At 41.5% G+C, this 144,179-nt stretch overlaps 2 protein-coding genes across 3 annotated transcripts; both read right to left on the bottom strand.

Moving 5' to 3' along the window:
- Positions 1–84,417: 84,417 nt before the first annotated feature.
- Positions 84,418–105,336, bottom strand: LOC135494827 (phospholipid scramblase 1-like). The gene is made up of 7 exons (XM_064783115.1): positions 104,798–105,336; positions 93,446–93,523; positions 90,999–91,182; positions 89,777–89,903; positions 87,196–87,298; positions 85,585–85,710; positions 84,418–85,172 (listed from the first exon to the last, which is right to left on the bottom strand). Exons 1-6 carry the CDS (start codon positions 105,045–105,047, stop codon positions 85,622–85,624), a joined length of 831 nt encoding a protein of 276 aa, XP_064639185.1. The 5' UTR covers positions 105,048–105,336; the 3' UTR covers positions 84,418–85,172; positions 85,585–85,621.
- A 2,504-nt stretch (positions 105,337–107,840) lies between these two features.
- On the bottom strand, positions 107,841–141,373 carry LOC135494468 (ras GTPase-activating protein 3-like). 2 transcript variants are annotated; one of them, XM_064782480.1, is made up of 21 exons: positions 141,307–141,373; positions 139,364–139,487; positions 137,592–137,799; positions 135,662–135,753; positions 135,093–135,255; positions 134,565–134,764; positions 133,563–133,713; positions 131,772–131,917; positions 130,986–131,100; positions 130,209–130,283; positions 129,257–129,380; positions 128,387–128,493; positions 126,934–127,011; positions 126,250–126,333; positions 124,803–124,882; positions 123,114–123,309; positions 122,421–122,581; positions 121,891–122,042; positions 120,615–120,635; positions 117,567–117,756; positions 107,841–116,970 (listed from the first exon to the last, which is right to left on the bottom strand). In XM_064782480.1, the coding sequence occupies exons 1-21, from the start codon at positions 141,359–141,361 to the stop codon at positions 116,913–116,915; spliced, it is 2,580 nt and encodes an 859-aa protein (XP_064638550.1). In that variant the 5' UTR covers positions 141,362–141,373; the 3' UTR covers positions 107,841–116,912. The 2 variants fall into 2 exon arrangements, with proteins under 2 accessions (XP_064638550.1, XP_064638551.1); XM_064782481.1 differs by lacking the exon at positions 120,615–120,635.
- Between the last annotated feature and the right edge of the window lie 2,806 nt (positions 141,374–144,179).

The following is a 144,179-nucleotide window of genomic DNA, read 5'->3' as shown; positions in this document are numbered from 1 at the left end:
GGTCTTCAGTATTCTGCGACACAGGGCTACACTCAGAGAAGCCATACCAATATTTTACTACTGCTATTGTGCAGGAGCAACTGTTGAAAATGCTGAACTATTGCGATTCTGGTATGTTCTCATCGGCTCACTTGCCACTTATAGGTGACATGTTTCCTAAAGCGATGCTACGGTGATTTCCCACTTTTAAATTTTGACGCGATGTCGTGTCACTGTTTAGCACTGACATTCGATCATACATTTTTGGCAATCCAACCTCATGATTATGATTTGTTCATGTTTAGGTCATGTTCAGTTCCTTGCCCTTGCAAAATACGTTGGACGGCCTGTTGAACTTCACGCTGGTGATGGTCGAGTTCTCAACTATGGATGTGAAGGTGAAGGAGCCACACTGATGATGATGATGATGGTGCCACTAGAATTACCTTGCGATGTACCTCGGTATGTTGTTCCACTAGCTTCTATATATTATTGGTAGTAATACTACATGTTTGCATAAAGATTCCTGTTAGCTTATTGTTGCAATCGTATTGTACCCACTCCTCCTTTTGCTCTTGGCTATCATCCAAACTTGCTACATGAGCAATCTTATGACCCCCACCAATGTCGACAAGCCAAATCCATGGTGGTAGGATAGCCCTTGTTTGTAAAATTTCTCAACAGGAGAGTTAGGAAGAACATTTTCTACTCAGAGGTTCACAGATGGCATCTGTTTTTTCCTAACAACTTGCACTCTCACTTTTGCAGCCTGTCTCATAATGTACCTCTCATTCGAAAGACACCTGAGGCCATGGAGGAGTACAGTGACATGTGCGGGACGAAGGACTTGAGCTGCTGCCAGAATGCAGGAAAAAGTGGCTGGGTGGAATGTGAGACCTGTTACCGATGGTATCATTGTGCATGCGTCGGGGACTTGCCAATATCAAACTACGTATATGGTCAAAAGCCATTTTCACGTGGCTGCGATGAGATATTTCCACCAAAATCTAAAAAGTAAGTAGGCTGGCATTTATAACATTTAGAACTAACTAAAATATTAAACCTTGATAATTTTTTTATGAACAACTTGTGATATTGCGATTTAAACTTGCAGCTTTGCATGGTATCGACAGTCAAAATCTGTGTTGGAGACAATGCAAAAGATGAACGATAGACTGAAGGTAAGTACCACACTCCCTACAATGTCTATGACAGTACGCATTATACTTGAATCAAGCATTATCAAGCGACATGAAAGACATCATGTATTAATATACAAATACATGTACTTATTTCGTTCAGAATGTTGTCAAGAATTTGCATGGGAAAATTGCTACTCCATCCGAAAAGACAATTTCAAAGTGAACATTTCAAAGAGAATGGAATGAAATTCGCCAAGGAAAGAGATGGTGTAGGGCTCTTCAGCATAAAAATGGTAAATAAAGGCCAGGCGGAGGCTTGCTTTTACCGTTTCAGACTTTCCTGAATTGGAAATACAGTAAACCTCGCATAAGTTGACACTCTCCGGGCCCAGATTTTTGGCTCACCGGTCTTAAGGACAGGGGAGCGATAACGAGTCATCCGTTGTCGTCGCCCGTTAAGCAATGGTGGCACGTTTCTTAACCGCTGGACCTAAAGATTTTAAACTTGGTGTGTGGGTCTCTTTGGGCAACAGTAACTTGCATACCGAAATTCGGCACAATTCAATCATTCAAGAAGCATTGATTATACATACCGGTAGTTGTGAGCGTCGACTTAGACGATTGGCGAGTTAGACGCCGGCGACGCAGCTAGGTATTGCTTTTGTTATGGTAAAAATGAAATATTTAATGCTTGACTTCTTTCATTTTCAGTACTTCACTGTCATTGATAAGGTGCGGGAGTTGTCCACAATTCCCATCGCGGATGAAGTACTGAGACTAGTTATTTTTTCCCAGAGGTATGTTCCTGTCTGCATAATGTAGGCCCCCACTGACATATGGTGGTGGTGGTATCATTTTGGCTTGGACAGTGTTTGAACAGTTTATTACTTCTTTGTGCACCAGACCCCGGTAATTCATACTTTCTTCATTACAGGTGTTAATCAGAGTAATTATGGAAGTTGAAAAGGTGCACAGATTCGTGGCGGAGCACATCTTCTGCAATGGCTGGCCTTCAAGGACAACAACGAAACGCTCTTCAGTAGAACACACTGTGCTCTTGTCCCCACCTTAATCAACTCCGATCCGGTTGATTTTATGCTCCATATCAGGCTGTATAATCTTAATGCTAGCTTCACTCTCAGAAAACATCTATGTTAAATTATCTTACAAATTGATTAAGGGCGGGAGTAACTCGGATGTTTCCAAATCTCTCAGTTTAATGGTACAATCATACAACATTCCTAGGCAGGATTTTGTAGCTAGAGGTAAACCAGAGCCTGTCAAACCACGAGATGAAATTTTGAGGAGAGCCGCAGCGATCAGGGACTTCCTGGGACTAAGGGACAGTATGGACACTGATGATAAAGCAATGGTAAATGCCATTCTAGACTTCCTGTGCACACAATAGATCTCTTAAGCACTATCTTATGGTGACTGGGGGATGGCTCTGATTTCTGCGGCCATCCTCCGCCGGGTTTTTTTAGGCTTGATGTACACTATTGTAAACATACAAATGTTATGTACGGTATTTGTGAATCTTTTTGTCACCTTCCGTTCTTTTGTTATACGCACACCACAATGTAATCGATTATTACATGGAGAAAGATACATAATAACAATTTTTGTTTGCTTCCTCACATTCATGTATAATCCAGCTCAGAACAGCAGTAAATATGAGCTTTATTGATTTACACGGTCAAAAGAGTTTATTGGCGCTAACGAAGTTTCCGCCATGAAAATGCGCTTTTCACTCATGTCATTAGCACAGGGCCCGCGAGCAGCACATAAAGTGTCCATCATTGATGAAGTTGTTTGTACATCCAAAAGATCACTCCGGGCATTAAGAGTGGTCATCCTTTAACCCACCATGTGTTCACGTGCTCACTTCCACTTCAGTTCCCGCTTGAGTGCTGCTGAGGACATCAACATTGCGTGAATTTGAAGCTCCAATATGGTAAACCAGATCCGGGGAAATAATTTGCTATCAGAGAGAGCTTCGACCAAGTGGATTGTACGATTGATCACGGTTCATTCGTACATGCAGCAGGTGCTGTCTTTAGACCGGTTTACCTCCAAGAAAGTCTATTTTCGTCTTTGGCGGTATTAGAAAGGTCAAGATGGGGTATGGCATAATATCCGTTGCAAAAATTCTACACTAAAGATATTTGTATTTTGTATGTTTATATTTGCATTGGATAAACATATTTATGTTTGGAAGTTTGCATATTTTTCGTTCGATGCAACTTCCACTAGCGCCAGCTCGTCAGCCGGGCCGTGATTGGTCAATATGGATGAGGTCAATTTGTTAACATAGAGCACATGGCTAATTACAGTTTTTTCGCGGGAGTTTCGATCGGCCATTCTTTTACGTCTATTGATTGGGACAGGTTAAACTCTACAGGTCCTTCGCCGTCTCCATCTTCCTCTACCTCAGTGGAAGCTGGACGATAAACGCCGAGACAGAGCGCCGCATCCAAGCGTTTGAGATAAAGTGCCTGCGGAAACTACTTGGGATCTCATACCTACAACGAAGTAGCAATGTGTCAGCTCGACAAGAGGTGGAGACAACATGTAGAATGCACGAGACACTCCTGACCACCGTAAAAAGACGGCGATCAACTGGTTTGGACATGTATGCCGACATCACTCGCTTGCAAGGCACTGTCAGAAGGAAAACGTGGATGGACAACATGCAAAGAGTGGACCGGCCTCACAACACCTCAACTTATCCGGAAGGCCGATAACAGATCTACTTAGGGAGACAAGACCACAATTGATTTTTTAACCCTTTTAGCAGTTAAATTGTCAATGTTTGACCGCGACGCATCAAATACTGCGTGGGGTTGTGAATCTGAAACTTTGATATGACATTCCGGACAGTCGGGCAAGTAAATGGTGAAAAATAAACTGGTAGTTGACCACGGAATTTTTTTGATAATCGACATATTAGACAGACATTGATATTTCCACTCTTTTCAGCCAACTGGCAGCAAAATCTCAAAACACGCCCCCTATTACCAATTAGCAAAATTCGAAATTAATTTTTCATCAAATAATTTCTTTATATCTGTAGACTTGCCACAACAAATACTTTTTCAATACCTCTCCAAATATGTGAGAGTTAAAAACATGCACTCGTCTAATTGATAGGCCTCGACCCTCCCACCTATGAATATTCATTCGTGGTCTCGTCTCATCTTAGGTCATGGGTCTTAGTAGTTGAAGTAGTAGTAGATTGTGACAGTATAAATCAATCACTATAAAGCCTTTGAATTTGGCCTGGGGGTATTCTCAGGTGAGTTGGCGTGACGACCTGAAGTTGAGAGAAAGTGTTTTAGGGCGCGTTTTTACAAACACAGTGCTAGAATCGACGATAGAGTTACTTACTGTAACACCAACACATATGTCTATACATGTATAGCACTGTACAGTACATGTGTATTGTGTATACATATGTACACGTGTATATCAATTATCATGCATTGTCATGTGTGCTAGCCAGTAGGCCTACCGACTGCAACCGTAGGCTGTGCATAGGCCGTGTAGCCTAAGAGTCTTCAGGCTAGCGGTAGGGCCGGCCTGGGCTCTGGCCGGGCTGGCTATACCTATAATAGGCCTTACGCTAGTTCTCATTACACAACCAGCCCTCTCCCTCCACTTCCAGGATCCCCCCACCCCCACCCTCGCTAACGCATATTTTTCAGATTCAGACCAGAAAATTCACTTCTCCATCCAAAATTCATAAAACAACTCAAAATGTCCAAAATGTAAATAAAAGCACGTGGCATGCCGCATAATAATTGTGAAAATATCCCCCGAAACCGCGCGTCATGAGCCAGGTGACACATTTCATCCGCTCATTAACATTTGACCAATCACGGCCCGGCTGACGAGATAGCGCTAGTCGCGAGTGCAACTTCAAATTTTATGCGAACTCGGAATTGTGGGTAATATTATTGTAAGAGTGTATCTCCATTAAGATAAGTATATTCATGTGCAATGTTTCAAGTTCATATTAATATTTGGTAAGTTTGCATCATTTGTGTTCAATGCAAATTCCGGTTTTATGCGAACTCGAATTGTAGGTAAAATGAAACCACGGCTCTGATTGGCCCATTTTGATCAAGAGGTGAGACAAGACCACAATTGATTTTTTAAGCCTTTTAGCAGTTAAATTGTCAATGTTTGACCGCGACGCATCAAAGAATGCGTGGAGTTGTGAAACTGAAATTCGGATATGATATACGGGTTAGTCTTGCGAGTAACTGGTGCGATTTAAATTGGTGATTGACCACGGAAATTTTTTTTTTAAATTGACAAGTTTGATACAAGTGGACATTTTTACCCATTTCGGCCATTTTCACTCCAAATTTTAACCACCCCCCTATGGCCAAGTTGTCAAAATTCAAAATTATTTTTTTTACCAAACAATTTATTTATATCTGTAGACTTGCCACAGCAAATATTTTTTCAATACCTCTCCAAATATGTACTTGAGAGTAAAAAACATGCACTCGTCTAATTGATAGGCCTCGACCCTCCAACCTATGAATATTCATTAGTTGTTTTGCCTCAATGAAGGTACATTTCAGGGGTTAACATTTTAAGAATTTTTTCAAACTAATGTACATGACATCCCACAACTCTCCAACAAAGGAAAGTCATATATGGACATTTTTGGAGAAATGAGAGACATTTCAAAGAGTGGTACACTGTGCCAAAAGCGACGAAAGAGGACAAAATCGACAAAAAGTCATGATTTTGCTGTAAAATCATAAGACCAGCCCTGGCCAGAATAAGCACGCTATGGAGCTGAAACTTTAGGATGTGATTTAGGAATATATTTGCTGCTAAGGGCACAACTTTCAGAATCAAGGCCTAAGTAGTTTCAAAGACATTACAAAATGAATGGCAACACAACAAGACTTGTAAAAATGAAACCGAACTTAGACCGGGGGTAGGTTGACTCATATTTGGGTCAAATTAAGTTTTTTTCTCATTATTTTAGCTTGTTTTGACCTTAAATCATCAGCAATTCAATATTCTAAATGAATTAGAGTGATTTGAGCACATTCAAATTTTTCACTTAATTGACCCAAAATGTAGTGTAAATCGAGACAAGACCACAATTGATTTTTTAAGCCTTTTAGCAGTTAAATTGTCAATGTTTGACCGCGACGCATCAAAGAATGCGTGGAGTTGTGAAACTGAAATTCGGATATGATATACGAGTTAGTCTTGCGAGTAACTGGTGTGATTTAAATTGGTGATTGACCACGGAAATTTTTTTTTAAATTGACAAGTTTGACACAAGTGGAATAGTAGAAGTAAAACTGGATACCGTCACTGTAGTTTACAACAATGTCCATCGGTCCCTATTGTTGGGCTGTTGTGTTGCTTCACCGACGCGCGTTTCTGCCCCTCTAGGCTTCATCAGTTTGACACAAGTGGACATTTTTACCCATTTCGGCCATTTTCACTCCAAATTTGAACCACCCCCCCCCCCCCCCCCCCCTATGGCCAGGTTGTCAAAATTCAAAATTATTTTTTTTACCAAACAATTTATTTATATCTGTAGACTTGCCACAGCAAATATTTTTCAATACCTCTCCAAATATGTACTTGAGAGTAAAAAACATGCACTCGTCTAATTGATAGGCCTCGACCCTCCAACCTATGAATATTCATTAGTGGTCTTGTCTCAGGTTGCCAAAATGGCATGGCTGCGCCCATGTTCCATGTGTTCATTGAGAAGAGACCACCATTGAATATTCGTAGGCCAGACTTATCAATAAGAAAAGATGAAAATAAATTATCTAAAAGTTCATACATGTTCTTGTTTTCAAGCAAATCTTTCCGTCAGAGAATCATTCAGAAGTGCTAATGGTAGAATCTATGATTGTCCGCAAACCACTTCTTACATGAAATCCCATCCTCGATGGTATGATTCACTTCAGCAACGACGTGTAGATCAATAATGATTCTAATTCTAATCAGTTTTGGAAATGACTATCCTCTGGTTTCTGACAGTTCAAGCCTGAGGAAACGATCACCATCTAAACCATAAGCGTAGCATCGAGTCGTCAGTTGTAATTACCCTTTCCTCAAGAACTTCTAGTTAGCTCGAAATCAGATTTTCTGAGAAATTTAAAATAATATTTTAACACTCTTGAATAACCGATTCGATTAGAAATAGCTCAGCGTTAAAAAATGCGGCTTGTAGCTGTCAAATGGTATTTCCTTTGACCATGCCTTTTGTCATGATGGTCTGAGTTGATATTGTTTTATTTGGCCGCTTCATAATTGCAAAGCTGTTATCACATGCGAACATAATATGAAAAACACCTAAAATTGTCATTACTAATTGTATACTATATAATCATCACATCATGAAACAACAAAAAATGAACCATAGTGTATATACTGTGTACTAGACGCTATTTAGCGCAGCGCAATCTTAAGATGGCGCTAATCGGTAATTAGCGCGGAACATATATACTGTATACTAGACGCTATTTAGCCGTCTGAAGGGCGCCTGCACAAAAGGCCTATTTTACTTGTAGTCTAGGCCTATGTGAAACAGACGCACCAAAACCTGCTAAGCCTAAATAGCGTCTACACAGGACATTGTATATAAAATACATCGGGAGATTCTAGAAAAAAATGGATTGCACAACACATCGATTGATACTGATTGCTGGAAATGAAAGCAACAAAGATGCGGCTTAAATTCATTGTCAATGTATGGTATATCAAATCAGGTAGTAAAGGCTTCGACATAATGTTATTCTGTGCGTGATGTTTATGGTATCAATCCATGGAGTTGACGGAAATCTGACCACACGTCGACGACACTGCGGATATTGTTCCATTGCCTCAGCCACGTATAGCTAGCTACACAGGTTATACATACATGTACATCGTCAAACGGATCGGATCCTACCGGTAACCGGAAAAACGCCGACCGACCGACCGACCGACCGACCGACCGACCGACCGACCGACCGACCGTCATATCCCTTTCGCTTTTCTATAGCACATGTATCTGTGTAGTGCCCAGCGCAATGGACGTGATGGATTCCGACATGTCTGACAGCAGCATCTTCAGTCAATTATACCGGGAAAACGAGCCCACGCGGTAAGGAACTGATAACGATACTCTACAGATATGCTTTGTCTACATGGTCGGTGGATATAAAAACATGATTTGGGCCAAATCTATGCACTGTATAAGTTTTTCTACTCGAGTGTCTCGACCGATGCAATGCATGAACTGCAACACGCAATATTGCACCTTATTTCATTTCACATGACCTGCTATCGTGGATTGGATATATCACATTGACTTATCAGACCTGAGACTCAACTACGAAACTCCTTGGGTTGGTAGGTCGGTAGGTCGGTCGGTCGGTCAGCGTTTTTCCGGTTACCCACAGATACATGCTATAGAAAAGCGAAAGGGATACGACGGTAGGTCGGTAGGTAGGTCGGTCGGTCGGTCGGTCGGTCGGTCGGTCGGCGTTATCCGGTTACCGATCCTACCTGTGTTATGGGCTCTTGTAGGGACATCGTTTGATCCAGAGCGTGGGAGTCTCGAAGGGCCTGTGTGTGGTCTGAAATTGACCACTTCGTTATTGGGATGTGCTGGCTAACCATCATAATAACATCTCCAATTTCATTTCAAATTATAAGGAGATTATTGGTAAGACGACGTGACGCAGTATCCTCGGTACATTTAGATGACTGTGGATATTTGGAGATTTCCTACCGTTGATCACATCAAGTAAAATACAGACCATTAATTTAATGTCTGCTCAATTATCTGTGGCTCGCTGGTCTCGCATCATGGAGCCTGACAGCAGTATAGCGTGGTTCGGGCAACTCCGTTATTCTAAAAATCCGTCGCGGAAACTACATCCACCTGCAGCTGCGAGAAGGGTTCTACCGCTACATCCGGAGGTTTCTTACGCGTGTGGATATCAGCCTGGGTCACATACCACTCTCACTGGGGGAGATTTAGATTAATCAGTTTTATACCTCACCAGTGTACAGGACACGCAATAACTGAAATCATACTGACACTTTTTTAGACGCACGAATGATATTTTCTATTAGAAATGGTCGTCAAAAACACTTCTTCGTCAAAAGGCTTGTTTGCTTTATAGTTTATTTCAATACAATGATTGCGTTCATCCAGTAACATGTAATTCGGACAACCTTTTAGAAATGCTGAAAGGTCCCGTCTGTTGTCCAATGGGTCACATGAACATAATCAATCACCACTGCGTCATAAAAAGTAGACCCAAGCTAACAAACTCATTTTCTTGCTAATCTTCGAGGTTTTTTTAAAAGCTATTTATTCTATCAAAATGTCATTCCGTTGCTTTTTGCCAATGTTCATGCAATCTTAAGGATTCTGGTTTTGTTATCTATAAAATTTGGTAAGACGTCGACGCCCAGAACTGGTTGTAAGGCGCAAACTGCGAAATTGAGACCAGAAACCCCAGTCTAAGTTTGTTGCAGTGACTGAATGGCAAATCGTTTATGTAACAACGCTTGTTTGAAGCCGAACTCCTACTCCGACGCAAGACACGTCGGCGTCCATATCTCGAACGTGCGTCGGATGCCGGCTGAAGCTTTGGCACATAAGCGTCCTCATTTTCATCACAACAAATCGTTAATTTCTGAAAAGTGTAAATATGATTTCCTAGCATTACAGAGCCGAAAATGAAATCCAGAGGGTCGTTAGCTAAAGGATTTCTGGAAAATTGTTGGGGATACCCTCGCCTGTGCTCCCAATGCCATTGTGTTATTCAGAAAGAAACTACCCGTCTTCAAAGCTGTATGTCTGAGGTATGGAGGCAAAAACATTATAAAAAATGTGTGCACACCTTAGATTAACATGAATATCTGGTGCAAATGTCAGCCCGATGGCTAACGTATATTTTACACGGTTATGATTTTAATCCAAAATGTCATAATGCAGGCCAGAGTAAAGTTTAAAGTTTAAAGTTTAGGGTTTATAGTCTGATATCAACTACGATATAGGTTGTCATCCGACTTGACACTTTAACCCCAGTCTGTCCTGAAACCTTTCAGTAGACCTCAGATGAGCTGCTCAACCAGCGCTATAATCTGAGCATTTCTGACCGGTACCCATTTATACACCTGGGTGCAGAGAGGCAAGTAAGACAGAGAGACCAGCCTACAGTCTCACGCCGAGTGGGGATCGAACCCGGGACCTCTTGACCGCTGGTCGAGAGTCCAAGCCACTACACCACAGCGGCTCCTTTAGTAGGCATACAAGTAGACGTGAGAGGTCATTTAACAGATGTTTCGAAGTCATTTTTTAGCTATTATGAGCCAGTTTCATTGCGGCATTGTATATCGAATGGTTAGAATATGATATTGCTTCAATTTGCTTCAGCCCATCACAGAAAGCGACACTTTTATCATGAAACCTCGTACGTCGCAAGATTCTGAGTCGCGTATAGTGAGGAAGTGGTGTCTAGCCGAGTGTGCCATGCGGCTTTTTTGAAATCTTCGTTCTTTTTTCCAATAGATGTATAAGCTTTTCACAAGGAGGATACCGCGGTGACGTCACATCACGTGATCCCGACCCATATTAGTGATCGCTATGGCCAATCAGATTCAGTCTACTGACAGCACCAGTACTGAACACATCTCCACGTCTCACTGTCTGGTGCGCTTTTGTACACAAAAACACCAATAGACATGAAATATTGCAATACCTAGTATGGATTCTTCCTGTGTAAAATAAAATTTACAGAGCAGATTAACTTCCACGAATAAAAAAGACGTTTGGCGTGGCCAAAGTGCGGAAATAATGTCTCCGCTAAAATACACTACGAAATACACTAGGCAATGCACTACGAAATATACAGTAGAGATGCAGTTGAGTTTGTTATTGTTTTGACTTAGAAGACCGCCCATATCATAATATATTCATGTATTCATGAAGTATGAACTCATTTCTGTCCCATACAACTCTAAGAACAGTCAATTTCTCCTTAAATCATCACCGAAACCGCGATATCCGCAGGAAGATTTCGTTCTAGTGTCCGAAAATGCATGATCTTACAGGGGCGCTAACTCGACAAATAGAGGGGATCTATGGGGATCTATGCGAGTTTTAGGTATTACAGGTCTCGACCTTGTAAAATCTGTAAACATGCCTCCAAATCCCATTATGATAATGAAGAGATTGCCCCATATCTGGGAGACTGTTTTGAAACCATCGCTAATTTTGGAAGATCGGTGCCCGGCTATTTGGTTAAAAAAAACTTATTTTTCCCCATCAAAACAGCACTTTTCATTATTCAAATGATTGCTTATTGTCTGAAGACTTATTTCATAGCAGAAAAGTACTAATAACTCTGGTTTGATGCGAAAAATCTAACTTTTTTGATGACTTGATTTTCCCATGGCCGTGGATCGGAGACAAGACCACAATTGATTTTTTAAGCCTTTTAGCAGTTAAATTGTCAATGTTTGACCGCGACGCATCAAAGAACGCGTCAAGTAGTGAAACTGAAATTCGGATATGATATACGGGTTAGTCTTGCGAGTAACTGGTGCGATGGAAATTGGTGATTGACCACGGAAATTTTTTTATAATCGACAAATTAGACAGACTTTGATATTTCCACTGTTTTCAGCCAACTGGCAGAAAAAACTCAAAACACGCCCCCTATTACCCAATTAGCAAAATTCGAAATTAATTTTTTCATCAAATAATTTCTTTATATCTGTAGACTTGCCACAGCAATTATTTTTTCAATACCTCTCCAAATATGTACTTGAGAGTAAAAAACATGCACTCGTCTAATTGATAGGCCTCGACCCTCCAACCTATGAATATTCATTAGTGGTCTTGTCTCATCGAGTTTGTTTACAATATGCAGCGCCATCTTGGAAAGCCGTGACGTCACCGCGGTATCCTCCTTGAGCTTTTCAGGAATATTTCAAAGCCGCTTATAATGTAAATTGTCCGCTGCTATGTTGAATATTTAAAGGGTATCTGATCGGACGCTATCATCAATTTTTGTATGTCACATTTTGGCTTCGTGTAATATTTCGATCTCTCTATATCCTTGCTAGTTGTGCCATGTAAAATGTTACTTTTCATCAAAACCAGGATAGTCTTACCTGAAAGAAATTACTTATATTTCTTTCTTCGGGTTAAAAATTCCTCATCATATTACTGTGAATGAAGTAAAATACGTTACAGATGACTCATCAAATATCCCCGCTTGATTCGTCACTTATATACGTTGAAGGAGACACTCCACAATAAAAGACTCTTTTTTCTTGCGCTTTAACGATATCGAGGACTAATGCTTCATAAGTCTGATGCAGTACACGGAGCCACCCTGGCTCCAACCCCTGGCTTTGTCTTAGGGACTTGTTCTTCTCTTCCTTGTTCTTTCTGCACTTGGAGTTGTTATTCCGTAGGGGGTGGAAAAATTACTCCTCCCCAAAGCCGGATCGAGCATTTTCCGTGTCCTTACGGTTAGGCGTCAATTGGGGTAATTGGCCTAGTGACTCCGTCTTTAGCTTGGTCCTTCGAGCGAGAAAGCTTATAGGCAGACCACTTTGGCGACTGGTTCGAAGCCGTGGTTGGAATTTTCGTGGCAAGCGAATCAATCAGTCTCTCTTTCAGATGTTTGAATTTGTGACGATGGACTCGGTTCTTTGCTTGATTTCATCTTTCCCAGATGACGGCGTCTCACCGGACAACTTTCGAGATTGACAATATTGCCTTCTTTTTTGCAGTTTAGCTTTTCATTGTTGTTATTTTAGTACATGTATATTTATCAAACTTTAAAAGCGTCAGTTTTTCGGATTCAATTTCGGATGGATTTGGATCGGACTCCAATCACAGGATAGAAGCTCCTGTTAGGATGATCTTTTGGTAAAATTCAAGGTGGTGTTAATTTTTAACTATGGCTGTTTCTAAACTTGATTTTCAAGATATATAATTAAAAATTGTATGGCTTGATCGCTCTACCGCATACAATTTTGTTGCATTGTTTTTAAGACTTTATTTCAGACTCATTCTAAAGTATCTGCTCCATAACCAAAATGTACAAGTTAGACCAAATGGTTTTTGCGAAGGTTTTGGACAACTACACCTTAACCAAGCCAGATATAGCGATACCGTCAACGTTATCGAGATTGAAGTGTGGCTTGTATTGCCTGTTACACGGGTGTTTCTTTTTCAATATTAAGCAGGGTGACTCGATATGTCAGCTAAGCCGCAAAGAAGGACGATGCCTTAGGAGATCAGATGTGTTGTCCACTAGCAGGAGCCAGGTCTATGTGTATAAGGTAGGCCAAACATACCACGACGGAATGAGAATTAATGCTCATTAAATATGCACTTCAATGATATAAGATGCATAGCGATTCAAAATAAAATAAATCTTCGTTGGGCTGCCGAATAAAAAGAGTAGATCTAATAGCATCCTGAGTGCCACCCCTCTTTGCTCATTCTCATTGAGTACTGGGAAATTGAAAGGATCAAGCATATTGCCTGAAAAAAAACACAAACAAACAAGCGAATCGAGGCGCACCATTTAAAGAGTGGGTGGGGTGGGGGCGCAATAAATTGATAATGACTATCCAACAATAACCTAAAAGTTCTTCTCTCCGCTCTTTCACTCGTGCGAACACACAATGAATGACAACTGATGACTCGCTCGAGGGGTTTAAATACAAACAGGGTGTAATAGCATCCTGAGTGCCACCCCTTTTCGCTCATTCCCATTGAGTATTGGGGAATGGAAAGGATCAAGCATATTGACAATGTTGACAAGTGTAATAACAATCTTCGTTATTATGTTTATCCTCCTTCTCTCAATACTTAGAATATTCTTCTTCTTCGCAAAAAATATAATATAATAGTGTACTTTGCTGCGGAATAGCTTCAAGTAGTGGGTTAGTATGGGTCAAAGGCTGGGGATTCCTTACTTTTTAAATATCCAGAAGGTGTCTTCTTGATACAGCACTGTACAACCGACAGCTCGGATGGGATTAACAGTCAAATTTATCTCCCATTTTGGCACTTTTATTAGATTCAGCTTTATGACTATACATGTATATTACTAGCTAAAGACGTGAAGGAAAGAATCCCAGCCCTAACCCACGTGAAAGCCTAGCTTCCGCAAAAGGATTTAGATATCCCCGGGTCAAGGCCAAAGATAAACTCCAACGCACTGCTATGTTTCAGATATACGATGTTGGAAACCCGGAATCAATCACAATTGAGCAGAATTATAAATACAGCAATATGCAGAGCCAGCGGGTCAAACTGACTCAAGACAAACTGGCACAAATGGCTTAGTTTTTCGCATTGGAGGATTTACCCTACACAATAGCCTCCTTTGCGACATGCACTCAAGATCTGTTTCATACGCTGCACGACACGACCTTATTTCTAAGATTCTTTTTATCCAACAGTGTTCTGTATACGCACTGACACAGCACATGCACCCTGTACATTTCTAAACATGTCTTCAACTGGAATTACGCATGATCTCTATAAAAATGGGGAATTTCTATTGTTAAACAGTGCGTTCCTTTACGCACATACATGTACTTTCAATAACCCAATGGCCAGCCAGAAATGACAGCGCAGATATGGAAGCCTTTCATCGAAATACAGCTCTTATCTGTGCAAAATTGATACACTATCACGCCACATTGGCCAATCCATCGCCCCATGGTCAATCACGACTGATGTCCATAAACTTCGAGACGCTGCTACAATATGACGACCCTAACAGGTCAATTTGTTATCGCCAGCCACGAATGACTTCCATCTACTGCGGGACTCGCTGCACCTTTGCAGATATGGTAGCCTTCTACCGTAACAGCCCTTATCTGCTACCAAATGACGACCCTCACTCGTCAAATTTCATCGCCTCATTGCCAGCCACGAATGACTTCCATGTGATGCGAGACCCGCTACACCATCTAAACACAGTGTCGCGCCTGTACTGTGTACAGGAAGGTGTACACAAATACGGTGATACAACATACGACAAAAAAGTTCTCCTCAAAATAATCGTACATTTTGATATTCGTACAATTCTTCTCTTCATGTATCGCATTGATATAGTTCAGTGATTTTATAACGAATATTTGCAGCTGACTTAAACGCCTGAATGGACTTTTTGAAAAAGTTTATAAAATTGAGGTAAAAAGAAGTAGTTTTGGGCGCCAATGAAAAAATCAGTGGCGGATTCGGACTAAACTTTGAGTCGATTCTCTTTGAAGTCAAATTTTCGAATGATCAGGTACAAAGATTTCAGCGAATCAAATGCCAGTAACTGGTGAATTTTTCTTTAAATCACAAAATTTATCGTCTATTAGCTATATGTATTTAGCCGGTTTATGAGTGCGTCGCTTTACGAGTGTGGTCTTTCGACCGTCTAATATAGGATGTACACGATATTGAACGGTATAGTTTTGAATAGAATAAAATGCATCTATCGGGTTACATCTCGATCAGAGCTCGTGCGTGTACTGTTTTGAATAAAAACTCATAATCGGTTTATATATCAGTTGTTCGTGCTTCCGACTAAGAATAAGAGTTGGTATTGATTTTCATACATAAAATTATTTACATGTAAATGTAAAGAATTAAATCTGTAAATTAAGCAGTGTAATTGATGAAATAATTAAATCATCATTTTGTCCCTTCGAAACCATCAAACTGAAATCATATCGGTTCATTCCGACGCAAAGATGGTGCCACGACCAATACTGTCGTATCTATAATAAAAATGCAACAGTTCAGAATTAAGACCCCCGGGCCGGCAGTGGCTAATTTTGTGCCACCAGCTCGTGCCAAATGGTATCAAGCTATGCCCGTTAATAGCAGAGCATGATCTTCGACATGTCTAAAATAATTGCGCTAAGTCGTTGTGTGCTGCCGTAACGTTCTTTGCGTTCTGCTGGCGATGGCATTCCTTGGGAGTGCGCAAGGCAGATATGTATGTTCCAACCAACCAAACGTTTCTTCTATTTTAGCATAAACGTTTCGTCAACTACACGTTCGACAGGGAATTGCATGTGATACCGAATTTCATTTTAAAGGGAAAATATGAGTACTACTGCAAATACAATAGTCTCCAGAGGTATATCCTTGTTATTGTATTTTCCTTTAAAAAAACACGGGTTATTGTGTATAGGTATCGTGAAAATAAAGATGCGTTCATAAAGGCTCATCATTCAACTTCAAAACGGACAAATTTTGTCTGGCAAACAACATTTATCAAGAATTTTATACCAGTAATACGAAAGAAAGGTTTTTGGCTGTATGACTTTGTGAGGGGCCGTGTTGTTGGAAAAATAAAAATTCCTACCAGTGATAAATGCCATCGTATTGCTGACAGGAAAGCACTGCGCATTATGACCGACGATGGAGGAAGAAAATCAGTTATTTATTGCTTGAATCTACAGACTCTACAGTATTCAGGCACGATTTATGATGTTCATTTTTTGCCTCGGAAAAGAATTCGAATGAACTTTAGGAATCCAATTGTGATGAGGAATGGAACAAGACGCACGCGGAAGATGCAATCATTTTGTATGTGGTTTGTAATGGATAAAGATATTGTTATGATGAGCAGCTTCAATGGGTATTTTGCATGTAAAATTAAGATTTGTCTTTTTCGGGCGGCTAATGGGTACACGCCGGAAGTGAGCACGATTATTCCGCATGTGAAGAATGTGATCCCTTTGATTAGCCAATTGAAAACAATAAGTGTCGCTCTATTTTTTCAAAAGAATAATTTGATCGGGGTAAATGAGGACTTTCACGAGTCAAATGGTTGTATTCATAAATTCATAAACAAGCGAAAACTAATAGAAGTGAAACCAATTCGACACTTTCGATGCGACACACTAACTCCAGCCAATGTGTTAGGTATGGAAGAGAATAGGAATATAGTATTCTTTGATTTATCAAATAAAAGTGGCCAAAATGATCTAACTCTGAAGACAGCAAAAATATTCAGATACAGGGAAGTGTTTTATTAAGTAAGCGCCGGTACCTCGTCAGCACTCTCCGTTACCGAGATATCGCCATTTCTAGGTATTCTGCGGTGTTTTGGTTTTCATGGTCAATTTTGATACGATATTTAAGTGTGATTTGATCAAAATGTTTTTTTTCCGTCAGAATCAGTCAATGCCAATCTCAGTTCGGTTGTCTTATTGTATTGTAATATGATCAACGTTTCGAACCAGTTTTAGTTTGTCATGCAGTGTCCTACAGTGATTAGTTGCAACAGAAACAGATAGCTGGCGAGATATACATGGAGTGTCCGTGTTAAAAGAACATTCGACCACCATGACTACAGCTTATTTACAGCCCATTGTTGCTGGGTTATAGGACCTGTGAGTACAAACTCTACTTTTAAAGCAGTTGCACCTTTGAAAAAAGAACATATATACGTACACAATATCTAGATCAACACGTCAAATGGCATCCGAACATACATGTATACATAATAAAAGGTTTGGAATATCCTCTCTTTTAGCTTTGAAAAAAGGACGTCTGAGCTCAGCATGTTTTAAACCATGTTATTACCAGAATTAAACGGCAATAATACCAATTGGTTTTGAAGTTTCTGGTTTCAAGACTTCTCCATCATCTTGCATGTCATTTTCTTTTCAAATAACTTATGCATCTCGGGGCTCCTCACCTTCTTTATCGGTTTAATCACAAGCGAAGACCATATTCCTCGAGAGATACCAGTACAGCATTAGTGGACAAAGGTCACACCATGTAGACTGTTTTGGTGGTGTCATATTGTCGTAGATGTGGCATAACCCAGACTCGTCCTGGCTGCAGCCTGAGCTTGATTTCGTCACCAGGCAGAGGCTGTCCAAGAGCCACCCGTAGAGAACAGGCACGTGAAGGACTGAAAGAAATGAGGTGCATAGCCGCGGGTAAACCAATCTTTATCCTTTCATCGATCTAAGACCGTTTCTGATTCAATAAACCCATGTTCATAGCTAATCCTTGCTCCACATGTACCGTTCTCACTCCCCATTACAAACAAGCAAACTTCACGCAATAAGACCTGCCAGATAAAGTTTGTGCCAATATTCCCCTAAAGACATTTTGCCACTTATTGGGAAGGCAGAAAGAAGCCAAAGATAAGTTAAAAGAAATCAGACCAGCAGTTCGCCCTTCACAGCCTCAAACGATGCGGACATGGCATTTACGTTTAGATTATAGTTGAAAAAATTCTTTCAAAGGACGCCAAACGAATAAGTAACACTTAATAAATATTAACCAAAAGCAAGCGAAGTTTTGTTTGATTCCTCACATTCATGTATAATCCAGCTCAGAACAGCAAAAAAATTGACTTACACGGTCAAATTGGTTTATTGGCGCCAACAAAGTTTCCGCCATGAAAATGCGCTTTTCACTCGTGTCATCAGCACAGGGCCTGCGAGCAGCACATAAAGTGTCCATCATTGATGAAAGTTGTTTGTACATCCAAAAGATCACTCCGGGCATTAAGAGTGGTCATCCTTTAACCCACCATGTGTTCACGTGCTCACTTCCACTTCAGTTCCCGCTTGAGTGCTGCTGAGGACATCAACATTGCGTGAATTTGAAGCTCCAATATGGTAAACCAGATCCGGGGAAATAATTTGCTATCAGAGAGAGCTTCGACCAAGTGGATTGTACGATAGATCACGGTTCATTCGTACATGCAGCAGGAGCTGTCTTTAGACCGGTTTACCTCCAAGAAAGTCTATTTTCGTCTTTGGCGGTATTAGAAAGGTCAAGATGGGGTATGGCATAATATCCGTTGCAAAAATTCTACACTAAAGATATTTGTATTTTGTATGTTTATATTTACATTGGATAAACATATTTATGTTTGGAAGTTTGCATATTTTTCGTTCGATGCAACTTCCACCAGCGCCAGCTCGTCAGCCGGGCCGTGATTGGTCAATATGGATGACGTCAATTTGTAAACATAGAGCACATGGCTAATTACAGTTTTTTCGCGGGAGTTTCGATCGGCCATTCTTTTACGTCTATTGATTGGGACAGGTCAAACTCTACAGGTCCCTCGCCATCTCCATCTTCCTCTACCTCAGTGGAAGCTGGACGACAAACGCCGAGACAGAGCGCCGCATCCAAGGGTTTGAGATAAAGTGCCTGCGGACACTACTTGGGATCTCATACCTACAACGAAGTAGCAATGTGTCAGTTCGACAAGAGGTGGAGACAACATGTAGAACGCACGAAACACTCCTGACCACCGTAAAAAGACGGCGATCAACTGGTTTGGACATGTATGCCGACATCACTCGCTTGCAAGGCACTGTCGGAAGGAAAACGTGGATAGACAACATCAAAGAGTGGACCGGCCTCACAACACCTCAGCTTATCCGGAAGGCCGATAACAGATCTACTTGGGGAGACAAGACCACAATTGATTTTTTAAGCCTTTTAGCAGTTAAATTATCAATGTTTGACCGCGACGCATCAAATACTGCGTGGGGTTGTGAATCTGAAACTTTGATATGATAATCCGGACAGTCGGGCATGTAAATGGTGACAAATAAACTGGTAGTTGACCACGGAATTTGTTTGATAATCGACAAATTAGACAGACATTGATATTTTCACTCTTTTCAGCCAACTGTCAGCAAAATCTCAAAACACCCCCCTATTACCAATTAGCAAAATTCGAAATTAATTTTTTCATCAAATAATTTCTTTATATCTGTAGACTTGCCACAACAAATATTTTTTCAATACCTCCAAATATGTACTTGAGAGTTAAAAACATGCACTCGTCTGATTGATAGGCCTCGACCCTCCAACCTATGAATATTCATTCGTGGTCTCGTCTCATCTTAGGTCATGGATCCACAAGTAATAGTAGTAGTAGTAGATTGTGACAGTATAAATCAATCACTATAAAGCCTTTGAACTTGGCCTGGGGGTATTCTCAGGTGAGTTGGCGTGATGACCTGAAGTTGAGAGAAAGTGTTTTAGGGCGCGTTTTTACAAACAAAGTGCTAGAATCGACGATAGAGTTACTTACTCTAACACCAACACATATGTCTATACATGTATAGCACTGTACAGTACATGTGTATTGTGTATACATATGTACACGTGTATATCAATTATCATGCATTGTCATGTGTGCTAGCCAGTAGGCCTACCGACTGCAACCGTAGGCTGTGCATAGGCCGTGTAGCCTAAGAATCTTCAGGCTAGCGGTAGGGCCGGCCTGGGCTCTGGCCGGGCTGGCTATATCTATAATGGGCCCTACGCTAGTTCTCATTACACAACCAGCCCTCTCCCTCCACTTCCAGGATCCCCCCACCCCCACCCTGGCCCACCCTCGCTAACGCATATTTTTCAGATTTAGACCAGAAAATTCACTTCTCCATACAAAATTCATAAAACAACTCAAAATGTCCAAAATGTAAATAAAAGCACGTGGCATGCCGCATAATAATTGTGAAAATATCCCGCGAAACCGCGCGTCATGAGCCAAGTGACACATTTCATCCGCGCATTAACATTTGACCAATCACGGCCCGGCTGACGAGATAGCGCTAGTCGCAAGTGCAACTTCAAATTTTATGCGAACTCGGAATTGTGGGTAGTATTATTGTGAGTGTGTATCTCCATTAAGATAAATACTGTAGTTTCATGAAAATAACACCACTTCATTAACAGATGGTATCGCCGCCCCTAACTCATAGGGTGGCGAACAGAGCTGTAGAGAAGGCCGATCATTGGCTGGGATTCCAGAGAGGGTTGTCCAGGCCTCATATCCAATATGCTTCAGTTTTGAGTCCAATCCTTATTGTTTGGGATGTTGAAACCGATTCGTAGGTCTCCTATAAATGGGATAATGGGATCGGGTCTTCGGCCATTGTACTGAGTGTCCCAGAACATTTTCAACTAATCGTCATTGGTAGTGTAAAGGGTGTCCCAGTGCTAATGGCTGATAGTGTACAGGGTGTCCATGAAAAAAGTCCAACTGACATATTGGCTTCTGCTGGTTTTAGGGACTGACCTGCCCTTTCAAAGTGAGGCACTGCTCAGGGAGGTAATGGAGCATGTCTTCGGGTCTTATCATCCCTTACCAGCTTCGGGCTTTCAAAGATACTTTGCAGTGCGAAATTGGTAAGAATGATAAGTTGTCCGTCACATATCTGGAGACAAAACCGAACATCCCTCTAAATGTACAGTCTTGTCCGAAGTGATCAGTGAAGGAATAAAAAAGAACGATGCAAATCCCGATTCAATTTTTTTTCAAAGCTAAAGATACACATTATTAGATTGTCCAGCTTTCAGAATCGTACCCACAATCATTCACAACACCCACAGTCAATTCAAGTCCATCACAATGTCCTCCTCGACTACATTCACGAACTCTGGTCCATCCACGGCAGTCTCCTCTTCTTCCTCCAAGATAGCATGTGGTCCAGCTTCCATTGGCCTTGGTTGAAACGATGCTTCAAATCAGTTGACGATAACGTCCTCATCAACACCATCCCAGGCATCTCTGATGATGTTGGTCACGTCTCTCTCAGGCCGATGTGAGGGCAGTCTCCTCTTTCGTCCGTGTGGTCCTTCTTCCTCGATTTCCATTGTCGCCGTACGTGACATTTGAAGGACTTCATGACTGCAACGTCTAACGGTTGTACGAGGGATGTGCAACCAGCAGGTACGTAATCTAGGCTGCCTCTCATGTCGCGGACTCTCGTCCGGAAATTCTCTGTCCGGTGGACCTGATAATGATCGACGATTAACAGGAACTGGTCGGTCTCGTTGTCGGTGATGTAGGGTGATAGGACTTCATCTAACCACTTGTGCGCCGTTTCCTCCCTCATCCAACCAGTTTCCGACAGGGTAATCTTTACATCTGCTGGTGGGTTGTCTTGGAGGGCTGCAAACACCCGGACGAAACCTCTTCTGGGGAAGGTGATGTGCGCCGGCAACTTTGCTCCAGAGGCTGCGATGCAGAGGGTGACGGTGCATCCCAACTTAGTATTGGACCTGGATGATCAGACGTCTATGGCCTTCTCCCCCGTGGTGTGTTTGCCGTGTACATGGTTCTCATATCAAACAGGACAAAGGTTTGGTCCATGTTAAAGAAGAACCGCATCTGTATATCAAGACGATCGATGCTCCCAGTAACCGCATCTCGGAAGGTCTGGATCCTTGCAGCAGCATCAGCGGGGACGGTCGTTGTATTCTTGGTCACCTTCCGTAGGGACACGTGGCGTCTCTTCATCAAGCACTCCACCCAGCCTATGGATGCGTTGAAATCCCATAGCTGAGGGCGACAATGCTGAATCCCTTCTCTGACATCTTGGGCTAACTCATTCCACTAGCTTTGCCACACTACCAACGCCTTATCTTGAATGTCGAGAACGGAGACTGCGAGGCGATGCTCTCTCATCTGCTGCAGCCATTGGTAAAGCTGGTCCTCAACCTGTGGCCATAACGGATCACGGGGCTCCATCACCGTCTTCTTCCGGCCATGCCCTTCTTCTTGCTTCTGCTCGAGGTCCTCGAGATTCCACCTTCTAAACGTCTCCCAGGGGATGTTATAGTGGGCGGCGAACTCTCTCATACTGCGCACCGTACCGTTCACCAGTGCCTCCTTCTGGTCTCTCAGGTAGGCAAGTTTTTCTGTCACGGTGTAGCGCCGGCGTCGTTTTCTCAGCAGCTCTACAGCATCCATTGTCGCACAGGTCTGCAATGTGGGTACCCTCAGTGGGGCTTCATTTATAGGCCTAAGAGGCCCTAGAATTCCTCAAGAAAACCACAAATCCAAGAAACTTCGATTCTGTTTTCTCCCACGTAGGCCTAGGGAGTCTAAATAAAAAAAGAGGGTTGGAGAAAAACAGAGGATGAGCTCCTCGTTTTTCTTCGGAATTTCGTGACTACTATCATTGCCTGAATATCACTTTGCTTTACTAATAAAGCATTTGTAGATTTTTCTTCAGAGTTTCAATAAGGACTTTTTTTGTTTTGGGGGGGTTTGGGTCAATCTAAAAGGTGCTTCAGTTTTATGAGACAACCTGTATAAACGGTCGGCGAGTGGCCTTACCATTTACGTCATTCCACATGCGCACTCATCGACCAGTAGGCCCACAACACTTCGAATCAATAGGGCTGCGGTAATAAGTGGTTTAGCGTAACCGTGACAGCTCGGCTGAGCCATCACAAGGGCCAGCGAAGTCACTCATTGGTTACCTCTGGTGAATAGACTCGAGAGAAGAGGCCGGGCCTTGAATATCCCGAAGTGGTGTTATTTTCATGAAACTACAGTATATTCATGTGCAATGTTTCAAGTTCATATTTATATTTGGTAAGTTTGCATCATTTGTGTTCAATGCAAATTCCGGTTTTATGCGAACTCGAATTGTAGGTAAAATGAAACCACGGCTCTGATTGGCCCATTTTGATCAAGAGGTTGCCTAAATGGCAAATGTTCCATGTGTTCATTGAGACGAGACCACCATTGAATATTCGTAGGCCAGACTAATCAATAAGAAAAGATGAAAATAAATTATCTAAAAGTTCAAACATGTTCTTGTTTTCAAGCAAATCTTTCCGTCAGAGAATCATTCAGAAGTGCTAATGGTAGAATCTATGATTGTTCGCAAACCACTTCTTACCTGAAATCCCATCCTCGATGGTATGATTCACTTCAGCAACGACGTGTAGATCAATAATGATTCTTATTCTAATCAGTTTTGGAAATGATTATCCTCTGGTTTCTGACAGTTCAAGCCTGAGGAAACGTTCACCATCTAAACCATAAGCGTAGCATCGAGTCGTCAGTTGTAATTACCCTTTCCTCAAGAACTTCTAATTAGCTCGAAATCAGATTTTCTGAGAAATTTAAAATAATATTTTAACACTCTTGAATAACCGATTCGATTAGAAATAGCTCAGCGTTATAAAAATGCGGCTTATAGCTGTCAAATGGTATTTCCTTTGACCATGCCTTTTGTCATGATGGTCTGAGTTGATATTGTTTTATTTGGCCGCTTCATAATTGCAAAGCTGTTATCACATGCGAACATAATATGAAAAACACCTAAAATTGTCATTACTAATTCTATACTATATATTCATCACATCATGAAACAACAAAAAATGAACCATAGTGTATATACTGTGTACTAGACGCTATTTAGCCGTCTGAAGGGCGCCTGCACAAAAGGCCTATTTTACTTGTAGTAGGCCTTTGTGAAACAGACGCACCAATACCGGCTAAATAGTGTCTACACAGTACATTGTATATAAAATACATCGGGAGATTCTAGAAAAAAAATGGCTTGCACAACTCATCGATTGATATTGATTGCTGGAAATGAAAGCAACAAAGATGCGGCTTAATTTCATTGTCAATGTATGGTATAACAAATCAGGTAGTAAAGGCTTCGACATAATGTTATTCTGTGCGTGACGTTTATGGTATCAATCCATGGAGTTGACGGAAATCTGACCACACGTCGACGACACTGCGTATATTGTTCAATTGCCTCAGCCACGTATAGCTAGCTACACAGGTTATACATGTACGTCGTCAAACGGATCGGATCCTACCTGTGTTATGGGCTCTTGTAGGGACATCATTTGATCCAGAGCGAGGGAGTCTCGAAGGGCCTGTGTGTGGTCTGAAATTGACCATTTCGTCATTGGGATGTGCTGGCTAACCATCAGAATAACATCTCCAATTTCATTTCAAATTATAAAGAGAATTGGTAAGACGACGTGACGCAGTATCCTCGGTACATTTAGATGACTGTGGATATTTGGAGATTTCCTACCGTTGATCACATCAAGTAAAATACAGACCATTAATTTAATATATGCTCAATTATCTGTGGCTCGCTGGTCTCGCATCATGGAGCCTGTCAGCAGTATAGCGTGTTTCGGGCAACTCCGTTATTCTAAAAATCCGTCGCGGAAACTACATCCACCTGCAGCTGCGAGAAGGGTTCTACCGCTACATCCGGAGGTTTCTTACGCGTGTGGATATCAGCCTGGGTCACATACCACTCTCACTGGGGGAGATTTAGATTAATCAGTTTTATACCTCACCAGTGTACAGGACACGCAATAACTGAAATCATTTTCTGCTCCTACGCTATACTGACACTTTTTTAGACGCACGAATGATATTTTCTATTAGAAATGGTCGTCAAAAACACTTCTTCGTATAAAGGCTTGTGTGCTTTATAGATTATTTCAATGAAATGATTGCGTTCATCCAGTAACACGTACTTCGGACGACCTTTTAGAAATGCTGAAAGGTCCCGTCTGTTGTCCAATGGGCCACATGAACATAATCAATTACCACTGCGTCATAAAAAGTAGACCCAAACTAACAAGCTCATTTTCTTGCTATTCTTCGAGGTTTTTTTAAAAGCTATTTTCTATCAAAATGTCATTCCGTTGCTTTTTGCCAATGATCATGCAATCTTAAGGATTCTGGTTTTGTTATCTATAAAATTTGGTAAGACGTCGATGCCCACAACTGGTTGTAAGGCGCAAACTGCGAAATTGAGACCAGAAACCCCAGTCTAAGTTTGTTGCAGTGACTGAATGGCAAATCGTTTATGTTACAACGCTCGTTTGAAGCCGAACTCCTACTCCGACGCAAGACACGTCGGCGTCCATATTTCGAACGGCTGAAGCTTTGGCACATAAGCGTCCTCATTTTCATCACAACAAATCGTTAATTTTTTAAAAGTGTAAATATGATTTCCTAGCATTACAGAGCCGAAAATGAAATCCAGAGGGTCGTTTGCTAAAGGATTTCTGGAAAATTGTTGGTAATACCCTCGCCTGTGCTCCCACTGCCATCGTGTTATTCAGAAAGAAACTACCCGTCTTCAAAGCTGTATGTCTGAGGTATGGTGGCACAAAAATTATAAAAAATGTGTGCACACCTCAGATTAACATGAATATCTGGTGCAAATGTCAGCCCGATGGCTAATGTATGTTTTGCTCGGTTATGATTTTAATCTAAAATGTCATATGCAGGCAGGCCAGAGTAGGCATTAAAGTAGACGTGAGAGGTCATTTAACAGATGTTTCGAAGTCATTTTTTAGCTATTATGAGCCAGTTTCATTGCGGCATTGTACATCGAATGGCTAGAATATGATATTGCTTCAATTTGCTTCAGCCAATCAGAGAAAGCGACACTTTTATCATGAAACCTCGTATGTCGCAAGACTCTGAGTCGCGTATAGTGAGGAAGTGGTGTCTAGCCGAGTGTGCCATGCGGCTTTTTTGAAATCTTCGTTCTTTTTTCCAATACATGTATGAGCTTTTCAGGAATATTTCAAAGTCGCTTATTATGTAAATTGTTCGCTGCTATGTTGAATATTTAAGGGGTATCTGATCGGACGCCATCATAAATTTTTGTATGTCACATTTTGGCTTCATTCTGGTAACCATTTCGTTGTGCTGTGTTATATTAGATTCTACGATGGTATTTACACCATTAACCCTACGACCGTTTGTCCTAACAAACTGCCCTTTAGCACCAAATTACAAATGGGTTAGAGTAACAGACAGTGTGACTCTGGGCGTTCTCTGCGCGTTCTTCTTCTTCTCGCCAAGCCTGATTCCTCTGAGCGCTATAGGTTACAGCTTTGGAGAGAATGAAGGGGAATGCAGTGCCAATATCCATATGGACAGTGTGGTGTGTTTACTATCCTGATGTGATTGACGGATGATTAGGAGACTGGATGTCGAGTATACAAATGGAATACGGAAATATGGGAGATGATATTTCTGTTCGCGTCTCTTTCACGTCATTGTGGTCGGGTTCACGGTACGCGATTGTGTACAAGTGTTTTATGGGCAAAATATCACAGTGTTGTTGCCCACACCAACCTCGACATAAAAGCTCGTTCGCAGGCTGCGTCATCGCAATTCATATAACGGGTTTTTACTACATTTTTTAATTAACTCCACCCAGGAATTAGGTATAGACCCACCGCTTTGGGTTCTACTTCAATTCTCAAATACTGTGGCTGACGAAATGAAGTTTGTGAAGATAATTGTATTGTTTTTTTATTTAGTTTCAAATTTCTATAATGGATAAAAATCTGGATCAAGTTTATGTTTTGTAAATGAACAGGAAAGCATTTACTTCCAGAATCCACGCGAGATGATTGATTCTGCTCGAGCTGTTAGAGCCTTATTGGATTCGTCAGTTTAATGAAGGATTCAGGATCTAGTTGTTGTTGTGCTTGGGTGGAGAGTATAAAGCTGTATTATTGTCATAGTAATAAAAGATATACTTATTCCTAGGTTATTGTGTTGCTAGGCTTGGCGGCAAGTTGTAAAGAATGCCTTCGATTTTCCTATCGCTGCCTCTTGCGTAGGTGGATAACTTCCGTTCTTAGAAATAAGTATCTCGATATATCTTTACTGATTAGTTAGTTTCCGGTTGTAAACTCCTGGTGGTCCTAAACGGAACAGGGCTTGGTCTCTCCGCATCCCATCCACACTTAGCATATTAAGTAAAGAAGTTTGCTGAGAAGTAGTTAGTGTTGTAGTAAAATCTGAAGTCTTATGACCTCTTCTGCTCTGTGAAAGTATCAACGTAGATTGCAAATGAAACGGTGTTCCTTGATGAAGTCTAATACACGGATTATATAGTAACTGTAGTTTTGTAATTCCACTTTGCGAAACAAGCAAAGGATGTATGGACTCCCTCGACAGAGCACATACGTTTGATCAGTCTCATTCCAAGCAATTCTTCTGGCGTATTGTTTTGCAACTAATCGCTTTTCCCCCGACTTTTCTTTATGGTAAGTAAATAAATGTGATCGGCATTTCTCCGGAGAATATAAGTGATTTCTGTTCGATCCCGATCACGATATCACATCAGCACTCGCGTAAAGTATGTCCTGCAAAATGTAAACGAGATCTTCGCGCTGTTTAAGAAATTGTCTACGCAGTCTTCGTTTCGTGGTCCTGTATTTAAATATTCTCACTCCCGTTCTGGTTTGGTTACGCGGAGTCGTGTAATATTTCGATCTCTCTATATCCTTGCTAGTTGTGCCATGTAAAATGTTACTTTTCATCAAAACCAGGATAGTCTCACCTGAAAGAAATTACTTATATTTCTTTCTTCGGGTTAAAAACTCCTCATCATATTACTGTGAATGAAGTAAAGACGTTACAGATGTCTCATCAAACATCCCCGCTTGATTCGTCACTAATATACGTTGAAGGAGACACTCCACAATAAAAGATTCTTTTTTCTTGCGCTTTATCGATATCGAGGACTAATGCTTCGTAAGTCTGATGCAGTACACGGAGGTTAGCCACCCTGGCTCCGACCCCTGGCTTTGTCTTAGGGACTTGTTCTTCTCTTCCTTGTTCGTTCTGCACTTGGAGTTGTTATTCCGTAGGGGGTGGAAAAATTACTCCTCCCCAAAGCCGGATCGAGCATTTTCCGTGTCCTGACGGTTGGGCGTCAATTGGGTTAATTGACCTAGTGACTCCGTCTTTGGCTTGGTCCTTCGAGCGAGAAAGCTTATAGGCGGACCACTTCGGCGACTGGTTCGAAGCCGTGGTTGGAATTTTCGTGGCTAGCGAATCAATTAGTCTCTCTTTCAGATGTTTGAATTTGTGACGATGGACTCGGTTCTTTGCGTGATTTCATCTTTCCCAGATGACGGCGTCTCACCGGACAACTTTCGAGATTGACAATATTGCCTTCTTTTTTTGCAGTTTAGCTTTTCATTGTTGTTATTTTAGTACTGACATGTATATTAATTAAACTTTAAAAGCGTCAGTTTTTCGGATTCAATTTCGGATGGATTTGTATCGGACTCCAATCACAGGATAGAAGCTCCTGTTAGGATGATATTTTGGTAAAATTCAAGGTGGTGTTAATTTTTAACTATGGCTGTTTCTGAACTTAATTTTCAAGATATATAATTCAAAATTGTATGGTTTGGTTGCTCTACCGCATACAATTTTGTTGCATTGTTTTTAAGACTTTATTTCAGACTCATTCTAAAGTATCTGCTCCATAACCAAAATGTACAAGTTAGACCAAATGGTTTTTACGAAGGTTTTGGACAACTACACCTTAACCAAGCCAGATATAGCGATACCGTCAACGTTATCGAGATTGAAGTGTGGCTTGTATTGCCTGTTACACAGGTGTTTCTTTTTCAATATTAAGCAGGGTGACTCGATATGTCAGCTAAGCCGCAAAGAAGGACGATGCCTTAGGAGATCAGATGTGTTGTCCACTAGCAGGAGCCAGGTCTATGTGTATAAGGTAGGCCAAACATACCACGACGGAATAAGAATTAATGCTTAATATGTAAAGTCAAGGACTTGGTGAGCCCCCCTTTAGGGCGGGGGAGCACCCCCTAACCCCCCTACGATAGCGTAACGTTTTTACCCAGTACAATGGAGGGGAAACCCCCCACCCCCCCCCCCCCCCCCCAAACCCCCCAAGTTGGGACCATCCATAGTTCCTTCCGACACATTTTTGTTTTGGTAATGTAATACATTGTGATTGTCCTTATTCACGGGAATCGGGCGTTTCCAGTGATATACGACACAAATGGGTTGTCATCATGCATTCACTTTGGAAACGCATTTTAAAATAGATGTAACGTCCTGTTAATGGGGCACGTCATCATCGCATACATTTGGGAAAAACTCCCTAACGAGACCGGAGCAGACGGCTGAAAGTAGTTTAATTATTGGCCGCTAGGGTGCAGTATGTCGCTCACCCGAATTTTTCACACAACTTTTGCTAAATAGAGCTAGTTCTAGTTTGTGATTCATTTTGATACTTCAGATTTGGGCAGTAGACCAATATAACTTAGTCGTCAGTGTGGTTTTAAGCAGGAAAAACGTATTTGTTTTTCTTAAAGTGCCTTTTTTGGACGGGTGTGTGCGATTGTTTTGTTTATGTCACGTGACCTCGACCATGTCGACACAAAGTTGAAATAAACCACCCTTTTCTGTCATTATTTAGGACGGATATTTCTCTAATAAAAATTTAATATAATTGGCCAATTTCTTAGGCATATGTAGCGAATTCCCATGAAGATTTAAATTAATCTAAATTTAATTTAAATTAATTTCAACCAATGGGATAGCAACCACCACCGGAAGATCGCAGAGAAATCGTAAACTCAACGGAGTTAATTCAGAAAAAAACCAAAAAAAATTGTTTGTAGGATAAACAATAGTTACTCTCTTTATCATTCATTATATACTCCCGCACACACGTGTGTCTTAAGAGCCCCTCCTAAAGGGGGGGCTTATTAAATATGCACTTCGATGATATAAGATGCATAGCGATTCAAAATAAAATAAATTTTCGTCGGCCTGCCGAATAAAAAAAGTAGATTTAATAGCATCCTGAGTGCCACCCCTCTTTGCTCATTCTCATTGAGTAATGGGAAATTGGAAGGATCAAGCATATTGCCTAAAAAAAACACACAAACAAACAAGCGAATCGAGGCGCACCATTTAAAGAGTGGCGGATTCGGACTAAACTTTGAGTCGATTCTCTTTGAAGTCAAATTTTCGAATGATCAGGCACAAAGATTTCAGCGAATCAAATGCCAGTAACTGGTGAATATTTCTTTAAATCACAAAATTTATCGTCTATTAGCTATATGTATTTAGCCGGTTTATGGGTGCGTCGCTTTATGAGTGTGGTCTTTCGACCGTCTAATATAGGATGTACACGATATTGAACGGTATAGTTTTGAATAGAATAAAATGTATCTATCGGGTTTATACATCTCGATCAGAGCTCGTGCGTGTACTGTTTTGAATAACACTCATAATCAGTTTATATATCAGTAGTTCGTGCTTCCGACTAAGAATAAGTGTTGGTATTGATTTTCATACATAAAATTATTTACATGTAAATGTAAGGAATTAAATCTGTAAATTAAGCAGTGTAATTGATGGAATAATTAGGTCATCATTTTGTCCCTTCGAAACCATCAAACTGAAATCATATCGGTTCATTCCGACGCAAAGATGGTGCCACGACCAATACTGTCGTATCTATAATAAAAATGCAACAGTTCAGAATTAAGACCCCCGGGCCGGCAGTGGCTAATTTTGTGCCACCAGCTCGTGCCAAATGGTATCAAGCTATGCCCGTTAATAGCAGAGCATGATCTTCGACATGTCTAAAATAATTGCGCTAAGTCGTTTTGTGCTGCCGTAACGTTCTTAGCGTTCTGCTGGCGATGGCATTCCTTGGGAGTGCGCAAGGCAGATATGTATGTTCCAACCAACCAAACGTTTCTTCTATTTTAGCATAAACGTTTCGTCAACTACACGTTCGACAGGGAATTGCATGTGATACCGAATTTCATTTTCAAGGGAAAGAATGAGTACCGCTGCAAATACAATAGTCTCCAGAGGTATATCCTTTTTATTGTATTTTCCTTTAAAAAAATACGGGTTATTGTGTATAGGTATCGTGAAAATAAAGATGCGTTCATAAAGGCTCATCATTCAACTTCAAAACGGACAAATTTTGCCTGGCAAACAACGTCGTTCAAGAATTTTATACCAGTAATACGAAAGAAAGGTTTTTGGCTGTATGACTTTGTGAGGGGCCGTGTTGTTGGAAAAATAAAAATTCCTACCAGTGATAAATGCCATCGTATTGCTGACAGTAAAGCACTGCGCATTATGACCGACGATGGAGGAAGAAAATCAGTTATTTATTGCTTGAATTTACACACTCTACAGTTTTCAGGCACGATTTATGATGTTCATTTTTTGCCTCGGAAAAGAATTCGAATGAACTTTAGGAATCCAATTGTGATGAGGAATGGAACAAGACACACGCGGAAGATGCAATCATTTGGTATATGGTTTGTAATGGATAAAGATATTGTTATGATGAGTAGCTTCAATGGATATTTTGCATGTAAAATTAAGATTTGTCTTTTTCGGGCGGCTAATGGGTACACGCCGGAAGTGAGCACGATTATTCCGCATGTGAAGAATGTGATTCCTTTTATTAGCCAATTGAAAACAATAAGTGTCGCTCTATTTTTTCAAAAGAATAATTTGATCGGGGTAAATGAGGACTTTCACGAGTCAAATGGTTGTATTCATAAATTCATTAACAAGCGAAAACTAATAGAAGTGAAACCAATTCGACACTTTCGATGCGACACACTAACTCCAGCCAATGCGTTAGGTATGGAAGAGAATAGGAATATAGTATTCTTTGATCTATCAAATAAAAGTGGCCAAAATGATCAAACACTGAAGACAGCAAAAATATTCAGATACAGGGAAGTGTTTTATTAAGTAAGCGCCGGTACCTCGTCAGCACTCTCCGTTACCGAGATATCCCAATTTCCCCGTTTTCTGCGATGTTTTGGTTTTCACGGTCAATTTCGATACGATATTCAAAGGGTAATTCGTGTCAAATTTCACCATATATGTTTTAGCTGTTTTTGACAAATGACTACGTCACTTTCTCATAAATCGGAGTAGGCCTTATAATAGAGGAGTTGAATGTAGTCAAGTCTTTACAAATTGCGCAATACCTACCTTACCTCTACCTGAACACTTTGTCAGTCATAAAAGTGATATTTTGAAGATCCTATTAAACACGTTTCATTGTTTTCGGTTGGTTTCATTTTACTTTACAAGCCAATCTACTCGACACTCACCGATCTAACACCGGGTCATTATTTCTGGGCATGACCACCCCCAGCACAATGCCTCTTCATACCTGATTGGCTCAGAGCCAATGTGCCTGCCATTCTGAACCCTTGCTGTGAAACGTCAAGGGCAGGGCATGATGTCATGACCATTTGTACAACTCATGGTTTCGCCCCCCCCCCCCCCCCCCCCCCCCATTGGCTCTCCTGATTGAACAGGGCTTGGCTTGCATATTCCAAAACGGTGTTAGATCGGCGAGTCTGGGGTATTTTCATTATTCAATAAAACCAAATGAACCATAGCTGCCAATAACTTATTCATTACGTTTTTGCCGCTTACCTCAAGTCAAAAGAATTTATGCCTGACGCAATACACGTTCTTTTTGTCTTTAAACAAAGCCCGCTCACACCTCTGCCTCAATTCCCATTGTTCTGCTGTCTCATCTAAAGGTTATCAGGACAAAATTGATAACAAGTACCCAAAGAAAGGCCCTGTCACAGGGGTACTTTCGTAATAAACGTAATGTTGATTTCTAGTGTACGAGGCCAAACGACTACATTACGTGTATTTTGCACGTTGTATTTTTTCTAAAAAACTTGAGGGGTAACACCAACTTTTTGATCAAAAAGATGGTTTTATCCCTCAAGCTTTTTATTAGCTCACCCCTGGGGAGCTTATACGACACCATGGCGTCCGTCGTCCGTCGTCGTCCGTCGTCGTCCGTTAGCGGAGCACGTTTCGTCACCGCTAGGGCTAGATGTCTACAACCTGGTGTGATGGTAGCTTTGGGCGATGTGCCCAGACGAATTTTTCTTTTTGCGATATGACCTCATTTCTGGCCTCCAGGCGGCCATCTTGGAAATTGTTTTTTTGCCTTTTTGAAGCTAATAATTGTATGTAGAGTGACACAATATTTATGGTGGGTGTATCTAATAAGGTTTAATGACATCTCACTCGGGTTTTTGATTTGACCTACTTTTCAAGGTCACAGAGGTCAAAGTTCACTAAATCACCGATGATTGGTGGCACGTTTCGTTTCTATTTGAGCTAAAAGGTTCTAAACTTGTGAGTACATATATCTAGGGACCCTCTATTCTACCCCAAACATTTGTCCCGCTCGGGCTTCAAATATGGCCGCCAGGCGGCCATCTTGAAAATTAAACAAAGTCGGATTGAAATCAAATTTCATGTGATTGTATATCTAAGTACTCTCTACAATGACCCTGATTTTCAGTCAAATCAGATCGACCAATAGGACCGCCAGGCGACCATCTTGAAAATTAAACAAAGTCCTATTACTCCGAAACCAATGATCGGATTGCAACCAAACTTCATGGGATTTATGTACTCAAAGCCAAATGACAAATATGGCCGCCAGGCCGCCATCTTGCAAATTCAACGAAGTCCTATTACTCCTAAACTGTTGAACAGATGTCAACCAGTTTCCATGTGACATGTACACTCTTCAATAACCCTGAAATTAAGTAAACTTCATAACCAAAATGCTATACTTAGATGGTACTGGTAGTTTTCTTTTGTGCCATTGAGCCAAGAAGAATGATATTATTCAATGGAATCAAAACTGGTGAAACTAGCCAGAAACTGTTCTCCCCATATCCACTGCAAATGGCATGCATTACATTGCCCGAGGTGAGCACATGGTCCCTGGACCATTTCATTATCTTTGCAGCAACGATCAACACGGCTACCTGGAATGTTATATTTTCAGTACCGGTATAGGCATGATAGTAGTATGAAGTTAGGGGAGCCAGGACATTACCAGTTATGAACATTGAATGCAAGCAACAGTATAATAATAATAATGATAATCAATTTTTAAATAGCGCCACTTAAAATTTAATTGTCAGTGGAGCTTTATAAGATATAAATACACATGACAAGCATAAAAAATAGAAAGACACTTTAAAACACTGTTCAAACCATTAATATATGTAATTTTGAAAAGCCTCCGTGAAAAGAGAGGTCTCAATATTATTCTTGGAACTGAATAAAAAATCATCATCTCACCTCTTAAGCACTTTTTAGCATTCACATTCTTAGATAGTTTAGGCAAAGGTCAAACAACCATATAATCATCACAATATACGACATGAACCTCACGGTGAGAGTGATATAATTAAACTCAGGGTGGTCAGAAAAAAATACCTCATCGTGTATCTTGCAATTCACCTGGTCAATAACCACTGAGCCCCTCAGCTCCCCCACCGTGCTGTTTCCTTTACTTCGTTACTTTCTTTATTCTTCATCCCCAAACTTTATTCCCGATTTATTATTTTCCATTGTTAGCTGATAGTATCATGTCTATGTACATGTAATATCATATACAATGTAAGCAACGAATAGTCAATAAAGATAGGCTTAACCTTCAAGACGAGTTACGTAGTGCGTCATTTTTATCTCCCAAAGCCATGGAAGGGACTGGAAAACACAATCCGTTCGTTCACCGCTCGACTTATCTCTTAAAAAATCAAACAAAATAAATGTCATCTGTTTGACACAAATATACGGAAGCGTATTAGTGCCAACAAAAAAAAATTAAAAACTATCTCATACGTACGACTAATTAAGTCGTTCGTTCGAGTTAGTATCGCATTCGTTCGACTTTCTATCTCATTCGTTCGACTTTCTATCTCATTCGTTTGAGTTAGTATCTCATACATATGAGATAATAACTCATACGTACGACTTATCATCGCATACGTACGACTTATTATCTCATACGTATGAGATATTATCTCATACGTATGAGTTATTATCTCATACGTATGACTTATCATCTATGAGTTATTATCTCATACGTATGAGATAATATCTCATACGTACGACTTATCATCTCATACGTACGACTTATTATCTCATACATATAAGATAGTATCTCATACGTATGAGTTATTATCTCAATATGTACGACTTATTATCTCATACGTACGACTTATTATCTCATACGTACGACTTATTATCTCATACGTATGAGTTATTATCTTATACGTATGAGTTATTATCTCATACGTACGACTTATTATCTCATACGTATGAGTTATTATCTCATACGTATGAGTTATTATCTCATACGTAGTTGAATACATGTGGACTCTCAGTCTCGCCACCAGAGGGCCTCCGCTACGCTACGCGTATAGCCGCCATTTTGATTCTCACCACGTGCGCACCGATTTTTGCTTGTCCTGTCGATCGGCTCTGATTAGCTCAGCATCTGTACAGTTTGGTAGGTATTGTCAGTCCAGATGGCCAGGTCAATATGAAGAGAACGCCCAATATTAATATTGTCTCTCAGATACCCGGGAAACGCACGAGATTGAGAGCATCTCAGTTTCAAATTTTTTGTGGAGGAGGTCCCCCATTAGGCCTAGACCCCCCGCCAAAAATCGCGCCTGCGGTGCTCACATATTCGGGCTTCGCCCTCAATAGAGCCCCCCCCCCCCGTCCAGCTACGCTGGATCCGCCCCTGTAGTCTGTACAAACGATGTCTCTTATAGGCCTAGGCCGATCATATCTTGATGAGGATCATGGAATGAAGTGACACAACTGTGTAGTTATAAATCTCAAGCCTCAAGAACCGACACACTCTCGTCTTTTATTCAACATATATAGGGCCTATATTTATATTCAATATTCTGAGTTTGAAAATATATATATCGAAGTTGGCGGTGCGGGTTACTGATCAAGATTGTATAGGCCTACGTTTATTGTTTCAGGTGATGGCCGGAGAGGAGAAAAACAAACTGAGGTGTCGAGTGTGGCTACGTTCCGCCTACTCTCAAGTTTGCTCAGGTGAAGCCTCTGATAAAGAAACCATCTCTTGATAAAGACATCCTCAGCAATTATCGGCCAGTTTCCAATCTCACCTTTGTATCAAAGCTCGTTGAAAAGGTGGTGGCTTGTCGTTTGCATGAGCACATGTCGTCGAATGGTCTGTTTGATACCAATCAGTCTGCATACCGTAAGTGCCATAGCACCGAGACAGTTCTACTGAAGATTACGGATGACATTCTTACAGGCATGGACAATGGAAATGAGGCAATTCTTGTCCTTCTTGATCTCTCTGCCGCATTCGATACTGTCGACCACAGTATTCTCATTGACAGGTTGCAGCAGAGACTTGGTCTAAAAGACACTGTGTTGAGGTGGTTTTCATCCTATCTCCATGGCAGGACACTGTCGGTTGCTGTTGGTGGTTGTTGCTCTGAGCCAATCTCCCTTCACTTCGGTGTGCCTCAGGGCTCTGTGTTGGGACCCATTCTCTTCACCATCTACAACTTGCCACTTGGTGATGTCATGCGGAACTGGACCATTCCTTTTCAATTGTACGCTGACGACAACCAACTTATAAATTTCATGAGGTGTGGTGATGTTGGAGAGTGGTGTGGTTGTTTCCCGCACTGAGGATTGCATATCGGGGGTTGGGGATTGGCTTGTTGCAAACAAACTTGCTTTAAATGCTCCAAAGACGGATATGCTGAACATTGTATCGCTAAGAAGGACAGGTTCAGTTCAAGGTATCACTGTAAATGGAGTCTGGGTCCCTAAGTCAAGCATGTGAAGGATCTTGGTGTTTGGCTGGATGAGGGCATGAGCATGCAAGCTCAGATAAAAAATGTTTGCAAGGCCGCCAATTTTAGCTTATATAAGATAGGTAGGATCAGAAAGTATCTTAATCAGCCTTGTACTGAGCGGCTTGTTCATGCCCTTGTCACGTCAAAACTTGATTACAATAACGGGCTACTATACGGATTGCCTAAACGATCCCTTGTTCCTCTCCAACTGTTACAGAATCGAGCTGCGAGGCTGGTCAGTAGAAAACGGAAGCGTGAGCATATCACACCCGTGCTAAAAGAACTGCACTGGCTTCCGATTGAGGCACGTGTTCAGTTCAAGGTGCTACTTCACTGTTTCAAGGTGCTCCACGGACTGGCCCCTGGTTATCTCCATCTACCTCTCGAAAAAACTGTTCGTCATACGAGGTCCTCATCTAGTGTCAGGTTGCTAGCAAAACGCACCAGGACCTCGTATGGCGACAGAGCCTTTTCTGCATGTGCCCCCTTCCTATGGAACCAGCTCCCCTCTGAAATCAAATCAATCCAAAGTACCAATATTTTCTCCTTCAAGCGTCAGCTGAAGGCATGGCGATTCCGTGGAGCTTTTTGAGGAGTAGCGCCTTGAACACGTTTTTTCACGGTGGTAAGGCGCTCTATATAAATTTTACATTACATTACAAGGCCGTTTTGTATGCACTTCAAGTGCATGAACTTGTAACCATGAAGTTTCCCTGCCGCCTCCAAATCTTTCATTATAAACAAAGCAACGTCAAGTATGTCAGCCTTATTCTTGCGTCTGCATAAGCCAGACTTGGAGAGGATCCGGTTCAAGGTCCGGAGACTGAGTATGATGCCGTCGACATGAGCTAGTGTTTTTATAATCTCTTTGTAATTGAGCCCCAGATAGAAATAGACGCGCACCTTGTCACCAACGGCGTCCGCCATTTTAGAATTCGACAGAACCAGATCCGTATGGCGTATAGTAACTGGTACGTATGAGATAACAAGTCGTACGTATGAGATAACAAGTAGTACGTGTGAGATAACAAGTCGTACGTATGAGATAACAAGTTGTACGTATGAGATAATAAGTCGTACGTATAAGATGATAAGTCGTACGTATAAGATAATAAGTCGTACGTCTGAGATAATAAGTCGTACGTATGAGATAACAAGTCGTACGTATGAGATAATAAGTCGTACGTATGAGATAACAAGTCGTACGTATGGAATGATAAGTCGTACGTATGAGATAAAAGTCGTACGTATAAGATAATAAGTCGTACGTATGAGATAACAAGTCGAACGTATGAGTCAATAAGTCAAACGAATGCGATAATAAGCCGTACGTATGAGTTAGTTTTTTATTTTTTTTGTTGGCACTAATACGCTTCCGTACAAATACACTTCACATTGTAATGAAAAAACTATCACGACATCCTTAAAATAATATTTTATCGAAACACAACAAGAAGGCTTTTTCAATCCATGTTACAAGCAGCGCACTGTACACACTGGATCAGTACTGTGGCGGAGGGACTTTGTGAGAATTTCAACGGGGGTATGTAAAATCCACATGGCCCGAGGACCTGGAGATTGATTAAGAAGGCGACGTGAAAGTTGACTTCAAGGGACATTCGGGCAGCTGGAAGAAGCTCCCTGCGCTAAGCCGCATGCGTGCTAGAAATAACGAATAATGAGTTATACTATCTAAGAGTTGAGGCAAAATTGGGAAAAAAAACGTCGAGCACGATCAGAAAAAAAACTAATGAAACAGGAGAATAGCGAACATAGTGAAATACAAAAGCGCCCCATTATGATGGGGCACCGAGGAGGTGAATGATAATAATAAGTGTATATTGTTTTCGGTGATTTACACTGTCCAAATTTTGTACATGCTTGAATAACTGATTTGATAAAAAAATAACGCAGCGATACAAATTTTCGGCACAGCTATCAAATCATCTCTTCTTGGCACATGCGTTTTGTCACGGCCTAGGTACTAGATAGTATGGCTTTATTCATGTTATTTGGCCACCAAATATATTTGTAAAGCTGGTACATAGGCCTACTTAGTACTAATGAATGCACATTGTATCTGCTGACGGTACAATATTGTGTATACATCGCATCATGAAACAACAATGCATTAACCGTTTCGCTGTTTATGTTTGTATTGTGAAAAGATGAGTAAGCTCTACAAAGTTTAAGACAGTGTGTATTGTCATACGTTTTATCGGGAGTGAAGTTATAAAAAAATATCGATTGCACAACTCATCGATTGGTACTAATTGATGTAAATGAAAGCAACAAAGATGCCTGTACGTCTGAACGTGACTAGTGATACTTCTTTCTTGAGACATCCTGGCTTACCGTCTAATACATGTATATTACGTATCTATGTTAATTACATCTTTTAAAAAGTGCCCTAAAGTAAAGGCGATTTGTGTGACGCTGTACCCTAGGTAGGTGTGATTATCTCGGGATTGCCACCGGATTCTTTCTATCGGCTGCTGTATGAAAAGATGCGGATTCGGACAGTGTCAGCAAAGTACCGTCCACTATGCATGGTGGATCGGTACTTTACTTTTACTTTTACTTTTTATGGTTACCAGAGCGCTAGCAGACGATAGCATTAAAATTGAAAGCACAGGCAGATTCAACAGCGAATATTTCCTGTTCTATGGCACTCGACGTGGATTTGCAATTTCTAGTTGATAGCTTGAACACGTCTGTTAATAGGTTTAGATTGATGCAGTTGTCCTGAATAAGTAGAGAAATCAGTGCTTGTGTAGCCCTGTGCCTAGTTTAGGGTGCAAATTGCGCCTGGTTCTCCCATATCTGTCTAAGTTGTGACGATTATTGCACAGACTCGTGTTGTGTAGCATGTACACCAGAATAGAACGCTGTGATAACCAGAACTATTAAGGTAGCAGGAAGGGGTGGACGTTTGTGGTTTCTGAGTGTGAGGGGGTATAGCGGTGTCTGTTGACTGTGCTTTAAGAGAGACTAGACTAGGCGTGATGCCAGTCTCTCTTAAAGCACAGTCAACAGACATGTGGATTCAGTATTAGGTCTTTCATTGCAGCAATGCGAAAATGTCAGCAATTATGGTTAGGTCCGTCATAACATAGGGTGACTCAACCACTCTTGATTACAGCGGCCGCCTCAGCGCCACTAACCGGGGCCTAATTGTATTAGGCTAAGTAGCTTCGCGCGATATGCACCATTCTGGGAAAACTCAATGTGGAAGTATGCTCATTAGCATAATCTATTCTTAGCTCCTACTGTGATAAAAATGACCATTGCAGAGACTCTGTTACGTAGGCATATACTTTTTGCAATCAAAAATGCTCTCAAAAAAAGATAATGAATGATTATTTATTAACATTTCCTGAACTATATACCTTCTAATTATCACTTCTAATTATCACTTTACGAAAATAGGTTGGCGTTGACAATATTCAGCAAAATAGTTACAACCTCATAATCGCGCTATAATGCAAAAATAGAAAGCAGACTGTCTGCTATGTGTACTGTCATGGCTTCGCTATCGTTACACATGTTGTGAATGGGACTGGCTACTTTCACGGCGCCGGAGTATGCGTTTCGATCATAAGCATGTTTCGCAACCCTTACGAACTAAGAAGTCTCTCGTGGACACGACAACCGTTAATCTATATATTGATAGAACTGGTAAAATTATCATGTTGTCTACCACCGCCTTAACCGTTAGATGGAATCTCCTAATTTTTCGTATGTGCATGTAGATTTAACCCGTGAAGCCATTCAGCTATGTCTCCAATCCATATTTTCAGCGCAAAATGTGTTTTTCGTGTGTTTTTTCCATATGAAGGTAATAGACGGTGCTGCCATTTAAGCCCGACACCGGAGGTCTAGATGCAAGAACGCCCCGACTTTACAAAGTATCCTGGTGGTCTCATCGGTCGGTCGACTGGCTGATGAAGACAACAAGTGTGACTCATGGCGCGCTCTTTGCGGTTATGCCCATTTCTTCTCGCCAAGCTTGGTTCCTTAGGCGGTAGGTTACAGCTTTGGAGAGAATGAAGGGGAAAGCACTGCCAATATCCATATGGACAATGTGGCTGTTTACTATTCTGATTGACGGATGATTAGGAGATAGGGTGTCCAGTACGGGATAGGGAGATAATACTGTTCTGCATACTGGTGTCTTTCACATTATATCCCCACGCCAGGTTCACGATCAGGTTCGAGGTACGCACGGTTTCTTTAACTTTTTCCTTTTTAATTCGACAAAACTCCGACATTGTCCGATTTTAATATACAATTCATAATCGTATGGCGTGATCGTTCTACCGCATGCAATTTTGTTTCATTGTTTTTAAGACTTTTTTCAGCCTGATTCTAAAGTATTTGCTCCATAACCAAAATGTACAAGTTAGACCATATGGTTTTTGCGAAGGTTTTGGACAACTACACCTTAACCATGCCAGATATGGCGATATCGTCAACGTTATCTAGATTGAAGTGTGGCTTGTATTGCCTGTTACACGGGTGTTTCTTTTTCAATATTAAGCAGGGTGACTCGAAATGTCAGCTAAGCCGCAAAGAAGGACGATGCCTTAGGAGATCAGATGTGTTGTCAACTAGTAGGAGCCAGGTCTATGAGTATAAGGTGGGCCAAACATACCACGACGGAATAAGAATTAATGCTCATTAAATATGCACTTTAATGATATAAGATGCATAGCGATTCAAAATAAAATAAATTTTCGTTGGGCTGCCGAATAAAAAAAGTAGATCTAATAGCATCCTGAGTGCCACCCCTCTTTGCTCATTCTCATTGAGTAATGGGAAATTGAAAGGATCAAGCATATTGCCTAAAAAAACACACAAACAAACAAGCGAATCGTGGCGCACCATTTAAAGAGTGGGTGGGGGTGGGGGCGCAATAAATTGATAATGACTATCCAACAATAACCTAAAAGTTCTTCTCTCCGCTCTTTCACTCGTGCGAACACACAATGAATGACAACTGATGACTCGCTCGAAGGGTTTAAATACAAACAGGGTGTAATAGCATCCTGAGTGCCATCCCTTTTCGCTCATTCCCATTGAGTATTGGGGAATGGAAAGGATCAAGCATATTGACAATGTTGACAAGTGTAAGAACAATCTTCGTTATTATGTTTATCCTCCTTCTCCCAATACTTAGAATATTCTTCTTCTTCGCAAAAAATATAATATAGTGTACTTTGCTGCGTGTAAGGTTGTGTTCCAGGCAGTCAACCCTTTAAGTATAATCCCTATTACCTTCTTTAAGCCAATGGCTAGGTTATTGTGCTGACTGCCTGGTTGAACACTATTGTGCTCCATTATATTATTATGTATTTATAGTATTATGGTATAGTATATGTTAGTATTATGTAAGGCACACCGAATGTCTTTTGGTGTGGCCCCTTCTTGTGTAGAAAAGGCCTTGATAGTCCAGAGAGGACTGACGTACATGAACTAACAGAGAGAGAGACATTAAAGACTAAGTTAGTTAGACAGAGAACGTGTTGATGTTGTGAGATATGTTCAGGGATCCGCGGAAGTTGAGGACCAGAGACGGTTACATTTTGGGGGCTCAGCCGGCCCTACTGTGGAGATCTGGTATGACTTTGTGAACTTCTGCCATTGCAGTACTGCTATGCTGTTCCGAGTTTAGTGAGTCGTATACGTAAATGGAGGAATGGAGACGTTGTAATTCGATGAAACGTTTGTTGTTCCTGGTGTTTCCTTGCAATTCCCACCTGAGAGTGCACTCATATATGGAACGTTGGCCTGTCGATGAGGGAGGTCAGTTGAGTTCGATTGGGGCAAGTGCAAATGTGTATGACTACGCGCGCGCGTGTGTTTCTCAGTATCTATTCGACCAGAGAAGATTTCGCTAGCGACGGTTCGAGACTCGAGACGGTGAACGATGCGGTGACTGTATTTTGGTTTTCTTCGACACTGGACGTTGACACTGTTTTTCTGTTGCGTGACATTGACATTTATTTTGCCGACACTGACAATTTTCGGTTGACATTAATTTGCTTGCATGTGACTTGGACTGACTATTTTCGTAAATCATAAACTTTTTCATTTGAATGACTTTTACATGTTATTTCATTTGAGTGATTTATGCATGTTTAATCTTAACTGTTCATTTGCATGTTTCGATCATTTGTGCATATTTTTGCGTTGCATGTTTTTGGAGAAATTTCTCATACGGTTAATTTCTTAAGGTATAATTTCGTGCATCGCATTTTGGGTTAGCCTCATTTATGTGCATGTGACCTGATTGAGACTACAGACGGTATAGCATGGGTAGTCAACTGGTTTTGTTTTTGACGGTAGCCTGAATATTTTGGCTAGAGTTGACAGATAGTATAGGCCTTAGCAGATTATTCTGGTTTTAAACTTGGTTTTGATTTAGATTTTGATTGGCGTTTAGGTCCCATGTTGTCGGTTGGTATGCAGTTAGATCTCTGGGTTTGATTGTCGTCCTGCAGTTGGTTGGATTTGACTTCATGGGCTTTGTTCCTTGTTTTGTTGGCCATATCAGATGGAAGTGAGATAATTAGTCAGACTACTCCACACGGATACTCTGCCACGTTGAATTACTTTTATTGATCTCCATAATGATAATGATTTCAGAATTCAGATATTTTTTCTCATGATTTCAGGTACAATATTTTATTCCAGTCGTGATACGTGTATCTACAGTGGACATTTTGAGTTTTGTTGTACAGATTCTATTTCAGATAATTTTTCCGTTTAAATTTTTCCCAGTCAAATTAATCATGGCGTCTGATCATGATAAATCTGTAGATAACTTAAATATGGCTAGGGAGTTACTTGCTCGCCTTACGTTGGTGGAGCAGCAAGAACTGCTAGCCTCAGTCAAAACAGAGCCGAAGGCTAGTGTGGGGATCAAAAAAGATGACCCTGAACCCCAGTTACATTTAGATCATTTAGGTACCACTCTGGGTACAGAAACCAAGCCCAAGTTCTCGTTTGGCTTGGGTATCGGTGTGGGCGAGGTGTGGATCATGTTTATGCAAAAGGGCGTGGAATCACCAGCACCTTGCACAGCACCCCAAGCAAACTTCCTCCTGTTGGAGCTGAGCGCAGAGCATCTCTGCGACAGCCCAACTTCAGTGAGGATCACCCCGCCCGTTATTTTATGTCTAACCCCCGTTTGCCGTCCTTTAGTGGCGACAAAAAGAGTGAAGTGTCGTATCGTCAGTGGAGGGCAGAGGTGAAAGGCCTCTTGTCTGAAATATCATTACCAAATTCTACAATATGGACTGCCGTCAGACGTTCTTTGAAAGGCATGGCGGCAGAGTGCATGTTACAATTAGGGGACGATTGTTCGGTTTATGAACTGATTGATTATTTTGACCAGGTTTTTGGTGAAGTGTTAACTTCGGAACAAGTGGTAGGGAAGTTTTACGCGGCATCTCAGGAACCGGATGAGTCAATAGCGTCCTGGGGTTGCCGTCTTCGGGAAATTCTAGCCCGTTGTCCAGACGACTTTTATCGTGTTGGGTCACACTCAGAGGCCATGTTACGGCAAAAGTTCTGGGCAGGTCTGAGAGTGGAAAAGATAAAAGAGGCCACTCGTCATCGTTATGATTCTGGGGCTGATTTCAATACACTGTTAGTAACCTGCAGAGCGGTGGAGCAAGAAACTTGTGCTAAACCCAAGAAACAAGTCAATCAACTTAGCCATGCTCCTACTGCTCTGGAGGTGAACAAATTGGACCAGATTTTGAAAAAGATCACGGAGCTGGAAGGCAAGATGGCTTCCATGGAGAAGAAGAATAAACGTCTGAAAGCCAAAGAGGCTGATCAGAGAGCCTCCTCACATGGTAGTCAAACAACATCAAATGTCAAGCCATCAACATTTAACGGCTATTGCTATTATTGTAAAAAAAGAGGACACAAGCAGGTGACATGTCACACAAAGAGAAAGGATGATGATAGTAAATCGAATGCAGGTGATTTAAACGGGAAAGATCCCGCGGAGCGAGGCGTCCGCGGGGGAAAACCGTAGAGCCTCACAACCATAGTCAAGTTTTAATAGGGAAGTCTCAACGGAGACAACAGTTTTGTTGGGTGCACAGAATGTAGAATGCCTGATGGATACTGGATCCTTAGTATCAACCATTTCTGCGTCGTTTATGCATGATCATTTTTCAGATGTACCTGTGCAGCCGTTGTCACAACTTATTGATATTCAAAGTGCCACTGGGGACAAGCTACCTTATAGTGGATTTGTTGAACTTCCATTAACACTTGATACATGTCAACTTGACATTCTCCTTCTTGTTGTGCCCGATACTCAGTATAATGTGTTAGTTCCTTTATTACTGGGTACAAATGTACTAGCTGAAATCTCTGATGAGAGGGATAATATTGAGGACCCTGTGTGGCGGGAGACTTTGCGTACATACGCTCTCGCCGGCACCACCCCTATAGGTTCAGTTTATAACAGTAAACCCATCACTGTAAATAGTAGCGCACAAATTTCTTTCAAAGGGTTTACTCGTTGTTATTTAGGGAGGCCACTCAATATAGTGACTGAGACATTCACCAGTTCATCCCTTCCCGGTGGTTTACTTCTCGTGTCTTCGTTGCAGAAGTTACCTTCCAGCGGGAACACCAAAAAAGTCTCGGTAATGATTCAGAATGTGTCCGATAGCCCAGTAACCATACCGAGAAAAACAGTTATTTGTAACATTTCAGAGGCCAGCCTTAGCGTTACTCCACCATCTTGGAGATCTGAAGAAGATGATCTTTCTTTTCCAGACGCCTCTGAAAAACCCAAAACTAAGGAGTTGTTGCCGGACGATGAATTTCTTTCCCTTTTTAAATTTCAGGAAGACATGGAGTCTGACAGTTGTGCGGAATTAAAATCACGCCTGTTGAAATGGAAATGTGCTTTTTCTCAAAGTGACCTGGATATTGGTAGAACCACATTGTTGAAACATAGAATTGATTTGTCGGATGAAAAACCTTTTAAAATAAGGCATCGGACAATTCCACCGACAATGTCCGAGGATATAAAAGCACACTTGAGACAAATGTTAGACATTGGAGTTGTGCGAGATTCTAACAGTGCTAATGCCTCTCCTGTAGTGATTGTTCGTAAAAGAGATAATTCTCTCCGTTTTTGCATTGACTTGCGTGAATTGAACAAGCGAACTATTCGAGATGCATATAGTTTACCAAGAGTCGATGAGACTTTGGATTCCCTTGCCGGGTCTAGTTGGTTTTCTTGCCTAGACCTCCGTGCAGGCTACTGGCAGGTGGAGTTGGAAGAAAGTCATAAAGCGCGCACAGCTTTTTCGGTTGGACCACTTGGTTTTTATGAGTGCAATGTCATGCCCTTTGGAGCAACCAATGCACCAAGTACATTTCAGCGACTCATGGAATTGGCTCTTCGTGATATCAATTTGGAAATGTGTCTTGTCTATCTAGATGACATTATAGTGTTTTCCAAAACAGTCGAAGACCATTTGAATCGGCTGGAGATGGTCTTTGACAGATTGGTAAAAGCCAATTTGAAGCTTAAGCCGTCTAAATGTCAATTTCTGCTCCGTAAAGTGAAGTACCTTGGTTACATTGTGTCTGCAGATGGTATAGAAATGGACCCTGATAAGGTCAAAGCGGTTCAAGATTGGCCCGTTCCTCAGTCGGTTGATGAATTACGAAGATACATGTATTTAGGTTTCTCTTCATACAACCGGAGGTTCGTCAAGGATTATGCCAGGATCGCCAAACCGCTCAATGATCTTTTACATGGTCATCCAAATAAGAAGGATAAGAGGAAACCCAAAGACAAACCACCTTGGCACTGGGGTGAGGTAGAACAAGCAGCGTTTAGAACACTAAAAGATCTGTTGTGTTCCCCTCCAGTCCTGGGGTTTGCAGATTACTCCCTCCCATATGAACTTCACATAGATGCTTCCCGTGATGGGCTTGGCGCCATCCTGTACCAAACACAGGATGGGCAGCGCAGGCCAATATATTATGCAAGTCGTGGTTTGTTCGCTTCAGAAAGAAACTACCCCTCGCATAAATTGGAGTTTCTTGGGCTGAAGTGGGCAGTCACTGATAAATTTCATGATTATTTGTACGGTTCGAAGTTTCTTGTGAAGACGGACAATAATCCGTTAACATATGTATTGACAACTGCTAAGTTGGATGCCACCGGGCATCGCTGGCTAGCAGAGCTGTCTGCATATGACTTTTCAATTGAATATGTGGCTGGTAGTTCGAATGTGGATGCGGACGCGCTTAGCCGCATCGAACACCAGACCACAAGTCTACTGTCCGAAGAAGTGATTTCGGCAGTCTCTCATGCAATGACTTGTACAAATGTATCGGTTATTGATGGACTCGTCACATCCAAGGATGTTGATGAAATATTTGGTTGTCATACTATTGCTACTAACTCTGTGGATAAACTAAACATTGTATCTTTTTGACGGTTGAACCTTCTCAAGGTTGTTAGAACATCCTGGTCTTGACAGATCATTTTACCAAGTACTCAGTAGCAATAGCGACACGGAACCAAACAGCCAAAACAACAGCTAAAGCTCTGTACGAACATTTCATTGTGCATTATGGTTTAAGGAATTGAACCCGAGGCGGAGGACCTTGGTTGAGTTACCAAGACACTCGAGGGTGGAGCTAAAATACAGTCCAAACCCGAGCCGACAGGCGAGGGTTTGGACGAAATTTTAGCTCCACCCGAGAGTGTCTTGGTAACTCAACCAAGGTCCGAAGCCGAGGGTTCAATTTCTATTCTAAAATACCTCAAACTTAAAAAGATAGGCCACGAAAATAACTTGAATATGTGCGAATTTGGCAAATTCCATCCATCGCCGGCCCGGCCGGAGCGCCGGTAGCGCCATTGTTTACATTATGTTACGGCAACGTTACAGAAAATGAGACATGTACATTTTGTACAGCGCGCATAGGAAGTCCGCATCGGCTCGCTCAAGTGATGCTAAAATCCACGCAAATGGGCTATTTGGAGCGTTTTTCTCGGCAAATATGTGTAGTGCTCATTAAAAAACTTAGGGTGGTTGATGCTTCCTTGACTGATTTGTGTTGGAAGCAGTGTTTTAAGAGCCTCAAACTTCTGAAGTGAGCTGAAATTCCATTGACGTGACGTGTGCATGGTTCCACATTTTAGTGCAACCCGAGGGAACTTTGGTAGAGCATCTTGGTTGCGTGTCCAAAACACTCCGCTCTCAGAACGAGGCTTATGCATTTTCCATTTAAAAGTTGACTTTACGGTACCAAGGTATTTTAGAATTCCCTGTTAGGCTCCATAGCGACCAAGGTCGAAATTTTGAGTCGAGTGTGATCAAGGAACTGTGTTTGTTAGGTGGGATGGATAAGTCTCATACCACCCCTTATACCACCCCTCATACCACCCCTTATGGGCAATGGGTTGTGTGAAAGATTTAATCGCACACTACTTTCTATGTTAGGGACATTGTCAGAGGAGAAAAAGAACAACTGGTCACAGTACCTGTCCACCCTCACGCACGCCTATAACTGCACAAAGCACGATTCTACAGGCTGTAGCCCATACTTTCTCATGTTTGGAAGAAATCCGCAGTTACCTGTTGATGTTGCTTTTGATATCGGTAGTGACAAGGGCACGGATGGTGTAGATTTTACGTCGTATACCAAGTCATTGAAGGAACGCCTTACTTATGCTTTTGAGATGGCTCAGAAGCATCAAGGTGTATCTTCCGGTTATCAGAAGTCCAAATATGATTTGAAAGCTAGAGCTGCGGTAATAAGGCCTGGTGATTCTGTCTTGGTCAGGCAAGTCCACCTTCGGGGCCGCCATAAGTTGGCGGACAAATGGTCTGAAGATGTTTTCATTGTGCTGGATCAGCCCAATCCGGACATTCCAGTGTACTCTGTTCAACCAAAGGGGGAGGGACTGTACGAATTCTGCACCGGAACCTCTTGTTGCCGGTTGGCACGCTACGAGATGACGCACCAGAGACGAGACAAAGACGGAAGCCTAAACCGAGGAAGACTAAGAAGCAGACTGATGTGAGACCGCTGGAAGTGTTGGAAGACGAAGATGAAGAGATTGGAGACGTTGTAATTGTATTAACCAACCCGGTTGTACCTGTTGCGGAAGATGTTCCTTCGATGGCGGATCCACCTCTGATTGTTGAACCACCCAGACCGGCTATCCAACCAGCAGAGTATGATTCTTCTCATCAGCCCGATTCTTCTCTTCCGTCTGATTCTTCTACTGGTGTTGAGCAGTCGACTGATACTACCTCTTCGTACGCCAGTGGCAGTTCACCTAATGATTCTAGTGCTAATGAATCCTCCTCTGCTCCACATTGTAGCCCCATGTCAGATACTCATTCTCCGTCCCCCATCCGACCTGCAAGGCCTGTGAGGAATACAAGACCTCCTGTGAGATTTGGTGATTATGTCATGGGCAGCCATCAGCCAACACCAAACACGAGTTGTCCTGCTCCTGCGCAGCGTCCTGGGTGGCGGGACAAAGTAGATCATTTTATGTCATTGTCACCTCGACCAGAAGTGTCTGAGAATCCGGCAGTAATGGATCGGATAATTTTACTGATGAAAGACGGCTAGTAACTGACAATAATATTAGTTTTATTTTCAGATCACAACTGACGTGATGACGTGAATAGAAGATATATGTTACCTTTAATGTGGCAGCGACTGACAGTTAAAAATTGTAGAGTATAGTTTAGATTTGACAATTATTCGGATCCGGTGACTATTTGGAGTCAAACACTGATCTAACAGATAATGTTTCTTCGAGTGCGTGCTTCTCTTTCAGTCAATGTGTACTGACTGTACAAAGTCCAGATTCTTAAATATTGGACGTACTGCGCATATTTCTTCTGTGTAAATATTTCTTGGCAAAGTTGCAAAGTAGAGACTTTTCCTCTGAGGCGTTCTGATTCGGTTTTGATGTTTGAAAGTGATCATGGGTATCTTGGTTCCTTTGAGTTGTTTCAATCGATTCAGAGTTGATTAGGCCTTTAGAATAGAACTGGTATAATTCTATTGCTATTTGAGATTTAAGTGTGTTTTTATGTGTTGAAGTAGTAAATGTCAGGAGCCATTTTCTCCTGACGGGGGAATATGTAAGGTTGTGTTCCAGGCAGTCAACCCTTTAAGTATAATCCCTATTACCTTCTTTAAGCCAATGGCTAGGTTATTGTGCTGACTGCCTGGTTGAACACTGTTGTGCTCCACTGTATTATTATGTATTTATAGTATAATAGTATAGTATATGTTAGTATTAAGTAAGGCACACCGAATGTCTTTTGGTGTGGCCCCTTCTTGTGGAGAAGGCCTTGATAGTCCAGAGAGGACTGACGTACATGTACTTACAGAGAGAGACATTAAAGACTAAGTTAGTTAGACAGAGAACGTGTTGATGTTGTGAGATATGTTCAGGGATCCGCGGTAGGTGAGGACCAGAGACGGTTACATGCGGAATAGCTTCAAGTAGTGGGTTAGTATGGGTCAAAGGCTGGGGATTCCTTACTTTTTAAATATCCAGAAGGTGTCTTCTTGATACCGCACTGTATAACCGACAGCTCGGATGGGATTAACAGTCAAATTTATCTCCCATTTTGGCACTTTTATTAGATTCAGCTTTATGACTATACATGTATATTACTTGCTAAAGACGTGAAGGAAAGAATCCCAGCCCTAACCCACGTGAAAGCCTAGCTTCCGCAAAAGGATTTAGATATCCCCGGGTCAAGGCCAAAGATAAACTCCAACGCACTGCCAGGTTTCAAATATACGATGTTGGAAACCCGGAATCAATCACAATTGAGCAGAATTGAGCAGAATTATAAATACATGTCAGTGGAACCCCGGTAACACGACCACCCAAGGGACTAAGCCGAAGTGGTCGTGTTACCGGGGTGGTCGCGTTAGTGAATTTAAGAATCATAAGTAGGTTTTCCCGCCAAAACATCGTCCTGCTGTGTGTACATTGACATGCATTAATGACTACGCCACCGGGTGATTCGATAATTCTGTGTGTATATTACGAATAAAAAATCATTTTCTTGAGTGTTTTGCGTTTAATTTGCAACTTATGTAAATGAGTAAATAAACTGACGAGAGCTAATTAGACCAAACATTACATTAAAACTTGAGCATGCTAATTAGAACAAGCATGTAATTCACACCATCGGCAGCTGCCCTTCTTGATGTCAAGCTAATATTCCCGCTAACATTGAGAGAGGTGATGTGAGAAGATGTTGAGAATTCTTCCTGATGTCTTCCTGCTTTAACATTAGCCAATTTGAACTGGTACTGATTAAATCATCTTTTTAATAACGTATTTTATCAACATTACGACGTAGTAAGCATTCTTTACTTTGAGTATCGGTACTCTTACTAATCAGCATAATTTATTTGTCCTAAAAACTACGTGTGCATGCCTCTTGACATCATTTAATACTAAATGATGAAAAAACAAACCGTGAGTCGAAAAGAAAGTTTATTCTTCATTTTATTTGCGCTTACATTTGATCAAACCTTGGAGGAATTATACTTGAAGTATAGTTCCTCCAAGATCAAACTCACTTACACATCATTTATTTTCATATGGATTCCCATGGTCATTGTGTTCGAGGTGCTAATTATCAACACGGATTTGCGAGAAGGTGCCAATTGATACCATGCAGTCATGGTTGATTACGGCAATTAGGCCTCATGGTCGCGTTAGCGGGGTTAATTTGCAGTTTGGGACCGACCAAGCTGGTGGTCGCGGTCTGGGTACCGGGGTGGTCGTGTTAGCGAGGGCCAGTTAATGGGAATTAGAGAGAAAACCATTCGGGACCGGAGAATTTTGGTCGTGTTCGCGGGGTGGTCGCGTTACTGAGGTGGTCGCCGACCGGGGTTCCACTGTACAGTAATATGCAGAGCCAGCGGGTCAAACTGACCCAAGACAAACTGGCACAAATGGCTTAGTTTTTCGCATTGGAGGATTTACCCTACACAATAGCCTCCTTTGCGACATGCACTCAAGATCTGTTTCATACGCTGCACGACACGACCTTATTTCTAAGATTCTTTTTATCCAACAGTGTTCTGTATACGCACTGACACAGCACATTCACCCTGTACATTTCTAAACATGTCTTCAGCTGGAATTACGGATGATCTCTAAAAAAAATGGGGAATTTCTATCAGTCAAACAGTGCGTTCCTTTACGCACATACATGTACTTTCAATAACCCAATGGCCAGCCAGAAATGACAGCGCAGATATGGAAGCCTTTCATCGAAATACAGCTCTTATCTGTGCAAAATTGATACACTATCACGCCACATTGGCCAATCCATCGCCCCATGGTCAATCACGACTGATGTCCATAAACTTCGAGACGCTGCTACAATATGACGACCCTCACAGGTCAATTTGTTATCGCCAGCCACGAATGACTTCCATCTACTGCGGGACTCGCTGCACCTTTGCAGATATGGTAGCCTTCTACCGTAACAGCCCTTATCTGCTACCAAATGACGACCCTCACTCGTCAAATTTCATCGCCTCATTGCCAGCCACGAATGACTTCCATGTGATGCGAGACCCGCTACACCATCTAAACACAGTGTCGCGCCTGTACTGTGTACAGGAAGGTGTACACAAATACGGTGATACGTACTATAAGAGCGGAGCGAAGCTCTGCACACCTCGGCGAACACACAATGAAGGACAAATGATCACTCGCTCGAGGGGTTTAAATACACTCAGGGTGCGCCGGAATCCATTGTGGCTCGCCCAAATAGAGGGGGGAAATGATTAGCGGCTGGAAAGACACAATTCTTGGCCCCTCAATTTTGACCAGTCACCAATCTAACCTAGAGGGGTACGATACATAGGGAAGAGATTTGCGAACGTAATCCCTCTGATACTATACGTCATCGCCATATTGTACAATCAGTCTGCGTCATCACCACATGAATATTCTGACGAGGTCGCTTAATTTGGGTCAGGGAGAAAATTCGACAAAAAAGTTCTCCTCAAAATAATCGTACATTTTGATATTCGTACAATTCTTCTCTTCATATATCGCATTGATATAGTTTAGTGATTTTATAACGAATATTTGCAGCTGACTTAAACGCCTGAATGGACTTTTTGAAAAAGTTTATGAAATTGAGGTAAAAAGAAGTAGTTTTGGGCGCCAATGAAAAAATCAGTGGCGGATTCGGACTAAACTTTGAGTCGATTATCTTTGAAGTCAAATTTTCGAATGATCAGTCACAAAGATTTCAGCGAATCAAATGCCAGTAACTGGTGAATTTTTCTTTAAATCACAAAATTTATCGTCTATTAGCTATATGTATTTAGCCGGTTTATGGGTGCGTCGCTTTATGAGTGTGGTCTTTGACCGTCTAATATAGGATGTACACGATATTGAACGGTATAGTTTTGAAAAGAATAAAATGTATCTAAAAGGGTTACATCTCGATCAGAGCTCGTGCGTGTACTGATTTGAATAAAAACTCATAATCGGTTTATACATTATCAGTTGTTCGTGCTTCCGACTAAGAATAAGAGTTGGTATTGATTTTCATGCATAGAATTATTTACATGTACGTACATGTAAGGAATTAAATCTGTAAATTAAGCAGTGTAATTGATGGAATAATTAAGTCATCATTTTGTCCCTTCGAAACCATAAAACTGAAATCATATCAGTTCATTCCGACGCAAAGATGGTGCCACGACCAATACTGTCGTATCTATAATAAAAATGCAACAGTTCAGAATTAAGACCCCCGGGCCGGCAGTGGCTAATTTTGTGCCACCAGCTCGTGCCAAATGGTATCACGCTATGCCCTTGGCAGAGCATAATCTTCGACATGTCTGCGGCTTGTCTAAAAATAATTGCGCTAAGTCGTTTTGTGCTGCCGTAACGTTCTTTGCGTTCTGCTGGCGATGGCATTCCTTGGGAGTGCGCAAGGCAGATATGTATGTTCCAACCAACCAAACGTTTCTTCTATTTTAGCTTAAACGTTTCGTCAACTACACGTTCGACAAGGAATTGCATGTGATACCGAATTTCATTTTGAAGGGAAAGAATGAGTACCGCTACAAATACAACAGTCTCCAGTTATATATCCTATTTATTGAAGTTTTCTTAAAAAAAACGCAGGTTATTGTGTATAGGTATCGTGAAAATAAAGATGCGTTCATAAAGGCTCATCATTCAACTTCAAAACGGACAAATTTTGCCTGGCAAACAACATTTATCAAGAATTTTATACCAGTAATACGAAAGAAAGGTTTTTGGCTGTATGACTTTGTGAGGGGCGGTGTTGTTGGAAAAATAAAAATTCCTACCAGTGATAAATGCCATCGTATTGCTGACAGGAAAGAACTGCGCATTATGACCGACGATGGAGGAAGAAAATCAGTTATCTATTGCTTGAATTTACACACTCTACAGTTTTCAGGCACGATTTATGATGTTCATTTTTTGCCTCGGAAAAGAATTCGAATGAATTTTAGGAATCCAATTGTGATGAGGAATGGAATAAGACGCACGCGGAAGATGCAATCATTTGGTATATGGTTTGTAATGGATAACGATATTGTTATGATGAGCAGCTTCAATGGATATTTTGCATGTAAAATTAAGATTTGTCTTTTTCGGGCGGTTAATGGGTACACGCCGGAAGTGAGCACGATTATTCCGCATGTGAAGAATGTGATCCCTGTGATTAGCCAATTGAAAACAATAAGTGTCGCTCTATTTTTTCAAAAGAATAATTTGATCGGGGTAAATGAGGACTTTCACGAGTCAAATGGTTGTATTCATAAATTGAAAAACAAGCGAAAACTAATAGAAGTGAAACCCATTCGACACTTTCGATGCGACGCACAAATTCCAGTCAATGCGTTAGGTATGGAAGAGAATAGGAATATAGTATTCTTTGATCCATCAAATAAAATTGGCCAAAATGATCTAACTCTGAAGACAGCAAAAATATTCAGATACAGGGAAGTGTTTTATTAAGTAAGCGCCGGTACCTCGTCAGCCCTCTCCGTCACCGAGATATTGCCATTTCCTCGTTTTCTGCGGTGTTTTGGCTTTCACGGTCAATTTTGATACGATATTTAAGTGTGATTTGATCAAAATGTTTTTTTTCCGTCAGAATCAGTCAATGCCAATCTCAGTTCGGTTGTCTTATTGTATTGTAATATGATCAACGTTTCGAACCAGTTTTAGTTTGTCATGCAGTGTCCTACAGTGATTAGTTGCAGCAGAAACAGATAGCTGGCGAGATATACATGGAGTGTCCGTGTTAAAAGGGTTTCTGGTTTCAAGACTTCTCCATCATCCTATTAGTCATTTTTTGCCAATAACTTTTGCATCTCGCGGCTCCTCACCTTCTTTTTCGGTCTCATCTCCAGCGAAGACCATTATTTCGCACGACCAGTGCTTCAGCCTATTTTTGGCATTTTCATCGCCCGAGAAAAGGTACCATCACGATCATATCTGTTTCGAAGTCCGACCGCAGCCGCCGTTCAGTAAGCTAGTTTCGGCCTGATTACCATGGACAATGAGGCCGGCAACAGGGTTCCATTCAGAAACTCGTGTATGACTTAATGATGCATCAATTGCCTTGACTGGAAAGGCAGTGTACAGGGTGTTTCAAAAAAAGAAAACCGAGATTAATTTGTTAATTTCTTACACGTAGCTAAATATTTTGAAAATTGGCACCCACCATTTATTACCTAATGATGTCCTCTTTCTTATGACACCAAGAAATCCAATTTACTGTCACAGATGACTGAGCACGAAACAGTTCAATCAACCATGTCAGAACTGGTCTTGCATCAGATAGACGTTTTGGTAATAAACCTTGTCTGGCCAGTGCAGGGCTTTTGTTGGGCCTCCAAATTATGCAATCCCCTGTCGGAAAGGTTGGACATTTTCTCACACTAGCAAAATGCAACTTAAAACTGAGCAGCGTGTGTTTGAGGTGGTAGAATGGTTGAGGACTGGAAGTCGCTAGCAAGCAGCAGATGCATTTGGTGCGATCAACCGTGAGAATAAATGGCCACCAAGGTCTTCTGACCTCACCCCCTGTGATTTTTATTGTTGGGACATCTTGAGAACCAAGTTAACAAGTCGCCTCCACAATATATACTAGTATATCAATGACCTACGTGCCAGAATCGTCGCTGCAGTTGAGACCTAAAGAGGACAAAGAGACGTAACTCAGGAATGCAATGAGAGCATTAAGAAACCAGAAATGATGTTTGTGTTGAAAGGAATGAGGGGCATGTCGAAGGACACTGGAGTTAGGTTGAGACAGGAATAAGCACCAGGATATTGAATCATTGAATAAAAGTTTTGCCAAGGAGAGACTGGTTTTTCTTTTTTGTCGGAGTTCCGCTGTGGTGAATCTGGTGCAAGACCAGTTCTTATATAGCTGATTGAACTGCTTCTTTCTCAGTCATCTGTGCCAGGAAATAGGATTTCATGGTGTCATAAGAAAGAGGACATTATCAGGTGATAAATGTTGGTTACCAATTTCCAAAATATATTTAGCCATGTCCACGAAATTAACAAATTAATCTCGGTTTCCTTTTTTTTGAAACTCCCGTATATTGCTCGTACGAAATTCGCTTTAAGGGTAGGCAATACGTACCACCATTTTGGCTAGAACTTGAAATCTAAAAGCAATCGAATCTGTTTCAAAACAAAGTGAATGGCAATTTCAAGGGTAGGAAGTTGTTCTTTCTTTTCTGGATAACAGCCTCCCAGGTTTTAAGTAGGCATTCATTTCATTTTGAAGGAGTTCTAATTGATTTTGGATTTCAGGTTCTAGCCAAAATGTTGGTACCTATAGCCAACCCTTAAACAAAAACGTATAGCAGGCTTGAGGACAAAACTTATTGTTGACCGGTTTAAGGGCATTTAGCAGATTTTTTACGCAATTTACAAAATATAGCACTTTTGTTGATGAAAGTGACATGGACTGGAAATCCATTGTGTTTTGGACCGTTAGCCGCCAACCGGTAATAAAATTCCCCATTAGCATCTCACCCTATATTTCAGATTTCACATTGGACTTGGAATATTTGTTAGTTTATGCTTTCTTTATATTTGTATTAAATTATTTCATCTAAAACCGTCTTGATCCAGCCTGCTATTTTTTTCATTAGTACCTAGTTTTATTCCCAAGTTCATATTGTCATGGATGTCTACATGTATTTAATTTTGGTGATTTCAAATTCTCAAATTTTCTCTGACAGACTTTGAAGTATAGACACGGTACTAGTCTGAAAAAATTTGAGTTGATCAACAATATTACATGTATATACTTTTTTTCTAATAATATGATTGATTTTGATCAACACGGCAACTTCCCACTCTCCCGTTAAGGTCGATCTATAGTCGAGGGGTTTTCCCCAAAGCAAGCACATTCCAAGCTACCAATTGGAACGTTACATAATGAATCATAATTGCCCAGACTCTGTTCTCCGATTTTAGTCAAAGTCAGCGCTCGAGGAACTTTTATTGATGCCGAACCGCAACCCTGAAATGTGACAGCAATTATAGTCTTTGGTTTTCAATGGTTGGCTGATTTGCGCATAATATTTTGATACGCACTCTAGTGGGCACGTGTTGTAAATAGCAAACAAACCGTTTCAAAGTTTCAAAGTTTCAAAATGTCAAACAGTTTTTCTCCACTTTTATAAAACATTTCAAATTTTGAAAAATGGAAATAGGCTGTCAACCAAAATTTGGGCTTGTCCGTATAACCGGGGATTTTTAGGTTTTTCAAGTAGATTTCCGCAAAATTTCCGTGGAGTAAAAGCTATACTTCGTTAATTATATGCATCGTTAGGTTTTTTTTTAATAACCGGCGGTTATACGGACATGCACCGCTAGGAATGGATGCGTCCTTTCCAACAGAGTATGCTTCGATGCAACATAGCATGTTGACATAAAATTGATCAAGGTGATTTTTTGTCCTTCCCAAAAAGTCATTTTTCTGGGTAATCCAGAAATACGATCCAGTTATTTAGGGGGAAAGTTCACTTAGATGCTTCATACGTAATGTACCGTACCATTTTTTTTCGAATCATTGTTATCAATGAATTATCACGAGTTGAAGTTGGACAGTTTTTGCCCACGCATGGGTATGGATCTACCTTAAAAGGCCCATTCATGAAGAAGAATAAAATACAATACAATAAAATTCAATAGTAGTAGCATGTTTGACGAGAGATCGATGTTTTCGATTATGGCGAATCGTTTGAAAACTGAATCTGCCACATTTGTATGCACTTTTTCGTGCTACTCATATGGGACTGTGTGTTTCGTAGTCGTTGCATTAATTGATATACAGTGTGATTATACTCTATACATTGCTAATTGATACGAGTACATGTACATTGACGTTATGCATGTATTCGATATTCAATTGACAAAACCTGTCCAGTGTACTGTTTTCACATCATCTTGAGGACGTCAAAGAAAAGTGTTGCTGTGACATTTTGTGTAAACGTACTTGAGAATTATGTTCGTGGTGATCGACACAATCCTGCTTGGCAAACATCTCTTTGCGTCGGCTTATCATAAACCGCGAGATGAGAAATCGCGAAATCGCGAGATGAGCAATCATTATTTTCTGCCACAAGATTTTCTACTTCCCTGGACAATGACAATCACCATTTCTAATGCTGATGCCTACTTCTCCATGCACTGATAGTAGGGCCGAAGACATTACAAAGGTTACATGCAACAGCATGTTTATATTTTTGCAACTTATCAAGATATACTGTGAGTATAATACCACGAGGTTTAGGATGCTGCATGTATCCAGAAGTATTAAGGCAGTAGGAAGGGGTGGGCGTTTGTTGTTTCCGAGTGTGAGGGGGTATAGGGGTGTCTGTTGACTGTGCTTTAAGATAGACTAGGCATCTGCCAGTCTCCCTCTTAAAGCACAGTCAATAGACAACCATGCCCTCCCGAGCTTTGCGCGATATGGACCATTCTAGGAAAACTTAATCAGGAAGGTATGCTCATTAGCATAATCTATTATTAGCCCCTGCTCGAGGTAATCTTGCGCAGTGTTGCTTCTGCCCACGTACATCGTGCTGGAAAACGTCTCGTACAAAGAAAGTCTGGCATGCGCCAGACTAAGTAAAGACCTTCTGGCTGTGCGAGACTAGTGTGATAAAAATGACCATTTCAGAGACTCTGTGACGTAGGCATATATTTTTTACAATTAAAAATGCTCTCAAAAGACGATATGGAATGATTATTTATTAACATTTCCTGAACTATATACCTTCTAATTATCACTTTACATAAATAGGTCGGCGCTAGGTCGCGTGCTTTTATTTCCTCGCGACAATATACAGCAAAATAGTTACAACCCCATAATCGCGCTATCCGTTCATGATAAGGCCACGGTGACCCGTTATAAATGTTCCGCCAGCTTCGCTATTTTGCCGCTACGCTATTTTGCCCCTTGCGTCAAGATAATTTTCATGTTACGCCTAGCGGCACAAATCACCATACACTAGATTGACCGATAACACAGGGCATGCACTTGGTGAATGTCTGGTCATCTCTAAAAAATAGAACGGGATAGTCTGACCATCGAAACTAGGCTATAAGTTATGTTAAATTCCACACATCGCACAGCGGAGTCTATTAAAATGGGCCAGTCAAAACAAGGATAGCTCCCCACTACAGCCTCGGTCTCATGAATGTTCGCCTTTTCAGGTTCCATATTTGCAATACATCCTGTGGCGCATGGTACTCTCACCTAGGTTGGCATCTCGCAATTTCGCAATCCGCATCTCGCGGTTTATATTAACCCCTTTGCGTCACCTTAAAGGTGACGCAAAGTAAAGGGCTTAAATGGTCTTTCTAAAAGTTCTGACACAAGGATGAAAATCTGGATAACGATAGTTGGTTTGACTGAATGACCAATTGTTTTTCGTGTTTCGCCTCAATTTTCATCTCAAACTTCTTAATACACATGTAGTATATACGGTAGAACCTCTCTACTAAGGACACCCGCAGGACTGAGAAGTGCTATACTTAATAGAGAGGTGTCCTGAGTAATTAGGTCAAATTGAATGAAAACAACCAATTTGGGACTAAACGAGTGTCCCTATTAGAGAGGTTTCCTTAATAGAGAGGTATCCGCTAAGGGAGGTGCCACTGTAAACCGGTACGGATGCGACGTAATTTTCTAACCTTATTTTCGTTTGAGTCATATGCTAATATTTTAAAGTCCTTTTTGAATACCTAAGATATCGAGATATCGATATGCAGGTCGTACCTTTAGAGGGCAAGAGACAAATGCCCTTCTCACTGCCACCGAAAATAGTGTTTCGATGGACAGGTGGGATACAGCTTTTGGTCGCATTTTGGTCGCCTTGAAAGAGCAAATTAGGTATTTTGGTCCCAAAACAAAGCTGGCTATTACTGTTACTGGCCTAACATGCATAGGCTTTTACACGTTTATGTCTTGACAACGCTGAATTGGTCATATAGAGGTTGATGGAGCTATTTAAATCACACAAAAAAGGCGATATATGAAAATGATGATACTAGAAATGTGGTGTTTTCTGTCGACGCAATCAGATTATTTTTAAGCGATGTCTTAATGCATTTTATATCGTTGTTATCGCGATCGTGGTCGTGAACATTTCAAGCAGGTTTCGAATTGTCAAATTCATCTACAAAAATGACCACATGTTTTGCAGTTTGCGTAATTTTATATATTTGCTACCAACCGGTTTGCCTCGGGTATATGCCGGGTCTTTCCGCGTCGTTCAAGACCAATCGACGGGACGTCTCTATCGTCACACCGGACCGGAATCTCGCGGACGTCTCGTCGATTCTCGAATGTTCTTCAAACTGTATCAGTGATCCCAAATGCCAGACGTTCCATTTTGACCCGAAACGTAATCTTTGCCAAATCAGCAGATATGAAGCTGGCATTTTACTCTTAGGGAAGGCAGAGGGCAGTGTTATGTATTCCCGTGAAAAGGCGAAGGTTAGTAGTCAGATTCGATGACAATGTTTTATCCGATAATAATTATGATCATCTCCATCGAGCCAGATCAGCCAAGTTGATCTTAATTCTCTGCAATGAATACCAAATCGTGGTCAGAGTTAGTTTCTGCCGGAATGACATAGATCTACGACTAATTATAGTAGTATGGACCAACCCAATAGTCCAGAATACGATCAAAATCTCAGATCTAGGTCTTTCTCACTGGACGTAACTCCCCGGTGAAGGACTAACAAAGTGGAAAAATAACACTATTTTCACTCCGGTGCAGCAGTCTTAAATCCTTAAGACCCATAGCCTTTAATGCCGCTGATAAAAACGCATAATAACCCTTTGTCCCCGGGACACTCTTCCCTAAGACATTTAAACACGTTACACCAGTATTAAAAGTCCAACACCAGAGAGAATGCTCGTACAATGTAATCTTGGTCACATGACTTTGCCAGGGGTTGAATTTCTTTCCGCCCGTTACTAGGTATGGCTCGCTAATGTGTTGCACAATCCTAGCAATAAGAGAGGTTCAGTTGCACTCCGAGATCGAGGCGGTTCCTCTTTTGCAAACTACGTCATCAGTTCTCGAAGACTTCAAACAGCGCTTTACGTTTTGCTCTATTCAATGCATGTAGCCTATATACGATGAACTGACCACCGCGTTTTCTCGAAAATGTGGATTTTTCTGAACCATGTGTGTGCGTCACACCTTCTGAGAACGACGACGACGACTTCACCTCGATCTCGTTCTCGGAGCGCATCAGAAGGGACCTTTCGCTACGCCGTTTCGCCGAGAAATCGATCGAGAACGATCGCGTTTTGCGTATGACGTCATCGATTGATGAGTAGCTTTGCCCGTTCCAGTTCTGTATTCCGTGAATGAGGCCTGTTTTTCTCGGCGTCTGTTCACAGTGGTTCAAGAAGAAAAATGACGAATTTGTGGGATTCTATTGCAGTTGGCAAACAACTACAGGAGGGATTCGAAGAACCTGGACGAGGTGACGAATCTCATTCTTTTCGAACCTGAATTTGTCGTAGCTTTGTGCATCGGAGAGTCTCTATCTAGATCGAAACGCGGCCAGTTCGGATCAAACGTACTTTCCTTGCCTCCTAAGACTTCATTTCCGATATAAAATGCCATAAATTCATCATCTTCAATTGCGAAATTTGCAAGGCGTCTCAAGTTTGCCGCCTTTTGACGATCTCCATAGAAACCAAACTGTTTCTCGGTGACGGCCATGCGTAACGCGTTTCAGTGTTTCCGGGAACGGGATCGGGAACGAGAAACGTTCTCGGTGTAGCGGTTCTCGGAACGGCGTAGCGAAAGGTCTCTAGAAACTCGCTAATATATCAGTAATAGGCCGTGACCAAATCCCGATAGCTGTATTTCGTGACAACATCTCTTGGGCCTACAGAGTGAAAGTGCTTTTGTCATGATGAATTAGGTGATCACATCACATCATAAAAAGGTTCCACCAAAAATAGCTGCAAGTTAACCGGATATATACTGACTAATCATGTATTCACGAGAATATCCCATGAACTTCAGTTATTTCAGTCCACCTACCAGCCAACTTGAGTTATTCAGTGCTTCCACCTAAGATGGAATTAATCAACTAAAACGTTGTCTCTGTTGAAGGACCATTGGCATGATTGAGGGCAATATCACCCAACTGCCGGCTGCCCAGGCACCTCCTATTCTACATAAGTAGTTTCCATCACAGAATTGCAAAAAAAGGAAAAATTCAAAATCTGACTGACTTCGCGCATTTCCGTTGTTGACTCCGATTTGACCAGAGTTAGCTCTCCACGCGTCGACTCTTTTCACGTGGAACGATGCAATAGTAAGGCGTTTCATGGAGCTCGGATCTACCCCTTGACGTCATGGTGCTGATATCGATTTTTCCGACGTCACGCTGATGGCGCTTGATTACCCCGCAACTGCGACGATTAATGGAAATGACGTTGCGTCTTAATAGCGGGGTGACGTGAACTTGGATCTCGGCGTGCACACACGTAGCGGGACACACACGTAGCGGGAAAGGTCTTTCGCGCCAGAACTTGCGCATACTGAAAATAAAGAAAAAATGCGTTTTTCTACTATCTATACTAAGAGCTGAAACAAAATTGGAAAAGCATCAAACACGTTTAGAAAAATAGTTTACTGATGAACCAACAGAAGAACAAACAAACTGCAACAATAATGCCAATGGTCCTTTAAGCTCAGTTGACATGATTTTCTGGTTACTAGAATGTCATTATATTGGCATCGTTTTATTTTTGCGAGAACTTTTAGTTTTATGTGAAGTAAGCGCTTCACGAGAATAGCATTTTTACTCTGCCCTAGGAATGTTGGCACTAATTCAAAAAATAAGCCCCTGTTTGGTTTGGCCCACGGCCAAGTGAGAGGAGAAAAGGCTTGTTATGATTTTAAAAGTAAATTATTGGCCTCTGAAATACTTGGTTTGTCAGTGTTTCATGACAGGACTGAAGAAAGAGGCTAAAAAACCCAATCCTAACGTTGTTTCTATTGTGAATCACACTCACGTTTATGGACGATCTCTACTATGTATAGATACCACGGGATTTCGGTGGTCTCCGTACAGCTCATCTTATAACTGTGTTTGAACAACTTGAGCAGACCGAGAGCCCATTGTCAAATACGAATAGTTTGAGGTAAAGTTGGAGATTCGGACAGGTATACGGTCCAGCCAAAATACTCTAATCAAACGCCGCCGTATCATTTCAGGTTAACTTATCTTATTATAAACGAAACGTATTGGTCATGAAACCAGTTTTAAGATATAATCACGATGTCTACTACCATATGAAAAGAGACATAATCATTGTTACTAGCTTTACCCGGCAACCAAAGCATCTGAACATGATCATAGAGGTATACAGTTTTAGGGACGTTAGTTCGGGTATTTGTCATTTTAAATCAGGCCTAAAACACAAAGGCGGCTATATCATAGCCGGGGAATATGACAATTTCATAATTTTTACTTTGAAAAGCAGCGCGATAATAGTAAGTCTGGGAGGAAAAGTGCATAAAACAATATACATACATGTGATAAGAAACATAAAAAGGATAGGTTGTCATTCACCTAAGTTTATTATTGATAAGGGGAAACCTTATGGAGTGTTACTGTATTGTCCTGATCAGAAAAGCAGTGGCAGAGTTCGAGTTTTGATTGGCTTCGTTCAGAAGAAAAGGAAAAATCGGCAGATTATATATCTTGTCATAGAAAAACTTGTACACGAACACATTGGCACTGAATGGGTCATATCACTCTCTAATTTCGGTGATTTCGCTACTTGTAAAAAGCTACCTGACCTTGATGGAACTATAAGACTCTATCTTCGCAACAGAAACTCAAGCGAAATTCAAGAGAAGGTATTCCGTATTCCAAAATCCATAGAAAGCATTACGGATCTTTTGATGGACACTACCAATAACAGAGTGATGTTTGTCAGGGGAGGGTCAGAGGTGATCAGCCTGGATTGGAATCAAGTTACGCAGAGTAGGTGGCAATATGAAATCACTGTTCAGGATATGTTCATTTTTAGATTTCCCGGTCGTCATAATTTCATTGTCCGTAACAATGGTAACATTTTGCAATATCAGTCCAATGTATTAGTTCATGACACCAAGGGTCCAAAAGCCGTGTACTATTACAAATGGTTGAAGGAAATAAAAATTTGGGAACAGGTGTTTTAGAACTGTTTGCCATTTGTTTATGGACTTTCAATAGTTTCGTTTATTTTGAGACACGCTTTATGTCGTACAGGAAGATATTCTGGTGATTTTCGCGACGACGCGAAATTAAGCCCTTTTGGGAGTGTGTGCGTGCGCGGGGTGGGGGTCGTATTCATACCCTTATTCCATTTTCATCGTGGCATGTCACAAGTAATGTTTCCCGAGTGACACTGCGCATCTCCAATTTCACGTTGACGATAGAGTATTGGGGGAAAATGGCATTCGTCAACGAGATATCAAACTAGACAGAAGAAGTAAAATGAAAGAGGTCAGGCGGATTAGAAAAAAGCTTAACGGGAAAAACATTCCTAGTGTCCAGAATATTAAATACCCTTGTCCACGACACAATCAATATTCCGAACCATCTCCTTCTGACTTTCCACCACGGCTTCTACCAAACAATGCCAAGAACCAACACCCAACTCAACAGACCGGTGTAAAAGAAATGGACGTCCTAGGGATGCAGGACCCCATACAATAGCTGTGTATTGTCAACGAATGTGGTTACTGGTTTGGTTAGAGTTAGCTACATAATCTTCAACAAAGGAACTCGGCGACTCTATTCACTTTAACAAAAGGACCGGACTTAGATTCCGGAGGGACTTGCATTTCTTTTACACTGGGCCTCAAACAAATAAAACATTTCAACAGGGGTGTCTATAAACCGAAGATCGAAGACCGAATACCGAAGACCGAAGATGGAAGATCTATAAAACGAAGATCCCACCAACTATAAAGCGAAGACCCTACTATAAAACGAAGACCCCACCAACTATAAAGCGAAGACCCTACTATGAAACGAAGACCCCACCAACTATAAAGCGAAGACCCTACTATAAAACGAAGACCCCACCTACTGTATAGCGAAGACCCTACTATAAAACGAAGACCCCACATACTATAAAGTGAAGACCCTGCTATAAAACGAAGACCCCACCTGCTATAAAGCGAAGACCCTACTATAAAACGAAGACCCCACCAACTATAAAGCGAAGACCCTCCTATATAAAACACTTTTTGTAGTTAATAAAAACGTGTTACGTGCGAAACGGGTTCATTGGCCGATCTGGCCGTCTCTTTCTGCACACAGGGTGTACGCTTCAGTCTAAGGTGCTCGCAAACAGGTCGAGCACGCCGCCATACAGTATAGAAGCTATTTTTAGCAAACGGAGAGTGTGATACGGGGCGTAGCTTAATGGTTAAGGTATGATCTCAATGATCCTATTTATGCAAGCAAAGTGGGTTCGATCCGCGGAGAGGTTGCTTTTCGTCTTTAAATTTATAAATTCGTTTTTATTTTTATTTTTTATATATATTTATAAATACTCTGTGTTTTTACCACAAAATTACTGTGATTCCCCACGGTGGGTTTGTCGGCCTTTTAGGTATTTTTCCGATCAACTGCTGTGACATTGTTTGTTAACTCTCTTCTGATGGGTTGCTGCACTGTATCATTGCTGGTATCAGTGGGGTTGGCGTAGCGTAGGGTAGGTTCGGGGACAGGCTCAAGACAGCGCTTCCGTAATGCTGAAGTCCAGTCAATCCAGGACAAATAGGACTGTGACCCAAAATATGAATTGCTTGATAGTTGGCAGTGTATTGTACCTCTGAGAGGGCCCCTATTCCCCTGGCGGTACGGTGCTGCCGCCTGTCTATAGTATGAATCACTACTTTGATGTATGTTAAAAAAGTCTGGACAAAATATAGCACAGCTACATGCTTGACATTTAGTGAGTTAGTTTCTTTCTGCTAACTACCAAGTTTACGAGGCCTGGGGCGCAGTGTCACCCCTGAAATGACACAGGCAGGGTCATATCGCCCTTTGCCCGTTGGGTAAACATCAAGGAAGGACCTATTGAGAGTCGACTGGGGGGGGGGGGGCTGCTCCCCCAACGCACTGGATAAGCATCAAGGAAGGACTTGTTGAGAGTCCAAGAGGGGGCTCCCCCAACGCACTGGATAGCACATGTTCGAAGGACGGCGGGGTTCGGCCCCCCCCCCCCCCCCATTGTACGTTGTGTGATTTCTCTAAGACTGTGACCTTGCATTTCGTTTTATAGATCTTCCATCTTCGGTCTTCGGTCTTCGGTCTTCGATCTTCGGTTTATAGACACCCTTTGAACAGGCCTAGGCTGGAGAACGGCGAACTGATGTCCGCACACCACGGCGTGATCAACGATCGATGCTCGCTGAGCAATGTTGCATTCCAGTGAGGGGTCGCATGGGTTTGTTTTCACTTAGGTCAATACCAAATCACTATTGCCTGTTTTCTTTCTCTAACATACATACACGTAACTGCCGCCCCTGGGCGGTTTGATGAGATAAGATCCATGGGACAAGATAAAGAATATCACAGACGATGGTAGGCAATACATGTCCACCGCAGCGAGGGCTGCCATGTAATCATGGTCATTAGGTCTCACTAAGTCACAGCCATCTCCTTTAGTTGCTGTAACTTAGTAAGAGGACATGACATGTCAACCCAATTTAATTGGCCTTATTAATTGTAGTTTTAACGTACCAGGACGGAGAAGTTACATTGGGCGATTTTAAAAACAAATGTCTTTGTCTGTTGAACATGCCGAATGGCCATTTCAGGGGAAATGATTGTCTCGAGGAAGTGGTTGATGACAAAACTCATGATGATTCCAACATATGTCTGTAAAGGACGATCACCTTGCTGCCACCCCTTCCCCAGACTTTGCACCTTTATTTGAGATAAAGAAGGCGCACCAAAGCACATTCACTGTGTGTAATCTCCTCTTGGTTTTAGACTCTGGTCAATAAGTATATTTTTTTAGCCGGGTGAAGAGCGCCTGTACAAAAGGCCTATGCAAAACGCGCCGAAACCGGCTGAATACACGAGCGAGATAGGGGGTAATAGATACCCCACAGGGTCATTCTAAGGAGTGAAGTATCGCTTTGCGGTCAACAGTTGCGAAATGCTCATTTCTGCTGAAACATTTAGACTAGAAACCACTGCAGACTTCGTCATAAAAGCGTCGGGAACGGTATCATACATCACGGAGGACTTCTTGAAAACTGTTAACAAATATATACCTCATGATTGTCTGTGACATGTGTGAGGTAACTGACAGTCTTCCAAGTTTGGCCATACAAAAGTCGACTACAAATTGATGCGAATCGAATGTCATTCAAACACGAACACTGACTAAGATATATAACTCTTTCCTGGAGCTAAAAGGTTTATAGATAATCGATTTGTTTTCCGTCAGCGGAGATCGCCGGTGTAACAGTAACAAATGCCCCCCTGGAAAAAGTGTCCGGCCCTACTTTATTCTGCAATATGGTTCTATAGAGACCCTGACCGTCAATAGCTCAGAGATTGAAGCGCATAATAGAATCCTTTGTTTCCCGGGCATTCTATCCTCGGACATTTCAAACTTCTACACCGGCAGTGCGTGTGCACCATGCACTCTGTCATTCGCCACTTTCCTCAAGCAGCAATTTTGGTCTTCCCGACAGGTGACCAATCAAAACAATGCTATCAAGTTTGTTCGGCACGGCCATGATCACATACGGGGGTTTTGATTGGTCAAAACCTGTCACCTGACAGGAAGTCCTTCATGATTTCTGCTGGAGGAAATTGGCGAATGCGGTAGCAGCCTATTCGAAAACATATTGGCCTCATCTACCATATTTTTGTACAAAGCAGCACGTTGCTTCCTTCAAGACTTTCGCTAAATCTTCCCGGTATCGTTTCCCGCCGCCGAGACAATACATGTAAAAGTTAATCGAATAATTCAGAATCCAAAGTGTGTAAAACGACGACATCATGATATTATACAAAATGAAATAGCACGGGTCAGATAAGATGAATATATGTTCAATTTGAGGTATCAATAGTACCAGGAAAATAAGTCTGAATGGTATAGAGGTTAAGACGTACGCCATACTGACGAATATCAGCAGTCGTGTAAGGTATTGGTTATCTTGCCTCTCCTGCTTTGACCTTCCTTCCTTGGTTACGCTTTGGAGGAATCTGCGCTTCTTTGTGGCCGTCCTAACAGTGGAGATGATCACTAGATTACAGGTGATGATGATTGCGAAAGGGAGGATCGTACCGAAAAGGAGCTGAAAGCCCGTTGCTAGGAGTCCGCCTACGGGGTCACCTGGGACGTCAAGGACAAGTTCTTCGAGTCCTGCAGAGGGCAGAAACATCTTTAGCGGTAGTCATGTGAAAATTGTTAAACAAAACTGTAATATGAGATCTGTCATCGAGGAAGAATCTCTCAAAAAATATTTCAGGGTTCGACAATTCCCGAGTAACGACCTCGCTGCACTACACTCGATGGCGACCTCTCTTGGGGACAATGTCTTATTCAACGAGGGTATCAAATATTTATACGTCTTTTGATATTTCCGCTTCCCAGCGGTTGATTTGAATCACTGGTTGGGACCAACGAGCCTATACTTGCTGTGGCGACACCCGACTGAGAATCGGGCAAAAAACTATAAAACTATTACTTACCACTGTCCTTGTAATGTATGTACCGCAATAGGAAAAAGAGATATGCATTTGCTGTCACAGTCAAACTGGTCCCTATCCAGACAACTTTCTTGGCCCGTTCCGGGGTGCACATGGTTGGTGCAGACATGGGAAACCTTACAGCTATTAGGCGGTCGACGGACAGAGATGTGAGGAAAAAGCCAGAGAGCATACCACAAGTTATAATCAGAGACATCATGGCTCTACAATAAAAATTAAAAAATATATATATAGTTTGATATAACAGTTCATTAAAAAAAGGTATTATTCCCTCCATGAAATAGTTCTTTGCCAGTTTGGTAATGTTGCCAACTCTTAAATTAGTAGAAAACGCGTTGTTGTTTAGCACGCACTCGTCTAGACGCGGGAAAAGTCTTCCCGCTGTCGGACATAGCACTACCCCACTTCGCGATGCGCGTAATGGTCAATGTGAAAGAATCAGGGTCTTCTCACGGTGATGTCTCTGCGAAGGTATTCGCTTCCGCGCAGCAGGTCGCCAATGCATCAACGCCCACAACGATGATCGCTGCACGGAGGTTCCTATCGGGATTGAAATTGAAATAGCACAATGATTTTTTTTCTTTTTTATGTGGAATTCTATGATGTCAACTACTACAAGTAAGGAGAGTAGAAAATAACTGGACAGCCGCCAGCTTGGTAATATAATGCCCTTAAAGAAAACAATGAAAACAACACGAAACAAAACCATTATGAATTGCAACTCGATTCATTGCAACTAACTGCCACAAGCGGAGTTGCTTTCAACTTCAAACGAATCTCTCAGTGTGCGACCCGCATACCGGAGTATGACCAGCGGACAATCGAGTCATGCTGAAACTTGACATGTTAGGTGGTTACACCGAAACCGTTTTGTAAAGTTCAGTAAGCCCAGCATTGTTTCCGTAAGTCGTCTCTCCGAGATAATAAAAATGACCGCAAAATGCAAGAAAAAAAAATCGTTTTTTGTTTTGGTCAGTCTTCCCCCGACTTGATATTAAGTCGTCCCCCCGAGATAAAAAGTCGTCCCTCTGACTTAATAAGTCGTCTAGCCCAGAATTTGTTTTCCGATGTCCTATCCGTAAGCCATGATGACGGGTGAATTCGCAGTCAACACTACAGGTACGGCTTCCTTCGCTAGCTCAGCAATTGATTGATGAACTCGCGAAGAGTTGCCCAACGAGCTGTTGATGTGAATACCTCAAGTTGCCGATAATCAAATTGGCAAATATCTGTTCTCTAAATTTGCATCAGTCAAAAATACATGCGATTAATTGATAACTCTAAATGTTCGTAAACATAAGTCGATCACAGCAATTTCTTAGATGCGGAAATTCGATCATATTTTTGATTCAAAACTGCTATACCGGTATTTTTTATTATTATCCGAGATCAATCAGTGAGATTTAAGGAAGCTCAAACAACCTATATGTTCAGTGGAATGTAAGGTGGAAAGTGTAATTTCTCGATTGATGTGCACACCAAGGGGCAAGTTCGGAGAGCAAGTTGCAAGTTGTGTCAGAACAAGTTGTGTTGCGTAGATTCTGTATTCCCGTTAGCACTGCCCATACCTACATAAAACTACCTTCTCTAAACTTCTTAATAATTAATTCAGATCCGAAAAAAATGGGGAAAAATATCCCTGACGAAAGGAGGAGGAACGTGTCCACCACAGCCATCGCAATCATGTAGACTGAAGGCGATAAATTTCTATTCCGTCGTTCAGTGGCTATTGCGATGATGAAAATGTTTCCCGGGAGTCCGAAGGCCAATGATGGCATGACGCCGTAACTGTCTATTGTATATAGGGCATACTTCAGGGCCGGGATGTCGACGAAAATGCAAGTTTGTTGCTCGGTTGGGTTGGGAGTTCGTGTGATGTAACCCACTGACATGACTGATGCCACAATTGGTCAATTCAGCGATTGGAAGATCACGGCGATCTGTGGCATTTATGGTTTCTATGTTATTGCAGTGAAGCACTCTGCAGGACTGTTCAGGGTTGAAGTTGTGAAGACAGATCTGAATCCGGCCCGATCGAGATGTCGTGTTGTTAGAAACCTCCGAAATCAAAAATGATCTGTGCGTTTCCTACTTCTAGTCTGCGTGCTGTGTGCACGCGCATCATTCGTAAACCGTGATCAGGAAAATGTGTAATTTAGCGACCAGTTGCCCCAGCCAGCTCAGTTGAGAAAGCTGTTGAACAGACACTCGTGTATCGTCATGACAATTATATTATTTCAAAGACAGCCGTTCTCTAAATAAATGTCATCGGGATTAAAATATCAAACTTCGATCGAGGCGCATGGGAGGATAAACCTGCATGCGAATATACATGTGGGTCTTTAAAAAGAATGTTTCAAACACATCGCCTGAATATGAATGCAAACAGTTATGATCTCCAGACACTGTATGATACTACTCTAGTTTCTCACTCCTAACGTCCAGCCTCATCTTTACATAGTGCACATGTCTAGGCCCGATGGGGTAATTGTTAGGCCTTCTATATTGCCATTGACGCTGCTGGTCAATCAAGTATAGGCCTGAAGAAACTCACTCCCATCGTGGGCCAACCAAAACGTACATATACTAGCTTACTACAGTGGACGTCAGGCGTCAAAAAACTGGAGTAGTAATTTTTGTTCAACATCTTTGAGCGGCTTCCAGTGGGCAACTGCAGGAAGAAAGTCATTTTTTCTTTGCTGTGCGTGATTATGTATGCGGAGTCTACGTTTTCTCTTAGCAATGTTCACCTTTGTTTTGGTATCTTCTTCTATTGCATGTACTTGGGAAAATTGTTGGTACATCTCGCAAAATAAAGCATAATCGCCATTCATATAAGATATATTTGCTGGCAGCAGATCACAAGAAAGATCAGACGGTAAGAGCGTTCGTATTCAGAGCCCAAGTTCCCGGATTCGAATCCCTGGAGAAGATTTTAGATTTTTTTCTCTTCCATAATTATCCGAGACTGTCCGCATCGTCCTGTGGCTTGCTGGTTTGTGAAATCAAGCGCATCGAAGCATTGGAGGTCTATCATGTTTCAGGCCGTATTCAGAAGGACCTTTCCATCGTTTGAATTTCTTACTATTGCCGCATTGGACGCTCTGGTTTTGTACATGCAGCTCAGCTTAATAACAAACTGCTGGAGAAGAACGTAGCCAAGAACCAACACCCAACTCAACAGACCTGTGTAAAAGGAATGGACGTCCTAAGAATGCAGGACCCCATACAATAGCTGTGTATTGTCAACGAATGTGGCTAATGGTTTGATTAGGGTTAGCTACATAATCTTCAACAAAGGAACTCGGCGACTCTATTCACTTTAACAAAAGGACCGGACTTAGGTTCCGTGGGGACTTGCATTTCTTTTACACTGGGCCTCAAACAAATAAAATATTTCAACAGGCCTAGGCCGGAGAATGGAGAACGGCGAACTGACGTCCGCATACCACGGCGTGATCAACGATCGATGCTCGCTGAGAGCAATGTTGCATTCCAGTGAGGGGTCGCATGGTTTTTTTTCACTTAGGTCAATACCAAATCACTATTGCCTGTATTCTTTCTCTAACATACATACATGTAACTGCTGTCCCTGGGCGGTTTGATGAGATAAGATCCATGGGACAAGATAAAGAATATCACAGACGATGGTAGGCGATACATGTCCACCGCAGCGAGGGCTTCCATGTAATCATAGTCACCAGGTCTCACTAAAGTCACAGCAATCTCCTTTAGTTGCTGTAACTTAGTAAGAGGACATGACAGATCAACCCAATTTAATTGGCCTTATTAATCGTGGTTTTAACGTACCAGGACGGAGAAGTTACATTGGGCGATTTTAAAAACAAATGTCTTTGTCTGTTGAACATGCCGAATGGCCATTGCAGGGGAATGGATTGTCTCGAGGAAGTGGTTAATGACAAAACTCATGATGATTCCAACATATGTCTGTAAAGGACGATCATCTTGCTGCCACACTTCCCCAGACTATGCACCTTTATTTGAGATAAAGTAGGCGCACCAAAGCACATTCACGGTCTGTAATCTCGTCTTGGTTTTAGACTCATGGTCAATATGTTTATTTTAGCCGGGTGAAGAGCGCCTGTACAAAACGCCTATGCAAAACAAACGCGCCGAAACCGGCTAAATACACGAGCGAGATAGGGGGTAATAGATACGCCACAGGGTCATTCTAAGGAGTAAACTATCGTATTTTTCAATACCTCTCCAAATATGTACTTGAGAGTTAAAACATGCACTCGTCTAATTGATAGGCCTCGACCCTCCAACCTATGAATATTCATTGGTGGTCTTGTCTCATTGAGTTTGTTTACAATATGCAGCGCCATCTTGGAAAAGCCGTGACGTCACTGCGGAATCCTCCCTGCGCTGTGCGGTCAACAGTGGCGAAATGGTCATTTCTGCTGAAACATTTAGACTAGAAACCGCTGAAGACTTCGTCATAAAAGCGTCGGGAACGGTATCCTACATCACGGAGGACTTCTTGAAAACTGTTAACAAATATATACCTCATGATTGTCTGTGACATGTGTGAGGTAACTGACAGTCTTCCAAGTTTGGCCGTACAAAAGTCGACTATAAATTGATGCGAATCGAATGTCATTTAAACACTAACACTGACTAAGATATATAACTCTTTCCTGGAGCTAAAAGGTTTATAGATAATCGATTTGTTTTCCGCCAGCGGAGATCGCTGGTGTAACAGTAACAAATGCCCCCCTGGAAAAAGTGTCCGGCCCTGATATATTCTGCAATATGGTTCTATAGAGACCCTGACCGTCAATAGCTCAGAGATTGAAGCGCATAATAGAATTCTTTGTTTCCCGGGCATTCTATCCTAGGACATTTTAAATTTCTACACCGGCAGTGCGTGTGCACCATGCACTCTGTCATTCGCCACTTTCCTCAAGCAGCAATTTTGGACTGCCTGACAGGTGATCAATCAAAAAAATGCTATCAAGTTTTGTTCGGCACGGCCACGATCACATACGGGGGTTTTGATTGGTCAAAACCTGTCACCTGATATGAAGTCCTTCATGATTTCTGCTGGAGGAAATTGGCGAATACGGTAGCAGCCTATTCGAAAACATATTGGCCTCATCTACCATATTTTTGTACAAAGCAGCACGTTGCTGTCTTCAAGACTTTCGCTAAATCTTCCCGGTATCGTTTCCCGCCGCCGAGACAATACATGTAAAAGTTAATCGCATAATTCAGAATCCAAAGTGTGTAAGACGACGACATCATGATATTATACAAAATGAAATAGCACGGGTCCGATAAGACAAATATCTGTTCAATTTGAGGTATCAATAGTACCAGGATAATAAGTCTGAATGGTATAGAGGTTAAGACGTACGCCATACTGACGAATATCAGCAGTCGTGTAAGGTATTGGTTATCTTGCTTCTCCTGTTTTGACCTTCCTTCCTTGGTTACGTTTTGGAGGAATCTGCGCTTCTTTGCGGCCGCCCTAACGCTGGAGATGATCACTAGGTTACAGGTGATGATGATTGTGAAAGGGAGGATCGTACCGAAAAGGAGCTGAAAGCCCGTTGCTAGAAGTCCGCCTACGGGGTCACCTGGGACGTCAAGGACAATGTCTTCGAGACCTGCAGAGGACAGAAACATCTTTAGCGGTAGTCATGTGAAAACTGTTAAACAAAACTGTAATATGAGATCTGTCATCGAGGAAGAATCTCTCAAAAAACATTTGAGGGTTCGACAATTCCCGAGTAACGACCTCGCTGCACTACACTCGATGGCGACCTCTCTTGGTTACTATGTCTTATTCAACGTGGGTATCAAATATTTATACGTCTTTTGATATTTCCGCTTCCCAGCGGGTGATTACAATCACTGGTTGGGACCAGCGAGCTTATACTTGCTGTGGCGACACCCGACTGAGAATCGGGTTAAAAACTATAGAAAAAATTGATTACTTACCACTGTCCTTGTAATGTATGTACCGCAACAGGAAAAAGAGATATGCATTTGCTGCCACAGTCAAACTGGTCCCTATCCAGACGACATTCTTGGCCCGTTCCGGAGTGCACATGGTTGGTGCAGACATGGGAAACTTTACAGCTATGAGGCGGTCGACGGACAGAGATGTGAGGAAAAAGCCAGAGAGCATACCACAAGTTATAATCAGAGACATCATGGCTCTACAATAAAAATTAAAAAATATATATATAGTTTGATATAACAGTTCATTAAAAAAAGGTATTATTCCCTCCATGAAATAGTTCTTTGCCAGTTTGGTAATGTTGCCAACTCTTAAATTAGTAGAAAACGCGTTGTTGTTTAGCACGCACTCGGCTAGACGCGGGAAAAGTCTTCCCGCTGTCGGACATAGCACTACCCCACTTCGCGATGCGCGTAATGGTCAATGTGAAAGAATCAGGGTCTTCTCATGGTGATGTCTCTGCGAAGGTATTCGCTTCCGCGCAGCAGGTCGCCAATGCATCAACGCCCACAACGATGATCGCTGCACGGAAGTTCCTATCGGGATTGAAATTGAAATAGCACAATGATTTTTTTTCTTTTTTATGTGGAATTCTATGATGTCAACTACTACAAGTAAGGAGAGTAGAAAATAACTGGACAGCCGCCAGCTTGGTAATATAATGCCCTTAAAGAAAACAATGAAAACAACACGAAACAAAACCATTATGAATTGCAACTCGATTCATTGCAACTAACTGCCACAAGTGGAGTTGCTTTCAACTTCAAACGAATCTCTCAGTGTGCGACCGGCATACCGGAGTATGATCAGCCGACAATCGAGTCATGCTGAAACCTGACATGTAAGGTGATTTCGCCGAAACCGTTTTGTAAAGTTCAGTAAGACCAGCATTGTTTCCGTAAGTCGTCTCTCCGAGATAATAAAAATGACCGCAAAATGTGAGAAGAAAAAAATCTTTTCTGTTTTGGTGTAAGTCTTCCCCCGACTTGATAAGTCGTCCCCCCAAGATAAGAAGTCGTCCCTTTGACTTTAAATAAGTCGTCCAGCCCAGAATTTGTTTTCCGATGTCCTATCCGTAAGCCATGATGACGGGTGAATTCGCAGCCAACACTACAGGTTCGGCTTCCATCGCCAGCTCAGCAATTGATTGATGAACTCGCGAAGAGTTGCCCAACGAGCTGTTGATGTGAATACCTCAAGTTGCCGATAATCAAATTCGCAAATATCTGTTCTCTAAATTTGCATCAGTCAAAAATACATGCGATTAATTGATTACTCTAAATGTTCGTAAACATAAGTCGATCACATGAATTTCTTAGATGCGGAGATTCGATCATATTTTTGATTCAAAACTGCTATACCGGTATTTTTTATTATTATCCGAGATCAATTTGTGATATTTAAGGAAGCTCAAACAACCTATATGTTCAATGGAATGCAAAGTGGAAAGTGTAATTTCTCGATTGATGTGCACACCAAGGGGCAAGTTGGGAGAGCAAGTTGCAAGTTGTGTCAGAACAAGTTGTGTTGCGTAGATTCTGTATTCCCTTTAGCACTGCCCATACCTACATAAAACTGCCTTCTCTAAACTTCTTAATAATTAATTCAGATCCGTAAAAAATGGGAAAAAATATCCCTGACGAAAGGAGGAGGAACGTGTCCACCACAGCCATCGCAATCATGTAGACTGAAGGCGATAAATTTCTATTCCGTCGTTCAGTGGCTATTGCGATGATGAAAATGTTTCCCGGGAGTCCGAAGGCCAATGATGGCATGACGCCGTAACTGTCTATTGCATATAGGGCATACTTCAGGGCCGGGATGTCGACGAAAATGCAAGTTAGTTGCTCGGTTGGGTTGGGAGTTCCTGTGATGTAACCCACCAACATGACTGATGCAAATAATTGGTTAATCGGGCGATTGGAAGATCCTGGCGATCTGTGGCATTTATGGTTTCTATGTTATTGCAGTGAAGCACTCTGCAGGACTGTTCAGGGTTGAAGTTGTGAAGAAAGATCAGAATCCGGCCCCGATCGAGATGTCGTGTTGTCAGAAACCTCCGAAATTAAAAAGAATATGTGCGTTTCCATTTCTAGTCTGCGTGCTGTGTGCACGCGCATCATTCGTAAACCGTGATCAGGAAAATATATAATTCAGCGACCAGCTGCCCCAGTCAGCTTAGTTGAGAAAGCTGTTGAACAGACACTCTTGTATCGTCATGACAATTATATTATTTCAAAGACAGGCGTTCTCTAAATAAATGTCATCGGGATTAAAATATCAAACTTCGATCGAGGTACATGGGAGGATAAACTTGCATCCGAATATACATGTGGGTCTTTAAAAAGAACGTTTCAAACACATCGCCTGAATATGAATGCAAACAGTTATGATCTCCAGACACTGTATGATACTACTCTAGTTTCTCACTCCTAACGTCCAGTCTCATCTTTACATAGTGCACATTTCTAGGCCCGATGGGGTGATTTTTAGGCCGTCTATATTGCCATTCACGCTGCTGGTCAATCAAGTATAGGCCTGAAGAAACTCACTCCCGTCGTGGGCCTTCCAAAATGTACACATATACTGGCTTACTACAGTGGACGTCAGGCGTGCGAAACTGGAGGAGTGCCACATAAGCGTGGACAATTGCAAGCGCAGCAACAAAGTCAGTGTAACTGACACCCGGCGATCACTGTAACAAGTAGGAACATGTAAAAGACGCGAAAAGTCGTGGTTTGGCGTTCTGAACATGTATTTCTAATAAGCGTTCTCCAATTTCGCGTTCTGTGAATTGCGTTTATGTTCAATAAAGTGTCATGTGTCGATTCGAACACAATATTTAACTAGACTGAGAAATTTGCTTACCAGCAAATTTGATGGGCCCCAGGATTGTGGAGAAAGCAGTGGTGCACATGATGGTATCCATATGCGTAGAGGGGGAGGGGGTTATGACGAGAGCGGAGAAATTACTATGTCCGGAAATAGATCATCCGACAATCGAAAGTATATAATTTTTACGAAGGTTTCTCACCATGGTCAAAAACGATTTTTCACTTTTTTTCATTTTTATAGTTACTTCGCCGGATGGTCGGTGTTCTAGCCAACATCTTCCGGTATTAGCCTACGGCTGGCAGACAGCATGATTGATCAAAACTCCCCCCCCCCGTACCCAATGCAGCCAGCGGCCAGAGTATAGAGGTCCGACGTCAATTGGCATGTACTGGGCCTATAATCTGGTTCATGCCCATTTCGCCTTGTCTTTTTTCGCCTTTTCCCATTTTGCCTTTAAAAAATATACATTTCGCCTTCTCCTATTTCGCCTTTTCCAATTTTGCCTCTTCCCAATCCGCCTTATTCTATCTCGCCTTTGTCTTTTTTCGCCTTTTCATTTTTCGCCTTATGCTATTTTGCCTCTGTTTTATCTTGCCTTATCACAAGTTGCCTTATCCATTCTTGCCTTCGTCTCAGTTTGCCATTGTCTTAATCTGCCTTCTCCTATTTCACCTTGTCCTAATTTACCTTTGTCCTAATTCGCCTTCATCCTATCTCGCCTTTACCCGCCCCGCCTTTGTATTATTTCGCCTTCTTCCCATTTCGCCTTCTTCCTACTTTGCAACAAACTTGGTGTCTTTACCCATGTTTGTTGAGTCAATCTTTCATATGAAAATGTCTTCAACAGTGTTGAAGGGCTTCTAGGGTCCATTCGGGGGTACCCCCAACCAAAACCCGGTGGACATTGCCAAAATTACAAGTGTAGATAACTTCTCAGCCATTATAGTCATATTACATTACATACCATATTACAAAAGACTTTTGTCTCTTTTACCCATGTTTGTGGGGCCAGTCTTTCATATAAGAGTGTTTCCACGAATTATGTTTTGGTACCCTACCCAAGGCTGTTGCTTAATTACCAATATTTTCAAATCTTCATAACTTCTGAACCATCTACATGTAAGCTTACATGTATCTCCAAAACCAACTTAGTATCTTTACCCATGTTTGTCAAATCTTAGAGTTTTCCAAGTCTTTCATGGAAATATTTTGGCATAGTGTTTTGGCATTCTTTGATGAGTAAGACTTGTGACCTGGTACTATATAGGAGGGATGGGGGTGCTAAGTATTTTATTGATCATTCAAAGTGTGAGTGCTTCTGAAGTTCTTTATTATGGACTATGGTCAATAGGCCTATTCAAATCCAGCAATCTGGAAGATGTATTCCTTTGATCATTGGGGAATTATGAGGCCTTCTCACAGAACGAGTTAGCTCTCAAGAACGTCCCACGCAGTGTTCCCTTTAGATGGTTTTGGTACGTTTGATGTTCTTCATTCACAGCAATGCTATAACTTAGCATGAGATAATATAAGTACCAAAGTTTTTTTGAACAGAATCATTAAACTACTCAAAACACTGCCCCCCCCCCCCCCCCTGCAAATAATAGACCCCTTGCTTAACGAAGGGGGATTGATAAAAGGCGAGGTGAGATATGGCGAAACGGGAGAAGGCAAAATGGGAAGAAGGCGAATTGACACAAAGGTCAATCAGGAAAAGGCAAGATGAGATAAGGCAGGATGGAACCAAGGCAGAATAGGACAAAGGCGAAATAAGAAAAGGCAAACAAGGATGAGGCAAGATGAGAGGAAGGCGAGTTAGGAAGAAGGCCAATTGGAACAAAGGCGAGATAAGACGATGGCGAAATCGTAGAAGGCGAATTGAGAAAAGGCAAGTTAGGAGAAGGCTAAATGGGAGAAGGCAAAATTGGATAAGGCGAATAAGGTTAAGGCGAAATGGGCAGATACCTATAATCTAGAAATGCACTAACGTTAGAAACCCAAAAACACTACTCGTTACAAGCGTCAGGCGACCAAACACATTGCTATAAGGACTACAAGGACTACAGGGAGTCTCATACGCCCTAGTGAGTCGATCGGGAACCAATCTATCAATGGTCTGCCCGTGGCTTCAAATGCGCATGCGTGAACCGAGTAAAGCCGAGTTATAAGCCGAGTTAACTGTTTTATATGAGAATGCCAACACTCGGATCGAACTCGGGTTAAAGTGCTGTCATCGCATCGAACTCGTGTTACGTGACGTCACCAGAATCGCTTAGGAGATCTTCAAACAAATCGGAAAATCGGAGCATAAAAACGCCTCAAAGTCATCGAAATGATCCGAATTTTGAAAAGTCTTTTGCGACGTACACTAGATGGGATTATGTTTGGTGGTATAGGGGTGATAGATTTTTGGTTTATTTAGCTGTTTGGGAGAACACTCGCAATAATGTTTGTAAAATGTGAACAGAAAGCAAGAAAGAAAGAAAGAAAGAAAGAAAGAAAGAAAGAAAGAAAGAAAGAAAGAAAGAAAGAAAGAAAGAAACCAGAACATGAGTGATCTCAATATGGTCACCAGACTGAGTCTGGTGTCCATAAAAAGTGATGCGAAATCAGAACATGCATTCGCAAGCAGACAAAAGTCCGACAGACTTGTCTGTTGGCCCGACATTGATTCGCAAAAACAGTGAAAATAAACCAGGTTGCTGCGTAGATTTAGTGTATTTTGATGCTGAATCAAGTCCCTCGGCCTCGTAGGCCTACGTACGTGCATTCAACTGTCATTGTCATTGTGTGCAAGGTCGTATGTACATTTTGCACGTGTAGCGTAGGACTGAGTGCATGGATGATGGATGTACATTTGTCATGCGGTCCCCTACGAGTACAATAGCCTAAAATAGACGTCCTGGGGGGGGGGGGGGGGCTGGGGGTGAGACCTAGCCTAAAGTCATGATCAAAATGGCCTTGGCCTGTCATAATGCACTGCACATGTAGCTACATTTCGCATTTTGGTCAAGATTGTTACTATATGTACTTGTAGGTATGTAGGCTAGGCCTAGGCCTAGGCCCTCATCCCCCTCCCCCACTCGAAGGCCATGACCGTACCCCCATGCTCTCACTTTTTCACTTCCTTTTCGGCCATCAGAACTTGCTTCCCATCTTAAAAACGACAAGTATCTGTGTCCCCATCTTTTGGTGATTGTGAATGATGACGGTGTGGGTGCTATTGGTGTCGATTTCTGGCATATCTTGTGCTGGAAACCCAAAACGTGAAAACATATATGACTTCATATCATGAAGCACTCAGACATCTGCTCTTATACTACGTTTTTGATGTATCATACTCTCAACCCTACAGCCAGCTACTGGGTTCCGTGGAATGTATAGGAGCTGGGTCTAAAATCTTGTACAGATATGCATTAAACTGTGAAACCCCTACCTACCAATATATCCAGTAAACAATTTTCAAAAAAATCTAATTTGGGAGTAATTTATCAAAGTGTATACTTTTTTTGGATACACCCTGTTGTGTGGATGTAACAATGTACACTGATGGAGTTATATTGTTACTGTTGTGGTTTTACATTTGTTATGTTGAAAAGTTCTTCTTCGCATAAAATGTTGAAATTGTAATATTGTGTGACATAGCTTTTTTACAACCACCAGCACCAGGATTTGAGAACACTCGAATTTAGAAAACATTGAAGAGAACGGAAAGTGTCAATAAATTGACTACGTTTTACTTAGAAAAGCCAGCAGGAAATGAGCAGAACCTACATTTATAATAACCGCAATGAATCCCTCATTGTTATGAGCTGGTTTCTCTAAGCTTTTAAGAAAAGTCTCAATGGGAATTTAGACCTGTTTAAAGACATTATTTATCTTGAATTAGGCTAGGGCTGAATTGCTTTAACAGCGAGGTAAGAAGCAGACACGTATGTCTGCATCAGATAACCAGCCACAGCAGAGTCCGTGATCGCACTATTCGCCTATCTGCACCCCTAAAGGTGACGCCTTCCTCACCAACTACTTCTGGAAGCCGTCACTGGTTGAAAAATTGCCCTTCGATTATCTAATCGACGCGAATAAGAAAAAAAATAGCTAACATTGGAAGTAACATTTCAACTCATATTATTCGTTTATTTTAAACAACACCAATACATCCAGTATTCCATATTATGGCAACATGGAGATGCCTCTATCAGGCACTCGAGTTTGTGAGTAATTCCTTCCTTATGACCCCTAGTATTTATTGAGAGAACAAAACTATATCCCATAGGCCAGGGGACTTTACTTTGGTTCAGGAATGTACACTTGAATAAAAACTATCCATGGTTCAACGAGTGGTCCTGTATCAATAGAGCACAGTTTTCACATACCCCCCTCCCCCCCCCCCCCCCCACCCCCAGGCCACTGTGATACGAAATTGACATGGCAACCCATTCTTCAGACCGGGAGCAGACAATACAAGGTTTCTGCCTAGTGGCCATACTCAGTGTTGGATTGCACCCAAAATCGATATGGGGTCGAACCTTTCCCAACCAATCGAGCAAATTTATGATGCGGCCGGAGGACGAAATCCAAGATGGCCACTATAACGGCTATGTTAAATAAGTGACTTTTCGTACGTATTTTTCACAAAAAGCACAAACATGACAAAGCGCCACGGTCCTACAGGCCAAAGTAATGTATATGCTCCGAAACGTGGTCAATGGCATTTAATACCATGACATGAACTTTTTGTTTCGAGGGTTCTATTATTAGAAAGTTCTGTTCGATCAGCTGCAAATTGCTCGAGTTAGAGCACCCGCATAGTGTAGACAGGAAACCCCCTAATGGTAGCACTTGTTTGTTGGGAATAAGTACATCTAGTTTCTTATAGACGGAATTACAACATTTTCCTAATCGTCAAGGAGGCACCAACAAAATTGCACCAACCATTCAAGGCATTAATAAGCCATTTGGCCTTTTGTATTTTTACAAAGCCCCACCTACATGTATACGCCTAACTCAAAACATGTGCAAAAGCAAAGGCAATCACATGCGAGGTATTTGAAGAGGTAACATAATTCATTTCCATTGCAATAGCAGAAAGAATTATTGTTACGGGATTAGCATCCCACAGGCCATGGCTGGCGGGTCTCTGTACATTGAAATTGAGACCGGGAGGACTGGAGCTAAATGTATGGCTTGTACGTACATAAGGCGTTTTGGCCGCAGGTTGAGGGCGGAATATGTGCTGGATCCAACCGACGGTCTCAAGTTTAGTGCAGAAACCCAACCAGTGGTCCGCATAAACCATACTGAAAACTCTGTTTGACTGTAACTCCGTTCCATCGAATCAAACACAGCACGTGTGATGTATCAACTCGATCGCACTGTCCATATCTAGATCGAAAAATCGAGGCGCTGGGTAAGATACATGGAAATCAATGCCACTCTACAATGGAGCTGTCTTATAATACGAGTTCGAGCATCCGCAAGTCCAATACGTGTTGTAGTTGGCGGGGGTGTTTCAGCTTGCCTAACATGTGCCACAAGTCATTCCGAATATTTAGACAGCCGGTCCAGTTCTTTATTAAAGCTAGTACACAATTTTGCTATATTGATATAGATGACAGTGTAAGACAGTCACTCCTTTTCACTATTTGTTAACTGCAAATCATTGGAACTGCTTGATATATCTCGGGGTCGACGGAAGCACTGTACTGCGCCCATCCGGATAAGCCTTGATATGGACGGAATATTTCCCATGTGATGTGCCGCTGAAGAGAATAATATTTTCTAGCAATAAAAACAAGATAGCGTCTTTGAGTTTGTTTCGTGAACATAAGCAAAGTCTTCAAAAGCTAATGAAAATGACTGAGGGGACCAAACATGCATACGGACGCTATCCACATTGACCGATATTCGACGCGAACTTCTGACTTATTTCACTTGAAATCCTTTCGGTTACTGATAATATTCTCCTATTCGTTTTACACTCTGTCTGATTCTCATAATGAAATGCAAATATCCTGTTCATGTTTCTACAATATTTAATTCTTTCAAGAGTGGGCCTTGCGACAGATAAAAGTATTTAATCATTCTATTAAGAGAGTTTTCTATTTTATCCACAACTTCGACACTGTGAGGTTCTTCATTATGACAACAACATGGTTTACGAATTGTCGACAAACTGTTCCGACAAGAAATTGCTGGTGATATTAAAATTGTTTTGAATATCTTTCAATGGCAACAAATGAAGTATCGGTATATGGGACCACTTTAGTGAAAGTTTCCAACCATATTGGCGTATATATCCGGTTGGGCGCGGCACACACCACCAGTTCCCCGCTACACATTTATTTACAACGAGCATATTTTCTGGCCTCATCTTGTTTAGCTATACCAGCTGTCGAATGTTCTCCGTCTTTGACGCACTATCATCACCAGTTTTCCATATACATTTGTCTCTTCAGTCCATGAGCAGCTTGAATGAGTGTCTTTTTGAGGACGTTGAGCTCTCAGGAACTGTAAATCATAAAATGAGATATTAGTTCCGAATGGTTTATCATTTTGGTAACCCGAGATTGGACATGCTCTAACCAATAGCATTCTGTTTAGCCGACCCGCACGATGGATCTATTCAGGTATTGATAGGTTCCGATGCAACCTTTTAACTATCAGAGATTCCGGGTATTTTCCACTCCGACGTCATAGAAGACCCAGAACCAGTAAGTAAATACCAAAGACGTTTAATCTTTTTTTAACATCTTCATACAGGATTGCAAAAACAAAATATAGCTGTGGGAGGGTTTCCATCCATACTGGCGTATATCCGGATTGGTGACACCCCCCCCCCCCCTCCCCCTCCCAGTTCCCCCGCCACACATTTAGTTACAACGAGCATCATAATATCTGGGCACATCTTGCACAGACATACCCGCTGTTGATCAACGTTCTTCATCGTCGACGCGTTATCATAACCAATTTTCCATATACTTGTAGTCTATGAGCAGCGTTGCGGCAAGAATGAGTGTCTTTTGGAGGACGTTCAGCTCTTCAGGAACTGTAAATGATAAAACGAGATGTGAATTTCGGTTCATCAATTTGGTACTGCAAGATTGGCAAAGAATTACACTGGAACAAGCTGCGAAACAAGAGTAGTGTTTATGATACATGTACTAAGTGACACATCAAAGATTTTGTACTTTTGATTTTGCAAAGACGCCAAAAAATATCAATCTTTTACACGTTTTTTCATTTCCCTGAGATTGGCTTCATGAACCTTCACGTCCGGGAGTCTTCTTGCTTAATTGTGGGATGGAGCGCGAAGTTGGCGAGAGTAACTTGTTAGACATATTTGAGGTGAGTTCCCCAGTGAAGTCTCGGCTAGCACACAGCTTGCAAAGAGTTACATCGGTTGCCTGAACGTCTCACGAGATAGCAGGACGAAAAGTAAGGCGATCTCTTGGAAAGTTAAAAGTGGATTTTTGGAAATCAAGTCTACCATCAGTAGTGTCGCCAACACGTCCTTGGCGGCATGATCCCACATTAACCTGTGTGTGCTCCCAGCTTCAGTTCTTCATCCTCTATGAATTTGCCACTTCACTGTCGTTGTTGGTTGTCTTACCAGGCACCACTCGTGTTGAACGTAACTGCAGGCCAAAACTGAGGCGGCAGTCGAGTTTGGAGCGAAATGCGATAGCTCCACCCGAGCGCTGTTCGAAGAGACAGCCAAAACCGACAGTGAGGTATCAATTTCTCTTCTAAAACCTCTCCAATTAATCAATGGAATGTTGTTTCAACTCTTTTTGACTGCTTCCATACTTTGCACCAACCCAAACGGGCATGGTTGCCTACCACACCAGTTGCGCTGAAAGGGTGGATGTCGTCCTGGGTGCCGACAAATGGTACCCAGGTTCGAGATCGACTGGACAATAAGCACCCTGGGTGCCATTACACTAGACAAACAGCACCCACCTTTTTTTTGCCTGGCTTACGGAACCTAGGGACGAGGACGTTTCTTGCAATCTCGTTTTATCTCGCGCCGTGGTACTTGCGGCATTAACAGTGCGCGAAATAAAAATAACTGATAAACAGAAAAAAACGCGTTTAGGCCTATAGGTCTTTGAAAGCACATTTCGGATGATTTATTCAGAAAAGGTATGGAGGAGGGATATATTCAGAAAATGAAAAATTGTGTGATGACAAAATGAATGGATTTGCTGCGTGACCTCCGTGAGCGTGGGGCCAGCCTCGGTTGTAGGTATAGAAAAAGTGTAGAAGAAGAAGCTGGGTGCTGTTTGTCTAGTGTAATGGCACCCATGGTGCTTATTGTCCAGTTGATCTCGAACCGGGGCACCATTTGTCGGCACCCAGGACGACATCCATCCTTTCAGCAGTTGCACTCTGGACTACTCAAAACTAGGTACCTATGTAGGGCGAATAGTGCATTGATCACTATACGCTGTGGTTCATTAGTTGTAATCAAGGTGTTTTCGAATATCCTTCAAACACTTCTGGGCTCCCCGGTTTAACAGGGGGTACTTACACGTTACACTGATATCACTGGATGGCATCAATACATCTTTACACCCCAGACACACCCGCTTAATCTCCCCAATCTCCTTTTCCATTTCTTCTGCACACTTTATCTGAAGAGGTACACAATGAAAAGGTTAGTTAAAAAAGCGTCAACCGAATTAGTTTATCAACCGAATTGCTGCTCCTTAAAACATCATGAAACATGGAAAATTAAAAGACTGGGCATCTCAACAAAAGTAAGTTCTCCCGAAATCATGTGTAAAGTGGGTGAGTAATTCAACGGTAATGTCAACCTTGAGGCCAAAAGTTCAAATGGTTACCATAACAAATTCTTTCAACTTTTTTTGTTTTGGGCTCCCATGTCGAAAATCCAGGTATAAAAATTCTCATTAGTTAAGATATCATTCAGTATACGTGTTTTACAAGATTTATGTAAGCATTCTCAGTTAAGATCTTAGATAAGAGTCTTCCATACATTCAGTCCAAAAAACCCTTTCGATGACATTCAACCCTTTTCGGCTATTTCTGCTTGTCATGAAACAAGGGACACGTCTTGCAATAAACATGTTTACAAGAAGGCAGATTTCTCATTCATATTTGTGCATCAGGTATTCTGAGGGGTATAGAATATGTTAGTGTCCGATACAAAATGATACAGAAGATTTAGAGTTAATTTTTTTGGACACTGGATAGCCTTTTAGTGACGCTCCACTTTTTTACTTGACCTTAAAGGTCATATATCAAGGTTTTTTGCCATTTTCTGCTTTAAGACGATTTCAAAAGTGTACCTAACACTTTATACAATACAGAAAACCAAATGCAATTAGCTCCATCCATTTTGAAGATATAGCCAATTATGTGTTTGACAACTTGATAACCTGATCAGGCTAGCAACTGGCTTGTTAGAGCCAGGCGGCGGGTTCAGCAAAAGTTGTGATGTAGATCAGGTCATCTGTACATGTCATGCAATCATAAAAGCAGGAGGGCCTTAATTAATTATGCACACCTGGAAGTAATGTGTTTCATTCACTATGGTGTATTGTGTGGCTCCGAATTGTGTCAAGGCTAGCACAAAGAACAATCGAATGACGGATGGGACCCATTTTCATGAATTTCCAAAGCCAGTTGAACGAGAGAGGAGGAAGCTGTGGATTCGGAAGTGCAAACGTTTGGAGTGTTGGAAGCCTGGGCCTTCGGCCAAACTTTGCAGTGATCACTTTATCGATACGGATTATCACATGAAGCCGGATATCTGCATCCAACTGAATATTAAATGCCACTTGTTAAAAACAGCTGTTCCAACCATGTCAATTGCTTTTAATGCCCGAGGCTGCTGAGGTCGGTTGTTATACATAATGTGTAGGCCCCATTGGGGCCTGTGATACCGCATAGTGTCTTCTTGTGTTCCAGCCATAGCAAGGTGACAGCGACACAGGTCAGTGTCAGTGACAGCCACTGTCAATGACAGATTATTGTCATCTGACATCTAGGCCTATCTAACGTTGCACGGCATTATATCGTCACGTCAAGATGATTGTGCATAATACCGTCACTTTTCAATAGTAGTTCAGCGTCATGACATAACTGGCGATACAACACTGACGAGGCGAAACAATATTGTGCAACATTAGTCTGTTCAAAAATCATACATGTTATGCATCTGCAACCGTCTATCAATGTCTTCTTTGCTATATCGGCAGGTCTGCCATGCAAATTGATTAACCACAAATTCTAATCACTTTCGTCCGAATGATCACTCTCATTATGATCTAGTGATATTAATGGCTCGAACATGTACAGCTCAACGTTTAAATATCCTTCTGTATCGACCAAAACATCCTCAAATTCACTGCTCTCACTCTCTGAACTGTATGCGGAAGCCATCTTGCTTTGTTCTGACTGACCTGATCTACGTCATCAAAAAATCCCTAGCGGCCACATGTGGAACTAATCTAAAGTTGTGTGTGGTGGGAAATTCAAATAGTTTAAAATTGAAAATTGAAATAACTAAATAATGACTTTACTTTTAGAATTTTTTTAATGTCTGGGATCTTGTTTTTTTAACCCTCAACATATTTCATGAGTATCAAGCATGTTTTCAAACCTTGATGGCCTTTAACACACATTATTGAAATAAATCTGCATATTCCTTCATAGTCTATCATGTTTGATAAAAGGATATCGCACTATAGCATAAATCGATGTGAATAGGCAAGTTTCGCAAGTCATTGGAAGAACTATACGAAACAAAAAGTAGAAAGAATGCGTTTTATCAACGATTGTTTTTGAAAATCTACACGATTCCTCCTACAACTAAGATTTATCAATGCCCGTTAATGAATTGGCACATGTCCTTATGACAACAGAGACCTTCGTACTTCTACTTTCGTACAGATTGCGCAACCTGCCTAATGTCAAAGATCACACGGTGGCCGACCTTTGGGGCAACAAGTGATCATGAATCGACGGCATGTTATGTATGTGAGTCTCAATCGATTGTTTTCTCAGTAACCTTGGAGACCGACGTTCATATATTGAGTAATTTTCCGATGTGAAAATGAAATAAAAGCTTTTTGCTTATTGCATACCTTGTACACCATATCTGAGCAACACTTCCACGTACAGTCGTACGCCTTTGGGACTTGTAACACAAACATATTATTCTTGTCGGCGTCCAGGATATTGAACAAAGGCCAGCAGGAACATCCTCGTGACCTGCATGAGAAAGCAACAATTAACCAATACACTGCCTCAATATATTCTTTCTTTTTTCAGTGCGGTGATTATACCGCTTACAGGCAGCCGGAAATAGACATTGACTCGCCGGAAGCTGTGGCTGGTCAAAATTGATGGACGAGGAAAAGGAGTTCTAAACTCTCTCAAATTCGTTGATGCACAATTGAGAAAAGAATAAAATCTAGAGCGGCCCCAATAACTTTTTGGTCGCCTATTTTCTCACGCACAGGCCATAGCGCACATGTACTGCTGGTATCAAGAGGAAATTTCGCTGAATAGTCCCCTACTACTGGATCCACTCACCAACAAGATCCGAAGCCCGACAATACCCGATTTCTACTACCACCTCGATGGGTAGAGCCTAAACAAGTATGCCTTCCGCAGCCATAAAAGGGGTGGGGCATCTTGTCTTCGTTTCTTCCAATTGGTCTTTAATTGTAATATGAAAAGTTCCGCTGTAGAGTCATGACTATTCATGACGATTACGTTGTAAACCCTTGAATAGATATCACACCCCTTTTATGGCTGCGAAAGGCCTACTGTTGTGTTTGGCTGTTTAGACTCTACCCACCGAGGCGGTGGTAACAATCAGGTATTGTCGGACTTGGTATCTTATTGGTGAGTGGATCCAGTAGTATACAAATATAAACGATTAGTAATAAGTTGTTGGTTACATAAAAAGTTCAAGAAAATACCATAACATCAAAAATATCTCGAAAACATGAAATGTATCTCGGCCATGAATAGCGATACATAGTTTCTACCAGTGCACTATTTACCTTAAGGAATTGATACCGAACTGGAAATATTGGTTGTCTTACCTAAAACACGAGGGTGGAGCTCCACCCGAGCGGTTTTGGTGAGACAACCAATACCTCCAGTGAGGTATCAATTTCTATTTTTCTAACACCGGATTGTGAGTATACTAACGGACTCGGATCTATTTCTGCCAAAACAGATGCATCTTTTGCAATAAATCATTGTTAAAAGTACTGGAACAGATACAAGTAGACATTAACATAAGAATTTACTGCATAAAATGACACTGACTTGGTGCAAATTATACATACTTACACCAGTTTGACATGGCCGACCACACTCCCAGGTGGGCTATGCACCTCCATGATGTCTTGAAGCAGCGACAATGTTCGTTCAAGACGGATCACTGTCAATCCCCGATTGTCTTCAATACTGGTGATGTATTTGTGGGATGGTTTACAATATGAGCAACACTGCAAATCGGCCTCGTCTGCCTCAGCTTGAACAGATAAAATAAGAATCAAGTTAATCTATAAAAATCTTTGGTGCCAATTTGCCGCAATGTTTCGTGAAAACGACTTTAGATACTGGATCTACTCACCAATGAGATCCCAAGCCCGACAATACCCGATTTCTACTACCGCCTCGATGGGTAGAGCCTAAACAACCGGACATAATAGTAGGCCTTTCGCAGCCATAAACGAGGTGGGATATCTTGTCTTCGTTTCTTCCGATTAGTCTTTAATTGTAATATGAAAAGTTCCGCTGTAGAGTCATGACTATTCATGACGATTACGTTGTTAACTCTATAATAGATATCCCACCCCTTTTATGGCTGCGAAAGGCCTACTATTGTGTTCGGCTGTTTAGACTCAACCCATCGTGGCGGTGGTACATATATCCCGGTGACTTTTGTCGAATTCGGCAGCAGTAAAACGAAAATAATACAGTGCGACTCTGTTGGGAGGTAAAAGCCAACAAATCCCGCTGAGCTGGCTCTTAGCATTTTTCTCAGGCTTACTGACTAAGCCGTTACACTGATTAATAAGCCGTGGAGTAAAATTAGGATAACTCCAGACAGCAGCGCGCGGCACCAGTCCACATCATACAAGAGTGTCCCCTGCACCATGATTTACAACAGAAATTCTGACCCGCAGCCACCAATGCCGAGGAAAAACTTTGGACAACACACAGCATGTCCTCGGAACGACAAGCCGCTTCATCTCCGCCACAGGATTTAGGCCGGTTGAACGCAGAAGACGAAGAAGGCAAAGAGAGATATCCCCAGGATGCAAACAAACGCTTCCGCTTTTTTCGTTTTTGCAATTTGCGCTGCGTGAGCTCCAAAAAGCAGAGGCTGTGCAAGATCCCGTGCGCCAGGTTCATTGACCCGACCCCTTCCATGCGTAAAAACAATTTCATCTGACTATCGTGATATTGTACAGCATGACATGAACGCAAGTCATTAGCATGATCAGTAGATAAATCTCGTGTATCGCGGTGCCCAATCAATTGAGTGGGGATAGATTTCCGGTAAGGGCAAACCGGCCCGATCTTTTGTGGCTGGCGGAATTGGATGTAAGTCGTGAATCACTCCCATAAAAATAATTTGCGATAAAATTTAGATGGGTCTATTACTGTAGCCCCCAACTTGAATATTGATTCGATTGGGCACCGTTTATAGATATAGCCTCCGACAAAAAGTACATTGGTAAATTGAATTACGTAGGCCTAAAAGTATCGAGACTGAAAATTAAGGTATTTCACCCATTACTATTATTCTTTCGCCGACATGTATAATACATTTTATAATAGACATGCATTAAGTCCTAATGCAGGACGTCCTAAATGTGCACAATTCTGTATTTGGTAGTGTGATATTTTTTGAGGGCCACCCAATATAACTAACTTTACACTGGTATACTCTCCAAGAAAAAGAAACTGCATAGTGAAATTTGCTATAAGGTAAAGTGGTACAATATCATAGCCCCAGTACAACTGTAGCCCATACATTGTTGAAAATAGCTGGCAGTGCACGATAATGCGCACCGGGGTTACAGTTGCGCCACTTTACGCCACTAGATTGGAAAGTGTAGCGCCGATATCGTCGACCTATTGATGTTGATTTTTCGGGGCGGGGAATGTGAAGCCACTGTTTGTAATCATTCTTACGCATTTGTTATAACTACATTTGTACATTTACTTGGACTCCTCGCCGCAAATAACACCGTCACCAACGTAGCGGAACCGGCCGTCGGCAAAACCTGACCAAATTAGCAAGCCATCCATCACTGCCGCTTCCAACGAATCGCTTCACTAATTGGCTCCATTAGAACCGATAATTGGTTTATCATCAACTATTCTGGAGAGATATGCTTTCTAAAGGAAGACATGCAGCTACTTAACCCTTTATCAGCTGCAAAAAAAAATCACGACTACGGAGAAAGCAGACGCATGCAACTGCAGGCCAAGTTCCGTAACTGATGCAGTTATGAACTCCATCGTAATCCACCACCAGCAATAAATGGACAATTTCTATCCTAAAGTCACGCTAGTTAACTTCCAGCTCGTACAAATTGTTGCAGTCAAGGATATAGCAAAAAAACCGTACAACTAAGGCTACGACCCTTCTCATTATAGAGTGTACCTTTATTAGACTTCTGAGGTCTTCGATAGTGTCACTCATAGAAACTACTGCAGTAAGAAACGACCAACCACGGCGCGAGACAAATACTCAAACAAATCGACATATTATAACCTACCATCTTTAGCCACAAAGAACTGCTGGTCTTTATCGTTACACACTCTATACTTGTTGCTCCTCACCCAACACGTCGTCGCTGAAAGGATAAAGGCCAACTCTGTCAACAGGCAAAACGGGTCGTGCTTAGTGGAAATTTAATTTAAATAACTTTATTATAAAAATATATATAAATGGATCATAAAACAGGTCGCTAGGACCTCTATACATTAGGTCCATAAAATAACATTAGTTCAGAATAAAACACAATATATGATGATGAAGACACCAAACATCGTAAAACAGTACATAATTTGCAGATCAATGAAAATTCACAGAGGTAAAATTAACAGTCACTTCTTAAAATTAACTACCCTCATGTGCGGCAGTTTTGGCATCTACAGACTGAAGTTAGGCTACATGGCCGATAGTCTGCCTCTGCCTGTTATGATTCGGCAACCTGAACACCTGAGTTCAATTCCTTCTTCGCACGAAAAAACAATAAAACGAAACAGGGAAGTCCGGAAGTTTAATTTTTCTTCGTACATGTACACTCTTAAAATTGAAAAGTAAAAATAACTATAGCAATATTTTACTTCTCTGCAAGTTGCTATTATTGCACCGACTGTGAAATTATTTGCTTTAACTATCAACATTGTGATTTAATTCTTAACCATTTTAATGGTAGTTTTTACATCCTTTTTAACTGGAACAACTAATTAATAGTTAATTTTTACTAATTTCACATTCGGTGCAATGAGTTTTAAGAGTGTATCACTAATTGCAGCGTCCACCTTTATATATTGGATCCACTCATCAATAAGATCCCAAGCCCGACAATACCTGATTTGTACCACCGCCTCGATGGGTCGAGCCTAAACAGCCGAACACAATAATAGGCCTTTCGCAGCCAGGGGTGTGATATCTATTCAATGTTAACAACGTAATCGTCATGAATAGTCATGACTCTACAGCGGAACTTTTCATATTACAATTAAAGACCAACTGGAAGAAACGAATACAAGCTATCCCACCACTTTTATGGCTGCGAAAGGCCTACTATTATGCCCGATTGTTTGGGCTCTACCCATCGAAATCGGGTATTGTCAGGCTTGGAATCGTATTGGCGAGTATGTCCAGTATCGTAAACCTAAGGCTAGAGGAACCTACTGGAGTTTGATTCGCTGTCATAAATGTGATGTCATTTAACGATCCCTGATTGTTAAGATCGCCAGAACACATAATGTGAACAGAAGAACAGGAAAACGAAGTTCATCTCATGCCTAATTTCAAAATTGCCAAGTAGTACAACATCATTTATTCTGATATTTTCGACACCAACAAATTCCTCAGCAAGAAAGTAGATTTTTTGGATTGAGTTGCTTTTAATTAATTTGATGGCGAGCAATCCTGCAAAAAGTATGAAATATTCTAGGCCGGGTCTATTTGGCAAGCCGCTCGCCGAACAGGCATCTTTGTTGTCCTGTTTGGAGAGCCGCTTGCCAAACAGCACTAAAAAGCCACCCTGTTCGGCCAGCCGGGCTTGCCAAACAGGTAAAAAACCCTGTTTGGTGATTTGGAGACTTTACTTTAATATTAATGAGTTCGGCTCTCCATTCAGGACAAGAAAAAGTCGCTGTTTGGTAAGCCGGGCTTGCCAAGTAGTCACTTCCAATATTCTATTGGCGGCGTTACCTGGTTTGGATTACAAAATGTACATATATTGTGGAATGGCTAGTAACCAGAAATATGGGTCACGAACCGGTATATTATTACCCCGGCTTCTACGGACCTCGCTGGGGCAACACTTTCTGCTGTTAAAAGGGTTACTGCGTGGCAAAAACCCTCGGCCGTCCACGGCGCTACATATCTCAGAAGAACCGTTTGAACGGTTGGCATAGCAACTGTCATGGGGGTCATAATCTCTTTACCGCGAGCTTTGTATAATGCAAGTTAATGTGGAACAATAGTGGTGGAATGTGTCGTCGGTTTGCCAATGGGACTAATTATAGACATTGCATTTTCTTTCGAAAAAAATGACTAATGATAGATTTCGCATAAACCCACATGAGCGAAATTTTTGGCAAATCAAAAGTCACGCATGATATATCAATCGGTATACACATAGATTTCACCAAGTAGGGATTCAATAGCAACCCTTGCAAACGGCTAGGGGTCAATTGCAACTGAGGACCATGCGATTTTAATAACACATATTAATGGGATTATTTTAGTTGTTCGTTCTTTTCTAATTTGTACTTGATTTCACGCATCTGTGACGCGGTCAAAGGCATAATCGATAGGGATACGCCATGGGGACGCGGAATTTGAATTGCCAAGACTCTCTAATACAAAGAATTCATAAAGACTAGTCTTTATTTATTCTTGCTACATGTATTACCTAATACATAGAATCAGACGAAATGATAACTCACATATTTCTCTGAACATCATACAATACGTTTGGGAAGAGACTACCATTTCAAACATGAGACGCTGTTCAAAGGAACCACAATATAAAAATAAGTTTTGAGAAAAGTTAAAGTTGGAGTTTATAGTTTTTTATCCCCTACGGGATAGGTTGCCATATCCAACCGAAGTTCCCAATATAATGCAACTGAGCACCGTATGTATAATTGCATTCCGCGAAGATGACGTCACTGCAGCTGCTGCCCTCTATTTCCCCATCGCTGAATTACAGACAATGTCGGACAAACATGCGGTTTTGTAATGGATTCAGGCTTTCTAACTAGGGCAGTTAGATTCAATCTGGCACATGTCCGAGTGTTGGAAATACTACATAATTGTTCTGAATATTTCTCTCTCTGACTCTACGGTATCATTCATGCTAAAAACAATGCAGGGTCAAAGATAATTGACTTTGCGTAGAAATAAGTGTCGATGTCCGACTGTCACGTGACTAAAACGTCATCAATATCTTATGCAAATGACCTTGTGAGCTATAAATAGTAACTTCGCGGAATGCTATTGCTTGGCATCGATCCTACCAAACTATGTTGTGCCCCGGGAAAACGACTTCCCGCAATGGTTTAGGGGAGGGACGACGCCGGTCCACTGCGTCCGGGGTGTAGATGGGAATGGCGCAGGTGCTACTTTCGAAAGAGGATAAGCTTGTCAAATCTTCTTAAGATACACGAAAATTGACATAATGTACTCGACCCACTTTTTCACTATTACCATGAAACGGAGCGGACCTGGTGTATATCATGGTTGCCTTGGAAACGGTTCTTGGCACGGTGTGCCGCCTTTCGAGACACCGTTACTGATGATGTCGAAATAGACACGTCTTGCGTGTTAAGCTGCAGCTGGCCACTTGGTGATGTATTATCGCAATCGGATTGCTTTAGCGACAAGATTTACAAATGTAGGTTTTTACAAAGTGTGAATTACACTTTTGGATTTTATGTGTATCATCTATTCTGTCCTCAATGTTTTGGGCTTAGTAACGCGAACTACTGGTCGGATTTTTAGTAACATTCTTTGGCTTTAATTAACCTGAGCTACAGTCCATATCACAATTGACCTCCATCCTGCTTCGCGTCAGTGACGCGCAAATGACGCACCAGTGGTGCGCTTATCCCTCTAAATTACGCGCGACCTACGCGCTGGCCAGCGCGTCAATGACGCGCCAATGAAGCGAATTAAGGGATGACAATTGTGATTTGGACTATACATGTACGTGAACAAAGTGAACATGGCCATCCATAGTAACGAAATTCTTTAGACATGTACATGTACGTATTTGTGTACATAGGTGTACGCAGTGCATTGTGTTTTGGCACTTTCGGTCCTGTTAAGGTTTTTTTTTCTTAGGCAGGCTGAATGAAATTTTCAGTATTTTTGAGTTCATCTACTAAATGTGCCAAGTATGAATGAAAAGTAGACCTATCCGGAATGAAAATAGGGCCTATATCCAGAAATCAAGTGACAATTGTGGCCTCACTGAAGATCATTTGCTATTTCCTATACTCCTGTGCTCCCAGTAAATACGAACGACGTTCCCCTTAATGTACTTTATAGATCTACCAGGCCATGTCATTGGCATGAACACCGGTTACAGATTCAATCGATACAATCAGTGCGTCTTTGATGATCTCGCCAGGAAGCATGTCGGTCTTCGCGACTAACGGGAGAGAAGACCAGCAAAGATTCTCGTTGCATTGTCGTATATTTGGTGAGGAAGAAGACGCAGAATGACAAGCAGTTCTGTCATTTGGAAGCATTGCGAATGCACAACAATTCCAGAACCGCAGGTAAACAGATAACATCTCGTTACGATGGTGACACTGGCTTAAACTACTGTCTTACTAGACAATCGAACGCACATGTGGTGCACAGGGTGACGAAATGAGCTGACATTTAGGCCTACCACTTGAAGTAGGAAGGGCCTGGCCTGTCCATACTGAACAGAGTATATAGCGGTAAAACAAGCTACATTATTAAACAAAATGAATCAACTAAGTGAGTGCAGAACATTTTCATCAGACCATGATAGCGTAGTCATTAGATGTTTTATGCAAGATAACGTTGGCCTAACATTGTGTTCACAGATTGGACGTAAATTAGGTTCAATAAGCGAAGAGGACTCAGAAAGGCACACACAGAGCACAGTAAACGAAAAGCCCAGGCCGCACATTAGACGCTAAAGCATTCGACCTGCTGTTTACAAGTTTCTTTTTTTGTAATAAAATAAATACGTGAAACATTCTGGAAACAGAGGTTATATAGATTTTATGACGGGTAAGATTTGGCGACGATTCGATCAATTCAACCTAAAAGATACATGTACGTATTGAAAACAAAGTTCTATATTTTAATAAACAATGCAGATTTATTTTCATAGATATTCCATTGTTCTTATCCAGACGTTTGTATCACACGCCACGAACATTTCCAAACGTCGCTCAAATAACGCGCCAGTCCTCAGGCTTGCCGTTGGTTTAAATTTGATGGTCGTTTCGATCAAAATGACACACGCCTGCAAATTCTTTTTGCCCAAACTGAACTGACACTGAGAAAATCTCCTCGATTCTTATTGGCTGATGCGTTCTGCTGCGACACCGTTACCACGCAACCTGTCGTTGTAATGTAGCCATATTTTTTTGTTGCGTGATATACTCGCACCCCCATCCCTAACCCGAACCAACCCCAAAATTCTCGTTTATAACACTTAGCGGCCGGAACTGGGCCTGGACCAAAGACCTAACTCGAACTTGATACAAGTATACCTCTCTTTCTGAAACCGCAGTATTATTGAAAGACTCTGCTGAAACAAAGGCCCGACATGGGTAGGGTTCTATCCGCCCCGGGTTCTAGGAACCTCGCCGCTACTATCATTATGTCCCCAAACAAAAAACGATTGACCCGTATTGTATATCTATAAAATATAATATGTATAATGGCGTACGCAGCAGCAATGTTGAAATTTATCCATTACGTATTAAAGGGACAACTGGGGCGTGGGATTTGCCTGGAGGATAATGTGCCAACTTGACACTATGCGCCGCCACTTGTAGTATTAGATGCCGTTCTCTGATAACGATTTTCACCCGTGTTGGGAGGCAGTTTGCGGCATGACTTGCGAATTTTAGGCAGGCCTAAGGTTACACCCCGCTCTAGTGCATTGTTTATTGCAGTTCAAAGAGTTTTCATTAATCCTGTTTGGAGAAGTTGCGGTCGTGCTGGAAGCCATTTTTGTAATGAAAAACCACCATGCCCAAGTTGTCCCTTGATTGCGTGGTATTGAAAAATCACAGATTCGAAGTCGTGAGAACGACGTGTTCTCATTTATACAACATGCCCCCCCCCCCCCCCCCATGCCAACAGTGCCAGTAACCCTGAAAATGAAAATGGTTGCGCAAATTTCCATTGCGGCTAATGGATATTGTATGAGTATGCTGCTTGGATATCATTAATCCTATAATTATTGTGAAATGAAATGCTATAGCCCAATACAATCTAATTTTACTCCCCTTGGTGAAATGATCATGGTTCTTTTATCGAGAACATTTCCATGAAGAACATAATAACTCTCAAGATCATACCTTTCATCTTCTTGCAAATGGTTTTCATAATGTGTCCAACCTATTCGCCACTAAAGAGCTTCTGTCCATAATGAATACCTTGTCTTTTCAAATGGGAACAAAATATAAAATCTTTGAAGGTATTAAGAACTGATGACCATATTTCTGTTTTCAACAAATAAATTCCCTAATACCGTCATAGCAAGCTCAGCATCAAAGGTCCCTATACCTTTAAAGCTGATCTTGCGGCTCGGCTTCTAATTACACGTACCATGTATGGCTCGGGGCTTAAATGTCTGGTAATTGGGCGGCACTCTGAAACCCTCGATAGCTGTACAAGCTATATCAGGCGTAATTTGAGGCGGGGATGGAGATATTCATGCCAGAAATTATTACGGTGTGTGTGTGGGGGGGGGGGGGCTACATAATACTCTGAATTTCATTGTGCTATTACGACTGAATCACATACAGACTGGTACTTAGAATGAAACAAATGATATTAATTCTAGGCAAGAGATGCCTTTTAGCGAGTATGGATTAAATCTCTGATCTATATTTGATTTTAGACATCCATCAAAACGTAATATAACAAGAATGTCTAATACCGAGACATCAGTATATTTCCACGTTCACCCACGATGAATGCGATACTAATTCCCAAGAGTATATATATTACCCTCTGTAACATGGATACATATCTTTTATTAATTGGAAATACATCCCTGTCAAAGTATTCCATCCCGTTCTCCCGGGTCCGTTTCTAAAAACACGAGACGACACCATCATTTTAATATGCATGAGGATGGAGGGAACCAAATCCCAATTAGGAGAAGCATCTTTACTGTCGGTATTTTATTTGGACCTGTCGATCGCCTCGATTGGGTGTATTCTTAGACCAATCCGCATAGTTCACTAACAAGCGTTAGGGCCAGGTTCCTCGTCGTTGAAGCGTGTTTACAGTATATTGCTTACTTCTCCAGATATCGCGCTCACAATATAAGTGCACTCACAACATTTCAACAAAGGAAGCAGCCGATTTTTATGTAGTGACCTTTTTTTCGATAGAGTTTTTACTGATGCCTATGCGTAGCCACACACCGACGGTGGCTTCGATAGGTCGCTGTGTTCTGCAGATATCGCGCGTAACAAGTGCATTTATGCACAAAACTTTCACACACAGAACGTCAGCCATCTTAGATTTTGACGTGGTGACTTACTTTTCGATATAGGGCTGTTACTATTGCCGATACGTGCCCACGCACCAAATATGGCTCTGAAACTTCGATGACTTCAAAGATATGGCTTTCACAAGTGCACTGGAGAAGTTTCAACACATGAGGCGGTAGCCATCTTGAATTTTGAGTCGGTGATCTACTTTTTAATAGATTTAGTGTTACTATTGCTTTAACTTGTCAACGAACCTTAGTCCGGGATTTGGATCGTCGCTCCTTCACGAGAGGCTGGGCGGACGTATAGACGATTGGACAGACGGACCCACAGGCAGAAAGATATTCGGACGGAGAGTGTTTTTATTTCCCCGACCTTTGAAAATAATTAGTGTTTGTGTTTCCAGATGGGGGAAGTTTTGTTGATATACGTTTCGCATTGAAATTGGCAGAATTTTTCCGGTGTCCATGATTTCCCCATTTCAGGCTCACTGTTTTCGAAATCTATAGGCCGTGATGACCAATTTTATTTTTTGTTTCCGAATAGCCCAGACCTAAGAAGGAAAAAAACCATATCAAAAGCTCAGACTCAAACATAGTACAATATCAATTGTTGCAGGTGTGCAATTTGCGTCTAATTGAAAGTGTTAAAAAGTGAATAGTTGAGTCGCCCCAAAAACGACCGCCCCATGGTTGCGACCATCTTGGATAGATGACTTCACAGTTCCTGACCATAAGTCAGCCGATTTGCATAAATACATGTAAGTATAGTATGCGCAAAAATACGACTAAAGGGTTATCGTTTTTTTTCGTATTATTTTTATTTTCGCGTGTACAGAAAATGAGTTCGAGAAAATGAACATTCCAAGTATACTGTAGTGAAAAGCTACCGCTAAAACAACAGAAATTGAATGAGGTTGTTTCGTGGTCACGTGACATTGAAATTGAAATTGGCACCGTGCCAGCACCTGTGCTGACAGCGCAGAATCGAGTTTATCTGATGATATATCAGACATGTTAGATATGGCATCATTTCCACTGTCACCGTCATGAAGACCTGCGAGTACAAAGGATATTCGTCTTGATCATCATGATCAGAAACCATATCTGTGCTCACCAGGTTCAGCGCTCAATATGTTGCACTCTGCTTCCCAACAAATTCAATTGTGATATCAGGAGCTAATGTGACACCGTCGGCAGTGATTTGATAAAAACCGACGCTATCTAAATGTTAGGGGTTAGTTGTTCAGCTGCCACCATCAACTCATGCGCTATAATCAAGTTGCAGAAGTTTTAGGGGCGCGACGGGCTATTGTCGCACGAGCCAGCGCCATGGACCTTTTACTGGCGTGACATCAAACTTGCCCCTGATGCATGATGCATGACATGTCTCGGATTGATGCTTAAACCAAATTGTTGACATTACATACAAGAAACTAAACATTTTTACGTATTAGGTGTATAGGGAAGACTCCAACATGTCTGAGGCACATTAGAGGCAACTGATACTTTTTGTAACCAATTAGGGACGCCACCTTTGACACCACAGTGCATATCCAAGAAAAGGTTATTACCGGGGCACAAAGCTGACATATATACGAAATGGCCAAATAAAAAGATTTGGAAGTTTATTATCAGAAGTGCACCCTGTCGCAGCTTTTTTCCCATTGTGGCCAAATACAAACCAATGAGATTGGCACTTCGTTGAATTCGTTCAAACCTTGCCCCGGATTCTAAACCTCATGTTCTCTACTCCCTCTAAACATAGCCGGGGTATATATTTTAAATCTTGATAAGATGCAAAAATTTGGTGGTCAAGATGTTTGCCCCAAGGCTTGGAAGTATGTTGGCGTAACTCTGAGGCCAAACTATTAGTGTGGTAAATCTGTCCCATTGAGTTAGGAATGACGGGCATTTACTGGGTACAGAGAGTGGTGCGGTCAGGCAGGCTACAGATTAGACTGGTTATCACTGTAGCCCCAGAACCAGTTCACCTTTTCAGGTCAGCCTGGGCTCAGGTCAGGTCAAAACAGGTGATACCAGACCACATGCCTACATGTTTGACTGCTTGCCACTGGTATCCTGTAAACCAGTGCCACCTGTTTCGGGGGAGGGGAGAAACTGGCATACTTAGCCCTGGTAAAGGCAACCAGTCTTGGCCAGGAGAAGGGAACTCTGATATAAAACCCAAGCAGTAAATGCCTGTAAAAGTCCACCGTAGTCCCAGGGTCCAGCCCTTGTTGCGTGGCTAGAAATCGGGAGCTGACGCCGCCCTTCTCAGAGTCAAGAAATCTCCTGTCCTCGATACCATAATCTAATTTGCGTAAATGAGTTAGCCATATGTAAGACGGGGGATGTGCCGCTGGTGAATCCATTGGGTAATCTAGTTTTCTTTGTGATGTTTATGATGTTAGACATAGAGAGCATGCTAATGGTTTTGTTAAGACCAATGTCAATAGTGCTATCAGAGATATTGCTACATGTAGTTAAAGAAAAGCATTTCTTAATTCGATTTTTAGCGATCTGTGGTCATGATCCGTGGCTTTGAGCGTGTGACCCGAATGTTCCGTTGTTGAGAGCTTTCGTCAAACACAGATCGGAGCTGGTTGGACTAACCCTGGCCAAAAATCCAGATACGATTTTCTGTGGAGATCTTGTTCAGTTTCGTGTACAAAATAGTTGTGAGATTCTTGAGAATCAGAAAAAAGTATAAAATAACACCATTGTGAGATTCTTAGTTGGGATCGTGAAGGAAAATAACACACATGAACTCTATCGTCTTATAACTGATATCCACTGTTATTGATATCAACTGTTAGCTATTTCTTTTGGTTTCCATTTCTCACTACATGTAGCTTAATGAACGATTTCTCTCAAATTCCTGCCCAGAAAGGGTCGATAATTCTATGGCGCGAATGGGATTTCGTGCCGTGATTTTTTGACATAGCGACTTGCGCGATAAGAATGAGCTCGGCGAAGATTGATCAAAACATTGCCGGGCTTTAAAATATTTCTGTGCAACAGTGGCACCAACACTTTACCTTCAAGCGTTGAGTTATTATAGCTTGCCAGTTAAACAGTGTTGCTTTAGTCCGTACAGACTTCGAGAAACCTATAGCCTTTGGTTCATGGTGTATCTTGGGAGGTCATCACTCTCAATTGACAGCGTTATATTAACGAGGTCGTGAGGTAAAGCTAGGGAATCAATACTTTCCCGAGAAATGTCAAGCTGGTTACTTCAGATGATTTGGTACCAAATAATTTACTTGTGTTTCAATTTCATACTTCATGGGTTAATCATTCATGAAAAGTTGTCGGCGCCCTCTCAAAGATAATTTTCATGGCGCAGCAAAATAGTAATGATACGCCTTTTTAGCGTAGCTCTCCTTTAGTAGCATGGGACCAAAACCGTCTTTGCAGCAAGCCGATTCAAAGAATACTGATGTGATAATGAAATATATCACGAAACATGCTGAAATGTCGTCTTTTTATCAAAGTTAAATCCTGCAGAATGTGCTGTGGCATTGGGTTGTCAAGGTACCTTTGAAGGCGGCCTAGTCTCGTAGATTTTGCTGGAGTCTGCTGTGCGAATAAGCAAGAGCAGGAAGACTCCTACAATCATTTTCCCTGATTAAATAGGGTAGTCGGCGACTGCGGTTTAAGCTTGCATCACAGCTCTCATCTAGTTTTGCGTCAACCAATAGTAGGACACTTCGTCTTTGCTAGTCTTGCTGGTGTTGTCTTCGGGGTAAGGGGCTACCAGCAGAACAGCGACCACCGCTTTGTGACGCTGACTGTCGTAGGACAGACTTTGACGCCACTTTTGTTGCCACAATGTAGTTTTTGACGCATACTCTACTGGAAAGCAGCATCAGCGTCACCTATCAGGATCCCGAAATTATTGATAACATCATAGTGTATCGATCCGCACAGAGATTGCTGCACGAAGGAGGGGGGGGGGGGCTCACTTGGAATATAAATCGGGGAAGCCTGATAATTCCGTCGGGTTATAATTCTTTTTATTTTCCATGGAAATCAGTGATGGAATCTTTACAGTCGTTTGGAGGGCGGTAGGGATGCCGACAGCTTGGTAATGCTACCCGTGTCCCATTCTCTCCCTACTAATGGTTACGGACGAAGACCAGTTCTCATGCTTGTCCTTACCTTGTACATTGTCCATATATTGGTAGACCCTTATCCCGTCGAGTGTGGAGAGGTATTCGAGTCCACGAGGGATACCTGGCCGGGCGTGTAGCGCTGGATCGAACGATGACAGGCTCTTTTTCTTCATGCGCTTATGCCTTGGTGGTTGAGGCTGTTGGGTGGTAGGAGCCGGTTCATGTAGGTGGTGGGTGCGCGAGGACATCGATGGAAACGTGTCACCCGGCTTCAGCAAATTTTGTTTCTGGGCCATGAATACTATTAGTTCTGACTTTTGAAAGAAGTCGCAACCATTTCATGGATATTTAACCTTTGAAACCGTTCAAACCAGTCATGCACCGTATCCTCCGAGCAATGCAATGAGCAACGAGTATCCTTCATCCAAATTCTATAAAATTTCAAATTGATTCCTCATAATATCCATATTGTTGGAATGAGAACTAAACAATTCTTTAAAAAAAGAATGCGGGAAAATACAAGAATTTCGAAAATTCCTTGGTGTCGTTTAGAAATCTCCCACTGCCACTCGAGACGCCGACGATAATCTCAAAGCGTCTACCACTGCGCCGTGGAAGAGTCCACTCGCAAGGAACGCGGGAGGGATGACAGACTAGCATGGATAGCACATCGTGTCGAATCAATAATCACTATTATCGTGATCATCTCAGGTATCTTGTCCCTCCTTGGTCTTTGCCTCAACGATACTCTTACCGAATCAGGTGAGTGCATGCTAGGGTGGTGTCAAACTTTTCGTAATTTGAAGTTTTCGAAGCAATATGCGTACATGTAGTGTATTTCCATGGGCGTAGCTAGCAGGGGTGTGTGTGTGGGGGGGGGGGGAATGCCCCCCAGAAGTCACAAAAATGTGTTTTGACCGTGACCAAAAAGCTAGCTACGCCCCTGATCGTTTAAAGCACGGGGGTGCGACGAACCCCATGCCGAAACGCCCAACCTGGAGTTCCAGGAGTCTGATTTTGTCTGACTTCTCGCCATCTGCCAGTCTGCCAGGAGTTTTCACCCCAGCCAGCAATGTCGGCTGGAGTCAGCCAGCAATGTCGTCCACAAGCTGTTACACCACTACATGATACCAGATTTAATAGTAGCAGCTTTTGTAGGATCTTTTTGCCCAACAGCATCAACAAAGTAGACCTACTCCAATGAACAGTAGGGCCTATATGTGCACACCAATCGCCAAAACAGGAGACCAGCTGGCGACGTATACGGAGATTGAAGCCTAAAGACACGAAGAGGACGAAGTAGGTATTAAATTTTGCATTTACTGAACTAAAATTTCAGCCAAACGGAATGCATACATTCTGAAACATGAACTGGAATGGCTATGCTAGGCGTTCGAATAATCTTTGACACAACTGTTTGCAACAATGATCGAATTGGCTCACGAACTTTGCTTGTTGAGATCATTATCAACTTAAGATGACATAGATTCGGTGATCCTTCGATCAAATAATTAAGTTAAACTACATGTACATTGAAAACGTGCTCGGTTTTATAAGAAGGAAGGCAAATCAATCTATATTTGGCGAAACCAGATGTAGAGATGCAAAAGAAGCGCCTCAAGGTTGATGTCGTCTGACAATTTGTCTTTCGGGTGTATCAACTACCGATAGTGAGACACCAGTGGTGTAACACCTCGTCTTCAGGAATCTTTACCCTCTGGTATCGCTCGTGTGTCGCCGCCTTTACACCAGCAGCGTATGCGGCCACACACGGCTTGCAACAGCAAGTCTGCTGCTATGAAAAACCATGCCGCGATGGAGAACCACTTGATAGATAGACTGGGAGGGGCCAGGGTGATCGATAGGGAGGCACACTGACCAACCTGATGGGTCGTTTGGATCAGGGAGACCGTCCACTCGCTGCACGAACGGTCGAGATGGACTGCCTAACACCAGAAATAACCACCGAAATGTACAATCTACGGGATGGACGTTTGAACACGACAGGTAACTAGCATAGTCAAATTGTAGACCAAAACCGATGCGTATTGCAGAGTTTTTGGGCGAAATGAAAGCTCCCGATTTAGACCCATTTTCCTTTATTAGGAGCAGCTAGCTTTTAGTTCCCTTTATAATTAACGCATAGCCTAGCGGCCGTTTCGTTTTGCACTTTTATTTAGGAGGCCTACATGTCTAAATGAGCTAATGAATTATACACGGACTGGTCTGACATTGATTCTAAAAGTGTTGATGCGAATAACTCAGTTTGAGAGAGAATGAAGTATTTCTATTAGAAATCTTAGAGGCTTTTTGACATCTTCCTTTTTATTACTGTGTACATGTACATTGTGACCGTCGTCTGGAGCAGAAATCTAGAGCATGATTTTTTTCGTACGGTGATAAGTACTAACACGCTGTAGCCTACATTGCATTGTTGGGGATTACCCTGGCCCCAGTTTCAACCTCGTGGTGGGAGTCTTTGCCTTGGTGAGTTTTAGTCCGTTTTTTTAAACTCCTTTTATCTCTCCTCAGCCATCATCAGCCTCATTAGCTGCGACCCTCGAAGTCAACGGCCTTGTTTGTTATCAAACCAACCGATGCGCTACATAAAAATCAACACTTCTTTGCAACCACGGTATTTCAGAATGTAAAACCAACCACACCTCAGATGGGAACAGATGTCAGACCGCGTGGACATTGAAACGTCATCCAAACGTAAGTCAAAGTTGTGAAAACCAGAGTCTAGACTCGGTGAAAACACATTTCTCCCAAGCTAAAATCACAAATTAGGCCTACATCCGTCCTGCTTCGCGTCATTAGAGAGCTTGTGCATCATTTACGACTCCCACTCCGACTTGAACTTTGAGAGCGAATTACTGCCATCTAATGACAACTTCGATTTAAATTAAGTGACGAACGTTTTCATATTACCGGTAGGAGTTTTCACTAAGCCCCCGAAACGTCAATGTGAGCGCCTGTCCCATTTGACATCGTGATCAGGAGCTCGAACAATGGGATAGGCGTCGTTGGCGTTGCGGGGGACTTGCAAACCAAACAGCCAACTAAAAAAGAAACAAACAAACTTTTATCTAATACAACAGTAAATATTTTTGTAGATTTATTTGACAATAAAATATGCCTATATTCTCACCCATTCTTACAATACGAACAACCACAAGATGTCATATCCTCACTACTCATAAAATTATATCTGACCTGCTCTGTCGAAAGTGGGCACTTGGGTCCAAGAAAGATGCTGTAATATTTATATGTGCTAATTATGCACAAAGTTACTTTTACAATGCGGGGAGGGGGGGGGGAGAAACTGTAGTTTCCCCAATCTAAGACCGCTTTATTTACTCAAAACTCGACTGAAAGGCCACGCAGAATCATTGCGACTTGACCACTTCAAAATGTCTTGTTACCAACTGACTGTCTTTCTAACATGTCTAACAGCAAACAACCATGTGTATCTATCGGGGCTTATGACTTCAATATTCAGAAACTGTCTAAGATTGGTGAAACAAGAGGGAGATACACAACATTTGCTTTAGAATGTATGGAGATATTCATTTGAGAATTCATAATCTGTAAAATGTTTTGAATTTTTTTGAATTATTTTCAGAAATTGGTGTCCAAGAGAAATATTTAGGAGTAGTGATCTGAACTTGTCAGTTTGTGTTGATCCATGTGTACAGTATAAGAGTGCACTGCATGCTATACTTTATTCTCCGTTTTAAACTACCAATTCAGCATGTTGTATGTCCAGCCCCTTTTCAACAATGATGCAGTCATAATTTAGCATTGCTATAACGCTCAGGCCAAACCGGAGCATCGGCCCGCAGTGTGTAATCTTATCTTTGCCGCTTATTGAAGAAATGGTGTCGATTACCAGTGATTGGTCAGAATACCAGAATGACGACCAGCCGGTTAGGTATACGTCAAGTCTGTCAATTCATTGCTGAACTAGCCAATCCAGACAAAATTGGCGCTTGAAGACATACCTCCATTCATGAATGTGGCTATGCAGTATTGTAATCGTGGACTGGGGCATGGCCAACGGACTGGTTGTTAAAAAACCGAGAATAGAGTATAAACTTTGACACCCTTTACCTCATAACTGTTGTACACACGCACGAAAATGTCAAATGGCTAGGGCTTTAAAGGCCCACGCCATTCGTTGAATTTTTAAATTTTGATTTGAAAATTTCCAATCGATATACATACTAAATATAAATTTCAACATTGCCATCGTGTAGAGAGATATAAATATACTATAAAACCAAGTTTCAGCAAATTTGCATGCATAATAACTTCACAATGGCATTGTGTATAAAACCGTATTTTTTTCCCGGGACAACCAGTAATTATGAATCGCGTACCCCTCTTAACTTTGTGTGAAAACCACTGCCTAAAAAGAACTTATCCGCTAATTCACTAATGGAAGTGCATAAAAAATCATAATATCATTTTCTGAGAAATATTGTTTCCCCTTTTCTGCATGTGTGACAAGAACTGACTTTTGACAGAGAGGTCACGAATGTGCTGGGGCCATCCTTAAATATATAACATTTTCAAAAGTGTACAAAACATACTCTTTTCGGAGAAAGGGGATGACCCCCTGTAGTTTCCCTTCTGCAAAATTTTAAAGAAGAAGTGCCTCGAGGAATAATGCCTGGCTAACATCCATGATAATTACATAGTAGAGGAATATACTCTCAACTCGGCTGTATAAAACCAGATCATATATTTCTTGCCTGCCCATTACATACATGTAGGATTACCCAAAATCACGATTCCAACGAATGAGGTCTGACGAGAATTTTTATAGGCCTACCATCCCTAACCTGGATGAATATCCTTCTGAATAAACATCATAAATGTGGTATTGGTCGGTATCACCAACCTGGTCTTATAGAGCCGAGTTGAGAGTATTTGCAATAGAGGACGCTAAGATATACACCCAACAATGTGTACACTTTTTGTGACCCATCACAACAAAACGAGGCTCATTCGCACAGAAAATGACCCTAAATCACTAACTGATGCCGGGGGATAATGGAAGAAATTGATGTACTCCGATTTCACAAAAGGGAGACATAGGTGAAATGAACAAGTCCATCACAACCTGCCAAGCTTAGAGCAGCATATGCCTGGTTTTGCCGAGATGGGTCACATCCGTAGAATGTTCTAACATCCCAGCATGAGCCTCGGAGAAAGACCCATGTAAACTTCATCAGTGCCAGTCCGGCATTATATCAAGACACTTCAACTTTAACAAATGCAGTTACGATTCAATAAACTAATTCAATTGCTTAAACAAACCAACAATTACTCACTAAAATACTTCTGAATAAAATTAAAGAAACAACCAAGGTTTGGAATGAATAAGCCAGGGCCATTTTGCTTATAGAAATGGCCTCAATAATAAGCCTTTAAATGTCTAGGTTGAATAACTTTTAGTTCAGTGTCTGGGTATCATATTGGGTGGGCATAAAGGAGAAGTTAAGCTTGAAATATACTGGGTGGCCAAGCAGGTGGTGATGGTCGACTACATCACATACCTCAGCTTTTATCAGTGTCCAGGTGAGCTACCAAAGAAGTCCAATCCTTAACAAGACTAATTGCTTATGAAGAGATATCTATACAGTTTATGTATGTAGAAAAGTCATGCCTATATGTCTCCAGAAGAAAGGCTTCAAATTCACCGAGAAAGAAATTCTGTTTAAAAAATTGCACAGAGGACTTCTGCGCCGTGAGAAGATTCCTGAAACTTTGAAAATGGTTTGATGTAGCAGACGATCACCACCTCGTAGCCAAGCACAACAAACATAATCATACTTTATCGACGATACTCTAGACTCACCGATCCAACACCGTTTCAGTACCTCTGGGCGTGACCACCCCAGGCAAAATGCCCAATGAACAGGCAAAGGCCCCTTCATACCTGATTGGCTCCGGGCCTATCTTCCCGTCATTCTGAACCCTTGCTGTGAAGTCGACACAAACAACGCTAAGGGCAGGACATGATGTCATGACCATCAGAAATGTTAGACAACTTCTGGTCCCCCTATTGGCTTCTCGACTGGTCAATGTTGAATGGCATCGAACGACAAAAGGTATTATATCTATGGGGGCTTGGCTTGCATATTCCAAAAAGGTCTTATATCGGTGAGTCTAGAGTTTATCAATGACTACCACATGGAATGACCGTAAAGTAATCTACGTATTGGATATGGTTTCTTTTGTTTTTGTCACAAATTTGATATTCGTTGTCTTCGAGACAGATCTGCCAAAGGAAAAATATACTGTAAATCCAAAAATGCCAATTCTAGAAAAAATGTGCTTGTCAGTTCCCCGCTAAAGTAATACACAGGCGAAGGATTCTGTCAAAGAATCTAGAACAGAGGATAGTCATCGTCATCACTGATTCTATTATATTTCATCATCGAGTCTATGATGGAGCATTTCCATAGATCTAAGATGGTACAACATGGTCGTATCAACAATGGGCTCATCATTAAATCTGTGATGGAATCGGCAAAAAAACTACACTGGAATAGGTGAAATTTGCAAATTTATTCATATTTCTAGTCCAGGTAACCTCGACCATATCCGCCGCACAGCAGATGAAGGTTGAGGAGGCCTCGTTGATTTACCCAAGGCGAGCCATACACTTTCAGTGAAAACAGTCGATGCACTGTCCATGCCGAGCGCTCTGGTATTCCTGATTATTCACTTGGCTCGAAGTTACCCAACCTACAGAAAAACATGTGGGGTCACTGGAAGCCAATGCCCCCGAATCTAGTTCACGACGAGTGAAATGCCGTCAAGAACCAGTCTCTGTAATGAGTGAATGGAGGAGACTGGTGAAAGAGTCTATCATATTTCAAGAATTTGGAAGACTGTCACTCTACTTGGTGACTTCAATGTTAACATGCGCTAGAATGGATCACACAGTACAGATTCTACGATGAAATTCCCATCATAGAATTTATCATGCAAAAAAAGAATTTTAACATCTATGAAATGATGGCCAATCATAGAATCTGTGATGAGAGATGAATCAAGGTTCAGTAAGACAATTCTGGAAAATAAGAATCCATTCGCCAAGTTTGCTCATTCCAGTATAAAGATTCAATGATGAACTGAATTCTTACTTAATCTATGATGGGCCCATGGTGGATATGACAATGATGTTCCATAGATTTTATGATGGAAACCATCTATTATAGAATCTATGATGATTTTCCTATATCATAGATTCTTCATTCTATGATAGAAACATCTGTGTGTACACACTATTAGCATGGGGACCATCACACTCTGAGCACTAAAGGGCTTGGCAGTGAACATGTTGAACCCTTTCCACTTAAAAATGTTCAAAATACACACTGGAACTTTTCAAACATGTGAAAGGAATCTATGCATTATATGAAATTCTCCTTCCTCGACTAAATGTCAGTGATCATAAGTAAAGCATTCATAGATGGAGCTCTCAATCAGTGAGAGTAGCAACTTAAAGGGGTTATCTGGGCATGGCATTTCCTTGGTTTTCCAATGATGAAAGCACTATTGATACTTGTTTCTTAACCCTCTGGAGCCCGAGTTACCACAAAAATACACCCCAAAAAGCACTGATTTCTGGAGAAAAATGTTGTTTATAACACGTTTGACGCCAAAATACTCGCAGAAGTAAAAATGTTACCCTGGAAAACCTTATATGAAAATCATGCTCAGGTACCGAACTACATTACTAAAGTTATCATATTCATTCGGAGTAGCTCAGTCTCACAAATAAGTGGGAAAGTGAAGGGATGCTGTGTATAAAGTTTGGGCGATTATAGTTGAGATTGGGCAAACAGAGAGGTCTTACTTTGTCGACTTAAAAGGGATCTCACACACCAACGATTCAGCCTACTTCTTACATTTTCTCGGGCGGTGAAAATGAACAGTCTCATTTCCTATTCATAAGTCTGGCGCAGATCAGTTAGTTAGATTAGGCCTGCTGAACATGTGGACAATAGGGCCCGCAATAGGGTTCCATTCAGTAACTTGCGTATGACTTGATGATGTTTTGATATCTACTGAGGCGAGGGAAGGGCATTGTACTTGTTGTAGGAAATACGCTTTAAATCACGATCATGCCTCAAAGGGTTGAAGTGTTTTCCCCCACGACTTCACAAAGCCCAAAGCAGATTTTGGGGCAAAATCTTGCAGAAATTCTTGGCAATATAGCAATTTAATGTTTTGAATTTGATACATTGAAATTTAAAGAGATTCAGTCGTGACACAAGTCTTTATCGTGGTAAAAATAACTAAATTGGTGATTACTTCTGATGCAGCTCATTGGCTACATAATCAACTACCTGAGGGGAACTCAAAACTGCTAATATCAATCAATGGAAGCTTATTCCCGTCTTAAGGTTTTTACCGGGCCGTTCAAAACTCCCCATTTTTATAAGCGTTTCACTACAGGTTTCCTTTGAAGGAGACAGGTAGTCAGGCGAGTGCACTTCATACAAACCTAAGAAAAAAACCAAATCATGGCTTTATCTTGTGACAAACCATATTAAACCATTGAATATGGATTTATTTTGACGAAAGGTTGGGATGCATGCAAGAGGGTCCAATTTGAGCGACACCCTTCGGGCCCTCTAATTCTTAAACATCCTGCTTAAGAATAGGAAGTTGTATGACTCCGTTTCCCCTATTAAGTGTTAATTGACCTAGGTTTCTATAGAGATGTCCTTTGCCCAGATGACCTCTTCAAAGAGATGTCCATGTGAATGTGTGATGCAAGCTACAAATATTTCAATTTTACAAAAATTAAATGTTAAATCTTTTGACCAAACAAACATACAATTGCAGATTTTCGATTGCTAATAATCAAACAGTTTCTTCTCCTCAAAGTGGAATGCCTCGGTTAAAGTTAATTTGAAAATATAAGAGAAAAAAACCCACACTGAACTTAACAATGGACAGCAGGGGATCAATTTAAACACTGAAATAGGTGTATTTGTGAAGGGTCAGATTTTAAAGATACCTAAAGTGTCATTCATTACAAAAGACAATGCATACTAACAAGACTGAACATTGTATAATCTTCATCAAAACAACAAAGAAATAAAACAACCTTAACAATGCAGGATGCGTAACAGAGGTCACCTGGAAACAAGGTCAAACATTATAAAACAGTAGGAAAATACATCACAAGTCACTATGAGTCAGACATCCGCAGATTGGTACCATCACTAGTAAACTCAGAAAGCAGTCGATGAGACTCATGATATTTTTCTACCCGCTATCAAGTAATGCTGTTGGCAATAGACTGTATTCCTCCATTCGAGTGCAGCATCTGACGGGGCCCGCATTAGAGGATAGTGGGACCGGTGCAAATGAAATGAAATGACCAGGGCCATGTTATTGTTTTCAATTTCAGCCACCTGGTGGCAAAACCAGGAATCGAACAGGACCTAAATTTAGTCCACAAGGTTTCATAACATAGGGCTGCATATGTACTAAATTCAAGCCAATGGCTCCAGTAGTTACCCAACGTGCCACCATCGGCCAATTAACGCTATTTGACCTCTGCGACCCTGAAAAGTAGGTCAAATCAAAAACTCGTGTTACGTGTTATGTATCGTCTTTATATGTACCTACGATAAAAATTTGGTGATGATCGAGCCCTTATTTAGAGAAAATATAACACTTTTTGTGTTTTCAGTTTTAGCCACCTGGTGAAAAAAATCAATCATCGAACCTGATCAAAATTTGTTCTCCCAGGTGTCGTTACATAGGGGAACATATGTACCAAGTTTCAAGTCGATAGCTCCAGCAGTAACAAAACGTGCCTTGCTAACGGATGACGGACAACAGGCTCTGCACCATAAGATGAGGTGAACTAAACAGGCAGTGGGGTTTGGAACTAAGAAGTAGCAATAAACACGTTTAATAATGGGCGGTCCCTGCAACTCCTTTCCTACTCTAGCACAATCGAATAATAACAATGGTAAACCTGGCTTTTAAACGTGGTTTTATCTCGAGAATTACACAACAAGTGACTGAAACGAGAATACTGGAAATACTGAACAAGTTCAATGCTTGGTGAAACATTAGAAAGGAACATCTCATGGTTACTTCAACCAGAACATTCTTTCAATCAAAGATCCATTTGTATTACACTCAAATATATATATCAAATTCAAATGTGAACTTGAACAGATAAAATGTTGGGTATAGACAGCACTAGATGGGCAATATGGAGGGTTTTATTCAGGGATAAACAACATTGGACATTGGTTCACAGTTAGCTGCTCGTCCCATCTGGGCCACCAAAAAATCTGGTTAAAAGACATTTTCTGATATGAATTTCTTTTTGATAAATGTTAGAAAGCACAATTAAAAATGTTCAAGATACCCACAGTTACTTTGGGTACTCCAAGCATGTGTTACTCATTGCTGGTGCGACTGAGATGAACTGGAATAGTCAATACTGAAACCTGGATTATCTTAGCGCACCCAGGCCTAAATTCCAATTGCTCTACAGATTAGTTAACGGCCGACTACTTTTTTCTGCAAAACTGTACATTTTGTGCATGTCCTGTACATTTTGCGGAATATGGAGCCGTAATGCATATCAATGTGCCGATAAACTAACATTTTATGCTCGAACCTTCGAACCGCACAAGGACAGAAAGGTAAAACGCTTGCAAAAGTTTTGAGGGAAACAGTAATTTTCTCAACATGCACACTACAGTTCGCCCCACAATCTTGAGATATGTTGCATATATCGCTCTCATTTTCACAATTCCTCTTGCATTTTTTATTACACTTACCTCAAAATGAATCTGCACATCAGTCTTATCACCATTTTAAAAGTGGATTTTGCACAGCAATGATTCAGCCTACTTCTTACATTTTCTCGGGCGGTGAAAATGAAACGTGTCATTTCCTGTGCATAAGTCTGGTGCAGATCAGTTAGCTAGATTAGGCCTGCTGAACATGTGGACAATAGGGCCCGCAATAGGGTTCCATTTAGTAACTTGCGTATGACTTGATGATGCTCTGGTACCTACTGAGGTGCGGGAAAGGCGTTGTATTTCTCGTAGGAAATATGCTTTAATCCATTCAAAAGTTCATCCCGACCACAACTGCTCCAGTAAAAGATGCAAAGTTACAGTGTAGGAAATTTTACTACACACATTTTGTACAAGGACTTGCCACCATTGTCGTTATGTCATGACTAATTGCGAGGCAAAAGCTCCAAACTCAAGTTGCCAGTATCGTGAGTATGTCATCATAACATAACATGCCATGTCTTGGCATATGTTTTGCATGAGTACATTTTTCTTTTTGTAATTAATATTTTCATTCATCAGAAACACATACATGTACATGTAGATTACATGATATAATACAGAGTGAGAGGGCAGGCATTTTCATGATTGCTAAACGATAGATGGCGACCTTGTTGTTCAAAACGGTTCGGGAGTGGTTGATGTCCTATAGCAGCTGACTATAAGAGGCAAAAGTGTGTCAGGCTGCATTTATGCTATACTTTCCAGGGCATCTATTAGAAGCCCCCATTTGGTCATAAACTTAGCGTGCCTGAAGTATATCTTCTCGACTCTTGACATGAACCGTATCATTGATGGGGAACATTATTACATATCCTACACAAAGTCATCTTTTTCTGGAGTGTTTTTAGACAGAATATTTTGATTGGATTAAAGCGACGGGACATGACGTAAAGATTCATATGAAGTAGGTTGAATGAAAATCCTTGAGAAATTGTGAAAATGAGAATGATTTGAAAAAGCTATGAGCATCTTGGAGCTAACTGTAGTTATACTTACAACTAAAAATAGAGTGCGTTAGTCCTTCTATAAGAAAGATGGAAAACAAGTGAACAGGCAGGTGGTGATTTTTACTCCCCTACCGATGCCCTAGGGGACCTAAAAGACACTTTTTAAAATCTGTTTTGATACAGAAAATATCAATGTTTTGAAAAGCCAAAACAAGTCTCGAGCGCAAATTTTTGCAAATAACAGATATCCGGGGCCCTACATATCTCGGGTAGAGTCAATCACATCCCGCAATGTGACTCTTATGGCACAGCGTAGATAACACAAGTCTGTAAGTCACAATCCCCCGCTGGGTCACAAGCGTGTCATGACTGCGAACTTGGACAAGTCTTCATCACCGATGGGCTTTTCTCTGGAAAGAAAGGCATCGACAGTTTGGGCTGAAGTTTAAACGGTAATATTAGATATGTTGTTTATAACCATTAGACCTCACAGTATACAGCTGAAGATAAATTTCAAGACGATAGAATCTTCAGAGCTCTATAATTTGAGCTGAAACATAAGCCAGGAGGTCAATCTCCAGTGTCACCACAGAGCAGGAAAACTGTCTGCTGATAGAGCTTTGTGCCATTTTGTCACATCAATGGTGTTCGTTGGGTGGTTGGGCTTTTTGTACGCTTTTAATGACTATTTGTGATCCGATTTGGAGGTCAATGGATACATGAGGAGTAACTTGAGAGTAAGTAGCTCGGTATAGAGTAGTTTTTGGAATTTTTTCATCCACTGTCTGCCTGTTTAAGTCGCTCAAATTTTACCATTCCAGAGTCAAGTCAACGAACCTTCAACACTTCATTACCATTCTCCGATACGTCATAGATATCAACTCACTGTGCTGTCAGAACAAGATGGTGCCGAGTGAAAAATTGCTGACGCAGTAAAAGGTTTGAAGGGGATTGCACATGAAAAGCGAATTGCCTGCCTTGAAACAAACAAAGATGAAATACTTACTCTGATCCTAAGATTGTCTGTCGTTGTACATGTTTATGATAATTCTTGTGCTCCTGCTCCAAACCAATTATCATCTTCTGTAACTCGTTAAGACTCTCAAAACACGTCTTGGGGTCATTCGTGACAGAGCAAGAGACCATTGGCATGAGTGAGTTTTCACCAGTGTAGACACTCATACTCCCACAGGCATCTGCAACGGGAATAACGACTGCTTTAAAGGCTATCGAACAAGACAGCTGAACACAAGATGCAACTTGTCCACTGTGGAAAATCAGCATCCTGAACTCATTACAAAAGGCAGGTAACATGACTCGTAAAATGACATTTTTATTCTGCACAAACTCTTACACCGGCGACCTTGAAAGGTAGGTCAAGGTTAAAAACTGGTATGAAGATATTATACATATCATATAGCATATCACGCCCCTTCACAAGAGGTACCGCCGTGAAAATTTCAGCAAGCTGCGATTAACATTAGGAGAGGAGTTAAACAAAGAATATCTAAGATGGCCACCTGGTGCCAAACAGTTGCTTAACAAAAATACAATGTAAGTGCACTTCACATCTATCAACTATTGAGGGAAGAGATGTTAACGCTGGACCAAGGTTTAAATGTATCTAATTGCCGATAATAGATTTCAAGCCTAAATGGTGAGTAATTCAGTATGATGGTATGTGGATTTATTAGGAGAGAATAAGATATTAGGAAAAAATATTAAAGTTTTGAATTAAGAGGGGTGAAGAAAAAAAATACCTGAGAAAAGGTTACGTCTTTGGTATTAAAGTTAGTTTTAAAGGTCTGGAGTATACAGCCTCCACCATATTACAGTTGTGGTAAAACTTGATTGCACAAGACAACAAGCTTTGGGAAGACTTTGATAAGCAAATTCCCTAAGGACTGAACGCAAGACTACACCGATCAAATTCTGCTTGTTTAACCTCTTGAATCCCGTTGACCGACCAGTCGGCCATTTTAAAATAACGTTTTTTCCCAACGACCAACAGGTCGGTCTCAGTGATATTTTTATTTCCTTGAGCTGGGACGCTAGTTTATTGCTTGTTTTTGCATGTTTGATGTACAGTAGGGTCAGTTAGAGCATGCCTGGGTAGATGGTGCCTCGGTACCGGACTTTGGCGGTTGTACATCGTGAAAGTCAGACCCAATTTCTAAACCACGTGACCACCCTCGGATCCCGGGATTTTCAGGTTTTGGGATTCAAGAGGTTAATACCATATTTGACCCATCACAGAAAAATAAGTAGTGAGTCATACATGGAGTTATTGCATTGTTGCATCTAGCCATAGTGGTTACCAAATGTGACCCACTCTACCAAAACTAGGCGCTTGTCGCATCTGAACTTGACAGGTTGATACGGACTTGTTGTTCATTTCCCTATTGTAGACCTTTTGTGAAATGTGACCAAATCAGTTTGTAATAGATTTCACAAAAGGTCTACAATAGGGAAATGAACAACAAGTCCGTATCAACCTGTCAAGTTCAGATGCGACAAGTGCCTAGTTTTGGTAGAGCGAGTCACAAATGTGCTATGCCAATTGATGGCCAGTCGGTGTTTTGGAATTTTTTCATCCACTGTCTGCCTGTTGAAGTCGCTCAAATTTTACCATTCCAGAGTCAAGCCAATGAACCTTCAACACTTCATAACCATTCTCTGATACGTCATAGATATGGCCACCAGTCGATGGGCGTCATATATTATTCACGATTCAAAGGTGAGCTAAAAACCTTTGCCTACCATCCTATACGCTATGATGATTAACTATTGCAGGAAACCTATCAAATGCTAAGTGATTTTTAAGAGCTACAGATCTTATTTTCTATCTATACCCCCATTCTAATTGATTAGCTGTAAGACAGTTATGCTCCATTCCATCACCGGAAAAAATTGAAAATGTTGATTTTTCGAGAGCCAATCAGATGCTTGCGATTCGCAGTTGATTGGTATAAACAAATGAAAAACTATGTCACGTGTTCTATAACATATGCCAATAAAATGAACCACTCAAACCCAATGCAACTACAGATTCTCTGGATTAGATTGGGAATCGAGATTGGGAATCTTTGACAATGCAATTTTCATTTTGCTCTCGAAGGAGCCTCATGGCCTAGTGGTTTACACTGCTGGCCACCACGCAATAGGGCCCGGGTTCGATCCCGGGGAGAACCCATGATCGTATGTCAGGATGAACCGGCGTGGCTTTCAAGGAACTAGAATTCCTGGCTCTTCACAGTCCTTCGAATGAGACTCAAAACCGAGGTTCCTTGTACCTGGTGTCTATGCCAGGGCAAGCTAAGACCCCACCAAGTGAGAAACATGAGTAGCTTGCGTGGACTCTATCTCTCTCGCCAAAGTCGGACCACTAGGCCAATAAACCCAATTGGCGCCTAACCGAAGTGGCACGCAGGATACGCTCAACCCGCCTTGGAGGAGGATTACTCCTAGGAGAATGACCCCTCCAAGTTCAGAGCGAACGCTGAAGAAGAAGAAGAAAACCCAACGCAACTACAGATTCTCTGGATTAGATTGCGAATCGGAGATTGGGAATCTTTGACAACGCAATTTTCATTTTGTTCTCGAGGGTGGACATTTTAGTTCTTACATTATCAGCACAAACAACAGACAACATCTATTTGTTTTTGGCCACGCAAAGTGATTCCCTGATTAGGAGGTATTTTAGAATTCAAAGTTAACCCTTGACATTGGGTCTACTCTACTTGACGTATAATGAGATAGAAAAACCATCTTAGGTGTAGCTCTGAAATTGTTGCTTTCAAAAGTGGTGATGCTTTCAAATCCTTTGCCTGTCTTCTGGGGAATTATCTCGATTTTAGTTCAACCCCAAAGTTTTCGTATCTCAGCATACTTTGACTGTTAGTTGACTTTAATGCCTCAGATCTTTTTCCTTGGAGACTGTCACGGATTAAATGAAAGTATGTTAGAACAGAAATATGACAACAGAAACTAGTATATGATAAATGAGTGAATCACAAAGTTAGATGTGTCTACATGCATACTACATCAACCTTACCCTTCTGACCCGAGGCGATCTCTGCAAAAAGGATCAGGCGTCAACATTCAACTCATTTATATTTTGAACATGAGGAAGTATGGCGGGCCAATAGGGTCACGATACCACCATAGAACATTGAACATAAATTAATGAATGCTGAATGTAAATAATCATAAGAAATAGTTTGAGCCCACCAAATGTCGCAATCTGCGTCACCCCAATATTGAGTTTCCCATGCTACATGTGCAGGTATTGTCCGTGACGTTGCAAAATTGGCGTAAGCGTGGTCTTGCCATGGTCTCATTTTAGCTCCACACAACGCTTTGCCTATGCATCAATCTCAACAAAGAGACCATGGCTGTACATTTCTTATTAGCTGGATAGAATTCAGCTGATCTCGATATTTGCAGAAGTGAAATGAAAACAAGAAAATAGCACTTTGACGAAGTTCTTTCCTTGCTGTGACGACACTGAGTAAATATAGGATAGCCACCCATCTGTGAGTACCAAAAAAAGAAAAATCTGCCCTCTTGCTCGCTATTCAGCTTATTAAAGGGGTACACCGTTTGTAATTACTTGTGGTCCAGTTAAATAGAAATCCACTAATACACAATGCCGTAGTGCAGTTATTGTGAATACAAATTTGTTTAAACTTGGTATTCATAGTATCAGTCTACACAACGGCAGTGTTGACATTTATATTGAGTATGTATTTCTGCAATTGGATTTTAAAAAAATTCAAATACAAATTCAAAATTTGTACATATGGCGTATACCTTTCAATTTGTGTTGTCTGATTATAGGTTTCGCACCGTCTAAAACTTAAAATTGCCTGGGCTCTAATTTTGATCACATCACACCAGATAATCATTGAGTTGTCATACTCGAAACTCTCTTTGGTATCCAACACAGCATGTGCAACTCGTTTGTCCGGTCTGAACAAGAAAATGTGATCCGTCACAGCAAAACTAGGTGCATGTCGCACAGAAGATGAGCCTAAATGACACCAGGAGATAATGAAAGAAATTGATGTCCTCAGTATTCACAAAAGACAGACAATAGGAAAATGAACAACCTGTCCATCTCAACCTGCCATGCTCAGAGCGACATGCACCTGGTTTTGCTGTGACGGGTCACAAATGTTGTGTGCAGGATGTCTCGCGGATATGTTTTGCCATTCAGTGCCTTTTCACGCAACGGTAGCTTTTCAAACTCAAGCTTTCTTTCAAATGACTTAACGAACAGAGGCCTTCTAAGAGTAACATAGAGCAAGGGTTAACTTAAGCGAACGCACCTTGCATGAAATCCAGCTTGTCAGTATGTATAACAAACAAAGATTGCATTCGCTCTAATTCGAGGTCGAGATCAATATCTATCTTGATATCAGGGGGCAGGCCCCCTGTGACGGGGGCACAACCTTGAGCACACTGGTCTGTTGCTTTACAACTGAAACAGAAATGTTAAGAATAATCATCGAAGTTTTAATAGTAGAAGCAGTATACATCTCCCAAAACCTGCAGATTTGCTTCCATTCTACCTGATCAGACATTGCGTCAATAAACTCAGTGGATCTCAGTGTACCAAGTCGTGCTTACATAATGAACCACTGCCTATTTTTATACGAAACCTGGGGAGAAACAAGTGAATCTAATCTCGTGATTCTTAAAGATATATATGAGTCAGTAGGCCTTCTAAAAGCTCCAGTATTTACAAAACCTCCAGCTGGTGTAGTACCTTAACTGATAATGCACACCAAAAACGTAATCAAATTGGCAAACTACTTATCAACCACTGAGAAGGTTTGCAGAATCATGGTTTACTTACCAAAGCCAATGTCCATTGAGATATGCTGCAGGATGATATTCTTTTAATCTATTCCTGTTGGTGACACAAACTTTGGACAGGATATCAGTCCACTCCTTTTCCTCCACGCAGTTAGTTGCCTGCATGTAGAGTGCACGTTCAGGCTGGACTACTTGGAACATCTGTAAATAATCATACGTTATTATTAAAGGATGACCCGCTGAATATGGGAACCAATTCAATACTTACTGTAAAATTTAGTCTGGGGGGTGGGGGGTTGTCTTGTTTCAATACCAAAAAAAAATCAAATGTATGTGATGTATTTTATAGGTCAATTAATTGTAAAGGAGCATGGTGGTGTAATTTGCCGGCATGTTCCTGGCAAAAGTTCCATGTAATGTCATACGTTTGATTAAATAAAAAAAAAATAAATAAAAAAAAGACCCGCTGAATATGCGCCAAAAAATTCTCCAGCAGTGCCAAGCAGCAACGGCTCAATCTTGAATACAAGTAATTTGTAAAGTACAGTAGAACCTCCCTAAGCGGACACCTCTCTATTGAGGACAACCTCCCTGTTAAGGACACTAATTTTGATCCCAAAGTGGTTGTTTCCATTCAACTTGACCTCTATAATCAAGACACCTCTCTATTAAGGACAGCACTTATCAGTCCCGAGTGTCTCCTTAATAGAGAGGTACTACTGTATTTACTTACATATTTCATCTTAAATGCCTCTTCTTCTAACCGCTCTACAGCTAATATTTCCTCGATGGGAATACGACATCGCAGGAGTGGCTCCTCCCCTTTTTCACGCGAGTACGCCAACTCGTGATTGGTCAGCACAAAGTATCGTCGCTTAAAGTTCTTCACTCCAAACTTTTTGCGTCCTTGCGCCCTCTTGATGAGATACCTTGATACAAAGAGATATATTGTTCATGGTGATAGACTTATTAGGGCCGTTTAGACAACAGGAAAAAAGCCACATGCGATCCGACTGAATCAGAATGTGATCTAAATTTTTCTCGTCTCAATGCAAAATGATCCTGATCAATGTGGTCCCATCCGGATAAAAAAAAACCATCGATCGAGGTATTTTTAATCTACCGGTAGATGCATCCGGATCAAAAGCGTTGTCTCAGTCCAAATTGACACCAAATCCGGATTCATTTTACCTGAGCGCATGTACACTAACATATTTTTTACACCTCCACAAGCAACAGGCATTGGAGAGTTCCACATCTACAGAAATGCGTCCAGATGAGACCGGATTGTGCTGATCGTCTAAATGCGTGCAATTTTTGAGACCTGAATGTGGTTTGATCGGATCGCATCCGGATCGAATGTGGTTTGTCTGCCTGCCGTCTAAATATAGGGTCCTAAAATGTTTTTTTCTAAATCTAAGTCGATCTAATTACTGATTTTGCAATATCACAAAAAGCACATCTCTTCAGCTCTATTAGATAAGGATTAGAGAATGACTGGTCCCAAGTTCGTAACTATCTTTTTTTCATTTTCTATCCAAGGCACAGCCTTCACGGTCCTTATCTTTAGGAGACTTTGGCCAGATATATTGTTCACGGAATAAAGGGGTCATGAAAAATTGTTTTCTTCAAAATCTATTAAAGTCGACCTTATCACTGATTTTGCAATATCACAAAAAACACATAAAAGTCAGCTCTTCACCTCTTTAAAATAAGGATTAGAGAATGACTGGTCCCAAGTTCGTAACTATCTTTTTTTCATTTTCTATCCAGGGTACAGCCTTCAGGGTCCTTATCTGTAGGAGACTTTGGCAATCAAGTCCCACTTCAGCAAAGACAGATGGTTTGAGGCATATTTCATGACGAAAATGACTTTTTACTAGCGAATTTCACTTATGTGAGATAGGTGTGCAGTTCAGCTTTAAATCAACATATTCAACGCCATTAAAGACCTACGCCATTCGTTAGAAATTTTGAATTTGTAATTGAATTTCAAATTGCGAAAATACATACTAACTATAAATTTCAACATTGCCGTTGTGTAGACTGATGTACAAATACTATGAATACTAAGTTTAAACAAATTTGTATTCACAATAACTGCACTACGGCATTGTGTATTAGTGGATTTCTATTTAACTGGACCACAAGTTATTACGAACGGCGTACCCCTTTAAACTAACCTTATTCTCAACTTCCTAATGCATACTTCTGTGATACAATGTAGCTAACAAAAAGTTCAGGCTTTGAAACGTGCTTTATTAAGTATTGTACATACATGTATGCTTATAAGACATTGTCCAAGACGTTGGGAATTGGCGTTGAGACCATCTTTGGTGAGACTTGGCTTATGACTTAATTCAGCTTCAGTTCAATTTAATAACCCCTGTTAAGATGTAGTGTCTGAATTAAATGAACTCACCCTTCCTTGAGAACGACAGGCACTTCTATGCACATACTTTTTGAATGGGCTCTTGTAGCTGATGATATGATTTCTAAAAACTGAAAATGAGCATGGAAATAATCATCAGTAATCATTGATTATGAACAGGAATACTCTCACAATCTTGAAGAAGTTGTGTATGTCACGAAAATGGTTCAGTGTCATCCTACTCCTAATAAGCTACAGTGTTAAATCAAACTGTCTTAGCGCTAGCGGTATTTAAGTGGGTCAGTAGGCCACGAAAGTAGGTCAATTGAAACCTACTTGGTACTTGGTAGCTCATTGGACCGCTCATAGTTGCACTCCATAGTGCAACAAGGAGACCATAAAATGTAAGCTAAGTGATTGTCTGATATTCCATAATTCCATACTTCCTGTGCACACAATAGATCTCATAAGCACTATCTTATGGTGACTGGGGGCTGGCTCTGATTTCTGTGGCCGTCCTCCGCCGGGTTTTTTTAGGCTTGATGTACACTATTGTAAACATACAAATGTTATTACGGTATTTGTGAATCTTTTTGTCACCTTCCGTTCTTTTGTTATACGCACTCCACAATGTAATCGATTATTACATGAAGAAAGATACATAATAATAATAATAATAATTCTTGCAACACAGAGTGTCAGACCACTGTAGTAAACTGATTTTGTCATAAAAATGATTTGGACCAGTATTAAACTGCTCAGTTTCCAAAGATATGGGAAGGCATACTCAATGCAGTAATAGAAGCATGATGATATGACAGTCTGCGTGAGTTACATTATCATCATTATCATCATTACCAGCGTCGTACGTAACCCTATTGGATTTTTGCCGGAAATATGGAGTCCACTATAGGCTACTGTCCACCTATGTGGGATCTTTTACTTGCCCTGGCATATACACTCAGGTACAAGGGACCACGGTTTTTAGTCTCATCCGACAGACCCTCGACTATTTCATACGTTAATGTACGTGTTGTGAAGAGCCAGGAATTTTAGTTCTTTGAAAGCCACGCCGGTTCATCCAGAAATACAATCCTGGGTTCTCCCCGGGATCGAACCCGGGCCCTATTGCGTGGTAGCCAGCAGTGTTAACCACTAGGCTATGAGGCTCCCTACTGAAATTTCTCTCCCCTCTCTCATGTCCCTCAAGCACTGCCCAAAGCAGACAGAAAGTGTAGGAGTACTTGAGTTTTCTTGGCTTCTAATGATGTCTATAATACACAGGAATACATTTTTTGTATGCTCCGAGGATGGGTTAACTTGAAGGATCCAGACAGTCATTTCTTTAAAGGGAAACTCTGATAATCACAGAAAACAATGGTGGATCTAGAAAAAATTATACAACAATTGGCATTTGACAAAATATATGATTACTCGAGCTCACCATGGTCGAAAGTTTAAAAAAATTTTGGGTGGAATTAAAAGCAATTTTACTTACATTTCGTACACTTTCTATGAAGTGAGAGTCACAGAAATGCTGAAACAAAGGCACCATATATTCCTCCTTGAAACCGAACACAGGCTGCAAAGGAAAGTTGCAATGTAAAAGCATTAACATTTCATCAATATGCAAATGTAACAAGAGCAACCCAAAACGTGGCATGCCCGTGACTGAGTTTTGTTTATGATGAACAATAGTGTTTGTACATGTAATTACTGACTTGACATCGGAAGAAATATGGCTCAACAAACAAAAAACCCTTTCAACCGACGTCAAAATTATGGTTGCTGTGGCATTGATATTAAAGGCCTACGCTGTTAGTTAGAAATTTTGAATTTGTAATTGAACTCTCTGAAGTGAAAAGTTGAGAAAACCTTGTCCGAAAATGGGTTATTTAGGGATAAGCATTGGAAGAAGCAACTCATTTGCTGTATTTTATGGCTTTAGTGGCCTCGAAACACCTCTAGACATACCGGTAGTTGAAATGACCCAGGAAAGACATAAAATCATTTCTACCTCTCCCTTTTACTGTCTTTGCCCTATATGTGACTTCCGCTTCATTTTGCCAGAGCTGGTCACATATTTTCTGCATCACCACTGCAGGGGCAATTGGTAGTCATAGGGTTTAAGAGTTCAAAAAGCAATGCCTTAGCAATTTCAATCTAATCATAGTATACTTACAGATTTTGAACTGACCAAATTCCCTAGACTTTGTATTGATTTGGAAACAAGAGTTAACTTTCGATGGGTTGGGGCATCCTGCAAAGAAAAAGATGCAGTTCTTCTATCATTCAGCCATGATATATATTCTCCTGGAGGTATCCTGACCCCATCCCAGAGATCAGAGATATTTCTTTGAGAACTGATACATATATGAAGTACAGTACAACCTCTCTATTGCGGACACCCATGGGACTGGGCCAAGGTGTCTGCAATAGAGAGGTGTCCGCACTAGAGAGGTTATGCCAAATCGTCTGATAGGTGGATTTGAAGTTTCCGCCTTGCAGGTCTTGGTTTTCTCTGTGTCGACATCTAGCGTAGAAACTTTAAACCTGTTGGCTGATCGGTATTTGCTTGTGATGTTGCGTTGAATGATGTGAGCTACTTTGGAACTCAGAGCGTGAATAATCTCTCTAGTAAAAGGTGCCCCTTGTATTGCAAAATCTCCTCGACATGTCATAATGTGTGAAAAAACACCATAATTTCTGTCCATCAGCCACCTTTGATTAATAATTAATGTTTTCTAATTTCTCTACTAACGCATATTCGCCGCAACACTGACAAAACCGCGTGGATTTATGAGTGTCCGTTGACACAATACATGCAATAGGCCTATGTGATTAGTTGAAAAGATGAGTAAACAAATGCCGCGGCTTAATTAGGATACAAAAACACAATGCCATGGGGTAATTACGTTGATTAATTACGCAAATATCACACCTGTCGGGCCAACTTGACTCTCCAAGCGCACGCGGGAAACCATTGTTTTTGCCTACTGTCCGTAATTCACTAATTAGGAGGGAATTGGACCAAAAATTGGCTATTGCCCTGTCCGCAATTCGGAATAGAGAGGTGTCCGCCGTACAGAGGTTTTTGTTATTGGAAATGACTTAGAAAAAATCGGAACTGGCCGGACGTGTCCGTAATGTAGAGGTGTCCGCCTGGCAGAGGTGTCCGCTAAGGGAGGTTCTACTGTAGTTGGTGGTTGAATAGAAACAATGTGAAATATTATTTCACGGGAGTTCATATTTTCCAAAATTTGTGATTTTCATAGAAATTCAGTAGTGAAAGGGTTAATGCATTATGCATTTTTTAAGTGCATTTGCGAATTGCGAAAAAAAACTACTCGTCATCAAGGTTAAGTTGCTCAAGACATTTTTTCATTCTCAACCTTCCAGAAAGACTCCAAGCTCTCCAAGAAAAAGCTGTGAGCATGAGAATACAGTAGAACCTCTCTAGTAAGGACACCCTTGGGACTGACTTATGCTGTCCTTAATAGAGAGGTGTCCTAATTACAGAGGTCAATTTGAATGGAAATGACAGCTTTGGGACCAAAACCAGTGTCCTTAATAGAGAGGGTGTCTTTAATGGAGAGGTGTCCACTAAGAGAGGTACAACTGTAGTTTTCACTTACCACTGTAGCGGAGCGTAACTGGAATAACCTTGGGCCTAAAATGGCTGGAGCAAAGAACCTGAGGAAGATGAAGCCACTCACAACCTGGTAGCGGAGCTCCTTGTGATCTGAGGAAAAAAACAAACAAAATGAGACGTTACGATGCATTTTCAATCAACAATCGTACACCTGTTTTACTCTGTAATGACTTTTAAATACGCCCCACCTTCCAAAATGGACTCTTTTATGATGCATTTCCTTGAGGAGTCCATAGAGGTTCTTCACTGACATCATATGATGACGTTACCAATTGATTTGCACTGCCATATTGGCCGTCACACGTGGTCACAACGTAAAGGAAATGTATTGGCAGGTGGCCGTCAAAACGACGTGACGTCACGTGGAGAACCTCTATTCAGAGAAACGGGAGTGAAAAGGTACAAGGATGACCATGGTCTGTGCACATTAATACGAAGCTCTGTGCCATTAAAATCATCTTTTCGAACGTACATGTATGAACAACTTTGTCATTATAACGCAGTTATTGGAGATAAGCCCCCCCCATGTTTCTCCAAGCTTATTGGTGGGTTGGACCGTCAGGTTGGCAAGCAAATCAACCCCAGGTGCTAGCTGGTTTAACACTCGCAGTGTTGCACAGAAATATCTAACGCGCATGACAATCATGACACGTGAATATATTCTGCCCTAATATGTCCATCGTTTGGCTTTGGTGAAAATGTTATGCCGCGAAAATTTCCGTTCTACAGTAGTAAACACAAAAACTCCAGATATGATATGGACTGATTGTAAAAATCCCCCCCCCCCCAGACACACACTTGAATGGGGATAGTGGGGCAAGGGTGGGCAGACGGGGAGGGGGATTTTACTCACCTGGTCTATGTTTCATGGCTGCCTCCTTCAAGGCGAAGAACACCTCACACATACTGGTCGGGCATACAAGACCAGAGTCAGATATAGCACCAATCGTTTGTTCCACATAACCTTTTAGATTTTGCTGGAAAAGTTTTCAAAGATGATTTACAATTTCATGATCGAGAACTTTTTCATTGTTAGGTGGGTAGATAAAAACCTGCCAACTTTTGAAATGAAATGGCTGATGTGCTCACTGTATCGAACTTAAATAGTAGACAAGATCACGTTATACAAGTCAGACAGTCATTGTAAGTCTTTAAAGGGACCGAGACCAGTAAATTTTATTTCTGCTCTGATAGCTATAAAAGCTTTGAATAAAATAGTCTCCCAAGAATAATTTGAAGAATCGGGTCCAAATGCCTGAACAAAATTACATATCGTGGTAAAATGAACCTGACAACTTTCAGACTACCAATCAAAACTGTTCGTTTTGTGGGGGAGGTGGTTCCTCGATTTTAAGGGGTACACCGTTCGTAATTACTTGTGGTCCAGTTAAATAGAAATCCACTAATACACAATGTCATAGTGCAGTTATTGTGAATACAAATTTGTTTAAACTTGATATTCATAGTATTTGTACATCAGTCTACACAACGGCAATGTTGAAATTTATAGTTAGTATGTAATTTTTGCAATTGGACATTTTAAAATTCAATCACAAACTCAAGATTTTTAACGAACGGCCTTTAAAGATTTTAGATCAAGAACTACATTGTACTATGCCTACGAAATAGTGAAAATAAAATGGGCAGGAACATTACCCGGTCAATTATCAGCCCAAATAATTCAAAAAGGAATGCCTGATTGACATATGACTTTGTGTAGGAGGCAAACCTGACAAGAGAATCAACCTCATTTCCAGATTTTATCGCCTATCAAAGCTGCGCAGGACACAGTTACCAGAACTTACCATGTTTGCATCAACACGTTCACCATCCTTTAACCGGGTGGGATCAATCTCACACGGCTTGGCGTCAATGAAGATCTGAAGTCATCACAGAAGGACACAAGTTAAAGGGGTACGGCACTCGTAAATACTTGTGATCCATTTAAATAGAAATCCACTAAATACATAATGCCGTAGTGCAGTTATTGTGAATACAAATTTGTTTAAACTTGGTCATTCATGGTATTTGTATATACAGTCTACACAACGGCAATGACCAATGATAAAATTCATATTCTGTACGTATGTATTTCTGCAATTGGACAAATTCAATTACAAATTCAAAATTTGTAACAAACGGCGTAGGCCTTTAACTCTTTCAGCCCGTAACTCGTTGGCGCGGTTTGATTGAAAAACCGAGGCGAATTTCAGAAAATCTGACTTTCAAAATCGGCAGATGACAGGACAGATTGCAGCGCCATCTGATAGTTACCAATCCAACTATAATTGACTGAAAAGATCGTCAATGCCCTGCCATATGTTGCTCGAGTCCCACAAGTGTATTTTTAAGGCGAAGGCATCATCATGTGACAGTGCAGGAAATTTGAATTTGAAAAAACGTGCATATACGGTCTGCAGCTGTGAAATAAAACATGGCGAACCGTGTATATACGGCTTTGCGGGCTGAAAGAGTTAAATAATGAGACACAATGTGCACAAAGGTGTTTCATGGCAATTTTTTGGCGAAAATCTTTCCGCGCACGGTATTCTACTTTTGGTTTTCCAGCTTGGTCTACTTACCGCATCAACTGTTGCTTTGATTGTGTCATGGAGATACTGATGTCCGACGAGCTTCATCAGCTCATCGATACACTTCGTGAGTAATGAGTTGCCTCGGAATATTGTGTTAGGATCACTGCAAAAAAAAGATAATAGAGTGGAACCTCCCTTAGGGAACACCTCTCTATAAAGGACACTTGTTTTAGTCCTAAATTGGTTGTTTCCATTCAGTTTGACCTCTCTAATCAGAAAACCTAGCTCGGTTAAGGACAGCACCTGTTAGTCCCATGGGTGTCTTTAATAGAGAGGTGTCCTGATTTAGAGAGGCGAAATTGAATGGAAACAACCAATTTGGGACCAAAACTAGAGTCCTTAATAGAGAGGTTGTCCTTAATAGAGAGGTGTCTGCTAAGGGAAGTTCCACTGTAACACACAAGCAGAATCTCGAAAGGTAGCCAAATCCTAAAGTTAGCCAGTTGCTGGTGGGAAATCATAAAGTTTGCCTGACTTTTAGAACAAAGATGCAAAAGATATACAGAATTTTTTGTCTCCTGGGGCAATTGATGACTGAAATCAATACACATTTTCGTGTCAATTTTGCACGCAGGTGGGGGGGGGGAAGTATTTGATTCTGTTGTGCATTATTTTCACATCAATTTTGCTGTCAGCTGCATACACCAATATCAACTGATCATCTTCTTGCCTATGTCATGTATGTACGCAGGTGGTGGTATGGGCTCTAGCATGCCTACGTACTCAATGTCATTGAACAGCCCCAGCGAGCAAAAGTAAATACGATGACCTCACCTTGTATTCGTGATTTCATACTGAGCAAGAGCTTTGATTAAATGAATGAGTTTGCCTTCGTGAAGGAATACTCGCACCAATGGTTGAGCTACCTCCTCCTTGTCCGCAATCTCACCAAGTATGTATGCTATACTCGATGTTACTGGCTGAAATGGAAAGAACAATGCAGCAAATCTACGCTAGAGAAACTTCCAGCAATAAGAAATCATCTCCAATTCCTCCATACTAAGTTTGGTTCATAATTCCGATTACCTTGTATTATTGATCTTGTTGATAGCTGGGGCCAGCCTGCTGTGGTAATCTTACGTAATCAACCTTGCGTCTGGGAGACCCGTGCTGCCTGCTGTGCTGGCACTGCCAAGATGATTATAGCTGCGCTTACACCACAAAATATTGGTGGACCAATTGCACGTACACCACCACATTGCCGCGACAAATTGGTTCGGCAATCCATTGCCGATACAAATTGCCGGGCAAATTTGTCCCACCAAGCTTGATGGTCCAAATTCGCCCGGCTTGTTAAAAGCTCGGCTTTGTCGTGGTGTACGCGCAAATGGATCGGCAATTAGCTAGTTAGATGGTTCGGCTCCAGGCGGCGTTTTCGAAATGGCACTTTCTGCTTATTGTTTGCGCGCCATCTGTAGCCGGATTTTATAACTAGCTGCAGCGCTGGTGTACGCGCTTGGTGGATTTTCGATGGTGCGGCATTGGTTCGCGAACCAAGATTGGTGGTCCATTTTCAGGTGGTGTACGTGCGGCTATTATTATCTACCTGAATCGACAGTCCACATGCTGTCAACTGGTAAAGTAGAATGAGCCCAGACTTATGTCCTCACAGGATTAAGAAGAAATGTGAAGGATCAGACGAGGTAATAAGTTTCACCTCTCCAGTGCAGATTTGTGGTAATGAGCAGCTTGGTAAGGTCATAAACACAAGTCTAGAAGCTGCCAGTGTGACCAGATTATACGTTAGAGAGAGACCAAGTTGAAATTTGTAGTTGAAGTTGAAGGGATGGAGAGGTACATACATCGTGGAAGATGACATGATTAATGGTTGATGCATCAAGTCGATTCAAATTTCTGGACAATGGCCAATGCACTGTTACTGGCCAATTTTTATAAGAAAGGAATATCAGGGTTTCCACTAGGATTTTTTTCATGGGGGGACGAAAAGAAAATTTTGAAGAAGAAAAGAAAATGACCCCTCTCAAAGCTTCTTTGCATCTGAAAACTGCTTCTCACTTCTCAGTAATTAAAATATGCCACTACAGACTTTAGAACATAAGGTTCGATAACCTAATTAATTGGGATTATGGGGGGACCCCCCCCCATGCCCAAATGATGGGGGGGATATATGTCCCTCCCTTTGTATGAAACCCTGAGAAGGTGGGTACATACACCTTCTTGAAGCAAAGGTGGGTATTTACACTTCCCCGCGCTGGCAGAAACCCTGGATATTGCAGATTCTTGACCGACAAATTTATTTTTGCTACATGCATAAGTGAAACATGGCTTAAAGGCCTACACTGTTCGTTAAAAACTTTGAATTTCGAATTGAATAAAAAGATGTCCAATTACAGAAAAACATACGAAATATGTCAACATTGCCGTTGTGTAGACTGATATACAAATACTATGAATACCAAGTTTAAACAAATTTGTATTCACAATAACTGTACTACACCGTAGTACAGTTAGTACGGTATTGTGTATTAGTGGATTTCTATAATTTAACTGGACCACAAGTGATTACGAACGGTGTACGCCTTTAATAATGACTGACCTACTTACCTGGACATTTGGAGATCTTAGTATGAGATTTTTTAGTTCTGTGTAATGCATGGAATGAAATACGTGGTCGGTGGTGAAAGTGATCTTCAGCCGCAGTGCTCCGAGATCTGGCTGGGATTGCCGTCCATTTTCCTTCGGCTGTAGAAAATACCTGGAGAAAAAGGATAAGACAAAAGCTCACATTTTTCATCATTTCATACCGAACTTGAGGGAGCTTCATAGGCCTAGTGGCTAACACCGCTGGCTACCACGCAATTGGGCCCAGGTTCGATCCCGGGGAGAACCTAGGATTATATTTCTGGATGAACCGGCGTGGCTTTCAAGGAACTAAAATACAAAGTATGAAATATTTGAGGGTCTGTCGGATGAGACTGAAAGCCGTGGTCCCTTGTTCCTGAGTGTCTACGCCAGGGCAGGTAAATGATCTCACATAGGTGGACAGTAGCCCGTAGTGGACTCCATACCTCCGGCAAAAATCCAATGGGGGTTACGACGCCGGTAATGATGATGATGATAATGATAAAAAAACAACAATAGGATACAGCTAGACTACAGCCGCCGCTATATGGCTCAATTTCATTGTCAATAGGCCTAAGTGAAGAGACGATTTTTTTAAACAAGGCTGCAGTCATCTTGTTCTGTAGTCACTCATCGATGAAAGTCTGAATTAAAAACTCTGTGTTTAAGGCGTGACTTATTAATAAGAAGGCAATTGTGTAATGTGTAAACGCAACTTGCTAATGGCAGACCTTGCAATTGCATTAAAGTAGAACTTCTCTATTGCATGTATTGGGAACACCCTATACGGACTGAGAATTACTGTCCTTAATGGAGGGGTGTCCTGATTACAGAGGTCAAATTGAATGAAAATGACCAATATAGGACAAAAATTGGTGTCCTCAATAAAGAGAGTGGTCCTGCTTTATTATACAGAGGTGTCCACTAAGAGAGGTTCCATTCCATTGTATTTAGTGTAAACAGCATGAAAGTAAGTTAACCTACCATGCCCGATGGGTGCCTTGGCAGTCAAGATCCTTTAACTGAATTTTGATGCCTCCTAGAAAGACCCCTGGCCAGATACTGCCCAGGACCTCCCGGGAGACCCGCATTTCATCATGGTAGATTGATATATTTAGTTCTGCACTGGTCAAGTCTTCAACGCTATACGCATTTCTATCAAGATTTTGACCTTTGCTTTCAAACTGAAAAATGAATATATAGTTACTGGACAATCATTACAAATACTAGAATGACTCAAGTGAAAAAGATGGCGAAATTAAAAAGTACGCAAAAATGACCCGGTTTACAGTAACTCCCAGAATAAAGGAGCTTGAAGGTCAAGTTTGGTGTCTCCCAAGGTTTTGGGGGTGAGGAAATCAGAACTTGTCGCACTTGTAAATCAAGCCCAATTTGCTTTCGAATTAAGACAAAGGTTGGTGTCTTTTCCTATTTTTCAACTCTCCAAAAGGTCCCCTGGAAGGATAGGGGACATTCACACATGATCCCCTCTGCCACAGGACTACTACTCACATCAAATATAAATGTCTCATCAAAGTGAGGACACGTCATTTTCTTCTTGACATTTGTCCGCCGCACCTCAGGCCTCTGCTTGGTTTTGCCAAGTGAAAACGAGACAACTGCATACGGGTTGCAAGCACCATTGGTTACATTTAGGTTATTACATTCCAATACTCTGTAATGAGAAAGGGGCAGTGAAACCAGACCCATTTCAGTAATCAAAGTCTTGACTTAAGCTACAGTTTTGATTGGGTTATATCTCAAAGAAATCAATGCGAGAAATGGAATGTGATGGCCAGACTGCAGTGACCAAACTGTGAAAAAAACAGACACAGGCTTATGCTACCTAGTATGATGACTAGGGGCTACTTGGGCCTCACTAGGTTTATTTCCGGTGTGAAATATATGCCTGTTATCCTAAGCCAGCCCTACAGTTTTGTTGGTCTTCATCAAGACAGAATAAAGCGAAAAGTCACAATTCTCCTTCATTCATGATTTTGGCTGGGAACTTCAAGAGAGGATCACATACATCCTACCTCTGCAAGGGGAGATGGGCCGTAAGTACTCATGTCATGTCTTACCTGACTGCTAGCCTCTGTTGTGAGTGAGAATTGAGACCAGAGTTTGAGCCGCTAACTGACTCTTCAAATCGCACTTCAAGATGGATTTTACCCTGGGAAAGCAAGATATAACAATTTTTATTAAATACTTTAATTCTAGACACCAAAAGGGAACTCAGCGACCATCCATAAAGTACATGTATGTATGCACTAAAACCGGATTTTCGTACCCCCTCCCCCCTGTACGCACCCAGTACGCACTGGCCTCAACCCCCCCCCCCTCCCCGCCTCCTCTACTCATCTGCAAACATTTATCGGTACCAGATACCCCCCTCCCCCCTTCCGTCCGCACCTACTTCATGGACGGTCCTTAAATGTTCTTCTATTAAGTGCTACTAGATTTAAACCCAATTTTGCCCCTCAAAACTTGTATCTCCAATCTTTTTTTTAGATTTTAGAACAGTTTCAAACACTTTATTTTATTTCTTGAGAATTTCACTGCAGATAGATTGAGATGTTTCATAACCCACAGCGCTGTGAGATTTTCACCTTAATGTGAAACCTTTTTTTGGTGGTCCATTTTCAAAATCATCCTGTGGCGATAAAAAAAGGAGTGGAGAACACTGAAGGTGACTCCTCCAGCCACCTGACTATAAACACGGGTTGGTTCAATACCTGGCATTGGCCCAAGGATGCATTCCAAAATGGTCTGCAGTTCCCTGAAATTCATACTGTTGGTAGGCTTGTATAGCAGCCTTGACTAGTCGAATGAACCATCGAGAAAGCTTCTTTGAAGTATTTTTTTCTTTTATCGTCTTAAGTCTTAAGACTAAGCCTTGACCTGCTTACTGCATACTGTAAACTTACTGCAAACGGTCCACTCCTCATTCCCTCAAATACGGTGTACCTCAAGGATCCGTGCTAGGTCCGTTGTTGTTTTTGATTTACATCATACCACTGGGGCATCTTATAAATGCTCATGACATGGATCGGCATGGTTATGCTGATGATAACCAACTGTATACCGCCATTCAGCTGTTTCGGAATGCAGCTGCTGTTCTGGACAAATGCGCAAAGCTTGAGGTATGTTTGCTAGCCATTCAGGATTGGTTAACCGCTAACTTTCTCAATGGTAATCCATCAAAAACTGAAATTGCTCTGTTCGGAACACTACAGCGCCTTCGCGCCCTTGGACTCTAGTCTCTCTCCATAGCTGGGATCAATGTTCATGTTGCGGATGGTCCCGTTCGGAACCTCGGGGTCTTGTTTGACTCATCACTGTCGCTGGCTTCCCATGCTAGAGCTGTTGTCAGTTCTGCCAACTACCACCTCAGAAATGTGGCACTTGCTCGCCACCTCCTCACAAATGAAGCAACCAGGACACTGACTCAGGCCATGGTGTTATCACGACTGGACTATTGCAATAGTCTCCTACTAGGGGTATCCGAGGAACTTGCCGCGTTCAAAGACTACATCATTTGGTGGGCGTGCCTTCAGTTTTCTGGCTCCCCAACTGTGGAACTCTCTAAGCTGTAATCTACGGGACACTCAGTCACTCCTTGCTTTCAGGAACACTCTAAAGACGGTCCTATTTCAGAAGTACTTTACTCGCTAGGGGGCGCACTCGAACAGTTTAATTGCTGGATTTGAGCGCCTTACAAGTTTTTATTGTATATTGTATTGTGTCCTATAATGTGGGCAATGTAATTGACATGATAGGTTATAACTTAGTGAAGCAGTCTGGGACACCAGCATTAGGTGTAGGCTGCAGCCCACTGGCTGTGGTGAGGCTGTATTATCATGTATTATTTCTATGTTTTGATTTTTAAACTTTGACTTGATTCAGCTTAATGCTGTACATCAGACTTACTTTTGAAACATTTCTTTAAGTCCCTGTGTCAGTGCCAGTGCCAGTGCCAGGTATTGAACCAACCCCATAAACATATTATACCTGTACTTCCGTGTTAGGTTCAACCTGCTGGAGTTGGAACCAAGAGTCTTTCCCATGATGGCGCTGGATATCATCCCTCTTCAAGGTCACCTTGCCAATGACCTTGTCCTGAAAGTGCATGTGACCTCCAGCCTTCTCAAGGACATAGCAGGAGAGGAACCGGAACTGCTTGGGCACATCACACTGGAAGTCTTCACCATAGAATGGACTGAAATATTCCATCCAATATACTCAAATTTACTGCCTGTACAATACCATACAAATTAATGTGAAGGCCCGGGTACTTGTGACCCGTTCTAGCAAAACCAGTCGCATGTCGCACATAAGATGAGTATAGATGACACCAGGAGATAATAGAAGAAATTTATGTCACCAGATTTCACAAAAGGCAGACAATAGTGAGATGAACAACCAGTCTGTCTCAACCTGTCAAGCTCGGAGCGAAATGCGACTGGTTTTGCTGGAACGGGTCACATTTATTGTGTCAATATGTGACGAGTCCGATGTCGCTCCGAGCTTGACAGGTTGAGACGGACCGGTTGTTCATTTCACTATTGTCTGCCTTTTGTGAAATCTGAGTATATCAATTTCTTCTATTATGTCCTGGTGTCATTTAAGGCTCATCTTCTGTGCGACATGCGACTCATTTTGCTGTGGTGGGTCATATATATTTTCCTCACCATTTATTCAATCTCGTCAGAAGTAAACTATTCTATCTAAATCTCAAACTTAACATTCTTGATCTACATTGTCAGGTGGTTAATGCATTCTAAAATGCAGAAAGTCTATTTTTCCTTTATTTTTGTTGGCAAAAAGATAACTAGCTGCTCCAAGTCAAGCACTGGTGTTTAAAATAATTTTTTTCACTATCTTGAGGAGATTGCCTTCACGCTTCTTGTGGAATGTCTAAAAATGCCAAGCTACCAGTACCACTATTGTACCTTTTGGGGTTTGAAGCAAGACAACAGAAATTAATTAGGTCAATTTTAATTCATTTTTTAACCATAATTAATGTTTTGGGCTATGGTGTCATCCATGCGAGTTTCAGACAAATCGCCTTGCTAGTTCTTGCTACAATCACAATCCCCCAGCCCCTTCACACAACTTGAAATTTTCAAATTCAATTACGTGCCAAATATTTTTTCAACCGACAGCGTAGGTCTTTAAAATTTAGATTTTTGTGATAGCTTCTCTCTATCAACTTTAATACCAATAGGCATGATCATACCTCCACTACAAGTGGGCTATCTGTAAAAGGAGGATAATCAACAAAGGAGGCTATCGACTGCCACTTTACCGGCCATGTAGAATTAGCAGAATGAGCGGATTTTGTACAAAATACGATTATATAATTTCATACAAAATGGAACTTAATGAATTCAATAAGTTTTTTTAATTTGTTCGATACGCCACAAAGATTATTTGAAAATCGCTTTTTACAGTCGTTAAGCCATGACTCGCAATCAGGGCATGAAAACTGGTCTGTAGGGACAGTTTAGTTCAGTCGGTAGCTGTGTGCAGCGCTGTATTACCGTACCTCCTTTCGTCTTCAGAGTTCAGGCATGGCGATGATCATCGCAACAAATACTGGCTTTTCCAGAATTGAAGCCCAGAATCCGCTCATTCCACTTATTCTGCTCATTCCGCTAATTTAACATGGCCCACTTTACCCTACATGTGGTGATAAGAAAACCATTTCAGCACATTAACCCGGAAGGGCTGACAATGGCTGAGAAGTAAAATAAGCAATGAAAATCATTTTGTAAATATACCTGAGTGTTTTTTCAACAATGGCAGTTCTGAAAATTTCTTCCTGATCGAGCGTAACCTTGCAGTAGGTGTCCTTGGTACTTGTACTCGTCAGGCCTGCGGGGGAGCAAAGATTGCGACCTTCCGCTGCAATTGAAAAAAAAAGAATCATGTCAACAGCATGATAATTTTCTGGTCTACATGTTTGCAAAATTACTGTAGAGCAGAAAAATTTCATGTGCAGAATTTTTTTCTTCTTCGAACTTGCAAGTAAGGTAGAATGGGGTAATTGTAGCCCCGGTTTAATAGTAGCCCCTGCCTATGATACTGATTGATATCCCCATGTATCAAACAACGCAGGGGGCTACAAATAAACCGGGGCTACAGTTACCCCATTCTACCTTGCATGTAGGTTCGATCATGCTCGAGAAAATATTGTGCCACAGCCATATGATGTTCAGCCCCCTCCCCTAGATAACCATCGGCCTTCAGGACCAAAAAGTTACTTAATTGAATGGATTTCAACTGAATTTCAACACATTCACAGTGTAATACATGAATATGAAAACGGGTATTGGAAAACTATGGATTACAAAACACTAGACTGGACTGGGAAGTCTGGACTGACAGTGACTCTTCACCGCCTGGAATTGATAAACTGGTGTCCTGTCCCAGCACATTTCCCAATATCCCATCGGTTCTCAAAGTCAAAGTCATCATGGAGCCAGAATCTCCCCCCAAAGATAGAGAATCCAAATTTTAATGAGGATTTTTACTTGCACTGTGGCAAGAAACGAGAAGGTTTGTAAAATAGGGATTCTTAAGTACTTAGGATGTGGCTTAGCCAACATGTTTATCTTTCTGGCAGTGATTCATGAGTGATGCTGTGTGAGGGCCAACAAGAACTCTGTGAACAAAGATACGCACCCCTTAATAGCACAAGCGATTATGCCTGAGAAATGATTACGTAATGCCAACTTGCCCCCTAGGCAAATGCTAATTTACACCTGGCATTTCGTGACCTTTCTCATTCTGCCAAGTGCCTTGCCCAAGGACCAACACCTCACACTTTGTGACCCTTCTACATGCCAAGTGCCTTCCCAAAGGACCCACACCACCACCTTTGTGACCATTCTGCCAATGTCTTGTCCAATTACCCACACCTCAGTCACATGAGTGATCCTTCTGCATGCCAAGTTTCTTGCCCAAGGACCCACACCAGTACCTTTACACCCAATCTGCCAAGTGTCTTGCCCTAGGACCCACACCTCACACTTAGTAATAGTATTAGTAACCCTTCTGCATGCCAAGTGCCTCACCCAAGGACCCGCTCCCCAACTATTAGCACATGTTATCATCAGCTCCCAATTCCCACTCAGAAGTCAGATATCATAATGTTGACAGCACTCAGGCGGTGGAGAGCGATGACTGTCACTGTCAGTCCAGACTTTCCCAGTCCAGTCCCATAGTTTTCCAATACCCAAGAAAACTGCATCAGTGAACGAGTCTGATCCGAATCACCAGATCACAGGAAGATGATTTTCTCCAGCCTGCTTGAAAGCGCAGGCCGGAGCGCGTGGAGAAAACCATCCATCGTCATGTCAACTCAGTCAATGTCAAAGTGTGATCGATCTGGCATGTGTCATAATTGTCTGGGTGAAGAGTAAGCTGGGGTAACCTGCCAATTAAGTGTCTTGATTGATGAGCGAGTGTCAAACATGCCTGCAGTGCAAGTGAATGTGCATGTATCCACATTGTGTGTACATGATGTATGTACAATGTCATGTGTATAATGCATGTCAAACTGTCAAAATGCACGGAAAGATCAATCATAACAAACACTCGTTCACCGATCTCCCAGCGATTACCGAAAGTAGGCGCAATTGGCATATTGTTTACTGGTTGTAATATGACCTTCCGTATACATAATTTTTTTTTTCAACGCCGTGCACCTTGTGAAACTCACCTATTCGTATTCTCAGAGTTTCTTTGATTCTCACATCATTGAAACTCGTCGCCATTGCTCTGGTCACATGGTTAGTTTTGTTGTACATAGGCGGCGCTGAACCAAACATACATCAATGCGAGTAGGGAGTTTTCGCAAACCGACGGGAACGTCTATCCCATTTTCAGGCTCCTGATCACCCGCATTGGCATATCGGGGATTTGCGAAAACACCCTATTACATTTAAATGATCTCTTTCTCTTCGAATTCCTCCCAGAAAAATGTCTCAGGACTAAGTTAAAGGGACACTAGGCCTAGTTTCAAACCATTGACTGAACTGCAACGTTTCATGGCCATGGGATACAAACCGCAGAGGTGTGCAAAAGCGGAATCTCATCTGGAGCCGCATGCGGAATCCAAAATTATTTTGGCGGAATCTACGAAAAGGACTATAATTTTCAAAACGGTATCGTTGTCGGGCAATTTCAATGATAGATTCCGCTTTGGAATCCCCTCATTTGCTATCCCTCTGCTTTGCCGCCTGGTCTGGTTCCACTGACTTACGACATTGCGAGATAGCGCGGTGCCGGAGTCACCACGCCATCTGTCGTTGATCAGCTACACCAGACTGCTGCCGTACAACCCGCCCGGACTCGGACAACACGACTTCTCCGACTGGGTCTTGCCCATCGCACATTAACTTTTTCCCTTTTTGAATACCCAAATTGGATATCCCCCTTTTTTATAAGTACCTACGTCCGATGATATTCTGCTGTAGGCCTATATTTTAATATGAGGAAGGCTCGGGCCTTGATAGGGAGCTCTTCGTTAATAGGGCTGGTGAGCAAGAAGACTCGGGTGGTGGTGGTGGTGGGGGGGGGGGGGGGGGGGGGGGTAATATAGTTAGGATGATGCCATCATGGCAGTTGACCGAAGAAGCAGTTGGCTAGTATTAAGATTATTTGCCTGAATTGAAGAACGGAATCCAGATATTCTAGCTTGGTAAATGTGGCATCCGATGAAAAGATCTTTGAACAGGTATGAAACCATGATTCCACAACTTTAATAACGGGATGCAAACCATGGATTTTGCAACCACGTAGGCCTAAATATAATTACATGAAAATATATGGTTTGAACAAGGCGATTATTTCATGTAATTAGCCTACAATGTCGGCAAATAATTCAATATCCACTTGGCGCCCGTACAGTGACTCAACCACTCTCTTGATTAGGCCCTACATTGCAGAGAGTGGCCCGGAACTGGCCAATAGTGGTTACACACTGGCCACCTGACGGGAGCTTAAATACGTAGGGACAACGTGTATTACATCCTGAGGAAATCAGGGGTTAATGCTTCTCCGCCCCTGCACACAAACGAACATTAACCCATGATTTCCTCGTATGCGTGTATTGTGTACAGAAGTTGGTCGTCGATTTTCAAGAATATTTCATTGAATTAAATCTTCTAGTCCATACACACGATCCAATTTGTGTATGACTGAAACAGACAACTCACATGAGAAACCAACTGTGTTAGAAAAAAATTGGCGTCGTTAAAACACTAAAATAGGCTACGGCAGCATTTTAGTGCCACTAAAGAAGAAAAAAAAGAAAAAATTCTCGTAATAACGACTTTTAATCTCGTAATAACGACTTCCTTTCTCATGATAACGACTTTTAATCTCGTAATAACGACTTTCTTTCTCATAATAACGACTTTTAACCTCGTAATAACGACTTTCTTTCTGGTTACAACGACTTTTAATCTCGTAATAACGACTTTCTTTCTCGTTATAACGACTTTTAATCTCGTTATAACGACTTTTAATCTCGTTATAACGACTTTATTATCAAAAGTCGTTATCACGAGATTAAATAACGACTTTATTATCAAAAGTCGTTATTACGAGATTAAAAGTCGTTATAACGAAAAATAAAGTCGTTATTACGAGATTAAAAGTCGTTATAACGAAGAGAAGATCGTTATTACGAGATTAAAAGTCGTTATTACGAGATTAAAAGTCGTTATTATGAGAAATTTGTTCTTTTTTTCTTCTTTAGTGGCACTAAAATGCTGCCGTACTAAAACTTAGGAGCTGTAGCAAAATTAAAGTGAAGCCAATAGAAACAAATATTTTAGTTTCTCCTCCAACTCCCTCCCCCTCAGAAACTGAAAAATTATGATTTTTGGCTTCACTTTCCATAGCCTTGTGCGCACCGCCTTTAAGTGTCGCTTGGCACTTCGGGGCATACTTCAAGGCGGGCCCCTAACCTGCTTGCCAGGGGGCTAAAACTTAAAAAATAAAAAGTGTGATGTCTCTTATTAATGATCCGTTTTCAATAAAAAAATTTATGGTAGGTACTCCTAGCAAGGATACACCACATATCATACGGGTTTTTGATTTGACCTACTTTTCAAGGTCACAGAGGTCAAATGGTGTAAATTGGCCGTTAGGATGTAACGATGGCACGTTTCTAAACTGCAATGACTATTGATCCCAAATTTGGTACACATTTACCCCTTAGTCAGGTGATCTCAGGGACCGAAGTTTGGTCCAATATGATTCACCACTTGACCACCAGGGGGCAAAATCCAAAAACCTTAAAAATGTGATTATTCCTTAACTTAACCATACAGTATATGTCACGCAGGTTTTTAATTTGACCTTCTTGTCAAGGTCACAGAGGTCAAATGGCCTAAATTCGCCGTCAGGCCGTAACTATGGCACGTTTCTTAACTGCAATGACTATTGATCAGAAATTAAGTACACATGTACCCCTTGGTCAGGTGATCTCAGGTACCAGAGTTTGGTGCGATCTGATTTGCCGTTTGGCCTCCAGGGAGGGGGCCAAATCCTAAATTCTTCAAAATGCCATTATTCCTAGTAATT

Source organism: Lineus longissimus, chromosome 10 (genome assembly GCF_910592395.1).
Source record: "Lineus longissimus chromosome 10, tnLinLong1.2, whole genome shotgun sequence".
Lineage (NCBI taxonomy): Eukaryota > Metazoa > Nemertea > Pilidiophora > Heteronemertea > Lineidae > Lineus > Lineus longissimus.
The sequence above is the reverse complement of the archived record's forward strand: the minus strand, read 5'-3'. Positions and strand labels throughout refer to the sequence as shown.

Coding starts and splice junctions, on each gene's coding strand:
- LOC135494827 (XM_064783115.1), bottom strand. CDS start 105,047: ATGGCCCAGAAACAAAATTTGCTGAAGCCGGGTGACACGTTTCCATCG. Junction 91,183..93,445: donor GTTCTTTGTGGCTAAAGATG/GTAGGTTATAAT, acceptor TATCTGTTCAAG/CTGAGGCAGACGAGGCCGAT. Junction 89,904..90,998: donor GTCGGCCATGTCAAACTGGT/GTAAGTATGTAT, acceptor TTTCTCATGCAG/GTCACGAGGATGTTCCTGCT.
- LOC135494468 (XM_064782480.1), bottom strand. CDS start 141,361: ATGGCGACGAGTTTCAATGATGTGAGAATCAAAGAAACTCTGAGAATA. Junction 130,284..130,985: donor TCAAAGCAACAGTTGATGCG/GTAAGTAGACCA, acceptor TGATGACTTCAG/ATCTTCATTGACGCCAAGCC. Junction 124,883..126,249: donor TCATAGAAAGTGTACGAAAT/GTAAGTAAAATT, acceptor GCTCATTTTCAG/TTTTTAGAAATCATATCATC.